This window comes from Nicotiana tomentosiformis, chromosome 8 (assembly GCF_000390325.3).
Source record: "Nicotiana tomentosiformis chromosome 8, ASM39032v3, whole genome shotgun sequence".
NCBI lineage: Eukaryota > Viridiplantae > Streptophyta > Magnoliopsida > Solanales > Solanaceae > Nicotiana > Nicotiana tomentosiformis.
This window is the reverse complement of record NC_090819.1, coordinates 117372518-117516696: the sequence shown is the minus strand read 5'-3', so window position 1 is coordinate 117516696 and position 144179 is coordinate 117372518. Positions and strand designations below refer to the sequence as shown.

Here is a 144179-nt window from a genome sequence, read left to right as displayed (position 1 = left end):
GCACCATCATATCCAATAGTGACCTCCTTAGCATCATCGTGCTAGACCGTGTACTTAAGGACAAACAGATGAGGGTCATCATACTGACGCTCCCTGATACGATCATAAAGAGAAGACCGAGAGATCACACAAGCCAATACTCGACTCGGCTCAGAAATATCCAATCTCACAAACTGGCTGGCTAAGGCCTGAACATCCAATGTCATGGGCCTCTCTGTTGCTGGTAGATATGCTAAGCTCCCCAAACTCTCTGCCCGACGACTCAAATCATCGGCCACCACATTGGCCTTCCTAGGGTGGTACAAAATGGTGATATCATAATCTTTAAGCAGTTCCAACCACCTCCTCTGACACAAATTAAGATTCTTCTGCTTGAACAGATGCTGCAGACTCTGGTGATCGGTGTAAATCTCACAAGGAACACCATACAAATAATGGCACCAAATCTTCAAGACATTTACAATAGTTGCTAACTCAAGGTCGTGGACAAGATAGTTCTTTTCATGCACCTTCAGTTGTCTGGACGCGTAGGCAATCACCCTATATTCCTGCATCAATACCGTGTCGAGGCCAACTCGCGACGCATCACAATAAGCTGTATAAGACCCTGAACCTGAAGGCAATAACAATACTGGGCTGTAGTTAAAGTTGTCTTGAGCTTCTGAAAGATCTCCTCACACTCCTCTGTCCACCTGAATGGAGCACCCTTCAGGGTCAGCCTGGTCATAAGTGTTGCAATAGATGAGAAACCCTCTACAAATTGATGGTAATACCCCACCAAACCAAGAACACTCCGGATCTTTGTAGATGAGGACAGTCTGGGCCAACTCTGCACTGCTTCAATCTTTTTCGGATCCACCTGGATCCCATCACTCGATACTATATGACCCAAGAATGCCACTGAGTCTAGCCAAAACTCACACTTTGAAAATTTTGCATATAACTTCTTTTCTCTCAAGGTATGAAGTGCAGTCCTCAGGTGCTGCTCATGATCCTCCCGACTTCGGGAGTACACCAGAATGTCGTCAATAAACACAATGACAAATGAGTCAAGATAAGGCCGGAACACACTGTGCATCAAGTGCATAAAAGTTGTTGGGGCATTGGTCAGCCCAAAGGATATAACAAGAAACTCATAGTGACTATATCAGGTCCTGAAAGAAGTCTTCGAGATATCTGGCTCCCGAATCTTCAACTGATGATATCTTGAATGTAAGTCAATCTTGGAAAACACTCTGGCACCTTATAACTGATCAAATAAGTCATAATACGAGGCAATGGATACATGTTCTTCACTGTGACTTTATCCAACTGGCGGTAATCAATACACATCCGCATAGAACCATCCTTCTTCTTCGCAAATAAGACAGGAGCACCCCAAGGTGACACACTGGGCCGAATAAAGCCCTTATCAAGCCATTTCGGTAACTGCTCCTTCAAATCCTTTAACTCAGGAGGATCTATACGATATAAAGGAATAGATATGAGCTGAGTGCACGGCAATAGATCAATGCCCAAATCAATATCTATGTCGGGCGGCATGCCCGGAAGATCAGCTGGAAACACATCTGGAAAGTCCCTCACTATTGGAACGGACTCAATTGTAGGGGTATCAATACTGACATCTCTCACATAAGCTAGATACGCGTCATACCCCTTCTCAACAATTCGTTGAGCTTTAAGAAAAGAAATAACTCTGCTGGGAGTATACTCTAAGGTACCTCTCCACTCTAATCGCGGTAAACCTGGCATAGCTAGCGTCATGGTTTTAGCGTGAAAATCAAGAATAGCATAATGGGGCGACAACCAGTCCATGACCAAATTAATATCAAAGTCCACCATGCTGAGCAATAATAAATTGACTCTGGTCTCAAAATGACTAAGAGCAATCAAACATGACCGATACACGTGGTCCACAACAAGAGAATCTCCCACAAGAGTAGATACATAAATAAGGGAACTCAAAGAATCCCTAGATACGCCCAAATACAGGGCAAAATAAGAGGACACATAAGAATATGTAGAGCATAGGTCAAATAATACTGACGCATCTCTATGACAGACCGGGACAATACCTGTAATGATAGAATCAGAAGCGACTGCCTTTATACGAGTAGGAAAGGTATAATATCTGGCCTGGCCTCCCCCTCTAGGGCGACCTCTACCTCCCCGACCTCTACCTCGGGCTAGCTGAGCAGGTGAGGTGGCAACTGGTGCTGTAATCATAGCCTAAGGACCCGGTGGAGCACGTTGTGGCTGAGAAGTCTGTGGAGGTGCACCCCTCATAAATCTGGGGCAATCCCTCACCATATGGCGAGTGTCGCCATACTCAAAACAAAGCTCTGGGAGGACGTGGCTGCTGTGACTGACTCGGGCTAGGTCTGTTGGACTGGCCGCTAATAGCACCACGAGTAGGAGGCGCACTAGATACTAGCGGTGTATAATAAGGCTCCTTGGGGTCTAGAAGGAGCTGGAACTCCACTGGCGGCTGGAAGAGCTGAATAAACGGGGCGACTCACATAACCCCTACCATGGCGAGCTGCTGGGGCACGAGCTCCAGAATAATAACCTGTCTCTCGAGACCTCTTAGCCTCTCTATCCTCTCTATCCCGAGCAAGCATGCCCTCCAAACTCCTGACAATACTCACAACCTGCTAATAAGGAATATCCATCTCCAACTCCCTGGCTATACTAATCCAGATGCTGGAGTCCCTCGATAAATCGTTGTACCCTCTCTCACACTGTGACAACCAAGGCCGATGCATGTGGGGCCAAATCACTAAAGTGAACTGTATATTCTAATACAGTCATAGCACCCTGGCGCAGCTGCTCAAACTCCGCGCGCCATGAGCCCTGAGGCTCTGAGGGACATACTCTCTCAAAAATATGTTCGAGAACTAAGTCCATGTAAGTGAAGCTACCTTAGCCGGACTACTCAACTTATAAGCACGCCACCACTGATAGGCTGGTCCTCTAAGCTGGAATGTAGTAAAAGAAACCCCACTCGTCTCCGCTACGCCCATAGTACGGAGAATACGATGGCACTCCTCCATAAAACCCTAAGCATCATCTGTAGCCAATCTGCTGAAGGTAATGGGTGGTACTTCTTTTACCGCTCAAGTCTGAGCTGCTCCGCCTCAGAAGTTGCTGCCCTAACCTCGGGCTGAGCTGGAGCTACCAGCTGCATTGGTACAATCTTTGGAACTTGGTTGACCCGAACCCGCTGCTCTGGAGTACCGGCGATGGGAGTTTGTGCTCCTCCCCCGGCCTGAGATGTGGCAGGAGCAAGTGGAATCAATCCAGCCCGAGCTAAGGTATTGAACATGCTTAGAAACTAGGCTAGAGTCTCCTAGTAAACTGGTGCAGAAAGAGATACCTCAGGTGTCTGCTCTCCAGCTGGAGCTACTAGGGGCTCCTCTATAGCAGCTCGTGCGGGTGCCCTGGCTACACCACGTGGATGTTCTCGGCCTCCACCCCGGCCCCGACCTCTCGCGGATCTAGCAGGGGGTGCAAGTGCCTGTTCATCAGATCCGCTTGTACGTGTCCTCACTATCTGTGAGAGAATAGAATATAGAAGTTTAGAATTTTTGAAGTCAACAAGTTTTGCACGACAAGGAATCAAAGTAGTGAAATTTTCCTAACAGTTCCATAGCCTCCCGAAGATAAGTACAGACGTCTCTGTACCGATCCATGAAACTCTAATAAATCGATTTGTGACTCACGACACCTATGAACCTAGAGCTCTGATACCAACTTGTCACGACCCAAATTTCCCCTCCGTATGACGTCGTGACGGCACCTAGTCTCTACGACTAGGTAAGCCTAACATTTGCGGAATAATGTAATGAAAACATAATTTAGCAACTAACTATTCAAAATACACAGCAATCCCAAAACCCGAAACATCGTGAATCACAAACTACAAAAGGAAAATCTAGTGTCTCTATACATCAGAGTCTAACAAAGGAAAATACGAAAGATAATGGACATGAGAAAGGGTAGAAGAGGACTCCTAGGATCTGCGAACGCGGTATATATATCTTGAAGTCTCCAAAGCTATCCCGGCTCACTAATAGTGCAGCTGATAAGGAGTACCTGGATCTGTACACGAAAAACATGTGCAGAGAGTAGCATGAATACACCACAATCGGTACCCAGTAAGTGCCAAGACTAACCTCGGTCGAGTAGTGACGAGGTCAGGTCAGGGCCCTAATGGTAAATATATAATAAAACAAGAAAGAGTGTAATGCCGCAGTAAAATAAAGGCTGAAATTTAACAAGAATGAAATCACAGAAGGTAACAACTCAGTACACAGAAACACAATAGGGGATCACCCGAGATACCATCTCGTAGTCCCAAACATAAATGTGCAGTGCATGGGGATCTCCCGGAATACCATTCTGTAGTCCCAAAGTAAATATACAATACAGGAGGATCTCCCGGAATACCTGTCATGCCCCGAACCTGGGGGGGCGAGACCGGCACTCGGTGCCTCACCTATCCTTGCATACCAACTTGCAACTAAGGGACTCTGAACATATAATGTTATACTTTGGTCATGGGCCACATTGCAAGACAATTTGCGAAGCAAAATATAAAACTAAATGGAAACTAACGCTGACTAAACATAAATATGAAGCTGGGCCGGCAAGGCCGTCCTAACTACTACAGCTGATAAACCAACAAAATATATATACAAGACCAACATATTGTACTAACTGACAAGTTATGTCTACAAGCCTCTACTAATAGATATACTGTGATCGGAACAGGGCCCCGACCTACTCATAGCCTATATACATATATACATAAGATGTACACAAAACCTCTAGACCCGACAACTCCGAAGGACGTGGAGCTTACTGATAAAGCTGAACTCAGACAACACCTACTGAGGAGGTCTACCTGTCTGTCTGTCTAAACCTGCACGCATGAAATGCGGCGTCCCCAGAAAAAGGGACGTCTATACGAAATAATGTACCGAGTATGCAAGGTGCTAAAATAACTGAAAGATGCAACTGAACTGATAATATAATAACTGAATGTAACTGGGAGTCAAAGATGATCTGGAGGTATACTTACCTGCTGATACTGACTCAACTCTCTCAATATAGTAAGTAAAATAAATGTCCGGCCTTACAAGGCTCGGTATATATATAACTGCTCCATCGTAGTAGGCTCGCTCATATGCGCTCGGCCATACTAGGCTCTGTATCTCGTCCAACTGGGCTCGCTCATAGGCACTTATCCACAGTAGGCTCGGTATATAACTTATCATCTGATCAGAGGTTGCCCAATAGGGGCTTGCCCATCGATTATAGCTCAATGGTAATGAAAATACTGTAATACTGTATATATAGGCTCTCTGCTCTCTTGACTGGAAGAAGACAATACTCAATTAAATATGAAGTCCCGATAAGGAGAATACTGTAATTTATGAGACTAGGATAATGTATATAAATTCGGGAGTATGAACTTCTCTTTATGCCTCGTTATAAAATATATGTAATTATGAGATCATGCCAAAATGAAGGAAGGGCTTAGCCTTAACATACCCGGAGTAGGAAAAAATCCGTATGATATTCTTGAGAAGGATTGCACCGTACTCCCTTAGAATTGCAAAATTCCGTTGTTATTACGTAGTGCAAATTTCGTATAAATTTCTTTAAAAATCTAAGAACTGTCGTTGCTATTGTAAAATGAAGTCTCATGTTGTAAAATTCATATTTACATGAAGTTCATGCCGTTGCTAATATGAACTTCCAAAATCTCCTCCAAAAATAAATTTTTGATATCAATAGAACAAAATTGTAAAGATGACTAACATAGACATTCCTTCTACGTTTTTGATGACTAAGTGTATTGCCCATGTGTCTTTCTAATTTAGTAGCCTAAGTCAATAGTCATCAGACATTTCTCCACTTGCTTCCACGTGGGGGGGGCTTTTTCTCCACCTACAATTATAAATAAATTCTTAATTACATGGTTAATCTCCCGTTAAATCAATAATTAATTAATTACCCACATAATTAAGAATTATCTCAAATTACTTAAAATACTACTCATTTTTAATACACTTTATACATCATACTATCATGGTCATATGGTACTTTGTGTGGTACTAGTCAATAAATATCGGGTATTATAGCTCGGACCATATTTTATCCCAAATTACCAAACTTTGATGAAACATATTTTCTTCGATTCTCTTACCCTCTCACCTTCACGAATTTACTTATCCCTTATTTGAAATAACATAATACTTGTAATATCAAAATAATTTCTTTCCCAAACTTATGTCGATTAACTTACGACGAAACTTTAACGTATGAAAACACGAGATGTAACATTCTTCCCCCCTTAGAAATATTCGTCCTCGAATTTTTATTCTTAGAGACTTTGGGAAAACTTTACCAGAATCCCTTCCATACATTAGATTAAAACCAACCTGTACGCAGCTAGAAAACATACCATACATGCCATACATGGCCAATGTCTATAAATAGAAACACTTGGCTTCACACAGTTGTCCATTATAAATTCTGAAAATCAACAATAAGAGCTTACCTGATGACCTACTGGCCTGCATAGAGCTGTGCTGAGGTATCCCACCTCGAGCCATATCTTCAATTTGAAATAGGAGGGGGTATTTAGACTTTATTTCTTCCTCCGCTTCCCACATCATCTCTTCCACATTATTGCTTCTCTATAAAACCTTCACGGAGGCTACCTCCTTATTCCGTAGCTTGCGAATTTGTCGGTCTTGGATGGAAACTGAAATTTCCTCGTATGACAAGTCCTCCATAATCTGTACATCATCCGTGGTCACCACCCGGGTATGATCGCCAATGTACTTCCGTAATATCGATACGTGAAAAACCGGATGGACCGACTCTAATTCCGACGGCAATTCTAACTCATAAGTGACTTGGCCCACTCTCCGAATGATCCTATAAGGCCCAATATATCGTGGGCTAAGCTTTCCTTTCTTGCCAAACCTCATCACGCCCTTCATAGGCGACACCTTTAAGAATATCCAGTCATTAACCCCGAACACTAAGTATCGATCAGAATATGACTTCTGACGACTCTGGGCTATCAAAAGTCACTCCCGGATAAGCTTTACTTTCTCTATGACCTGCTGAACCAGGTCTGGCCCATGTAACATAGATTTTCCAACATCAAACCACCTTAAAGGAGATCTGCACTTATGCCCATACAAAGCCTCGTACGGAGCCATCTGGATACTGGAGTGGTAACTGTTATTATATGCAAACTCGATAAGAGGTAACTATTCATCCCAACTTCTTTTAAAATCCAACACACATGCTCGTAACATATCCTCGAGCGTCTGAATTGTGCGCTCGGCTTGTCCATCAGTCTGTGGATGAAAAGTTGTGCTGAGATTCACCTGAGTCCCTAGACCTCTTTGAAATGACCTCCAAAAATGTGCTGTAAACTGGGCCCCACGGTCAGATATAGTAGATACTGGTACTCTGTGTAGCCGTACTATCTCCTTAATATATAACCTTGCATAGTCTTCTGCTATATATGTAGATCTGACTGGTAGGAAATGAGCTGATTTTGTGAGCCTATCGACTATCACCCATATGGAATCGAACTTACGATGAGAACGAGGTAAACCCGTGATAAAGTCCATGTTTATCGCCTCCCATTTCCACACCGGAATCTCTATAGTCTGCATTGGCCCTCCAGGCTTCTGGTGCTCTACCTTTACCTGCTGGCAACTAGGACACTGAGCAACAAACTCAGCAATGTTCTTCTTCATATCGCTCCACCAGTACACATCCTTAATGTCATGTTACATCTTCGTTGACCCAGGATGAATGGAGTACCACGAATAATGTGCCTCTGACATAATCGTATCTTGTAGCCCTGCTACATCTGGAACACACAGACGACCCCTATATTTGAGAAATCCATCTCCCTTGATCTCTAACAATGGCTTCTTCTACTGCGGAACTCGCTCTCTCAACTCGACCAACTATGGATCCTCGTACTTCCTCTCCTTTACTTCAGCTATGAGAGATGATTTTGAAGTATTTTGGAGTACAACTCCACCATCGCCAGAGTCTACTAACCGAACCCCCAAACAAGCCAATTGATGAATCTCTCTAGTTAATTTTCTTTTTTCGGCCTCTATATGTGCTAAGCTACCCATAGATCGGCGAGTTAAGGCGTCTGCTACCACATTAGCTTTGCCTGGATGGTAGAGAATGTTAACATTGTAATCTTTCAATAACTCAAGCCATCACCTCTGTCGCAAATTCAATTCTTTCTGCTTGAAGATATATTGCAGGCTTTTATGATATGTAAATACATCAACATGAACGCCATATAAATAATACCGCCATATCTTAAGTGCATGGACAACTGCAGCTAATTCGAGGTCATGGGTCGGATAATTCCGCTCGTGCTTCCTTAACTGCCTTGAAGCATACGCAATTACTTTTCCATGTTGCATCAGGACACATCCTAACCCGACACCTGAGGCATCACAATACATGGCATAACCATCTGGACCCCTTGGAAGTGCTAGAATTGGCGTTGAGGTCAACCTGTCCTTAAGCTCCTGGAAACTCTGCTCGCAAGCCTCCGTCCACTGAAACTTAGTTGCTTTCTGCGTCAACTTCATTAATGGTGCCGAAAGGGAAGAAAAACCCTCTACGAACCTTCGGTAGTATCCTGCTAAGCCTAGAAAGCTACGAACCTCTATCGGAGTGGTAGGTCTAGGCCAGGATTTCACAGCCTCAATCTTCTGAGTGTCTACCTTTATACTGCCATAGGATACAATGTGTCCCAAGAATGCTACAGACTTCAACCAAAACTCACATTTAGAAAACTTAGCATACAATTTACTATCACAGAGGGTTTGGAGTACTGCTTGCAGGTGGTCTGCATGCTCATCCTCTGAACATGAATAAACCAAAATATCATCAATAAATACTATCACGAACAATTCTAAAAATGGCCGAAATAGGCTATTCATCAAGTCCATAAATACGGCAGGTGCGTTCGTCAACCCGAAGGACATGACAAGGAACTCGAAGTGGCCATATTGGGTCCTGAAGGCTATCTTGGGAATATCTTTCTCCCGAACTCTGACCTGGTGGTACCCCGACCTCAAATCTATCTTTGAAAAGCATCTAGCTCCCTGCAACTGATCAAACAAGTCATCTATCCTTGGAAGTGAATACTTATTCTTAATAGTTACCTTGTTCAGCTGCCTATAATCGATACACATCCTCAGCGAGCCATCTTTCTTCCGCACGAACAGTACCGGTGCACCCCAAGGTGAGGTACTGGGCCTGATAAAACCTGTCTCCAGCAAATCTTTTAACTGCTCCATCAACTCCTTCAATTCGGCAGGTGCAATTCTATATGGAGGGATGGATATTGGTTGAGCTCCCAGAAGCAAATCGATGCCAAAATGAATCTCTCGCTCTGGAGGAACACCTGGAAGTTCATCTGGAAATACATCTGCGTACTCTTTTACTACTGGAATAGACTGAAGTGTAGGTATCTCAACATCTATATCTCTAACTTGCACAATATGATAAATGCACACTTTTGCGATCATTTTCCTCGCCTTCAGATAGGAAATGAACCTACCTCTGGGTGTCACTGTATTACCTACCCATTCAAGGACCGACTCACCCGGAAAATAAAATCTGGCTATCTTTGCTCGACAATCAACTGTGGCATAGCAAGCTGCCAACCAGTCCATGCCCATGATAGCATCAAAATCTAACACCTTTAGCTCAATTAGGTCGGCTGAAGTCTGACGACCACAAACTATCATCGTACAACCTCGGTAAACCCGTCTAGCAATAATCGATTCTCCGACCGGTGTAGATACCGCAAAAGGATCACTAGTATTTCAGGCACTATACCAAACTTCCCCGCGACAAATGGGGTAATACACGATAAAGTAGATCCTGGGTCTATCAAGGCATAAGCATCGTGAGAGAAAATGGTCAACATACCTGTCACAATGTTTGGTGAAGACTCCTGGTCCTGTCGACCCGATAAAGCATAGCTACGATTCTGGTTACCACCTGATCTGGAACCTCTACCTCGATCTCGACCTCTACCTGCTGAAGACTAAGACTCGTGCCCTGAAGGATGCACAAACATAGATGATCCTGTTGTTGAATTCGCTAGTTGTGCCATATCCCTAGAATCTCTATTTGGGCAATCTCGCATCATATGCCCCGGGCGTCCACATGTATAACAAGTATCGGAACCGACTCGACATTGGCCCAAGTGTCCTATACCACAAATGTCACACCGCAGAGGAAATGACCATGTCTGCCCTGAACCTCGTTGTCTCTGCAAACCTGATGCCCGTGAGCTCTCACCTGGTCCTGACTGAGTATAACGGTCATACCTGTAACCCTGTAACTGAGGTGGCAGAGGCCTAGGTGGCCATTCGAAGTACTGGGGCCTATAACTACCGTGAGACTGCTCCTGAGACCTGACAAATCTCATCCTCTTACGCTGCCCTGACTCGGTCCTCTCTGTACCCTGCTGCCGATGCCTACCCCTTTCTATATTCTGGGCGAATGCCTGAATCCGGGAGATTTCTATACTATGGGTCCTCCCTCTAATATGTCCCCGTGAACTATGGGGGACTCAAAGCAATAAAATCTCGAACCCTTGAACTCCCAGACCCCTCAGAATATCCTGCACTAGCGGGTGCCGTAGCCTATTGCTGGGTAGCTACCAACTGTGTCAACAAATGCACCGCACTCCTCAAGTCCTGATCTGATAGAAGCGGAGGGAGAACTGGATGTGCGGTCTCCCTAGGAATCTCCTCAGGTGGTGGAGGAGCCTGTAATGGTTGGGTAGGGGTCTCTCCTTGGGCCTCCGATTGGGCCCCATCACCTACTGTTGTATCTCTCCTCTGGCTATCCGTAGTCTTCCTAGTCATCGTCATCTGTGCATGCAAATGCCAACTCGTAAGTTTAACTCAAATTTCCTATAACTCAGTTCTACATCACAATTTAGATTTGGAAGAAGGGTAACCAACTCCTAAATGCCTCGTAGTCCCCTGCTTATATAATGTGGTGTACAACACATCTATAAACAAGACCCTACTAGATACGGCTTGTGGACTCCCTAGGACAGAACTGCTCTGATACCACTTTTAAATGCCCCGAACCTGGGGGGACGAGACCGGCACCCGGTGCCTCACCTATCCTTGCATACCAACTTGCGACTAAGGGACTCTGAACGTATAAAGTCATACTTTGGTCATGGGCCACATTGCAAGACAATTTGCGAAGCAAAATATAAAACTGAATGGAAACTAACGCTGACTAAACATCAATATAAAGCTGGGCCAGCAAGGCTGTCCTAACTACTACAGCTGACAAACCAACAAAATATATATACAAGGCCTATAAGACCAACATACAGCACTAACTGACAGGTTATGTCTACAAGCCTCTACTGATGGATATACTGTGATCGAAACAGGGCCCCGACCTACCCATAGCCTATATACATATTGCCATCAAAACATCTGTAGAGCCTCACCACATCATAATCATCCAAAAGAACCGAGCATACCATTACCATACTAGTCTAGCCTACTACCCAGTTGTCCTATTTTCTCTGAGTTTCTTCTGAATTACCCTCAAGTTGACACTTCTCCTTGTCAGAACACTACGATCCTTACCTAAAGCTCACTATAAGACACCCTAACATAAAACCACAACGCTCTAAGACCCATAAGTTATTGTATTCTTTTTAAGCACCCCATAAATACTACAACCGAGACACCCATTCTGAAAGACCTTATGTGAACTTAAAATTGTTCATCTTTCCTTTCCTATACTGAAATGTAAAATCCATAGTCATATAGAATTACCGCAAGTCCCGACACAATCCAATGTAAATAACTGATTCTAGCAATATACGAATTCAAAAAGAAATTCATTTCCACATATACATTTTAAATCCATTAGATGCCTCTCGAGAATCATCTACTCTGCCCAAATCTAAATTGTACCGCCCAAACAGGCCGAAAGACACGTGACCCATTAGCACAATGACACTCAAAGAAGTAACCCTACTTTAACACCACCAATCAAATTCATACTTCGTGCGCACTACATCCTTCAAATAACAACTTAATCATTCCATGATTTTCATATTTTCATAAAGTGTAATGTAACTCGTATTCAGAAATTTCCTTGGTCGAGTCATCCTCGATCTCAACCTCTACAGTCATAACTGATCCACAAGTATGTCTTAAACCAAAACTAAAATTTAACATATAACCATGAAATTAAATTGTCAATAGTAGGCTCCCCCACTTGGCTCAAAGCCATAGATTAAAACACTCAATAACTCATAATACCCATACTCTATTACTGCCATAATACCGTATTCAGTTCAACAAAAATTCTTATCAAGCTCATGCAACACCAACCATAAAATACCTCATGCATCCCGCAGGTAGAAAAAAACTCTCTACTCAACATTATAAGGAACACACCTATGTAGATTACTACGCAGGAGATAACCCACCTATTTAGCCTCAAATTGGCATCATGTTATACCCTTTCGCAGCCACAATTACTACGCAATCACTTAATCTTTTTGAGTCCACACGCATCAACAAGACATGAAAATCTACTTCGCTCCACAATTAAACAACATGAAAGATCCTTCAACACACAAATTGAGACAGACACCAAACACCCAATAGCCCATTTTTCATCATATTCAAGCCACCTGAACACATCCCGCTGTCACATCATACTCGTCACTTAGCCATTCAACCTCATCGAGCCATAATTTCACTCATAGGGACACTACCGGATATATGAGTCTAATGTACAAGTTCACACAACTGAAGCTACCGAGCTTAAGCTGCGGTCTAACCCTAGCCTCAAGTCCTCCAGACTAGCCCATCACCAAAACACAGAATACACATCTCGAACCTCGTTCGTGGAATCACAAGCCAGCGATGCGCGGCTGATACAGAGCGCTCACATGCACACACGAATGCGTGGAAGGAATTCAAAGAGTTATGCTTCAAGCTGAATCATTTCCGCACGATAAGGAAAGAAAGATGGGAAATTATCCTAAATGCCCTGTAGCCTATCGAAGATAAATATGGACGTCATCATACCGATCCACAAGACTCTACTAGACATTTGCTCATGACTTGTAGAACCTATGAACCTAGAGCTCTGATACCAACTTGTCACGAACCAAAATCCAACTAGTCGTGATGGCACCTAACCCAACCCGTTAGGTAAGCCAATTTATAAATATCTGATTAAAAATAATATTTAACTCACTCTAATACATTTCCCAAGGACTGATAGTACAAATCATGAGCTTCTAAGATTAGAATTTACAGAGCTGGTATGAAATAAAAATACATCATCTGTTTGAAAATATATATATATATATATATATATATATATATATATATATATATATATATGAACAGATTAATAATTCTGGAGCTACCATGAACAAGAGGCAGCAATAACTGAAACGTAGGTACATCTTCAGATCCAGTTCCCGCTGTACGCAGCAACATCAGCGTCAGAAATCTGCACGCAGGGTGTAGAAGTGTAGTATGAGTACAACCGACCCCATGTACTTAATAAGTAACAAACCTAAACTTGGGTTGAAAGTAGTGACGAGCTTGTACCAAGGTAAGAGTCCAACTCCAATAACCAACAACAATTCATAACAATATAATTTAAAACAACACAAGTAATAACTCAAAGGTAAGATGCTCAGCTCGTATATAGTTCTGGAAAATACACATTTTTTTTTTCAAGTATAACAGTAGAACTCAAATCTTTTGCCAAAAGTCACCAAAAATATGAGTAAGTCTGAAATCTGTGAATATTTCTCAACAACTTTAACGGTAGATAAGAAGTCTCATTATCAGATGGCATGATGAAAAATACTTCTCTATGCCTACATATCAAATATGCATATCTAATGCAATGCAACATAGTAATGACTCGCACTCTCAGAGTACACTCAATCACTCAGTACTGTATATGGTCAATCCAGCCCATGGAAGAGCCACCCAATATATATATATACACACTCATAATAACTGACATCCAATCATTCAGTACTGTACAAGACTAATCCAGTACATGGGAAGATCCATCCCCAAATATCAATGATTAGGACAAGATCCATGTCTAGGTAATATCCAGCCCTCAATATAAGTATTTCGGATAAGATCCATGCCCAGAGAAGATCCATCCCTCAATATAAATACTTCGGGCAAGATTCATGTCCAGGGAAGATCCATCCCTCAAATTACACTTACTTGTATAGAGTGGTGAAACACAAAAGTGGTGTGTAATAGATACACTTTTGAAAGGTTGAGTATCTAAAAATATTTTTGTGAACAACAAGTGTGTAACAAGAATTTTGGGTACAAGTTCACATGGGATTTTATGTATTCTGCGTATGGGTGTTTAACGGGCGGGTTGGACGGGCTGGAAAAAAAAAAATCAGCCCGTCCGTTTAACGTTGCGGGCTGTTAGCGAGCTGTACTTTTTCGGGTTTTTTTTTGTCCGTCCGAGTTCGGGCTTAACGGGTTGTTAGCGGACCGTGGATTTTTTATTTTTTTTTAAGTAAATTTTATTTTTCTTATTCAATGTTATTGATACTTAAGTGTTTGTAAACTTTTAAGGTTTAGAATTAAACTTTGAAGTTTAAAATTTTAAATTTGAATTTTGAAATTTGAATTTTATAATGTTAAAATTAAAATTTGAAAGTAAGTGGCTACAAAAAATTATTTAATAAGACCTATATGTAAGGATCAAGCTCCGAAGACTTTCATTTGATATTTTTATTGAATAATATATAATACTTCAAATTAAGTTGCAAGTTCTTTTTTGATTTTGTTATTTTTGAACTTGCAAATTAAAAATTTACAACAATTATAAAAAAATAAATAGTACATCACATGCTTTGCATCATTTTTATAAGTTCATCCATGTCAACATGAGGTTCTTGGTTTCCGGCATTGGTTGAATCAGAACCATAAACCATTATATCTCCAATTTCTTGGTCCTCCACTTCAACTATCTCGTCACGCCCTTGATTTCGTCGTTCTGATCTTATCCAATCTCTGAAGCACACTAGAATTTCCAAAGCGTTGCTACCCAATGAATGACGGGTATCTCCTAGTTGCTGCCTTGCTTGGCTAAATGCGCTCTCTGATGCGACTGTTGAAATCGGCACATTTAGCACGTCTCGAGCCATGGCCGAAAGAACAGGAAATTGATTTGAGTTGCTCCTCCACCAACCCAATAGTAGAAATTCCTTTGTGCGGGGCTCTACTGACTTTTGCAAGTAGAATTGAAGTTCATTGATATTCCTGCTACTGATTTGTTGATACTCCCCTATTGTAGACCAAATCAAATAATCTTCAACACCATCATTATCATCCAAAGCACTGGTCCCAGATGTTGAAACTGAACTTGAAGGAATATTTGCATCTACAGCAGAAGAAGCATCAACAATGTTAGCATAATTATTATATAATGTTTCTAAATATTTTTGTAGATAAGAAATACAAGTGTCAATATCAGGAGTTTCAGTTGGTCCATTAAAAAAAAAAAATTAAAAAAAAACGTAATAATAAACGGGCTGAACCGGGCTGTAGCCCGTTAACGAGTTAACAGGCTAAACCGGGTTGTAGCCCGTTAACAACCCGTTAACGGGTTAACGGGCTTAGCGGGTTCCGGTATACCGGTATCAAAAAATTATTCGTTTGAAACCCGCTCCCTGTCCAACCCGTCCCAGCCCGCCCCCCACGCTACAGTACTGGGTTGAATCGGGTTAGACCGGGCTGTAAATGGATCAGCCCGGCCCGATTAACAGGTATAATTCTGCCTAATATAATTAACATAATTCGAGCGCGAGGATCGGAGAAGAACACTAACTTCGAGGATTACTACTGTTTTATCAATTTGTACATCATGGTTCTTGTAATCTTGACTTTCAAGTGTTAGCAAAAGTGCTCTTCTCCTAATTTTTTTTTGTGGATTTGTTGTCATTGACACATGACTTTCACTGCCATCTGCTCAGAAGAAAACTAGCAAGTGATCAAATTTAACTAGTTTCTTTTGAGAATTTTTAGAACATTTAGTTATTAAGATAGCACCTGCTTATAGACTAAGGGATCGTTTGGTGTGCAGACTAAATTATCTCGGAATTATAGTCATGAGATTACAATTCATGAACTAATTTATACCACCGGGAAGGTACGATAAAATCATCCCAAATTTTATGGGATAAGATGGATATTCATGATTAAGTCTGGGACCAAACACAATACAAATTTAATTCCACAAGTTATCCCACCTTATCCTGTGTACCAAACAACCCCTAATGATTAAGAAATATTGTCGCACAAAAATGCAACAGAGGGAGTAGATAATGTTCTTGTTTTACTTGATCAAATGGCTATTTTATGGGTTGGAAAATGAACAAAACAAAAAAAACATCTTTCTTGTTGAAAAAGGACATGATACTATTAATGTAGGACTTCCATCCAATACAAATTACAACATCATTCGCTAAAAAAAGCAAGATTGTGCAAAATTCCAATATTATCATTACAATGGATCCCTTTACACTTATGACCAACTAGTGATGAATACTTCTTAACCACCAGACGATACTGCATTCGATCAGAAACAGTTTCCCGGCGTGTCAAACAATCGAGTAGCATCATTCTTGGCGCATCCACCCACATCTTTGGCATTATTATCAAGAAAAACAAGAAAAGCGAAGAAATAATAGCCAACGCTCCACCTGCACTCATTAAACCAGTTTTAGTATTCCCTGAAATTGAAAACATGGATAGGAAATAGCTAAACATTAGAAAAAGCAGTGCCAGATCTAGCAGCGCCCCGCCCAAACTATCCTGAATGAATAACACCATCATTCCAACAGACAATGCAAAGGCCAAGGAGTTGAAAATAAGGAACAAATTCAGATAATTAGTCGGCATTTGTACTTGTCCATTGCTTAAACCACCTCGTAAATTTCCAGAATCATTGGAATAAAGTCCTCCTGGAGGACTCAATACAGCTTGATAAGAAGCTGTGGCAATTAGAACTGCAACCACTAGAAGCACATTGCGCATGTCTTCTGATAAACCCTTATGTAGAAAAGCGTGGAGCTTTACTATTTTCTGAGACATGTATTCTTTTGAACTGAAAAATTGCGCCTTGCTACAAACTGAGGGAAGTAATGAAGATCTGCAAACTCCTGCCTTTTGCAAAACTTTCTTAATTTCTCTGCTCGACTCCATTGCTAGTCTTAGGGCAATATCGAATGCTGTCAAGCCTTCTGCGTTAATTTCATTAAGTGTGTATACTCTTTTGATCAAACGTCTAACCACCTGTACAAATATCCATTCTAGTATTACAAATTCATCTTCTGCTAATTTTCAAATTAAAAGTTAAAAGTACAGAAATTTATCAAGAAAGCATGCCTGGGGTTGGTTTGTAGAAGCTGCAATATGCAGAACTGTATTTCCAGCCTCATCTTTCCAGTCCAAAATATCCAAATTTTCAGTCCGCTGAAGCCATCCCAAGAGGACTTTGAACGCTCTTTCATTGCTATTTTTCACAGCAATATGAACTGCAGTTTCATCGCAAATGGTCAAGTCCTCGACAGATGCAGGACAAGCTAGTAAAAATTGGGCCAAAAATTCTACGTCATCTATTTCTGCCACATAATGTAAAGGTGTAATTCTTCCCTTTCCTTGCACTCGGATAAGGTCGGGGTTAAACTGAACCAGCCTTGAGACAGTCTCCCTGTGTCCGTTGCGCAAAGCCAAGTCAAGGGGGCTAAATCCATTGGTGTTGAGTTTCCCACAAAATGAATGCTTTAAGCTCATTATTTCAATAGCAAAGTGTGTACAACCTTCTGAGGCTGCTATATGCAGAGGCGTATCGATAAATTGTACCTGTTCAAAGCTTTCCAGTAGAAATGGATTTGAACATAGAAGCTCATATAACACATCAATATTACCCACTCGAGCAGCCTCCGCCAGCTTCTCAGCCGCCTCCATTGGAACTTAAACTTGTTGTGATTAGCCCTTCAGAATAGACCCTTTTAATATTTTCATATATAGCAAAGTATAGGGGCAATGGCCCCTTGACATTTTCTTACATTTGTTATCTTATTCTATTTCTATTTTGATAGCTGTGCATATAATTCATAAATATTGATGTTGATTTCAATATTTTCCAGGTATTTCTTTTGTTATACGCGGAATGGAACACGCAACCAACAACCAAATTGACTTTGATTAAACTAATACCACCACTCTACCATTTTCATATAAAATACTTATTTGTTTGCTGGACAGAATGGATAAAACCAGCAAGCTTTCAGTATCATACGCGGGAACTTCCCCTTTTTTTATTGTTCAATCAATTCTCATTGGAAGAACAAGAGAACATAAAGCAACACAAAGTCAATGCAGTTCACCTATTTTTCTTCAACTTTTGTTTCTACGAGGCTAAAACAAACGTTACTACTTACAAGTAACTTCATCGGTTAATAACTCAACATGGATCAAATACTGACCGATGTTTGTGAAGCAGGAGATATTAATGACTTCTACTTGCTAAATCCTGATCTTGAAAGAATCGATGAGATCCCATTTGTGGATACTCCATTACACATTGCTGCATCAGCTGGAAAAACTCAATTAGCCATTGAAATCCTGAGCTTAAAGCCTTCATTTGGTAGAAAGCTAAACTCTGAAGGTCTAAGCCCCTTGCACTCGGCTCTGAAAAAAGGACATGTTGAGACCGCGAAACGACTCATCAAGCATGATCCTGAACTCATTCGTGTTCGAGGAAGAGAAAGAATTACTCCTTTACATTATGTAGCAGAAACAGAAAATATCAATCTTTTAGGGGAGTTTCTCTATGCTTGCCCTGCATCAATCAAGGACTTGACCATTAGTGGTGAGACTGCTTTACATGTTGCTGTCAAAACCAGCAAGTTAAATTGTGTCCTAGTTTTACTGGGATGGCTCCAAAGGACAAACAACAGAGAGATTCTTAAGTTGAAAGATGAAAATGGTGATACTGTTCTGCATATTGCTGTGTCAACAAATCAACTCCAGGTTTGTGCTCTTATTTTTCTAACTACTTTTTTGGAAGGGAAAATGTTCAAATTTGTCCTTACTATGTGAAATTACTTAATTTTGCCTTCGGTAAAGTTCTTGATCCATTCATACCCTAATCTTTGACAAATCATCTCGTATTAACCCTTGTTATTAACATAACTCCAGTATGAAATGGGTAGACTCCACATGTCCAAATTTTTTTATGAGAAAATGTTCAACTTCTGACTGTGATTTAAAATTACCCCTCCGCTAGTATTGGCGTTGGAATTTTCCAAGTTTAGTCTACAGAAAATTTTTGGTAAAGGGAGATGGCTTAAACTCAAATGACGATATGTCCAAAGACAGGACCATTTTGTCTTCAGAGATCCAAAGCTAATCATGTCCGTTTGTTTGCTTTAAAAGAGAACATATCTGGGCCGTCCATTTGAGTAAAAGAGTGAAATAGAATATTAGAAATCTAGAAGCTTCTTTTACCGTGTGTAATGTGTAGGTAAAATGTGTATATATTAATTCCTCTATATTCTTTCTTAGGATTCTTTTAGGTAGTTACACATAGACAAATAGTGATAGGACACATGTACCTAGTATAACAGATTTTTATTCCTTTTGCTTTGTATAAATACTTGTACATAGTTGAATAAAATAGACTGCAAAAAGTTCTCCATTATAATTTTTTCGTTTCTATTATGGTATCAGAGCAAAAGGTATAGATCCTATCTTCTTGCTCAAGTTTTCTCTTGGACTTCTTCAATGGCAGTCACTGATGATCCCTCTGTTACACTGCCTATTGGAAGTCCTTCCACAATCCAATCCCCTCAAATTACTATCACAAATGATAACTCTCATCCCTTTTACCTGCATCCTTCAGATTCACCTGGAATGATTCTTGTCAATTCCATCTTTGATGGAAAGGGATATGGAGGATGGCGTAGAGCAGCCCTCATAGCTCTCTCAGCTAAAAATAAGGTTGGCTTCATAGATGCGACGATCACAGAGCCACCTGCAGATTCACCCTCTTTTAAGGCATGGAGTCGATGCAATGATATGGTAATATTATGGCTGCTGAACTCTCTTTCAAAGCAGATTGCTGAGAGTATCCTTTATTCTAAGACTGCTAAAGAAATATGGAAGGAATTGGAAGATAGATTTGGTCAAAGCAATGGAGCTTTGCTTTATCAGCTGCAGAAGGAACTTAGCGATTTAGTTTAGGGAAGTTCTGATATTGTTGGGTATTACACAAAGTTTAAGAAAATCTTGGATGAGTTGGACAGTTTTGATACTTGTACTCACTGTAGTTGTGAGTGCTCTTGTAGAGGAAAGAGCAGATCTCTGAGATCCCAGCATGATGGAAGGCTTATTCAGTTCCTGGTGGGGCTGAAAGATGCTTATTCAGGAGTGAAAAATAATATTCTCATGACCACACCTCTTCCTAGCATCAATCATGCTTACTCACTTTTGATCTAGGAAGAGAAATCCAGGTTGCACAACATTCTCTTGACTCTGTCTTCTTGGCCACAAAACAACAATATGGAGGTCAGAAGTATGCTCAAGCAGATAAGAGAGGAAATTTTGACGGAAAGAGAAACACAATGGTATGTTATTATTGTAAGAAACCTGGACATTCATTTGAGAAATGCTACAGAATCATTGGGTTTCCTGTAGATTTTAAATTTACTAAGAACAAAAGGTCTCAAAGAGGTGTTCATGGACATGCAACAGCCACAACAAATCCTAATTCTGATTACTCAATCTATGGTTTGGAGAAAGGACTCACTCAAGAGCAGTATCACAATCTATGTCGTGTACTTCAACAAGCTAAGTTTACACCACAAGGAGACATCAGCTCAAAAGTGAATGTGATTGCAAATTGTGCTGGTATACCTAAATACTTTTTTTCAAAAATAGCTAACACTATTATTTGGATCTTAGACTCAGGAGCATCTGAACACATGACATGTGATCTTAATCTTCTATTCAATGTTAGAACCTTAGTCAAGCCAGTCTTTGTTAATCTTCCTAACTCACAAAGGGTTAAGGTCACTCAGGCAGGAAATGTACAAGTTCTTCCTGATCTCACTTTGATTAATGTTCTTTTTGTTCCTACTTTTAAGTATAACCTTGTATCAGTTCACAAACTTTGTCAGCATGTTAATTGTCTACTCATTTTTCACTCTATTGGTGCAATTTTATAGGCCCCTTCAATGAAGAGGCCAGTGGTTCTTGGTAAGGAGAAACAAGGGATTTATCTACTTCACACCATCAAGCCTAGTAGAAGTTTGGTTGATTCCAAGAAGGACTACTGTCCAGTTTTTTCAGCTTCCAAGAAGGACTATTGTCCAGCTTCTTCTAAGTGTATTAGGGATAGTACTGAGTGTTTAGTTTCAGTTTCATGTTGTTCTGCACTTTCAAATGATGTAAGCCTATGGCACTTGAGGTTAGGGCATTTGTCTTATTATAATATGAGAAATATTTCTTCTATCTCTTAATCTACTTCAGCTAATTTGATCAATCATTGTGAGATATGTGCCAAAGTTAGACAAGTAAAGTTACCTTTCTAATCTAGTACTATATCAACTAAGGAAATCTTTGAATTAATTCACATTGACACTTGGAGACTCTATAAAGAACCCGCTCATGATGGTTTTAGGTATTTTCTCACAATTATTGATGACTTTAGTAGGGGGACTTGGACTTATCTACTTAGTACTAAGTCAAATGCTTTTACCCTTTTAAAATAATTTCTTGCCATGATGGAAAGACAATTTGGGAAGAAGGTCAAAATCATAAGATTAGATAATGCCTGGGAACTTGGGAGTGGACTAGAAAGTTCAGCTTTTCTTTCTTCTCAAGGGATAATACATCAAACTACTTGTGTTTACACCCCCACAACAAAATGGAATAGTTGAAAGAAAACACAAGCACCTTTTGGAAACATGCATGGCACTTTTGTTCCAGTCTAAACTTTCTATTTCTTTCTGGGGAGAATGCTTATTAACTGCTACCCATCTCATTAATAGAATTCCTTCTAAGGTTCTTAATCTAAAATCTCCTTATGAAGTCTTATTTGGTGTAGCACTCTTCTATCACTCACTTAGAACTTTTGGTTGCATTGTCTATGCCTGCACACGAACTCCTTACAGATCAAAGCTTGATCCAAGATCTGTACCCTGTGTATTTGTAGGGTATCCAGTAGGAAATAAAGGGTACAAGCTCCTAAACCTGCAGACCATGAAGATTTTTGTTTCTAGGGATGTCAAGTTCCATGAAACCATCTTCCCATTTATTTCGGTTAAAGGGAAACAAACTATTTTCCCTTCTTCATCAACACAACCTACTGATTGTGTCTATAGGGAGCTTTCATCACATTCTGATACCCAGACTGTTTCCTTCTCAGTTCCTATTGCTTCTTCTCACATGATGCATTCCACTTCTCCCTCTAATTCTTCTCCTTCCTCTTCTTCTCCTATCCTACATTCAACCTCTCTTAGTCCTATTCCTTTTTCCCACTCTCATATTTTACCTCCATCACCTAAACTTAGGAGGTTTAGCAGACCACACATTACCCCACCATATCTTTCTGATTATGTTTGCAACTCAGTGTTTTTAACAGACCTTACTGCTTCTTGTTTTGCCACTTCTATACAGCCCACTATATTGCCTTTCTCTGCTTTGTCTCAAACAAATTAGTCTTTCCTTAAAACTATTTCATATACCTCAGAACCTACTTCCTATTCCCAAGCAGTTCTACACCCAGGATGGCAAGAGGCTATGGCCAAAGAATTTGAGGCTTTCGAAGCAAATAAGACATGGGAAGTTGTTCTTTTGCCTGCCGGAAAGAAAGAACTACCATGTAAATGGGTATATAAAGTGAAATATAGGTCTGATGGTTCTTTGGAGAGATACAAAGCATGTTTGGTGATTAGAGGAGATATTCAACGGGAAGGGATAGATTTCAATGAGACTTTTTTCCCATTTGTCAAAATGACAACCATCAAATGTCTTCTTGCTATTGCAGTTAAGAAGAACTGGGAAGTATTTCAATTGGATGTAAATAACGCCTTCTTGCATGGGGATTTGCAAGAAGAAGTCTTTATGAAATTTCCAGCGGGGATGCAGTCCCCTTCACCCAATCATGTATGCCTTTAAGAAGTCTCTCTATGGTTTGCGGCAAGCCTCAAGGCAGTGGTATGCCAGGCTTACGGCAGCTTTGAATTTTAAAGGGTATTATCATTCACTCAACGGCTACTCTTTATTTTTTAAGAAATCAGAAGGGAAAGTTACTATTATTGCCGTCTATGTTGATGACATTCTAATAACAGGAGATGATTTATTAGAGCAACACCGTTTGAAAGAGTTTCTTGATTGTGAATTTAAGATCAAAGACCTCGGGCAAGCACACTATTTCTTAGGCATGGAAATCATTCGTGAAGAAAAAGGTTTCATTTTGACTCAAAAGAGATTTACCTCAGAACTCTTGACTGAATTTGGAGTTCTTGACCTCAAGGCCACTACATCGCCCATTGATCCCACTCAAAGACAACCTTCACAATGGAGATTTGATTCCAGACCCAACTTTTTATCGCTGACTTCTAGGGAAATTGAATTTCCTTACTCACACGGGGCCTGACTTGTCCTTCGCCGTGCAACATTTGAGTCAATTTATGCAGTCTCCACGCCAACCTCACTTGGACGCAGCTTTTCATTGTCTGTGTTATCTTCTCTCAAATCCTGCAATGGGTCTTTTGCTCAACCCTAATCCCTCGCTTCGCCTTCTTACTTTCTGTGACTACGACTGGGGACGATGTCCTAATTCTCATCATTCTATTAGTGGATTCTACATTAGCCTTGGTGGTTCGCCGGTATCCTGGAAATCAAAGAAACAACCTTTAGTTTCTTTGTCCTTTGCTGAAGCAGAGTATAGATCCATGAGACGAGTGGTCGCAGAGATTACCTGGTTAGTTCGATTGCTCGAAGATCTGTCTATTTCACCCTCTCTGCTGATTCAGCTCCATTCCGATAGCCAAGCAGCGATTCATATCGCCAAAAATTCAGTATTCCACGAACGTACGAAGCACGTGGAACTTGATTGCCATTTTGTTCGCCAATAATTTCATGAGGGAATCATTTCCTTGACCTTTGTCCCTTCCCATCAACGGGTTGCCGATATCTTCACCAAACTCTTGTCCGGTCTGATTCACCACTCTATCATCGTCCTCCTCCAACTTGAAGGGGGGTATTGGCGTCGGAATTTTCCAAGTTTAGTCCACAGAAAATTTTTGGTAAAGGAGATAGCTTAAACTCAAATGATGATATGCCCAAAGATAGGACCATTTTGTCTTCAGAGATCCAAAGCTAATCATGTCCGTTTGTTTGCTTTAAAAGAGAACATATTTAGGCCGTCCATTTGAGTAAAAGAATGAAATAGAGTATTAGAAATCTAGAAGCTTCTTTTACCGTATGTAGTGTGTAGGTAAAATGTGTACATATTAATTCCTCTATATTCTTTTTTAGGATTCTTTTAGGTAGTTACACATAGACAAATAGTGATAGGACACCTGTACCTAGCATAACAGATTTTTATTCCTTTTGCTTTGTATAAATACTTGTACACAGTTGAATAAAATAGACAGCAAAAAGTTCTCCATTATAATTTTTTCGTTTCTGTTAGCTAGGGACGAGGTTGTTTCCTGACGGGGAGGCGATATTAATCCTAACGGAGGCAAATTTGCTCAATTTCGAATAATAAAATATCAAATTTTATCCTTTTCCCTTTTTGGAATAGATCGTAGGTTTAGTAGCAATACTATTAATTCTAATTATTTTTATCATTATGCAGATAGTTAAGTTGTTAATCAAGAACATGAAAAATATAAACGAAAAGAATATGCAAGGATTGACAGCACTTGACATAGCAATGGGACCTCCAGACGAACAAAACAGAGAAATGAAGAGGCTTTTACGCTCTGCTGGTGCTTCAACTACCTCTTCACTGAAAACAGACGTTCTTTTATCAGATTTTCTTGGATCAAAAGAGACAATCAGCGAAAAGTTCGTCAAATACGACGTTAATCTAAGAAAAGGTTTATCAAATGACGTGCGAAATGCTCTTCTAGTGGTAGCTATACTCATCGCAACAGCCACATACCAAGCATTGCTCAGCCCACCTGGCGGCGTAACACAAGGCGACGGCAGCACTACAACCACCGCGGGCGGCGGCGGTCGTCCCGGGACAGTGGTTTTGCCAAAGAAATACTTCAACCCCATAATGTATACAAATACAATATGTTTTGTAATTTCTGTGGGGTTGATTATTTTCTTGGTTCAAACTAGTAGGTATAGTTTGCCATTACAAATGTCTTTGGTTTTCATGATGTTGAGTTACATGATCTCGTTGTTAGCTATATTTCCGCCGGGGAAAGTTGCTGCATATGCTGTGATTTCGTCTTCTATTGTGATTATATATGCAAGGTTTCTAGGATCAATGGAGTATGTTCCTGGTTTAAGATGGTTACTAGGCTACGATCGTCTTAAATTGCAGCGAAAAGTCGTACTTAGCAAGTATGCAAAGGATGAGTTTAATTAGCTTCACTAGATCAAACTCTGTTCATCTTTATCTTAAGTTCAACTTTATGTAATTTTCAAGTTATAACCATAAGCTTTGAGTAAATTGATGATTGGTTTCTCTAACCATTCTGTTTTGTCAAAATTTTTGTCGTCAAAATTGACACTTACCTCAGTCACACACAATGTGAAGAATGATAGTATCTCTTTATATTTGGTAACGATTTAACTTTTAATTTCTCATTGTACTCGACAAAAACATCATGGCATATTTGATACTCAAGTTTCAAAAAAAAAATTCTTTCTTAAATTTTGTGCACATAATAAGAGCTCATATCTTCAAAGACTAAGTATAATTATTTTAATTACTAGAAATCCTTAGACAACTTATAACGATGTTTATTTGGCACATTTCTAATAATATTGAAATTTTAAAGTGTAACCTTATAAATTGTTTACCCGTAAAACGGATAACAATTGAATTTATACGTAGTTCTAAGGATACGTGGTATAACTTGGTACAAATTGGGAAAGATAAATAAATGAATATTGAAATTAGTTGTAAAAGAAATGAATTCAAACCGAATGAATTAGTTAGCCTAAGTCTTGAAGTCGAATAGAGAGTAATTGATAGGAGAACAATATAACTAAATATCAAAGCCAGAGAAGAATAATGTATTGCTTTGTGTTCTATGGATCTTCATAAATCTGTCTCCTACAAATGATAACACCCCTTAATATAGTGAGGAAATCCTATTTTGGATATAATTAAAATACATAGTGGTGATCCCATGATAGATTAATTAATTAGTCTTTCCATGATTTGCACCGTGATTTCCGCCGAGATTTCCACCCAATTGCTGATATTCCGGTTCTCTGTCTTTGGCTCGATAAGCTTTCCTCAATCGAGGCCGATCTTTGGCCTCGGTCGGTCTCTACATTTAGCTCGATCTCAATCTTGGCAGATCTCCATTTAGCTCAATCTCGATATTGGCTGGTCTCGAACTTAGCTGGTTTCGATCTCGATCGATCCCTGAATCACGATCTAGGAAATATCTATACATGTAATAATCCAATCTATTTTGAGATTGAACCTTGGTCTGCCGCCACGATCTCAATTAGCCATACAAAATCGGGCAAGTTCATTTTCGACCGTATACAGATAGTCCCCTCATTCTTTGGAGAGTAATGACAAGAAATAATTTGAGCCTTCGATCATGATGTAATGGTCGTGACATAAGCAGCAAAAGTGACCGAAACGTCTCGTCGGTACAGTTTCCTAGGTATTTAATGCGCGTCAGTCGACGGTCGGCCACTACCAGTTTTGAGCCGTCATTGCGAAACCGATGAATAGCCCCTTTCTTCATTATTTCAAACTTTTACTTTCAAATCTATTCCATTCTAATCTCCATAGTCCTTTGCCTTCTTTAAAGCTTCCTATCTTCAAGTCTTTAAGTTTCTTTGCTCGTTCTTTCTAAAAATTAAAAACATTTCAGTCTACATTCTTCTTTGCCCACAAAAACTAAATAGCAAAAACATCTAAAACTGTTTTGCAGAAAGAGGCTGCTTCCTCGTCTCGGTCGGCCGGCAAAAAACCAGTGGTGGAGCCACGCCCGGAAGATCTTACTCCGGGAGGGTGTGTCATTAATTCCGACTTTAAGGTCAAGAAACCCTCACCGGTTCCTGGTCGATGCGAACTGGTATCGAGATATATATGCTCGATACCCAAAAGCCTCCTTGATCAGGTGAAAAAAGATTGCAACTGGAGAAACAAAAGGGTTGTGATACCGGCACCAGAAGAAGCGATCACCACCCACGTGGAAGGGTTCCTGAGTGTTTACACTTATCCTTTCACATTGGGCCTTCTCGATTCGATCATTGTAGACTTATGCAAGAAATACCAGGTGACCCTCGGTCAAATTCACCCCTCTTTTTGGAGGATCGTGATACTGCTCCGTTTCTTCGTGAGCAAAATCGATGGGCTTTCCTTCACCCTTAACCACCCGTGAGATTATATAGCCCTCGACTCTATCGAGGTGGGCTGATAAAGCTTAAACACCGGGATACCAAAGTGCTCATCTCGATTATAGATGAAGACAAAGATCGGGGCTGGATGTGCCGATTCGTTCGGGTGAAAACCAAGGACCTAATCCCGACTGAGAGCATGCCATTTCCCGAGAAATGGAATATGAAACGTAAGTATGATTCTGTTTTTAATTTTTGTTCATTGTTTTTACTTCTTCATTCTTTCTTACCGGTGTTTTTCTCAACACAGTCGTTGCTTAGATGCCGGGCGCGGTTCCCTACCTTGAGAACTAGGTTAGGAGCCTGGTTTCGATGTCAACGTATGCTGAGCACGCATGGCGTGATTTATCAAAGGGTCGGTGGGAGGCTCGTACTTATGATAAGCCTTCTTCCTAACTTACTGATTTGTCTATCGTGCAAACATTTTTGCAAACATAAGTTTACTTACTTTCTCCTTTTGTAGGTCTTGGAAAGGATGTGGCTATGAGGCCCTTGCCCGGTGATGAAGAAATTTTACCGCCTGTCTCGAAATCGGTGAAGGAGAATAAGAGAAAAAGGGCCTTGGACTCTGAGGGTCAAAAACCTAAGAAAAGAACAGACCGTAAGCCCAAGGGGAACATAATCCCATTGACTATGGAGCCAGTCCGAAGGCTAAGGGAAGAAGAAGAAGAAAAAGAAAAAGAATTCTGGGTTGGTGGCCCGTGCACGAGCTAGCACCAAGTTTCGGAGAGCTTCGGAACCGGTGGGAGTTGATACTACTCTGTCTAGGCTCGTTGAGGTCGAGGAGGAGACTTCGGCCCAAGTCCCCAAGCCAAGAGGAAATGAAGATGCTTTACCTCAGGGCAAAGAGACCGATGAGGAGGCAGCGGATGCCGGTGCAGAAACTCGGCTCGAGGCTCCCCAAGACAGAGGCGGTGCCCCAAAAGACCTACTTGGGGCAATAGAAATTTGGGATTCCCCCTTGTTTCCTTTATTTTCCAACTTGATGGTACGCGATGCTCAGGCCGTGGAGGCATGTCACGAGGAAGGAGCTCATGGAGAGGAAGATACTTTTCGTGGTTATTTTGTTGGGGTAGAAGGTGTCACCGGTCTGAGTGACTTGGAGGTTTGGAAGAAGAGCTCGGGCGAGGTGGAGCGCCTTGTCTTTTGAATGAAGCCCAACAGGCCCTAAACCGGGTAAGTACATATTTTCTTTGCCGATGTCAATTTTCATACTTGTGCTTTTTTCCTATTGTATAATTCATTCCTTCTATTTTTGTAGGCTTCTGCGCTCTATCATGAAACTTTCTTCTGATCTCGAGGGGATCTGAACCGATACGAAGCTGAAAATCGAAGGCTTACTGAGGAGAGAGATGCCTTCAAGCTTCTCAGTGAGCAGAGGGAAGAGGAAGCAAAAAGACTACGGGCTGAGCTAGAAGTAGCTTAGAAAGAACATGCTGATCTAACCGAGCAGGTAAAAAGAATCTTTGAAGTTAATATCACAGGCTCGGGTGTGGTGGCTAATAGTTCAATCCCACAGATCCAGTGAAAGCTCGATGTGATCGGGTAGCTTCGTGAGGAAGTGGACATAGTGAAAGCGGAGGCCGAGGCATGGAAGAAGAACATAGACCGCCTTGCATCAGAAAGGGAGGCTGCCCGAGCTCAACTAGCCTCAGTTGAGACCCAACTCTGAAGCTTGAAAGAGAAGGCCTTCGTACAAGCCAAGAAAATTGAGGAGTTCCAGTCTCGGTTGGGTTTAGCAACTTCCGATCGAGAGAAGCTGGCCAAAGATCTTGCAGCAGACAAATTAGAGGTTGAAACGGCCAAGGCTAATACTGATGCAATGGTGACTGTCTACCGGTCCGACACTGAAGGTGCTCAGGTTCAAGCAAAGAAAGTTGCCTAAGCTACTCAAGCTCGAGCAAACTGGGTTGCCGAGCATGCTAAATGCCAGTCTCGAAAGGAGACTCTCGAAGAGATCCATGCTCGTGGATTTGATCTTACAGCCGAGATCGAGAATGCTAAGGAGCTCGAAGCTGAAGCCAGAGTGTTGGCTTTTCCTGATGATGATGATGATTCTGGGAGTATGAGTGGATCTGAAACTGGAGAAGACCTCGAGAGCGAAGATGCTGCTCCCGGAAAAGACTAAGTCCTTTAGGATTTGTGTTTCTTTTAAGACCATCTCGGGTTTTGTATAACAATTTGATCGGGTCATGCTTCCCTTGTAAATGTTTTTTGATATATATAAAACTTTCTTCCTTTCTGTCTTATAAAATTATGAAGTTGTATTCTAAGATCCGAGGTTTAAACAATTTGATTGAAACTGAACTAGTATAGCATTTACAATCGAGTGAGTGCTTGCTCGAACTCGAAGTAAGGTAACCCTTAGATTTTTTATTTGAGCGCAGATGGTCTCTCGAACTTAAAGTAAAAACAGCCCTTAGGCTTTTAGGCCGATTGTTCGTAGCTTTCTCCCCTTTTTAAAGTCGTTTTCTATCATTTGTATTTGCAAAGTTTGTAATGTTTTAGCATGAAATAAGGAACTGTTCGAGAGTTCAAATAATTTTGTACTCATTAGAGTTTTCGAGGCTTGATTTTATCGAAGCCTTTTATGATTTTGCCAGGGGTAGCCTTTTTAACCGGTTTATAAAAGAGTTCGAAGGCCTGTTCTGTTACAGAATTCGGACGTCTCCCAACCGTGTTATTTCGGCTGTAGCCTCTTTAATTCGAGATTTGCCCCTTGGGCTTATTTTCTCGTTTTACTTCGAGCTTGCTCAAAGTGTCAGTCCCCGAGTGGGGTGGATGCGGCCTATAAAAATCAAGGGTTGCCTAAAAGGTCTTATGATCTCGGATTTTTCGGACGGTAGTCCCTGAGCGTGAGGGTAATTATCTGAACTCTGGCCCTTAAGCCTGTTTACATAATAGATTGAGATATCAGCAAGGGAAAATACTTCTCTTTATAAATGATTATACATGCGTACATGTTCTATGCTTGAGCTAGAGCAAACTACACGGGCATAGTTCGTTTGATCTTTTGGCCCTTACAAATTTTTCCTATCGAGACCATGCTGCCATGAAGTAACTTCCTCGCATCGAAGTTGATATTTCGAGGGCAATGCCCCATAGTATTCGAGGTTGATTGTAAAGAAGCCTCAGATACTACTGAATTGTTCTAACTTAGCACGATCAACGATTACCTCATTAAAAACCTTACCGGAAAACCCATTTGGGACAAAATTGGTCTAAGGAAAAAAGAGTGCAATGCGTGCTTTCAGACCTAAAGGATTCGTGTTGAAGAATCCATCGTTGTTTCTGGTCGAACACCTACAAGGGTTAGTTTTGAAATATAAATAAAAATGTGCGGGGTCATACCTTAGTAGTAGTATCGTTTTAGGAGTGATACGTTCCAGTTGCTCGGTAGTTGTTTGCCATTTATCATGTCGAGCATATAGGATCCTTTTCCGACGATTTCGAGAACCTGATACGGTCCTTCCCATTTCGGACCCAGTTTCCCTTCATTCGTATTTCGGGTATTCAGGGTGACTTTTCTTAGCACCAAGTCCCCGATGTTAAAATGTCGAAGATTGGTTCTTCGATTGTAGTACCTTTCGATTCACTATTTTTGGGCGGCCAATCGGACGAGAGCGGTTTCGCGTCTTTCATCCAACAATTCTAGGCTCGTATTCATGGTCTCGTTATTCGACTCCTCTATTACATATCGAAACTTGATGCTAGGTTCTCCAACCTTGACCGGGATCAGAGCTTCGACACCATAAACCAACGAGAACTGTGTTTCTCTGGTACTGGATTTCGATGTTATGCGGTATGTCCATAAGACCTTGGGTATTATTTCTCTCCATTTTCCTTTGGCGCCGGTCAATCTCTTCTTAAGATTTTAGATAATTGTTTTGTTGGTTGATTCGGCTTGTCCGTTCCCGCTGGGATGATAATATGTTGATGGGATCCTTTTGATCTTGTGATCCTCGAGAAATTTAGTTACTTTGCTACCGATGAATTGTTGTCCATTATCACATACGATCTCGGAGGGCATCCCAAATTGACAAATTATGTTGTCCCAAATGAAGTCTATGATTTCCTTTTCTCTGACTTTCTCGAAAGCGTGTGCTTCAACCCATTTAGAGAAATAATCAGTCATAAACAAAATAAACTAAACCTTACGTGGGGTCGATGGGAGAGGGACAACGATGTCCATTCCCCATTTCATGAAGGGCCATGGGGATAGGACTGAGTGGAGGTGTTCCCTGGGTTGATGAATCATGGGCGTATGCCTTTGGCATTTGTCACACTTTCGAACGAACTCCCTTGCATCCTTGCCCATATCGGTCCAAATATACCTTGCTCTGATTACTTTATGGACCAGACAATAATACCCTGCTCTGATTATTTTGTGAACCAATGAATCGGCACCGTATGATGTAGTCGGTATCTCCCGGTCCCAAACATATTTCCAATGGTCCATCGGACGTCCTTCTAAACAGCGTTTCATCTTCAGATGGATCTCGACTCCTTTGAATCTGATGGAAGCTTCTCGTTCTTTAAGTACTCTATGTATTTGTTTCTCCAATCCCAGGTTAAACTTGTAGAGTTTATCTCAGCGTGACCTTCTTCGATTACCGATCTCATGAGTTGTACGACAGTCCTCGAGTTAAGTTCGTTGTCTTCGACCGATGAACCTAAGTTTGCAAGAGTGTCGGCCTCGTTGTTCTATTCTCGAGGTACATGTTGCAAGGTCCATTCCTTAAATCGATGTAGAGTCACCTATAGTTTATCTAAGTACCTCTGCATTCGGTCTTCTCGGACTTCAAAACTCCCACTAACTTGGTTTACCACGAGGAGGGAATCACACTTAGCCTCTATGATCTCCGCTCCCAAGCTTCTAGCTAGTTTGAGACCTGCAATCATGGCCTCATACTCGGCCTCATTGTTAGTTAATTTTGTAGTTCTGATAGAGTGTCTAACTACATTACTTGTTTCGGACCCCTTCGCGTTCAAAGCACCATTCGCAAAGAGGGTCCAGACTCCCGAAGATGTACCTGATTTTATTAGTAGTTCTTTTTCAATCTCAGGTACGAAGGCCAGCGTAAAGTCATCCACGAAGTCCGCCAAGATTAGATACTTGATGGCGGTTCGGGGTCGATACTCATTATCGTACCCACAGATTTCCACGGCCTATTTGGCCAATCAACCTGAAAGTTCTGGTTTGTGCAAAATGTTTCGAAGAGGATAAGTTGTTACAATACATATTGGATGACATTGGAAGTATGGTTTTAGTTTCCTAGAGGCGCTTATTAAAGCAAGCGCTAATTTTTCTAAGTGTGGATATCTAGTTTCGGCCTCACCTAAGGTCCGACTAACATAATAGACATGGAATTACGTACCTTGTTCTTCTCGAACCAGTACTCCACTTACCGCTATCTTCAAGACTGCCAAGTACATGTAAAGTTGTTCGTCCACTTTTGGGGTGTGAAGCAGCGGCAGGCTTGATAAATATCTCTTTAGTTCTTCCAAGGCATGTTGGCATTCCGGGGTCCATGCAAAATTTCTCTTGTTCTTAAGCAGTGAGAAAAATAGGTGGCTCATATCTGAGGATCTCGAAATGAATCGTCCTAGGGCGGTTATCCGTCCCATCAGCATCTGTACGACCTTTACATTATCCACTACCGTGATATCCTCGATAACTTTGATTTTATCGGGGTTGATCTCGATTCCCCGATTGGACACCATGAAACCAATAAACTTGCCTGAGCCAACCCCTAATGCACATTTTTCGGGGTTGAGCTTCATATTGTACTCCCTCAGTATATCGAAAGTCTCCTGTAAATGCTTTAAATGGTCCCCTGCTCACAGGGACTTGACTAACATGTCATCAATATAAACTTCCATTGATTTTCCTATTTGGTCTTCGAACATTCGGTTTACTAGGCGTTGATAAGTTGCACCAGCATTTTTAGACTGAATGGCATTACATTATAACAGTAGGTACCATACTTAGTGATAAACAAGGTCTTTTCCTGATCCTCCGGGTTCATCTGTATCTGGTTGTACCCGGAGTAGGCATCGAGAAAACTGAGAGTCTCATGGCCAGCCGTGGCATCGATCATACGATCGATATTAGGCAAAGGAAAAGAATCCTTGGGACATGCTTTATTTAGGTCTTTATAATCTACACACATTCTAAGTTTGTTTCCCTTTTTATGGACTACCACCATGTTTGCTAACCATTTGGAGTACTTTACTTCCCGAATGGATCCTATTTTGAGAAGTTTTGTTACCTTGTCCTTAATGAAGGCATGTTTGACCTCGGACTGGGGCCTTATGTTTTTCTTTGCCGGATGGAATTTCGGATCCAAGCTTAGTCTATGAGCGGTGATTTTCGGTGGGATCTCTGTCATGTCAAGATGGGACCAAGCGAATCAATCCATGCTAGTTATAAGAAATTGAATAAGCTTTCTCCTGAGCTCGGGATTTAGTTACGTGCCTAGGTATACCTTTCATTCGGGCAGATGTTCGATTAGTGTGATTCGCTCAGTTCTTCGACGATTGATTTGGTAGCGTCGGAATCATTGGGGACCACAAAGGATTGAGGAATCCCATAATCATCATTTTCGTCAGTCTCCTGCTTCTCTGGTTGGGTCGAGGTTAGCACTTGGGATTGCTATTTGGTATCCTATTTTTCCTTCGAATTTAACCCCTTTGTCGATAAGAGTGATGATATCGGAATCACTTCGTCGACGACAAACATTTCCTTTGCGGCTGGTTGCTCCCCGTAGATTGTTTTGATTCCCTCTGGTGTTGGGAACTTTAGAACCTGGTGAAGGGTCGAGGGTACTTCTCTCATGTTGTGGATCCATGGTCTCCCGAATAGGGCGTTATACCTCATGTCGCCCTCGATCACGTGGAACTTCGTTTCTTTGATGGTCCCGGCCAGGTTAACTGGCAGAATTATCTCGCCCTTAGTACTTTCCCATGCCATGTTGAATCCATTTAGTACTAGGGTTACGGGCACGACCTGGTCCTGTAGACCGAGTTGCTCTACGACCTTTGATCGAATGATGTTGGCCAAACTACCTGGATCAATTAACACACGCTTAACTTGAGTTTCATTCATAAGTACAGATATTACCAATGCATCGTTATGGGGCTGCATGATTCCTTCTACGTCTTCATTATTACAGGACAAGGTTCCTTTTGGTATGTAATCTTGAGCTCGAGATCGTTTCGCCCTTATAATTGATACCTTAGTGCATTTAAACACTGACCCTTGGGGAACATCGATACCTCTGATAATCATGTGAATAATGTGTTACGGCTCCTCTTGCTCGTTTTTCTATTGAGCTCCCTATTTTGGAAGTGATTCTTGACCCGATCACTTAAAAATTCTCAAAGGTGTCCTTTATTGAACAACTGGCTACTTCTTCTCTCAACTGCTTGCAATCTTCCGTTATATGGCCAAGGGTACCATGATACTTGCACATTTGATTGGGATTTCTCTAGGCTGGATCGGTCTGTAGAGGTCGAGGCCATTTAGTATCTTTGATGCGTCCGATAGCCGATACGATGGCGGACGCATCAATATTGAAGTTATACTCTGACAATCGCGGTGCTTCCTTATGTCCGGTATGCCTGTCGAAACCATTCTTGTTCATCAGCCCTCGAGACCCTTGGCCTTGATCACTTCTCCTTTCACCTCGTATGGAGTTGTGTCCGGGTCAGTTGCCCCTACGATCTCCATTATACGGATGGTATCGGTCCATGTTCATCCTCGGTTCTCGGTCAAGGTACCTTTTGAATACGGACCTAGAAGGAGCCCCCAACTGCTCGTCTTTGACTCTAATCTTTGATTGATATCGATTATGTACATCGGCCCAGGTAACAGCCAGGTACTCAATCAAGTTATGCTTCAACTGCTGTGAAGCCATTGAGCTTCGTTCGTTTAGTCCTTGGGTGAAAGCTTGAATGGCCCAATCGTCCGTGACCGGTGGTAGATCCATTCGTTCCATTTGGAAGCGAGATACAAACTCTCATAGCATCTTAGCATCTTGTTATCGTTTTGCCATTACAAAAGAATCTGCAAGCATGGCAAAAGAATCGACAGATTTAGGTGGTAAATTATGATACCATATCATTGCTCCCTTTGACAGGGTTTCCCCGAATTTATTTAATAATACGGATCCGATTCAGTCGTCCTCTAGATCGTTCCCTTTAATGGCACACGTGTAAGAGGTGACATGTTCGTTGGGGTAGGTCATTCCATTATATTTAGGAATCTCGGGCATGCGAAACTTCTTGGGGATCGGTTTGGGAGCTGCGCTCGGGAGGAAAGGTTTTTGTACGAATTTTTTGGAATCCAAATCCTTCAATATTGGTGGTGCCCCCGGGATATGATCAAGCCTGGAGTTATAAGTTTCTACTTTCTTGTCGTTTGATTCATTCCTCTTTTCTCCTGACTCTATCCGTTTTGTTAGTTCCTCGATCATCTTTATAATTTCGAAGCTAGTTCCTGCTCCTTGTTCATTTGACCTTGCTAAAGCTGGCCCCGTCTTATGGGTGACTTCTTGGGGTGGACCGGGCTCAGGTATGCTCGGTGTCTGGGTTTGGCTCTATAACTGAGCTATCGCTACCTGTTGAGCTTGCAACATTTCAAAAATCATACGCATGTCGATCCCGTCTTCTTCAACATTTTGGGTATTTCGAACTGCAGATCGAGTTCTACCATGAATGTTGTTTTCGGGGCTATATGTTGGTTCTACCATGAAGGTTGTTTTATTCTCATCTTGATGGCCAGATTCGTTGTCGATAGGTAGGGCCATTAACTAAGAGTTCATCATTTTTAGCCTGAAATCAAAGACACCTCCAAGAGCAAGTGTAAAATAGTGTGTTTTACAGAGATTTGTATCAAATAACCACTATTATCCTTAGCCTCACGGTGGGCGCCAAACTGTTTACCCGAAATACGGATAGCAATTGAATTTATACGTAGTTCTAAAGATACGTGGTATAACTTGGTACAAATTGGAAAAGATAAATAAATGAATATTGAAACTAGTTGTAAAAGAAATGAATTCAAACTGAATGAATTAGTTAGCCTAAGCCTTCAAGTTGAATAGAGTTAATTAATAGGAGAACAATTGTCACGACCCAAACCGCAGGGCCGCGACGGGCACCCGGTGCCTTACAAAATCGAGTACCAACGTAGCATATCTTTCTTATCATACCGTTATGGGTAAGTAAGCCAAAAGGGTTGTCATGAGATAACAGGAATAAAACATAAGGGAATACTATACGTAGGACGACCCAACATGATATAGAAACTTATACATGTGACATACGGGCCTATATGACCGACATAATCATTTGTATACTCAAAACATAGACCGATAAGGCCATACAAGTATCCATATACATGATATTTATCTACAAGCCTCTAAAAGTACATAAATGTTATAAAGGTCGGGAAAGGGCCCCGACATACCAATCAATACATATTCAAATTATACTGACCAAATAGGCAACTTCGGAGTAAGTGGAGTACCCAAACACCTTCCACTGAGCTAATAGCCTACTAGGAGAACTCTTAACTTGTCTATCGAGACCCGCGGGCATGAAACGCAGCGTCCCCAAACAAAAGGGATGTCAGTACAAATAAAGTACCAAGTATGTAAGGCATAAAAGTAATATATAAAATACATGAAAGAAACATGGAGTGAAGAACTCAACCTGTAATTCTGGATAGCTCTGTGAATCATGAAAAATTTATAATGTCATGCATGTGCATATAAATGTCATACCATGCATAGGTATATGCGTACATAATATCATCAAGCCTCTGAGGGAATCCCATCATATCACCTCAGCCACTGTGGTAGAAATCATCAACGTATACCAGCTGATCAGGTGGTGGTGTGTATATAACGCTATAACCTTTCCCCATACCCAATATACATATACTATACGCGTATATAACGCCATCTGATCATGGATCAGTGTACATGTATAAATGGATGCAATGCATAATGAAGTAAGTCAATAATATCTCTTGGAATGTCATGAGACCCATGAACAGACAATATGAAAGTAGGACATATAGGGAATCCAGAACATAGGAACCCCTAGTACTTCTATGAATATAGTCATTTATGAAAGTTCAGCCTTTGCACGTTTTATTTGTATCATATGGATCATGCCAAATGGAAAGAATGGATAGCCTTAACATACCTCAAGTCGTCAATGCAACTCAACAACAAGCTTATGACAACTAGCGCGCCAACCCTATAATAAAGAAATACGTGTACAACTTAGATGGCGGTGGTATATCACGTATCTCAAATGATAATTCGATTCTAAAATAAAACGGAAAGCATTTCCCCTGATTTCACTGCTCCCTCAAGCCTACTATAGGCGAGATACAAACACAATACAATCAACAACTCAAAAATAACCCAACTATAATTCGGGACTTTCAATACAACAAAACCCTCAAATATACCATAGCATACTCAATCAATAAGTTATTAATTAGCCTGAAATTGCAACAACGAGAGACCAGACTACTACCCTACCACATGTGGTATTTATCCACGGCCTTCATATTTCTAAATTCTATAAATCAGCAGCACAATAGGCTAACACGAGTGGGCTACAAAGCAGTCCACTAAAAGTGAAATAAATTGAACTCACGACTTCCGATCACCGTCCCACGAGTTCTAAATATTAGAAAACTAATTTATCAACCTTCTTTGATATTTAAACACTTAAATACAGAAATTAGATGTTTCTTAACTATGAAGTACCTTGCAAAAATAGAACTACAAAGCAAAAAGAGAGGCGGTCTAATGATACTTACGTCGTAGGGATCGTTCTGATGTTATCGCTTCTCGATTTCGTACCCGGGATATTAGTATTCTTTGAGACCTTATTAAAGAGCTCAAGGATACGTTTTATGGTGTTCTCTAGTCGCGTTCTATGTAAATATGAAGAGAGAGATCAGTTAAGACCTATATATCAACTTTTGAAAAGTCAAAGAGGTGCTAGCTTGGCACCCTCTCATTGGCCCATATTCCGATGCTTATATCTTTTTATCCGGATATCGTATGAATAAACGGTTAAGATAGTTGGAAACTCCATTCCAAGACCTTCAATTTTGTACATAATATGTCCCCAAAAGACCTCATATAGTACATGAAATTTATTTCTCAAAAAGCTCTGTTACAATGCAAATCCTTAGTCAGTTGTTTCGCAACTTAAATCCGATTTTTCCCAAACTTTATATTATCTATCCAAACATCATATATAGTTATATTATGATTTTAAAATCATTTAAATTGTAATTAACAAGTCTCATATTCATTATACATCGCCTTGGGACGCACATAGTGTAACAATCCTCCCTCCTTAGAAACATTCGTCCTCGAATGTTAAACTCCCAGAGATCTATAGAAATTATTTTGGCAGAGTCTCCTCTATAATGGTACTACTACCAACCTGTCAAACAGAAAACCCAACAACACAAAGCCACACAGGGCCACAATCATCAATAACACCAATGGCCTCACATGACCAATGATAATAACTAACATAAGAACCAAGTACCATATACGTACCTAAAGGCTGTGATGTCTTAGTCTGATCCTCCTCCGGATGTTGAAACAAGTGAGGATACCTAGACTTCATGTCTTCTTCAGCTTCCCAAGTCATCTCTTCCACATTCTTGTTCCTCCAAAGTACTTTAACTGAAGCTACGTCCTTAATTCTCAATCTTCGAACTTGTTTATCTAGTATAGCAACGTGAGATTCCTCATATGATAGCTGCTCTGTGACCTCAAAATCGTTAACTGGAATGACTCTAGAAGGATCTCCAATACACTTGCAGAGCATAGACACATGAAAATCTGGATGTACTGACTCCAAGTTGGAAGGCAAGTCTAACTCATATGCTACCTGGCCTACTCTGCGTATGATCTTATAAGGTCCAATATACTGAGGGCTAAGCTTTCCTTTCTTACCAAATCTCATAACTCCTTTCATCGGTGATGCCTTTATGAATACCCAGTCATCTACCTGAAACTCCAAGTCTCGTTGCTGATTATTTGCATAGGACTTATGATGACTCTGAGCTGCTAATAGCCTTTCCCGTATAAGCTTAATTTTCTCAACTGCCTGTTGTACCAACTCTGGTCCTACTAACTTAGTTTCCCAACCTCGAACCATCTGATAGGTGACCTACACTTCAGTCCATAAAGTGCTTCATATGGAGCCATCTGGATGATTGAATGATAGCTATTATTATATGAGAACTCAATAAGTGGAAAATAATCATCCCAGCTACCCCTGAACTCCATCACACAAGCCCGTAGTATATCCTCCAGTATTCGAATAGTACGCTCCGCCTGACCATCTGTATTGGGATAAAATATTGTACTAAGACTTACTTGAGTCCCCAATCCTTTTTGGAAGGACCTACAGAAATTAGATGTAAACTAAGCACCTCTATCTAAGATAATAGATATAGGTACACCATGAAGTCGCATTATCTCCTTAATGTAAAGCCTTGCATAATCCTCTGCTGAATACATAGTCCTGACAGGTAGAAAATGGGCTGATTTTGTAAGTCTATCCACAATAACCCATATAGAATCTAACTTACACTGGGTACGAGGTAAGCCTATGAAGAAATCCATATTAATCACTTCCCATTTCCAAGTCGGAATCTCTATAGCCTGCAATAATCCATCGGGTTTCTGATGCTCAATCTTAACCTGCTGATAATTAGGGCACTGAGCAATAAACTCTGCTATATCCTTCTTCATTTCATCCCACCAGTATATTCCCCTTATATCATGATACATCTTCGTCGCTCCTGGATGAATGGAATAACAAGAAGAGTGAGCTTCTCCCATAACCTGATGGTGTAACCCTGCCATATTAGGAACACAAAATCGACCTCGATATCTGATGACTCCATATCCTGTAATCTCAAATGTTGTATTCTCCTTTTGAGGGGATGTATCTCTGTAACGAGCTAGCACATGATCCTCATATTGACGTTCCTTCACTTCAGTTACTAAAGATGATGTTGTCGTGTCCTGAATAGTAACTTCGGTATCACCTGAGTCCAGTAATCGAACTCCAAGACTAGCTAGCTGATGAATCTCATGGGCTATCCCACTCTTCTCTGGCTGTAAATATGGCATGCTACCCATAGATATACGGCTGAGGGCGTCAGCTACTACATTCGCCTTCCCCGGATGGTATAAAATATCAACGTCATAGTCTTTCAGTAGCTCCAACCATCTCTTTTAGCGTAAATTCAATTCCTTTTGCTTGAAGATATATTGAAGGCTCTTATGATCCGTATAGATATCAACATGAATGCCATACAAATAGTGCCTTCATATCTTTAATGCATGAATCACCGCGGCTAACTCTAAATCGTGGGTCGGGTAATTCTTCTCGTGCTTTCTTAGTTGTCTTTAAACATAAGCAATTACTTTTCATGGTCGTTCTGCCACTTGTTGCATGAATACATGGCTTATCTCATTGCCCACAAATACTAGAATTTCCTGTAACTCATATGATTTCAAATATCATCTTTTGATTTTGTTTTCTTCCCGTTCATTAGCCACGATATGTGCCACTTTCTTATGGAGTGCATACAATATTGTTCTGAGACTGTTGTTATAAGACCATTTTTTCTGTATGTCACTATGCTTAAGTTGAAGCCTTCTTCCTTATTCCCTCAGCTAGTATTTCTTTGTAGTACTTAAGAGAGGCCCTTTGACTCCTGTAAAGGTGCGAGCTTATTACATCGTATACCCGAAAGAATTTTTGATGTTCTTACTCACCTATAATTATCCTTAATTACTTACCTCCATGCCCTTGTGCTCATAAGGTTGATTTTGAACTGAAATTTTTGACTGTCTTCTCAGTGGCACCATTTTTTAATTTTCGTAACACTTATACGGTACCTTTAACAACCCCAACTCCTATCTGAATATTTCTCAAGGATTACGACATCATATATGCGAGACAGAATTCACTATGTTGGGGTTCACTACGTTTATCTTGCATAATCTGCTGATTTGTCTGTATCCTCTTGTCTAGCCATGAGTAGGCTCTTCATGAATCAATTACTAACTACTTGTTAGCCTATTCTCATATCTATATTCTGCATGATCTCTCTTGGGTTATATCTTTTGTCTTAACTTACCCCGCATACTGGCTCCTTATGTATCAAGTGTTCATTTGCACTTATATATCAATAACATCTAGTGATGGAACCCTTACTGCCTCTCCCCGTCATCATGCTTACATAATGTTCTTGAGTCATATCATATCCATAGGATCTTAATAAATGCAATCTCATTTCTTTCGCCTTTCTACCACATTCTTCCTTTACTACTCCATAGTTACCTGCACCACATAACTCCGACTTAATACCATATCACACCATCTTCCCCCTTTAGGGGAGTACTAACATTTACTGCTATGAAGATTTACCTATAAATATTTTACCTCTTCATCTTTGGCATCTTTTCATATTTCCACGGACTTTTACTTGCCTTGTGGTAACCTTTCTGTACCATGGATAACTAAATTTCTTACGCACGAAGGTGACACCTAGTGTAACTGGCACACTTAGTCCCTTAAGCTTAACTTTTCTCACAGTTCTTTCTTTAGGAAAGTGTCTTCCTGAATGGCCTTTAAAGGTTATTCTTTTGTTGTCGATTCTATTATGCCGGAACACGATCTCTGAAATTCTCACGATGTCGACTATTATCAAATCCTTCAAATCCCTAATTCCTGTTCATTTTATCTTGTTCACTAGCCCATACTGATTTCTATTTCTTCGGGGGTCTAACTTTTCCTTCTGGTAATCACGTACGAGTCACCAACTCATTTCTCGAAATGAGGACATGACTTTATGGCTTATATTCTTTTATTGTCTCAAGGCCTGTAACCTCTTGTCTTTTCCTTCACTTGACTATAGAATCTGTAGTCGTGTCGTCATATTTTAATTTACCGATATCATCCATTTATCACATCTTACTCATAATGCTTCATTTACTTTCTCTTTATTCTCCTGCTAATATTTCGGTCTATCATCTTATTATGAAAACTTCAACAAAATATTCTTTTACTTTTAGCCCCCCTTGATTCACCTCACTAGCTCTTCGGGTTGCCTAACACTCTCTTTTTACTAGGGATGGGAGCCATACAAAGGTAAATTTTTATCCCTTCTAGAATTCCAATGCCAATCTTCTGAAATTTTTGAACATTCTAGTGTTCATATTTGATTGTACTATTCTAGAGTGCACCATCTGGGTGTCTCACAAGGAGAACTATTACCACGCTTGCAATATCCTTCGTAAATGTTATCTAATGATAACAATCCATCCACAATTTTGGGTTACTCTAACCCTAGCTGGATGTTGATATCCCATCCTTCTCTTAAATTATATATGTTAGCTCCTACAGGGCATAACTGAAATAGGTGTTGTCAAGTGAATATATCTTTGTTATTGTTGAAAGTAACTCAGAATGCTTATATTTCTCTGCCTTAATTGTAAATACAGATAATCTTCACTAACTGGGTACCTCATATCCTTCTTCACCTAGCTTTTTTTACTTGTTGAAACTTATATCTACCTTCTGATTCTCTCGTTGCTTTTTACCATAGGGGTGGATAGATATTCATGCCGTAGGGCTCCTTATCAAGAAGCTTACACGTCGTAGTACACACATGATTTGCAGAAGACGTTACATTTACTCATCATAAGCATGATGCAAAATCGAGTTCCTCTAACTCAACTCTTCCACAGCCACATTCAATCTCTTACCAACTGTCTTTCTAGATGTAGATGTCCTTGTATAACGAATAAAATAGAATTAAGGAGTTTGAATTTTTTTACAACTGAGCTCTACCACACGATCTAGAGTAAGAAGAAAGAGTGACAGTCCTAAATGCCCTATAGCCTCCCGCTTATAAGTGTGGTGCACAACACACCCATAAACATGACTCTACTAGACACAACTTATAGATTCCCTAGAACAGAACTACTCTGATACCACTTTTGTCACGACCCAAACCGCAGGGCCGCAACGGGCACCCAGTGCCTTATACAACCGAGTACCAACGTAATATATCTTTCTTATCATATCGTCATGGGTAAGTGGGCCAAAAGGGACGTCATGAGATAACAGGAATAAAACATAAGGGAATACTAGAAATAGGACGACCCAACATGATATAGAAACTTATATATGTGACATACGGGCCTATAAGGCCGACATAATCATTTGTGTACTCAAAATATAGGCCGATAAGGCCATACAAATATCCATATATATGACATTTGTCTACAAGCTTCTAAGAGTACATAAATGTCATAAAGGTCGGGATAGGTCCCCGCCATACCAATTAATACATATTCAAATCATACTGACCAAATAGGCAACTTCGGAGCAAGTGGAGTACCCAAACACCTTCCGCTGAGCTAATAGCCTACTAGGAGAACTCTTAACTTGTCTATCGGGACCCGCGGACATGAAACGCAGCGTCCCCAGACAAAAGGGACGTCAGTACAAATAAAGTACCAAGTATATAAGGCATGAAAGTAATATATAAAATACATGAAAGAAACATGGAGTGAAGAATTCAACCCGTAATTCTAGATAGCTCTGTGAATCATGAAAAATTTATAATGTCATGCATGTGCATATACATGTCATACCATGCATAGGTATATGCGTACATAACATCATCAAGCCTCTAAGGGCATCCCATCATATCACCTCAGCCACTGTGGGAGAAATCATCAACGTATACCAGCTGATCGGGTGGTGATGCGTATATAATGCTATAACCTTTCCCCATACCCCTTATACATATACTATACTCGTATATAACGCCATCTGATCATGGGCCAATAAACATGTATAAATGGATGTAATACATAATGAAGTAAGTCAATAATATCTCTCGGAATGTCTTGAGACCCATGAACAGACAATCTGAAAGTAGGACATATGGGAATCCAGAACATAGGAACCCCTAGTACTTCTATAAATAGAGTCATTTATGAAAGTTTCGCGTTTGCACGTTTCATTTGTATCATATGGATCGTGCCAAAAGGAAAGAATCGATAGCCTTAACATATCTCAAGTCGTCAATGCAACTCAACAACAAGCTTATGACAACTAGCGCGCCAACCCTATAACAAAGAAATACGTGTACAACTTAGATGGCGGTGGTATATCACGTATCTCAAATGAAAACTCGATGCTAAAATAAAACGGGCAACATTTTCCCTGATTTCACTGCTCCATCAAGGCTACTATAGGTGAGATACAAACACAATACAATCAGCAACTCAAAAATAACCCAACTATAATTCTGGACCTTCAATACAACAAAACCCCCAAATATACCATAATATACCCAATCAATAAGTTATCAATTAGCCTGAAATTGTAACGACGAGCGATCAGACTATTACCCTACCACATGTGGCCTTTATCCACGCCTTTCATCCTTTCAAACTCCATAAATCAGCAGCACAATAGGCCAACATGAGTGGACTATAAAACAGTCCACTAAAAGTGAAATAAATCGAACTCACGGCTTCCGATCACCGTCCCTTGAGTTCTAAATATTAGGAAACCAATTTATCAACCTTCCTTGTTATTTAAACACTTAAATACAGAAATTAGACGTTTCTTAACTATGAAGTACCTTAAAAAATTAGAACTACAAAGAAAAAAGAGAGGCGGTTCAATGATACTTACGTCATAGGGATCGTTATGATGTTATCGCTTCTCGATTTTGTACCCGGGATGTTAGTATTCTTTGAGACCCTATTAGAGAGCTCAAGGATAGGTTTTATGGTGTTCTCTTATCGGGTTCTATGTCAAAATGAATAGAGAGCCGAGTTAAGACCTATATATCAACTTTTGAAAAGTCAAAGAGGTGCTAGCTTGGCACCCTCTCATTGGCCCATCTTTCGACACTTATATCTTTTTATCCGGATGTCGTATGAATGAACGGTTAAGAGAGTTGGAAACTACATTCCAAGGCCTTCAATTTGGTATATAATATATCCCAAAAAGATCTCATATATCACACAAAATATATTTCTCAAAAAGCTCTGTTACAAGGCAAATCCTTAGTCGGTTTTTCTGCAACTTAAATTCGATTTTTCCCAAACTTTATATTTTCTATCCAAACATCATATATAGTCATATCATGACTTTAAACTCATAAATCATGATTAACAAGTCTCATATTCATTATACGTCACCTTGGGACGCACAGGGTGTAACAACAATATAACTAAATATCAAAGCCAGCAAAGAATAATGTATTGTTTTGTGTTCTATGGAACTTCATGAATATGTCTCCTACAAATTATAACAACCCTTAATATAGTGAGGAAATCTTATTTTGGATATAACTAAAATACGTAGTGGGGATCCCATGATAGATTAATTAATTAGTCTTTCCATGATTTGCGCCGTGATTTTCGCCGAGATTCCTACCCAATTGCTGATATTCCGGTTCTTTGTCTTTGGCTCAATAAGCTTTCTTTGATCGAGGCCGATCTTTGGCCTCGATCGGTCTCTACATTTAGCTCGATCTCAATCTTGGTCGATCTCCATTTAGCTCGATCTCGATCTTGGCTGGTCTCGAACTTAGCTGGTTTCGATCTCGATTGATCCCTGAATCACGAGCTAGGCAATATCTATACATGTAATGATTCAATCTATTTTGAGATCGAACCTTGGTCTGTCGCCCTGGTCTCAATTAACCGTACAAAATCGGGCAAGTCCGTTTTCGACCGTATACATAAATCTTTCATCTCAAGAAGCACGAAATATATATTCTAGTACAAGATTATCGGATTTACACTTTGTAAGTATACATAATTCAAGCCAACCATAAACTAAACCCAGTGTTTCAATGAAGTAAACCTCAATCAACTTGCCATGGAGCTTGAAGTAAAGCCTTGTCAATATCACAATTAGAAAAGGCTGCCGTGCAGATTTAGTTTGGCCAATTGTTGAGTTGGGTTAAACCGGTACTGGCCCACCATATCTCAAACCTTACCTTTTTTCTCTCTCTTTTCTATTTGAACTACAGAATTATATGGTTCTAATTTGAAGAATTAAATGTATACTTAAGACTATAATAATTTAGCTGGATTAGCTTGCAACTTGCAACTAGTGCATGGTTCTAATTTGGAAAATTAAATGCATAATTAAAACTATAATAATTTAGCTGTATTATCTTGTAACTTGCAACTAATGTATATCTTTATAATCAGAGTGCTAATTAGAGTGAGAACTAAAATTATTTTTAAGAGATCGATGAACCTGTTGTTACCTCATGCAAGAGTAACATAAGTATAATTGTTGATTAACATAAGTAATGAGTATGATAAGTCCATAATTTTATGGAATTTAAGGTATATGCACCAGAATATAATAATTACTTTAATTTTGAGATTACCATAACAAATTTGCTATGAGTTACTTGTTGTTTTCTGTCAACTTAGTTTAATTGTAAGAAAAAGTTAAACATTAATAACACAGAACTTAAGCTCAATTTTATTTAGCAGCGCAAAACTGGTCTTAACAGTTGGTCAATTCAATGAATTGGTATCAAAATACAAATAGTCAGGCAACAGAATACTAAAAATGCTAAAGCAGCATTGAAATCTATTGGATTTTGCTGATGATAATAAGTACAAAAATTGAATAACCAAATTGGGCTGTTTAATTAGCAAAAAGAATGGCTAAATTACAGTAGATATCCCTATATTAATTTAGTCACAGATACGCCTCTCATACTTTAAAGTATTTAAGCCTTTTGTACTATGTGAGAAAGAGCCAAGAAGTCAATTATTCACTTGGTTCTGGTGGCAATTACACTAACACCTAGTTATGCACGGTTAGGGAAGGATCGGACCACAAATATCTATTATACACAATTTTACTGTACATTTCTGTATGAGGCTATTTTCACAACTTGAAATCGTAACCAAATAAAAACAACTTTAGCTGTTACGCGTCACTTCTGGTCTCATACATTATATTATATGTGTGTATTTTCTATTAGGAAATGTATTTTATTTTAAAAGTTAAGCAAAGCAAACGAATCCAAAAGCCCCTCCCCCATTTCTGCGGCTAAGGATTGTTGAGAGATCAGTATACCAATGTCCTAAAAGCTCTTCTTTTTCTCTGCCATTACCTCTTCAAACAGCTACGATAATGTCAATGGCCTTATTCTCAGCTCCTCCACTTCATTTCCCTACTCTCTCTCCTTCAAAACATCTCTCAACCCACAAACCTTATCCTTTTCTAACTTTAAAGAAACCCCATCTCTCTTTCTCGGTTTCTCCGAGAGCTGTTGATAATGGGTCAAGTGGTGTAGTTTCTACTTCTGCTGTCACTGTTGAGCCAGAAATACCTGAAGAAAAAGCTCCTTTGAAAGTTGAGGAGTCAAATGAGGCTTCTTTGGACTCTAATGGGTCAGCGCCGGTTGTATCCACCGGAGCTCCGGCACCGGAGACTGTAAAAAAATTTCAAGATCCTAGATGGGTTAGCGGGACTTGGGATTTGATGCAGTTCAAGAAAGATGGAGAGACCCATTGGGATTCTGTTATTGATGCTGGTGAGTCTTTGCCTCTCTGCTTTGCATGTTGCTCCTTTGCTCCACTAATTTTAGCTTTTGTTCTTTCGCTTTCGACATGCAACTTCTTTTTTTGTTAATTTAATTTATTTGACTTATGATTACCAAAATTGTACTTCAGTCTGGCTACAGTGAATGCTGTTTCGGATGATACTTCTACTAGCTATTGTTTTTCCTTAGTTGAATAGCATAAAGAGTTTTTTTAGTACTGATATTTGGATTATACAAAGAAGTAAAAGTTCATGGTTAAGAAATGGTTCCAGTAACTTTTGTCTTTAGTCCTTAAGCAGGGAGCTGATGAACAACTAAAAGAGGGGGGTAACCTAGAAATGGAACATTCTATGACTTATGGAGTAGATGTGGTGTCATTCAGCCTTCTGTCATGACCAAAGTTTGTCGATTTGATATGCTTCGTGATAAAGCACTAAGTTTATTACTTTGTTGGGGGAAATGATGCTTTGTTTCATGCTTGATGCATCATCTTGATTTTTTATCATATGTATATGACAATTGAGGATTTATGAGAAGTTGGTGAATTAAACCAGCAACTATGTGGTTGTTACTCTTAATAGAAATGTTGTACCATATTGATCTTTTTTTCTCCATTTTAGTTGCTATGCCTTTGAATTGAGCTTATGGTCAGCCATCAATTAAGTCTATCAGATGGTGTAATGCACCATAAAACTTGTACTTTTTCATTCTTTTTTCCTTGTCATTTACACACACTAGATGTTTCCCAATTATACATTGTCTTAGCTTGATATAAGGTATACCTAGCAGTTATTAAGAGTAGAAAACATCATACATCTCCTTTTCTAGAGCCGCCTTTGGGGCACTCATATGAAATCGCTTGATTTACTAACAATCGAATGGCTATTCATCTGCAGAGGTTCGGAGAAGGAAATGGTTGGAAGATAATCCAGAGTCATCAAGTAATGAAGAACCTGTGCTTTTTGACACATCCATTATTCCTTGGTGGGCATGGATGAAGAGATTCCATCTCCCTGAAGCTGAACTTCTCAATGGTTTGCTCGTACCCTTTTCCAGTAGTTGTTTCCAGTTCCAAATACGAAAGCTCTAAATATTTCTTTACTAAACTGATCAACTAATAGAGTATGTAAATCTTATGCAGGTCGTGCTGCAATGGTTGGTTTCTTTATGGCCTATTTTGTGGATAGCTTGACTGGTGTAGGCCTCGTCGATCAAATGGGCAACTTCTTTTGCAAAACACTATTGTTTATAGCTGTGGCTGGTGTGCTTCTGATCCGCAAGAATGAGGATATAGAAACAGTCAAAAAGTTGGTTGAAGAGTCTACTTTTTATGACAAGCAGTGGCAAGCATCTTGGAAAGATGAGAACTCAAGCAGTTCAAAGGACTCTTGAACACATTTCTCACTTAATCTTTGATTTTCATGTATTTAGTTGGATGACTGCGATCAGGAGATCTCATCTAGTCAAAGGAGAGCGTAGAATTGTATTCAACATGTTGTTTTAGTTCTTAATGTATCTTCTTTCCTTTCTTATTTTGTTTTCTGGCAATGATTTTTTTTATCTTGTCTTTGTTGTAAACAAATTTTTAGCTGATCTATAATACTATTTCATTCGATTCCATAGTCATGCTTCAACCTCGAACTTTGTTTGCATATTCTAACACTATTCTTCAATCAGTGCTTGCATTACTCAGATTTGGAACAGATAGCTTCATATTGGCAAAGGTAAGTCTGCAATGGAATCCCAGGTGTCCTTGAATTAAGCGAAGAAACTGTCGGCCTAAGCCTCGCTATGGGAACTGATGCTTTCTAACTCTCTATGAGGAGTGAAAGCCATTTGACTGTAAGGAGAGGAGCTTCGCCCCTACTTCAATTAAAGCTTGCCTGGCTTTTTTTCCCCTCTAAATTCCCTCGTTCCACTCATTTTTGAACTTCTAATCAGACCTGACGACATAGGCAGCAATTGCTTGAGAATTGGTTATCAATGCCTTTAATTGGCTCTTCTATGACAAAGCTTAGAAGTGTCAGCATCTCGTGTTAATGATTCTTTTAATTGTGAGTTTTGTAACAACCTTTTGCTTTTGGTTCTTGTTAGATTGATTGACTTCTAAATTTCTGTATAAGTGATGCTTTGATTAATAAGATTTTTTCTTGTTCGTGATATACTTTGATGTTGTCATTGTCCAAAATTGCTCAATCACCTGTAGTTTTTGAATAGCTGTGATGGTGGGTTACCATGAAACAGAAGAAACTGATATTATTGGGTGGAAGAGGACTCTACTTGCTTATTAGTTTAACTTCAATTCCTTTATCTATGTAACCACCTTAAGAAAGAGCCAAGAAATCGACAAAAATGATATGTGATTTATTCGCATAGTCCAAATCTTGGCAGGCAGAGTTACTCAGTATTTGTACTAGTAGAAAGAGTTACTCAGTATCTGTGCTAGTGAAAGTGGAAGGCAGCAGATATCGGGTGAAATAATAAAAGTGCACCCAAGTTGTCTTGAACACTATGTGTCTTCCACATGCTACAAGATCATTGATTCAACTGTTGGGGTGTAATTATCAGATGATACTGCTCCAAAGATTGTCACAGGTGGACAATAATTATAGGCAACTCAAATACACCTTTTTAAATAATAAAAATAAAATCAGGGCACAACACTAAGGACACTAATTGCAAGAAGGAAAAGGAAAGTTACCTTTTCTAAATCTTGCATTATTATTTTTAAAGCATGTATAGTCCAGTAAAATTAAAAGAATTTATATACGTTTAGTTTGATCGGTTACAATAGATTAATTATCCTACTTTTGAAGTTACCCGTTCATGTTCATTGTAGATGGTTACTCACAATTAAATTTTAATTATTGCTGGATAAACTTTTAACTCCAGAATTTCATTAATTAAAACCCTCCTTTTTCTCATTAAATTTAACATTTGCACCTTACCCAAGCTTGTCAACAACATAAGAGGAAAAAAGAAGAAGAAAATCTAGGAGTGGTTGCTATAGGCTTATAACAACACATGAAGAGTTATAGGATGGTAATACTAGCACATCATAAAATCCACCTATGTTGATTCAATAAGTTTAATGATTTAAATGTCCCTATTATCTAACCATACACAACATTTTCTACTTTATCATTACCTAAATGATAAAGACAAAAGGAGAAAGAAAAGTAAACATAAAGCAATAACAAAGTATTTCCTTTTCAAAATAGAATTCATTGTTTACTTTTAAAATTATCTATCTTAATCATAATTTAGCTTTCTTATTTGGAAGGACCTTCCTTATTATAATATATTCGGTTACGATTTTAACAATGAATTAAGACTTGGTTATCTTCCTTCCTTTAGGCCTGCATTCCACTTTATATAAACTATCAACCAACATTTTCCTATTTCATTTCTTCATCTCCAATTTCTTTACCTATATACTTCTTTCACTCTTTCTTCAACAACCACGCCCCCCCCCCCCCCCCCCCGCAAAAAAAAAAAAAAAAAAAAAACCACCACCAATAAAAAGAGAAGGAAAAACAAGAACCCCATTGAAAGAATAAAAAGGACAATGCCAACAAGAATGGTTAGTGCTGTGATCATCCTTAGTCTTCTTTTGAATTTTCTTGCCAAAACTAATGTTAAGTTGTTTCCTTTTGTGTTTTGATGGTTTAGGTTACATACTTGAGAGAAAGGACAGTATATGTTTCTGTTCTTGTTGAGGGGCCTAGGAGAAAGAGGAGCAGTTCATCAAATAACAAATATCATAACCATCAACATCTTCATGTTAGACATGTTGCTAATGGTGGAGGATACAATAGGAAAGCTCAGCTTCTTGATTACTCAAGAAATCTTCGAGCTTCGGCGCGATCACAACCATCAACACCTTTGGTTCCACAGCCAATTCAAAGACAGAATTCTCAGGTTCTAATCTCGCTAACATATGCATTGCCTAAATAAGATGGGAAGTTTGAAGGATAAAGAAGAAGATCATTGTACACAGCTTAGCAGTATTTGTAACTATCTATAACACATTTTTCCAGATTGTTGCAGTGAAAAACAAGCCAAGATATGTAAGTCTTCCAACTTGTATGGGACACTGGAAATTTGAAATGCCAAAGTTCCTCAGAACATTGATGCATCGGAATAAGAAATCCAAGAAAAAGAAGAATATGGCTTCTAGCACCAATAAAATAAAAGCTATGGTAAAAACTTTTCAGGTAAGTCACTCATTCACAAGTTATATATACTATTCAGCATTCTAGCTTTTCAGAAATCTCTGCTTTATAAAAACACTCACTTTCTTTCAGGTTCAAAGAAAGCCTGGCCTATTTTCCAAATTTTTTGCTTCACTACGAAAGGGTCGTCGATGAACAGACTCATCAACTAAGTCCAAGAATCAAGGTGTTCAAAGGTCCATCCATTAACAAACTGAAGATTGATAATTCCTATCAAATCTTACTTTCATGTCCCCTCTTCATTTCATTTTATTTTTCTATCTCCTATATATTGGAGGGGGTGGGATATACTTCAAGCTTAGAAGAAGTTACCTGAAAGATTTTCGGCTTATTTAGGTAAACGGCATCACAATCACAATCACAATCTTAGTCTGATTACAATGTAAGCTAGTGTGGAATAGTTTATTTATTGAAAACATATACAAGAGCATCATGAATGTAAAGTGCTGCTTACAAACACCGCCAAAGGCACTCGAACTCTATGGTTTTGGTTACCTTCGAACACGATTTCTCCAAATGAGTAAACATTGGTTGTCTGAGTTGCATTTAGGACAATTGTAATATGTCTTGAAGCATTGGCCATTATCTTAAAAACTTGTGGCGTTACAGAAACACTCACGCCCAGAGGCTCTTTCACGATCACCTGGTACTTTTCATCTACGCCACCTACGTTAGTCACCCTCCTGATCACATTTCTTGAGCCTACCAAATTTGATATTGTCACACTCGGCGTGTTTAAATCCGAGCACCATGCTTTTTTCTTGTTCGGGCATCCAACTCCAACTGCTCGTCTTACAGACATTTCATCGACTCCTGGAACTGAACATAAAAACAGTACATAGTGTTTAAACCCTGCCTTGAAAACAAGTCCAGGGTCAATGGCTCGAGAAGGATTGACAAGTCCGGCTCCAAAATCAAATGGAGTAGCAGGAGTTAGCTGGTTGGTTTGTTGAGCTAAAATAGGGGCATTTGAGTGCCCAGTTACATCTGCAGTTGTCATCATTGCGGATGTAATGGCTGCAGGTGTCCAGCCCGGGTGCTTCTGTTTAATTAGAGCAGCAATTCCAGCAATGTGTGGTGTAGCCATGCTTGTTCCAGATAGTAGTGCAAAATTTTGTCCTGGTAAAAAGATGTGGTTTCATATTACCATTCTTGAAAGTAGAAATAATTGATATATTTGAAAAAGGCACCATATGACAAATAATTCTTGAGTACCAGGTGAATCTTAGTAGCTCAGATGGTTGGGCCTCCCCATTCCCCTTTCCCTACCCCCTATATAATAAATTTAAAAAAAAAAACTTGAGTAGCATTTTCCAAGTGTGTCAAATGAGCATTTGTATATTTATACCTTTGATGTATCGATCTCCTTCACTAGTAGGGCTCCAAGAAGCCCATATCGAGGAACCTGGAGCCATGATGTTTGGTTTAAGGACATCGGCGGTGTCTAAGAATGCATTGTTCACATCAGGACCTCTAGATGAATACGATGCCACAACTGGATCCTGCTTGGTATAACTAGCTTGTCTCCCATCTAAAATTCTTGCTGTAGCTCTGAAACTAATAGCCCTTCCACTTCTACTTCTTAATGTGTTGGAGTTATAATATTCGCGCAGAGACTGCACCAGACAACAAAGAGCACCAGAATTAATACAAAGTTGACAGTCTTATCAAGTATTATGAATATGAGATAGATACCGTAGAGGCCTCCATGTTGTTTAAGATTAGACCAGGTACCGACAAGGTCATTGTGGCTCCCTTAATTTGTTCAGAACCAATATCAGGATCCATTGTCAGTACAAAGCCAGCAGCCCCAACTTTTTGTATTGTATCAGCAACGGTGGCTATACTTGCCGTCTCTGATTCAAAATCAAAAGTGTATGTGCATATCACTATCTTCCCATGAACTAAAGTTCGGATGAATGGTTCTGTCTCTTGACAGCTCTCAACTGTCAAGAGGCCAGAGGTAGTATTCCCTTTACAAACATCAGATGCAGCAGCAAGTTGGAAATACGTTCCTGAAAGCGTTGGAGCTGCAAAGTAAGATGTGGAAACCACATTTTCAGTGATAAAACAGAGAAAGTTAACAGCAAGAAAGGGGTAAGGGGACTTAACGTGAAAGACCACTGCCAGAGAAGCTCCGTCCATTTCCAAGAACAATTGAATTATTATATCTACGATCTGTAGTGGAGGCAGCAACACTTGTGATCCAGGGACTAAAGGAAAGAATGGAAGTTGAAGAAGGACCACCATTTCCAGCAGCTTGAACAACCAGCACACCAGCTCTTGTGGCAAATAAAAGCTGCATTTCAAGAACATTGAGGAAAGCAGAAGGACCGGAAGGGACATTTGCTGGCCCTACAGAAAGGCTTAATATATCCACTCCATCTTCCACTGCCTAAACAATAAGAATGTTTGCCAAAATTAACTTGGAGTTTTAGCTATTTAACTTGTAAAAAGTCTTTCTTTAGGTTTGCCAATTGTCAATTGCTGAACCTGATCAACTGCAGCCACAACATCTGACATGAAACCTCCAAAAGAGTACATGGCCTTATACACAGCAATCCTGTTACAGCACAGTTCATTGTCCTTAATAAGATCAAACTTCACATGTAAAACTCTTAATAGAAAAATGAAAACAGCATACTAATATTACCCTGCTCCTGGAGCCATACCACTTGCATAACCGTAGTTGAAATGGTTGACGATGACAGGAACATGATGATTTCCTGCTGCAGTTGATGCTGTATGGCTGCTGTTTTGAAACATCTTTCATAGATTATGAACATGCATTATCATTAAAAAATATCAAATAAAATAGAACAATAATGGTTAAAAAGGCCAGATATGATAAAGATATGGACTTTGGGCCTAACTCAACCCCAAAAGCTAGCTCATGAGGTGAGGATTGCCCAAGTCATATAAGGAGACCAAATCCCCCATCCCTTAGCCGTGTGGGAGACCCAAAACCTCCCTGCACGCCCAGGCCTGCCAACTGGAGCGTGAATAATATAATATGGGGCCCCAACATCGATGAAACAAAGAATTTGGATGGGTCCAACTCTGATACCATGATAAAGATATGGACATTGAGCGTAACTCAACCCCAAAAGCTAGCTCTTGAGGTGAGTATTGCCCAAGCCATATAAGGAGACCAAATCCCCCATCCCAAGCCATATAAGGAGACCAAATCCCTCATTCCTTCGCCGATGTGGGAGACTCAACAAGATATAACATAAAGTATATGGTTCATACTAAGTCACTTGCCTTCCGTGTCCATCGGCATCAAAAGGGGAAGCATAGTCACGAGAGGCATTGAATTCGCCAGCAGCAGTTGCAGCTCTTGCAAAATATTGTGCTCCAACTATCTTGTTGTTGCAGGCTGTTTCAGGGAATCTATCCCCAGTCACACACTTCCCTGTGAACTTTCCACTTTTCACAACTACACCCCGGCGATCACCATTTGATGCTTGAGCCAAAAAGCTAGGATGGAATGGATTGATTCCAGTATCAATCATACCAATCACAACGCCTGCCCCTGAAGCTGTAGGACCGCCTAATTTAGGCCAGACACCAGCAGGAATTCCTAAAAAGTGAGGTGTATGTGTTGTCAACTTCTTCATCTTCACATCTTCATAAATGGCTCTAACACCTTCTGCATTCTCTAGAATATCAAGGGCCTGCAGCAATGTAACACTTTCAATTATTCGAGCATTTAGCTCGTCAAAGACAATAAAAAAAGTAACATGTTTAAGTAATCAGTTCAATCAAGTCAAAAGAAAATATAAATGCCTACCTCATGAGATGTCAAATGAACGGAAAATCCATTGATCAAATGAGAGTAGCTGTAAACTTTGGTATACACACTTCTTTCAAGGAGATTTTCTAGAAGCATGTCATGTTGTTTTCTTATACTTTCCTTGTAGATATCAAAATCTTCAAAATTCCTGCAAAATAAGCAATAATAAAGCATAGTGCATGCATAATGGTTAGACTACATCATGCTAAGAAAGAGGCAAGAGTTTTTACTTTGATTGTGTAGAAACAAAAGGGTCATCTTCCATTAGAACTAAAAAGATTTTTGCATTTGCAATAAAGGGCTCCCATGTAATGATAAAAGAGAGGGCAATGAAGGTGAAAAAGGCTGCCATTTCTAGAGATATGGTATATTGGACATTGAAGGAAAGGTAAAATAGTCACCTTTAAAGGAATATTGTTTTGCTTGCATGTTTTTCTCATTTTCAAACCACCTCCCCCAGTCCATTTGGTTTTGCACCCCTTTGTCATGAGTGGGATGGGTTATTATTTGGGGAGTTTTCTTCTCTCTTTATTTTCTGGCTTTGAGTAATGTAGTAGATCATGCTAATCTTTACTCACTACGTTTAAGTATACTGCTTCAACTTTCAAGTCTTCTGCAAGAGCATTTATTCATTTTTTTTTCTTTTTTCTTTTTCGGTTTTGTCTAAATCTTTTTGGCTTTCCTCTTGCGAATTTAAGTTGTCTTTTTTGTTTTTTTCACACAACGTTCTCACTCCACTTTTCTTTCCTCCCCTAGACTTCGTTCTTCAAGGAGATACGTGCATTTCCTCTTTTGTGCTCGCTAATCGCTATGCCCTTGTGCCTTTAGTTGAACTATAAGTCTCATCTGCCAAAAGTAGACTTTGCTCGAGTCAATTACAAACTTAACCCAAAAACCACAGGTAAGCAAATTTGAACCTGAGAATTGGGTGGCTAGTAATCTCTTTTAAATAGAATTGACATACTTCTGCAGCAAGTGGTAAAGAAACCAAATTAAGCCCCCAAGATCAGCTTATGGTGGCTGCATGGGGAGAAAAAAGGGAAGAAGCAATTGCTTGCATCTGAATAATCAAAACTAGTAGCATAAATTTATACAACTTGCTAGGAGAAAAGACACAATACAAAGAGAAAATAAGAAACAATAGGATGATGGATTGTTCCCTCACTTCAAACTACTTGCAGAGCGGTCATCTTTCATAACACAAAATTGGAACCACTCAAGAACAACATCACCACATACTGAGGGGTATATATACATGTGTTCTTTATATTAATATGTGACTCGTAATTGTACAATAAATATGAGGATTGATAGAAGCAATTAGCTATCTTGCACTGAACAAAAGTTCATAGTGTAATTCAGCAGCTACTGGATCTTTGTTGCCTAGTGTATTCCCAAAGTGCAATGGCACCACTGACATGAACGTTGAGTGACCGAACTACTCCCAACTGTGGGATTTCTATGCAAGCATCCAGAATGTGAATGATGTCCACTGGTATACCCTCTTTTTCTCGGCCAAGGACTAAGACCTACAAATATTCAACCAATCATCAAACTCGTTACAAAGATAGCGTCTTAAGAAATCATGAATTGCATCAATATATCAGTTTAGTTTATGAATCATGAATTAAATCAGTAACAAAAACACAAACGCCGAAAGATTAGAATAATTACTACTTTCTAGCGCAACTTTTAATTCCTTTCGTGAAAGAGAATTTTTAAGAATAGTTTTATGCCTTCACAAAAAATTGGTATTATTGTCAAACTTAGTGATATACACACGTTTTCAAGTTTAGCATTAGCACTCTCTTTTTCCTTTTCTTATAAAAACCATGTGGTATAGAAAACTATAAACATTAAAAGGTATTGATATTTGGTACAAAATAGCCCTTCAAATTAAATGAAAACAAAAGACAAACTACTTCAATAGTCTTGCGATATTTGCCACAAGAATGAAAATCTATAATCAGAACTAGTGAAGATAATTTCACAAAAATTTTCACTCAAGGGAAAGGAGATCACCATGTTGACTGTATGAAACTCACCGTCCTCTTAGGAAACATGTATCGGTCAAGAGAAATGCTGTTTGCTGTTTGCTCCAGACCTAAGATGGAGAATCCTTCTTGCTTCTTTTTCTCCAAGAAAACTTTCATACTACTAACTGGGACTTCAACAATTGGCACCCATTTCTCTGCAGTTACACTACACGTACAACAAATAATTCCAGTCAATATGCAAAGGAACCCATAATTCATGACTATCCAGATAACCAAGCATTTCATCCTCAACTTAGATAACCCAACAATTTTCCCTGTCCAGGTAACTTTCCCATTGGTAATGCTGATCTAAAGTTCCAATACAAAAAACAAAAGTTGTATTGAGGATTTGCGAGCTGTGAATTTTCAGCTCACTCAATTCAAGTTTGCTTTTGTATTTTGTTTTTTTTCTTTTTTACCAATCAAAAAAAGTTTGAAGTTTTTTATCCGCAGTTCTTATCAAGGAAGGCGGTTCATTTATATGATTAATATTACTCAATTGATGCTTATTTTCTTGGTTCTACATGTTATTTATCAAAAGGCAATTTCAGTTGATTTGATAAGAATTATCTATTTATTTTCTATGTACATTTTGTAGCCATTTGCTGTAAACGCGCAGCTCCTTTCACTAAAATCACCTTGACCATAATGTTAATCTATAAGTCAAATTGCACAGGCGCACTCCATTAGTTTTTGCACAAAGAGATGAAATATTAAGAGACTTCAATGAATTTGTGGGTTAGTTCATTATATCAGGCAATCCAGTTTTTCTTTCAATTGTGCAAGTGCAACAGCAAAGAGATGAAATATTAAGAGACTTCAATGAATTTGTGGGTTAGTTCATTATATCAGGCAATCTAGTTTTTCTTTCAATAGTGCAACAGCAATGACATCATCTTTATTCTATTCAAGGATGTCATCAGATCCTCGATTATATTAACACGAATGAGATAGAAAACTTTAGTTATAGAAAGATTTAGTTAGTCTCTATATAAAGGCAAGAAATCTCATCATTCATCCATTTCACTGTAACCTCTCTTGCTTCAGATTTCTTTACATCTGCAATGTGAAAAATTAAAGCAAAGCAAGAGAGAGTAATACTATCAGAACCTGATCAATTGGAATTGCTTGTCTTTCACTACGTTTTTGTCGGCAATGGCCAGCACAGATGCTCTAAATACCTGCTATCAGTTAATCAGAAGAACAGTGAACCACCTGAAACTAAAAAAATGCACATACCAACACCAAAATCCACAAAGCACAGAAACAACAACGTGATTGCACACCTCACAAGTTCGGGCCAATCCTGCAAGATTAGGTATCCGATCAATTAGTGATGCTACGAGGATAATATCTTGCCGACTTGCTTTCAACTTCTCAAAAGCTACAGTTTTTAAGTGCAGCAACTGATCAAGAAGCTGGTCTTCCTTTTCTATGTCTGTATTTACACAAAAGAACCAATTAGAATAATCAATGAAATAAATCTTGAGAATACTTGAGATGTAAATTATGGAAAGCGAGGGAAATACCCTTCTTATAACTTTCAGCACATAACTGTTATATATCATACAAGTTCACATGGTTACTTAACATATTACTGCAGCACGTCACTCCTGAAGGGTTGACAGCAATGGAGTTTGAGCTTTATTTGTCAGTGACAAGCAGGTATAAATGATAAGTTGCATTAAGGCAGCCTTTCTATGACATCAGTTGGAGCAGATAAACTTTACATAAACAGAAACTAGTGAAGTCTCTAACAAAGCCAATGTGCATCAACAATCATGTAATTCCCATTTTGCGAAAAAGTATTTCCATTTTGTCGAAGAACCAATTCAATTCTAGGCCTTGATTAAAAATTGTAGAAGTCCATAACTTCCAAGTTTATGGCACGACGACAAAATTAAACACATCCCAAGGTAAGTATAAGCTGACAAGGAATAAGAAACTCCAAGCTGGTAATCTTAACGGCATGAACTGTTATACTCAGATATTCTATCCAGCATAGAAGTGAAGAAATTTAAGAGTTAGCATCTTCATGTTTGACTTCACCACTTGCGAATAAGTCAAAAACTTTGGCAGTTACCTAAAAGAGAACAAGGGAATGGAAAATTTTCTAAGCTTTCCTTTTGTTTCCATCTTTTTCTGTAGTTTCAGAATGTTAAGGAAATGGACCTTGGGTCTAACACTCTAACTCAACCCTGAAAAACTAGCTCATAAGGAGAAGATTGCCTAAGACCCTTGTTTTATAAGGTAAATAATTTTATCAACAATTGGGGAAAACCTCGTATAAAAGCCGTATACCAAAAGAAGAGAACAACAACAACAACAACCCAGTATAATCCCACTAGTGGGGTCTGGGGAGGGTAGTGTGTACGCAGACCTTACCCCTACCATGAGGTAGAGAGACTGTTTCCAATAGACCCCCGGTATCCTTCCCTCCAAGAACTCCCCACCTTGCTCTTGGGGTGACTCGAACTCACAACTTCTTGGTTGGAAGTGGAGGTTGCTTACCATCAGAGCAACCCCTCTTGTCACCAAAAGAAGAGAACCTACACCAAAAATATAGTTCTCTACAAAGGAGATCCAATCCTCTATACAAATAGGGACCGTGAGAAGGCACGGGAGAATATATGTTATTGATATTGGATGATAAATACAATACAAGAGGTCCCTATTTATAGCTATACACTACAAGGAGATATTACTCCTCTTCCAATGTGGGACAAGACTACAACTATACATATCTGTAAACTAACACTCCCCCTCAAGCCGGTGCATACACATCATATGTACCGAGCTTGTTACACATGTAACTAATACGAGAACCAGTAAGAGACTTAGTGAAAATATCTGCTAATTGATCATTCGACTTTACAAACTTTGTAACAATATCTCCTGAAAGTATTTTCTCTGACAAAGTGACAGTCGATCTCAATGTGTTTAGTCCTCTCATGGAACATCGGATTTGACGTAATATGAAGAGCAGGTTGGTTATCACACACCATCTTGTTGATTTCTCCGAACTTTAACTCCTTGAACAACTGCTTGACCCAAACTAACTCACACGTCGCCATAGCCATGGCCCGATATTCGGCTTCGGCGCTAGATCGAGCAACTACATTCTGTTTCTTGCTCTTCCACGAGACCAAATTACCTCCTACTAGAACACAATATCCAGACGTAGAACGTCTATCAAAAGGTGATCCTGCCCAATCACCATCTGTGTACCCAACAATCTGCTCGTGGCCTCGATCCTCGGATAGTAATCCTTTGCATGGAGCTGACTTTATACACCGAAGAATGCGAACAACTACATCCCAGTGACTATCACAGGGAAAATCCATAAACTGACTTACAACACTCACCGGAAAAGAAATGTCAGGTCTAGTCACTGTGAGGTAATTCAATTTGCCAACCAACCTCCTATATCTCATAGGGTCTCTAAGAGGCTCCCCTGTCCAGGCAGAAGCTTAGCATTCGGATCCATAGGAGAGTCAATAAGTCTGCAACCCATCATTCCAGTCTCCTCAAGAATGTCTAAGGCATATTTCCGCTGTGAAATAATAATACCTGAGCTAGACTAAGCGATCTCAATACCTAGAAAATACTTCAATCTGCCCAGATCTTTAGTCTGGAAGTACTGAAAGAGATGCTGCTTCAGATTAGTAATACCATCCTGATCATTACTAGTAATAACAATATCATCAATATAAACCACTAGATAAATACATAGATTAGGAGCAGAATGCCGATAAAACACAGAGTGATCAGCCTGACTACGAGTCATGCCGAACTCCTGAATAATTGTGCTGAACTTACCAAACCAAGCTCGAGGGACTGTTTCAAACCATATAGTGACCTGCGCAATCTGCACACACAACCATTAAACTCCCCTGAGCAACAAAACCAGGTGGTTGCTCCATATAAACTTCTTCCTCAAGATCACCATGGAGAAAAGCATTCTTAATCTCTAACTGATAAAGAGGCCAATGACGTACAACAACCATGGACAAAAAGAGACGAACAGATGCTACTTTAGCCACGGGAGAGAAAGTATCAATATAATCAAGTCCAAAAATCTGAGTATATCCTTTTGCAACAAGACGAGCCTTAAGCCGATCAACCTGGCCATCTGGGCTGACTTTGACTGCATAAACCCAACGACAACCAACAGCAGACTTACCTGCAGGAAGAGGAACAAGCTCCCAAGTGTCACTCGCATGTAAAGCAGACATCTCGTCAATCATAGCATGTCGCCATCCTGGATGAAATAGTGCCTCACATGTAGACTTAGGGAAAGAAACAGTGGACAAAGAAGATATAAAAGCATAATGAGGTGACGACAGACGATGATAACTTAAACCGACATAGTGGGGATTAGGATTAAGTGTGGATCGTACACCTTTGCAGAGTGCAATTGGTTGACTAAGAGGAGACAAGTCCGCAGTAGGTGCAGTTGCTGATGCGGGGCGTGAATCACCTGGTCCTGATGCTGGATGTGGACGACGATGATAAGTCAAGAGTGGTGGAGCTGCAGAAGGTTGAACTGGATTATGCGGAGGAACTGGAGCTATAGGTGGTGAAGCTACAACTGGAGCTGTAGGTGGTGGAGCTGGAGTGACTGAATGTCCAAAAGATGAAACTGATAGTACCTCAAAAATATCTAAGTGATGACCTGAACCTGTGAAGTATGATTGAGTTTCAAAGAAGGTAACATCAGCGGACATAAGGTACCGCTGGAGGTCAGGAGAGTAGCATCGATACCCCTTTTGTGTTCTCGAGAAACCTAGAAATACGCACTTAAGAGCACGAGAAGTTAACTTATCTGTTCCTGGAGTAAGGTTATGGACAAAACAAGTGCTTCCAAAGATACGGGGTGAAAGAGAGATCAAAGGTAAGTGGGAAACATGAGAGAGAATGGAACTTGGTTTTGGATAGCTGAAGATGGCATACGATTAATAAGATAGCAAGATGTAAGAATGGCATCCCCCAAAAACACAACGGAGCATGAGATTGTATGAGTAGGGTACGAGCAGTTTCAATAAGATGTCTATTCTTTCTTTCAGCTACCCCATTTTGTTGAGATGTGTACGGACAAGATGTTTGATGTATAATCCCATGTGATTTCATAAACTGCTGAAATGGGGAAGACAAATACTCTCGGGCATTATCACTACGAAATGTGCGAATAGAAACCCCAAATTGATTTTGAATTTCAGCATGGAAGGTCGGGAAATAGAAAACAGTTCAGATCGATTTTTTATCAAAAATATCCAAGTGCACCTGGAATAATCATCAACGAAACTAACAAAGTAGCGGAATCCCAAAGGTGGAACTGACCCGACTAGGACCCCAAACATCTGAATGGACTAAAGTAAAAGGTGACTCTACTCGATTATCAAGACGCCGAGGGAAATGGTAGTGAGTATGCTTACCGAGCTGACATGACTCACACTCTAGAGCTAACAAGTGAGATAAACCAGATACCATTTTCTGAAGTTTTGACAAACTGGGATGTCCCAACCGTTTATGTAATAAGTCTAGTGAATCCAGGACAAGTTGTAGAAGGAAGACAAGATGTGAGTCCATGTGATTTAGCAAGGATAAGGTAATAAAGTCCGTTTGATTCACGCCCAGTACCAATGATCCGCCCTATACTACGTTCCTGTATAAAAACACGGTCATCAAGAAATAAAACAACGCATTTAAGTGATTTGGCTAAGCAACTAACAGCTATGAGATTAACAGGACTATTGGGAACATAAAGGACTGAATCTAAAGGTAAGGAAGGAAGTGGGCTTGCTTGACCTATTGCAGTTGCCATGGATTGAGACCCATTGGCCATTGTTACTTTTGGAAGAGATTGAGAATACGAAATAGTAGTGAAAAGAGATTTGTTACAAGAAATATGATCTGATGCACCTGAATCAATGACCCAAGACTCAGAGGATGAAGATTGGGAGAAACAAGTCACGCTATTACCTGTTTGAACAACAGAAGCTATCTCAGAAGATGTCTGGTTACATGCTTTGTACTGAAGGAACTCAATATAATCTGTTAAAGAAACCATCCGACTATTCAAAGTATCGGTTCCCATGTCGCTACAATTTGTAGTAGGGTTAACTTGAAATAGTGAAAATAAGTAACTCCTGTGAAAAAACTGAAGAAAAAGCTTGAAAAAACTATTTACAGCAGGAAAACATAACACTATTCTGCAATGGGAACAATGTTCACGCCGGAAACACTGTAGCTGGCCGGAAAATTACAAACTTGTCGGAATTTGTCGTAACCAGGATGGATAGACTCAGAATTCCCTTGCGAGCAAGCTGTCCTGAAGAAATATTTTCAAAAAATGGCCGGAAAGGTCACTGTTCACGCCAGAAAAATATAAAAGTGGCCGGAATTTGATTTGAATTAGATGGGTAGGCTCGGAATTTTGAGGAGAGCATACTGTCCTCAAGAGGTTTCGCGAAAAAATGGCCGGAAAGTGGCCGGAACCCTCGCCGGAAAAGTTGTTGCCGGCGCGTGGCGGCTTTTCTACCGGATAAAATTCCAGGGGTTGGTCGTCGGAGGGTGATCTACCTCGTGGTGGTGTTGGTTTTAGCACAACACCGACAGAAAGTGACTTTCACTTAGGCAAGCCTTAGGTCACCGAAAAAATTGCACGATGACTAAGTTCTTTCTTCCCGGTTAACGCTGGAATGACGCACAACGATCTTTTCTCACTAATGTTCTGATACCATGTGAGAAGGCACGGGAGAATATATGTTATTGATATTGGATGATAAATACAATACAAGAGGTCCCTATTTATAGCGATACACTACAAGGAGATATTACTCCTCTTCCAATGTGGGACAAGACTACAATATACATATATGTAAACTAACAAGAAGAAACTAGAAACAAAAGACTACTTTATAGTTTTACAAAATCTTGTTCCACTCCTTCAAATGCCCTCATATTTCTCTCATTCCAAATAAACCATATGATTGCTATGGGGGCAACACTCCATGCCCTTGGACTTCTCTCTCCCCTCTTGTGAGCCCAACTATCTAACGCCTTCTTCACTAAACCCGGCATCACTCATCGCACCCCAAACAAATTAGGAACCACCCTCCACAAACGATTAGCCACTTGAAAATGCAATAGTAGATGATCTACATGTTCATCCAAGCTTTTACACATGAAGCACCAACTGGCATAGGTGATCCTCCTTTTTCGCAGATTTTTTGCTGTCAAAATCACTTCCCTTGCCACCAACCACATAAAGAAACATACCTTTCTTGGTGCTCCGGGAATCCAAGTAGAGCAATGAGAGAAAATCCATTCCTCACTAATAACCTCTTACAAATGAGATTTGACAGTGGATAATCCATCTCTACTCTATTGCCTAAGACCATACAAGGAGACTACAACCTATTCTCTCTACTAATGGGAAACATTAAACACAGGGCCCCCCCACGCCCAAGGGTGGACACCTGTAGTGCGGACACATAACATGGGAATCCAACATTGCGTAAACCAAGAATTGAGATGGGTCTGACTCTGGTACCATACTAAGAAAATAAACCTTGAGCCTAACTCAACCAAAAGGAGCCAGCCCATGACGTGAGGACTATCCAAGATTATATAAGGAGACAACTAGTCATTACCTTAACCAATGTGGGACACTTAACATAGAAACAAGGCTGAGATAAAAAAGCAAGACGAAATTTTCCTCGAGGGAATGGATGGGGAGGAAATTCCAGGAAAGCACATTACGTCCATGGAGCAAGTGACAAGCACACAAGCTAAACTACTCTAGCAATGAACTTACTGATCGAACGGATTATCTGCATGGGCAATTTATATTATGCTTCTTCTGTGTAATTCACCTTCTCATACCAAATTGGTGATGCCTAGCAATACGAAATTAGTATTGAATCCAGTTACCTAGTAGTGATTTTAATGGTCCTTCATTTTCCAACAAGACGGTAGAAGCAATACTTTGCATTTCATGTTTGGAAACAGTAATTTTCCTTTGGAAATCTAGTGATATATCTTGCAGCGGTAGAACTGTTTGCCCTTCGGTAAGATTTCCAGTTATCTCCTTGCACTTTCCATCATTGTCAACAAGCAAGCTTTCGTTCTTGATAGCTGCTGCATCTTTGGCCATTGAGCATCTGAGATCCTCCCTAGTCCCCTAGAAATAAGGGAAGTGAGCAACAAAACCACGAAATACAATGAAATAGCGAAAGTGAGCACTTACATTTAGAAAATTAATTACTTGATCCATGAGGGTTGCTGGTACACATTCGAATTCAAGTTCCTACATATATCACCAGTAAGAAAAAAAGGGCATTACGCTGGCAAGTTCAGAAATTAGAAATAGATCGTTGGCAAAGACAACACTGGCAGATATGGTCGCTATACCTGACTTAGCAATATAATTGCTTTCAACATCAGCTAATAAAGGGAATTGTTTTATTATTGTTGATTAAAGCTTTTTAAGGAACTAGCCAATTTTATGCTCATATTAACGGTCATACCACAATGATCGATAAATTAAAGTTTCAGTGCTTCTGAAACCGCAAGGGTAAAATACATGTGGTTCACATTAAAGACGTTAGGCAGGGCAATCATAGAGACAACTTCCTAGCATAATCATATTAGTTCACGTCAAGCCATTAGGCAGAGCAATTAAAGACAAAATCTTCCCAATGTTACTATGTATCTGCCACAGGAAAGATGAGCCTTGACCAATTTGCAATATTCCTCACCTCAACTCTAGTACTGAAAATTCCAGCTGGTGTGACCGACTTCTTTGGATCAAAAGCATCAAGGTAACCTTCCATTGATGCTCTTAACCTGTGACAGAAAGAAACAAATGTTTAGTTCAAGTCTATACACATAATATAGATATCACTATATTTTCTGCACACTGGATAACACCATAAAGCTAATCCTCAGAGTGTATCCAATGCAGTATGGTATGAGAGAAATTTGGAAAGCACGTCAGGCTACTTTGCTCAAATATCTCAGCAGCAAAGCATTTAGATTTCCAACGTGAATGATATATGTATATGCTTAATATCTCATAGGTATATTTGGTTAAAGATGTTTTGGTTACAAACTAGTTAGGTTTTTAAGGGGAATGATATATGTTTGCCTTCCAACTTACCTAACATCCAGTGACCTCCCTCCCTTTCAATAGCAATCTGTCCTATAATGCAGTTCTACCTATCTGTCCTATAGTGAAGTTCTTCTAGAGTGATCACATATTAAATTTCAGTTTGGTGATAGAGGATTTTAAGACCATAACTCCTGTTTTTTTCCGTGTCGATATATGCTTTTTTTCTCAATCCCTGTTTGTTTACTAGGTAGGGATAAGGTCTGCGTACACACTACCCTCCCCAGACCCCACTTGTGGGATTAAACTGGTTTCCCAGTTTGTTCTAATTTTTGTACATACATTACTTTGTGAGACGGTGTCGTTTGTCTATGCTAAAGGGAAAACAATGGAATGAAAAATAAAAACAGAATTATTATCTTAGAGAAGCTCATACAACACAACTTACCGTGCACAGTCAGGATTATCTTGCAAGTACGATCTCAAATCTTGAAAGCACCTTTCTTCTAAAGTCATGGTTGCATAGAAACTAGAATCTGATGGCAACAATTTTTGAAGAACTTGACGCACTAATAACTGCAAAACAACAAGAAAACATCCCCAATCAAAATCATAGCGCCAATTAATATGCTCAGTAAAGGACACAAAATCCACAACACAAAGGAACCAACCTGGGTGAAACCACGTAGTGTATGATGGTGTGAGGTCAACAAAGGAATTATACAAGGCAGTAAAGCACTCAGATGCCTGGACTTGTACTCTTCAGTTGAGTGAAGGATGATATTTGCAGCTATAAACACATAGGAAGATAAAGCCTGCAATCGTGATAAAACATAAGGTGATGTTTTCTTCATAGCTAGTGGATAGGCAATAATTAAATTTAGTACAATTGAAGGTAGCATTATAACAAAGTTTTTTGATAAAGATATAAGATTTTCTGATAAGTCACATGATAACAAAGTAAATTAGTATACATTGACTTTTACTTCAGTACACCAAATGAAGATACTTACCATATACTTGAGTTTCTGAAGCTATATTTAACCTACCTCAAAAATGGACGTGTATGACAGTTTGACAAATCACAATTTGGCCAGTGCATTAAACAGATGCATTTTCAAACCCCTTATCCTATGCGGGGAGGGTACTTCTTTCCCTTAAAATTGAACTGACTGGAATTTGTGCTAATTTATTAAACAAGCCAACAAAGATATTAATATGCTGGTCCCCTCCTCCAGTGCCTCTTCATTTTTTCAAATCAGTACATTGTTTAATATAAAATAAAAATTTGCACAAGCTTTCATTGTTGGTTTATTACAAATGAACAGTTTCCTGCTTCGAAGATCAGTCTCAGAACAATGAATGTTGTAGCAGGATTATATATTATATTCTTAAGCGGAAGAATAAAAAGAACTACTACGTCCAGCAGAAACAAGGATTTACAATTTTAAAGTCTTGTCGCCAATTAAAGGATGTTGTACCCCCCTTCTTCTTTCTTTTTTGTTTTGTTTGAGAACATTTTGTTGTACCCCCTTCTAAGTACAAGCTTTTCCATTAAGTTTTCTTTACACAAATTCGACCACAAACTACAGATATAAAAATAAATAATTGTGAGGACATTTTTAAGTGACAAAAGTCGTAAAAAGGACTAAAACAATGTGACTATTTATCCATTATTGTTCAGTGCATGTCATCCTTGCGCAGGGATCATGCTACCTTTGAAGTACCATTTCAAGTTATCTGTAAATATGAAGTATTAACATCTTAGATACTAAAAAGTGGAATGAGAAAGATCTCACCTGAGGCCGCATATTGTAATCTCGCAGCAACGGTACTAATTCTTGCCCAACCTGCAAAAGAAAATTGAACAAGACTGAAACCCTCATCTATTAAATGAATAAAAGATGCTCGGGAAAGAGAAAAGAGAGAAACTCATGTGAAATTGATAGTTAACAACTTAGTACTTACAAGAAGGCTCCTCATATAGGAGTTTTGGGGTACATAAAATAAGATAAGTTTCTTAATTCTTGGATTCCTAATTAGTATGACATAATCAGTAAGAACATTATACGCAACATTCTTTATGATTTTGTTGACTTTCAAGAATAACAAATTTATTAAGAATATTTATTCAACAGATACAATCATCATTAACTCAAGAAAACAACTCCGTAATAATTAGGGATGGAGTAATGTTGTAGAGGTATCATAGACTTGTGGGAAAGCTAATCTCATACTATATCAATATTGCACATTCAGCAAAAGTCAAGATATCCATAATATTGAATTGTGTGGCCATCTCATCTAAAAGCTTAAATTGTTAGAGTACACATTTTTTTTACTTGATTATGTTTCAACGCACCCCTCATGTGTGGGCCTGACTTTTTCATATGCACAAAAATTCTTTTTGATAATGAGTGAACATATAGGGGTCGTTTGGTTGCCGGTTAGAGTTATGTAGGTATTAGTTATGCAGGTATTAGTTATGTATGTATTAGTTATGCAGGAATAAGTAATGCATGGATTAGTTATGCATGTATTAGTTATGCAGGGATACGTTATGCAAGGTTGAGCTATGTTGGGATTAGTTATGCATGGATTAGTTATGTGGGGATTAGTTATGCGGTAGTTATATAAGGATTAGTAATATAAATGTAATGTGAGTGTTATTTATTATTAGCTTACTTTATTTTATTAAAATTGTTAGTATAGTTTAAATATATATTTTTAAACAAAAAAATACAAGTTTGAATAAAGGGTATTCTTGTCATTTTGTGTTTTAATACAACAACAACAACCCAGTAAAATCCCACTAATGGGGTCTAGGGAGGGTAGTGTGTACGCAGACCTTACCCCTACCCCGAAAGAGTAGAGAGGCTGTTTCCGAAAGACCCTCGGCTAAAAAAAAAAAGGACAAAAAGGGAGACAATATTAGTATCATTTTGTGTTTTAATACAAGTATTACTAATACATGTATAAGTTATTCCACCTTCTACCCTGCATAAATAATGCATAGATTCCCTCATAACTTATACATGTATTAGTTATGCGGAAAAGAAAAACATGAACCAAACATTGTATTAGCAATGCTACATTTTATGTGGAAAAGAGGAAAAAACAACCAAACATTGTATAACTTATGATAGCTTCTATGTGGAGATTATTTGTTCCCCTTCTTTTAACCAAACAATGTATAAAATTATCCTAGTTTTAATACATGGATAACTCCTCTCTAACCGGCTACCAAACGACCCCATAGAGCGCGAACAACATAACATGGGAGCCACGCATTAGGGAAACCAAGAATAAAGTGAGTCTGACTCTGATACCATATTAAATTGTGACCATCTCATCTAAAAGCTTAAATTAATAGAGAGCGCGTTTTTTTACTTAATTATGTTTCAACGCACCCCTCATGTGCGGGCCTGACTTTTTTCATATGCCCAAAAATTCTTTTTGATAATGAGTGAACATATAGAGCATGAACAGCATAACAAGGGAACACTGCATAAGGGAAACCAAGAATAGAGTAGAGTCCGACTCCGATTAGTCCGATACCATATTGAATTGTGTGACCATCTCATTTAAAAGTTAAAGTTATTAGAGAATGCACATTTTTATTTACTTAATTACTTTTCAACCAATATGCCCAACAATTTCCATCTGAAACAATATACATCACATATCTAACATGGACTGCAAATGAACGTGTCCTACTACCCAAATTAAGGAGGAGAAAACTCTGAATATAGGTCTAGATCTAAGCGCATTTTGGAATCTGCTGACTCAGAATGAGTGATTTTCTATATGGATCTAAATAGCTAATCATGTGGTTCGGAAATAGCTAAATTGCATAAAGACTGCCAACTTGTTACGGTCCCCATGCACAACAACAACAACATACCCAGTATTATCCCGCACCGCACTGTGGAGTATGGGGAGGGTAGTGTGTACACAGATCTTACTCCTACCTTGTGAGGATAGAGAGGCTATTTCCAATAGACCCTCGACTTAGGAAAGCATAAGCACCACATTAATGAAACGGTCCCATACACATAAAGTAATATTTGTGCATCAAAGTTACAACAACAAAATATTCTCTAAAGTGGCTAAATGGACCAGGTGGGCACATGAACAAGCGAAACAAACATGCTACGATTTAAAAAAAAAAAACTACTTGTTGAGTATAAGGAAGCAATTAATACACCTCAGAATCAACTTTCATATGGCAGGTTCGGTCATATAGAATGGGACCATGCCCATTAAAAGATGAAGAATGACAAAGACAAATTATGTGTTTTGGCAAAGTTTAAAGAATATTCGTCTGTAAAAGTATAAGCTTATGTGTTGTATTCAGCTTCATGTCAAACACTTGCAGATGTTTCTTTGTCAAGTCGTTTTACTCCTTTTAAGTTTGCCTTGCAAGAACACTTCTACTTAGCTCTATGGAAACCAGAGGCTCTGACCACCACCAAAACTTTGAGATAGTCTTTGACTCTAGTGACTTTAACACACAACTGGTTACAAGTACACAAATTGAATAAGGCTCTTTACTCATTTCTGTTTCATGCGTAAAGACAATGGTAAGAATCATAATCATCTGTTCTGACTTCTGGTAAGCACTCTTTTCCCCATGATTGTAGAAGGGATCCTATTGGTAATATAGGGACGCTTCAGCATTCCAGCTATTTCTAGATCAACTGGCCTGAATTGAAGTATTTAGGTTCGGGAAGAAAAGAGTAAGGTAAAATGTTATGGAGCATTGTTTTCTCGGCAGTCGGCAATGATTGGGTAATTTCATGCCACACAAACATTTTTTTTTTTTTAATGATGGGAGTCTCCGGGATAGCTTGTGAGCATCTCGACTAATTCCACCGGGTACATGCTACCTCTCACCAACACAATTCTCATGCCACACTAACATGTAAAGATAGTTCAACATTTGCTGCAAGTCAATTGCATTAGAGCGGCAAAAAGTGGTTTTTTATTGTGCTTCAAGAGTAATTGTAGTTTTCTTATTTAGCAAAAATGAGTAACTGTATTCTTGTTGATGCTGCAAAACCAGCTAGTATAAGACATCTAGTCCATCCTGGGTATCAGTTCCTTTCCCCACTAATGCAGATTGAATCTTCTTTTCCTGAGCCTTGGTGTAACCGGTAAAGTTGCTGCCATGTGACCAGGAGGTCACGGGTTCGAGCCGTGGAAACAGCCTCTTGCAAAAATGTAGGGTGCGTACTGTTAGTTTATAGATATGTATAGTGTAGTCTTGTCCCACATTGGAAGAGGAGTAATATCTCCTTGTAGTGTATAGCTATGCTATAAATAGGGACCTCTTATATTATATTTATCATCCAATATCAATAACATATTTTCTCCAGTGCCTTCTCACATGGTATCAGAGCATTAGTGAGAAAAGATCGTTGTGCGTCATTCCAGCGTTAACCGGGAAGAAAGAACTTAGTCATCGTGTAATTTTTCCGGTGACCTAAGGCTTGTCTAAGTGAAAGTCACTTTCTGTCGGTGTTGTGCTAAAACCAACACCACCACGAGTTAGACCACCCTGCGACTACCAACCCCTGAAATTTTATCCGGCAGAAAAGCCATCATGCTCCTCCACGCGCCGGCAACAACTTTTCCGGCGAGGGTTCCGGCCATTTTTTCGCGAAGCTTCTTCAGGACGGTGTGCTCTCCTCAAAATTCCGAGCCTACCCATCTAATTCAAATCATATTCCGACCACTTTTATATTTTTTCCGGCGTAAACAGTGACCTTTCTGGCCATTTTTTGAAAATATTTCTTCAGGACAACTTGCTCGCAAAGGAATTCCGAGTCTATCCATCCTAGTTACAACAAATTCCGACAACTTTGGAATTTTCCGGCGAGCTACAGTGTTTCCGGCGTGAACATTGTTTCCGGCACAGAACAATGTTCTGTTTTCCTGCTGTAAACAGTGCTTTTCAAGCTATTTCTTCAGTTTTCTCACAAGAATTACTTATTTCCACTATTTCAAGTCAACCCTACTACTACAAATTGTAGCGACATGGGAACCGATACTTTGAATAGTCGGATGGTTTCTTTAGCAGAGTATATTGAGTTCCTTCAGTATAAAGCATGTAAGCAGACATCTTTTGAGATAGCTTCAGTTGTTCAAACAGGTAATAACGTGACTTGTTTCTCCCAATCTTCATCCTCCGAGTCTTGGGTCATTGATTCAGGTGCATCAGATCATATTTCTGGTAACAAATCTTTTTTCACTACTATTTCGTATTCTCAATCTCTTCCAAAAGTCACAATGGCCAATGGGTCTCAAACCATGGCAACTGCAATAGGTCAAGCAAGCCCACTTCCTTCCTTACCTTTAGATTCAGTCCTTTATGTTCCCAATAGTCCTTTTAATCTCATAGCTGTTAGTCGCTTAGCCAAATCACTTAAATGCGCTGTTTTATTTCTTGATGACCATGTTTTTATACAGGAACGCAGTACGGGGCGGATCATTGGTACCGGGCGTGAATCAAACGGACTTTATTACCTTATCCTTACTAAATCACATGGACTCACATCTTGTCTTCCTTCTACAACTTGTCCTGTTACTGATTCACCAGATTTATTACATAAACGGTTGGGACATCCCAGTTTGTCAAAACTTCAGAAAATGGTATCCGGTTTATCTCACTTGTCAGCTCTAGAGTGTGAGTCATGTCAGCTCGGTAAGCATACCCGCTCCTATTTCCCTCGGCGTCTTGATAATCGAGCAGTCACCTTTTACTTTAGTCCATTCAGAGGTTTGGGGTCCTAGTCGGGTCAGTTCCACCTTAGGATTCCGCTACTTAGTCAGTTTCATTGATGATTATTCCAGGTGCACTTGGATATTTTTGATAAAAAATCGATCTGAGCTGTTTTCTATTTTCCAGACCTTCCACGCTGAAATTCAAAATCAATTTGGGGTTTCTATTCGCACATTTCGTAGTGATAATGCCCGAGAGTATTTGTCTTCCCCATTTCAGCATTTTATGAAATCTCATGGGATTATTCATCAAACATCTTGTCCGTACACATCTCAACAAAATGGGGTAGCTGAAAGAAAGAATAGACATCTTATTGAAACTGCTTGTACCGTACTCATACAATCTCATGCTCCGTTGCGTTTTTGGGGGATGCCATTCTTACATCTTGCTATCTTATTAATCGTATGCCATCTTCAGCTATCCAGAACCAAGTTCCATTCTCTGTCATATTTCCCCACTTACCTTTGTTCTCTCTTCCACCCCGTATTTTTGGAAGCACTTGTTTTGTCCATAACCTTACTCCAGGAACAGATAAGTTAGCTCCTCGTGCTCTTAAGTGTGTATTTCAAGGTTTCTCGAGAACACAAAAGGGGTATCGATGCTACTCTCCTGACCTCCAACGGTACCTTATGTCTGCTGATGTTACCTTCTTTGAAACCCAATCATACTTCACAGGTTCATGTCATCACTTAGATATTTCTGAGGTACTACCAGTTTCATCTTTTGGAGAGTCAGTCACTCCAACTCCACCACCTACAGCTCCAGTTGTAGCTCCACCACCTATAGCTCCAGTTCCACCACCTACAGCTCCGGTTGTAGCTCCACCACCTATAGCTCCAGTTCCTCCACATAATCCAGTTCAACCTTTTGCAGCTCCACCACTCTTGACTTATCATCGTCTTCCACATCCAGCATCAGGCCAAGGTGATTCACGCCTCGCATCAGATTATGCACCTACTGCAGACTTGTCTCCTCTTAGTCAACCAATTGCACTCCGCAAAGGTGTACGATCCACACTTAATCCTAATCCCCACTATGTCGGTTTAAGTTATCATCGTCTGTCATCACCACATTATGCTTTTATATCTTCTCTGTCCACTGTTTCTATCCCTAAGTCTACAGGTGAGGCATTATCTCATCCAGGATGGCGACATGCTATGATTGACGAGATGTCTGCTTTACATGCGAGTGACACTTGGGAGCTTGTTCCTCTTCCTGCAGGTAAGTCTACTGTTGGTTGTCGTTGGGTTTATGCAGTCAAAGTCGGCCCGGATGGCCAGGTTGATCGGCTTAAGGCTCGTCTTGTTGCAAAAGGATATACTCAAATTTTTGGGCTTGATTATAGTGATACTTTCTCTCCCGTGGCTAAAGTAGCATATGTTCGTCTCTTTTTGTGCATGGCCGTTGTACGTCATTGGCCTCTTTATCAGTTAGACACTAAGAATGCTTTTCTCCACGGTGATCTTGAGGAAGAAGTTTATATGGAGCAACCACCTGGTTTTGTTGCTCAGGGTGAGTTTAATGGTTGTGTGTGCAGATTGCGCAGGTCACTATATGGTTTGAAACAGTCCCCTCGAGCTTGGTTTGGTAAGTTCAGCACAATTATTCAGGAGTTCGGCATGACTCGTAGCGAGGCTGATCACTCTGTGTTTTATCGGCATTCTGCTCCTAATCTGTGTATTTATCTAGTAGTTTATGTTGATGATATTGTTATTACTGGTAATGATCAGGATGGTATTACTAATCTGAAGGAACATCTCTTTCAGCACTTCCAGACTAAGGATCTGGGCAGATTGAAGTATTTTCTAGGTATTGAGGTCGCTCAGTCTAGCTCAGGTATTGTTATTTCACAGCGGAAGTATGCCTTAGACATTCTTGAGGAGACTGGAATGATGGGTTGCAGACCTATTGACTCTCCTATGGATCCGAATGCTAAGCTTCTGCCTGGACAGGGGGAGCCTCTTAGAGACCCTACGAGATATAGGAGGTTGGTTGGCAAATTAAATTACCTCACAGTGACTAGACCTGACATTTCTTTTCCGGTGAGTGTTGAAAGTCAGTTTATGGATTCTCCCTGTGATAGTCACTGGGATGCAGTTGTTCGCATTCTTCGGTATATAAAGTCAGCTCCATGCAAAGGATTACTATCCGAGGATCGAGGCCACGAGCAGATTGTTGGGTACACAGATGGTGATTAGGCAGGATCACCTTTTGATAGACGTTCTACGTCTGGATATTGTGTTCTAGTAGGAGGTAATTTGGTCTCGTGGAAGAGCAAGAAACAGAATGTAGTTGCTCGATCTAGCGCCGAAGCCGAATATCGGGCCATGGCTATGGCGACGTGTGAGTTAGTTTGGGTCAAGCAGTTGCTCAAGGAGTTAAAGTTCGGAGAAATCAGCAAGATGGAACTAGTGTGTGATAACCAAGCTGCTCTTCATATTGCGTCAAATCCGGTGTTCCATGAGAGGACTAAACACATTGAGATCGACTGTCACTTTATCAGAGAAAAAATACTTTCAGGAGATATTGTTACAAAGTTTGTAAAGTCGAATGATCAACTAGCAGATATTTTCACTAAGTCTCTTACTGGTTCTCGTATTAGTTACATATGTAACAAGCTCGGTACATATGATGTGTATGCACCAGCTTGAGGGGGAGTGTTAGTTTATAGATATGTATAGTGTAGTCTTGTCCCACATTGGAAGAGGAGTAATATCTCCTTGTAGTGTATAGCTATAAATAGGGACCTCTTGTATTGTATTTATCATCCAATATCAATAACATATTTTCTCCCGTGCCTTCTCACACGTACAATAGACCCTTGTGATCCGGCCATTCCCCGAACCCCGCGCATAGCTGCCCTTTTATAGCCAGAAAAGTCTTCATATCTTTTAATCCTCAAAGGCTTCACATCTTTATGGATCAACATAGCCAGAAAAGAGGAAAGGCAATTTTAGTTCTTAAATTCGGCTATATTAGCACTTGTGTCCCAATCTCATCCATCTCGCACATTTAACCTTCACTTTATCAAATTTTGCAAATCTAATTCAATCTTGAATGGAATTAGCTAACTCTAACAGCTCTGTTAACCCATAACTATGTGGTTTCTGTGTGCCACCTTTGGGTAGACTTATTCATTTCTAGTGTCATCACTTATGTCACGCGCCTATGCAAACCACTATTCCCTTTACCTAAAAGACGTATTTTCCACTTAAAAGGGCTGTTAGCTGGTCAATGCCCAATTAGTTAGTTACATTTAAAGTTGGACAAATCTTAAAAGTTCAATAGATTAAAGCTTCAGTATAATAATAGGAGACAGATAGAGCAAACAAAGTTAATAAAGGGACCAAAATTGAATTTTCCTCAAGAAAAAGGAATAGAAACAGCAAGATAATATCTTAACCTTGAGGGAAAAGCTTATTTATTATAACGCGTTGCACTTAATTTTCCTTGCTGGCAGAAAGAAGGAACATCTGAAACATTAGGATAATTACTCACCCAGGATATTCACATATTCAGAAATTCGTAGATATAGAAAGAGAAAAATCAAAAACAAAAACATGAAGAGAATAAAAATAAACTTCAGGGAAAAGGAGAATACTACATAATAAGGAAAAAAATAAACCCTAATCATCACCCAAAATATCAAAACGTCAAATGGCACAACACAGAAAAATCCAATTTTATGAATAGAACAACAAAAAAGGTGAATTTATCAAAGAATTCCATACCAGCAACGGGAAGTTCAAGTAGACATGGATCGCAAAAGTTTCCAAATACTGCCGAACCGAAGGGAAATTATTTCTCTACATGGAAAAGAACAGTCAGAATCATTAGGATCAGCGATGGAACTGCTCGACATAGACGTCAATCACTTGAGCACATATGGACACTATATCCATTACCCAAAAAGATATTGGCTTTCATGTACAAATATGTCACAAAACTGTATATATTGCATGAAGCAGCAGATGCTAATGAAACCCTTGAGAATTTTGACCTAACACTACCTGAGTCGAATCCTTTTTTTTTTTTTGAGAATGATAACATTTTATAAATATAAAACAGCACAAAGTTTGTGCTGCTAAAAGTGACAGAATACATCCCCCAAAAAGTAAAATAATCCCCCCACTACAAAAAGCTTACAAGGATTATATGATATCAAGTATGGAGTCACAATCATTTACGGGGCATTCTTTACACCAAAAAAGAAAGAGTACTAAACAGTTTATTTTGATTTTCTGAATGGAGTTGCTAACACTCTCAAACCATCTGGATTTCCTCTCGTTCCAGACTGACCACCAAATGCAGGCTGAGATCTTCTGCCACCATTTCTTCTGTCTGACTCCACCTGTCACACCAGCCCAGCATCTCAAGAGGTCGGATGTATTTTTGGCATGACCCAGTTCATTCTGACAATACTTAGAAACATGTGCCACAGTTGAGAGGTAACAACACAGTGAAGAAACAGGTGGGAGTTGTCCTCTGCTTCCCTTCCACAGAGATAGCATCTGGAGGTAAGTTGATATCCCCTCCTCTTAAGTTTTTCATCAGTCAAACAAGCTTTTCTGGCCACCAACCATACAAAGCATAGCACCTTTGTGGGTGCATTTACCTTCCAAATTTGTTTCCAAGGCCAACTCCTATCAGAATGAGTGTTGCCCATTAGGCTTTTGTAAGCAGAGATCACCGAGAAATATCTGGTGCTTGACCCCTTCCATACCAAAGAGTTCTCGCAATCTGAGAGGCCTTGCAGTTGGTCAATTTGGTTTATCACAGTGTTTTGGATAGCGTGCGGCAACAAATAGCGACGAGGGACCGTTTCACTGAGGCGAGAGGCGCGCAGCGCAGCGAAGCGCTCACCTTTTTTATGTGAAGCGACAATTTATACAAAAGAATAAAATATTATATATATATATAACTAAAAACTCAATAACAATAATATATTAATAAATATATCAATTAAAAAATTAAAAAATCAATAGATAGTCATAGTAGATTCATATCACAATATGCAATTAATTCTACTCTATAATTGAAAAGGGAGGAAATTTCAGGTTTGAAGAAGTTCTCTGCCTCTGCCTCTTCCCAACAGTGAGTGAAAGAATTAAAAAAACAGAGCAAAAACAATAGCAAAAACAGAGTGCAGTACTGCTGCTCAATCAAAAACAGAGCAACAAAAAAAAAAAGAAGATCAGAAGAAGAAGAAAAATGAAAAAAAAACAGAGCATAAACAGACTCTCTGTTCTGTTTTTTGCTGCACTGTTGCTCGACAAAAAACAGAGCAAAAAAAATAGAAAATAGAAGAGAAGATCAGAAAACGAAGAAAAATGAAAAAATAAACAGAGCAGCAGACTCTCTGTTCTGCACTGTTGCTCGACAAAAAACAGAGCAAAAAAATAGAAAGAAGAAGAGAAGAAGAAGGAAAAGGACGAAAGAAAGAAAGGAGAAAGAAGAAAGAAGAAGAAACCTGGGCTGGGTCGACTTGGATGAAGAAGAGGATGGCAGAAACTTGAAGCTTTCAGGTTGAAATCGTCTTGGGTGGACTTGGATGCTCTGTTGTTTGAAGGTTGAAGAAGAAAGAAACGTGAAATCGCTGCAAGCCCTAATGTTTTAAGTGGCTGGTCTTTTCTTTTAATGTCTGCGCCTTTTTCTTTCTTTTTTTTCAAAAAGAAAGACGCCACAGCTCGCCTCTCGCTACACAGGCAGAGGCGCTCGCCTTTTACAATCGCAATGCAACAGAGGCAAAATAGCGCAGGTTGCTCGCATCGCCGCCTCACGCTATTAACGCTGAGGCGAGCGCTATTTTTAACACTGGTTTATCAATGTAGCAACTCTATACACTTCCCAATCATTCAGCAGTCTTCGAAAGTTCAAATTACAGCCCTGTTGTCCCCTGAGTCGAATCCTTTTTCTTTTCCTTTTTTTCTTTTGTTCTTTTTTGCGGAGGGAGGGGAAAAAGAATGGGGTTTGGGAAGGGCGAATTCTATGTTATTTAACAGCATGAATCACTTCCTTTTTCTCTTCAAAGCATCTCCCATTTCATTCTTTCCAGATACTCCATGCGACAGTTAGTGGATAGTTATCCAAATCTTATGAAAATTTACCATTATAGCTCGACTTCGAGCACCCTATAAATAATGTATTTATTGCAAAAATATTATAACAAGAATAATTGTCATTATTACTGTTCATCTGGTAGCTATACCACAATGTTTGTATATCCAATAGAAACTTGTCTTTTTCTTATTTGTAGATGTGCTTAAAAAATTCTGGAATACCCAATAAATGAGATGCCCAAGATAAAGTAGTATAGAGCCATGTAGAATAGCTAGCAACTTCCAAATTTACAACGGAAAAGAAACAGTCTGCAATTAGAAAGGGTAGTTGAAGACATCTATGAATATCTAGCACAAACATCTCCAAAACCAGAGTTATGCAAATCCAGTAATGTTTTTATCCTAAGACAACTGGTAAGCAAAATTGGGCTCCTTCTTTTCCTTTCTTCTTTCTGGTGGCGATAACAGTCAATCAGAAAAGAACAAATAATAGATTGCCAGGCAGAAATTCTTACATAGAGAGATACATGCAAGTTATGGGTAACTTGCTGAACTATATCTTGATCAATAAACCGTGACAAAATGCATATCATCTGCCATGCACGAACTTTGCGCCTATGAATCTGCCCAGGAAGAGGAAAGATAAGGACTAATCTTTTTGAGAGAAAGGTAACCGTATTATAAAAACAGCACTAAGGAATTACTGGAATAATTACATATTTGAGCAAAAACCAAAAAAGGACAAGGGCTAATCACAACACCAGTTAAGAAAAGCTACACAAATTTAGAGAAGAAAACAGAAATAAGGAGCAGCTCGCACACGTGTGAGTCTTAGATTATGGCACTTAATCATTAAAAGAGATAATTTACACCAGTACTAAAAGGCGTCCCTCTAACTCAGATAAATATCAATAGAGCCCTTCAGTGAACCCCTAGAACTAGAAAATTTATAACCAAAAGCAGAATACATGCATCTAAGAAAAATCACAAGAACTAGAATGCTTATAGGAAAAACCAGAAGACCTTGACCATCTCCTATCTTTGGTTCCTTAAGCTTATAACAGAGAGGAAGAGCTGTGAACCAAAGTACTTACCGCACTGTACTTTTTGCACAACTCTTTAGCTAGATCCTTGTCATTCACCTGCATAAACAATCTAGAAGTTGGTATCTCCACAAACAAGTTACGTGGAGCATAGTCAACAATGAGTGTACAAAATTCAGGTGCACTTGTTACGAACATAGTTGTGTAGATCAGGAGTCAGGTACTTAACATGACATACTTAAGCATAAATGCATAATTTCTTATCCATATAATGATATCCATATACACAAGTGGTTACTGTATAAATTGACATATTCTTGAATTAAGCATTCAGTTATAAGTTTATACCAAAACCAAAAATTTGGTGCAACAGTTAGCTGAAAACAATATACCTATAATTTTAACCCCCTTCATTTGTAAGAGTTTGCTTTTCTTTTGTTTGGGTTGGGGGGGATTTTGGGTTCTTTTTTTTTGTGGGGGTGGTGTGGGGTGGGGTGGGGGGAGGGGGGGTTCAGCAAGGATGACAAGAGCAGAATCCAATACCACAGAATTGAGAAGTTCCAGTAGGAACATTTTGCCAGATACAAGAGCAGCACTATCGTTTCTATCTTCACTGCACATACTGGCTATCTCTGCAAGTCTATAGAACATAACTGCCACTGATACACGTGCATAGAGCTCTGTGTTGATGAATTCCTGGTACAAAGCCAGCATAGGATCACTCACATCAGAAACTAGTTAAATGTTAGGACATTATTGTGTGGTGGGGTGGGGGGGGGAGCCAATATACTCTAACAATAACTACTGCCTACAGAAGCTAAAGAACAATAACTTTGGTGTAAGTTGTACTACTTATTTTCCAACGATTAGCTAAGAATAGAAAACAAAGAGAAATAAAACGGAAAGCATGAAGCGTCAGTCGCTTATAAGATGCATTGGATCAACAACTCACTGTAACTATGAGGTTCTCCAATTTAAATAGATAACTCCACCCCACCCCCCAACACCTTTATAAATTACCATAAGTTGCTATCCTAATTCATCTAGTTGATTAACTTTTAGCTTTTAACTTAATATCTTAATATATAAAATTAAGGAAATATTTATATAAAACGTTTTGTTATTTTTTGTCAAATAAATTCTAAGTCCAGAAACTGCAATTCTCATTTATAACATGACTTGCCTAAAAGCTTAAGACTGCGGATAAAACAGAAATAGCAACTCATAGGAGCTCAATTTAATAAATACTCGTTGTTTGGTTAAAAGAAGGATAGCTGGTACCATAACGATGATCAAAAAGTCAGTAGGCGTAACAAAATTAGGGGCAATAAGGTAAGTGTTCTTCTAGTGTTTAAGAACAACAAAATGACATCAATCAGAAAGCTGCCTTCGTGCTTTTGTTCCAGTAGACGTTCATGCTTGTAGAGAGTTATCTCCAAAAATACATGGTATTAACTTACTTCAGTAAGCTCAGGATCTGGGCTTTTAGCCAGCACTGATACTTCAATTTTGGCATCACGATTTTCAGACAATTCAGCTTCAAAATCCTCATCAAATGCAACTGAAGAGGGATGAAATTGCACATGCAAAAATAAACAAATTAACTGTCATCAGATGTTACTGAAATGACAGAAAGAAAACTGCCCCACATATTTACAGTCAATAACATAATCACTGACTAGCTAAACTGCACTAATATGAAAATTAAGGGCATACCTGAACCATATAGTGTTAACAACTTTAGCTCTTTCATATAGAACTTTACAATACTGGGATAAGCAAGCCATAGTCCATTTAAATGCAAGGCGGCTAACCGAATGGTACGCGGACTTTTAGTGCCCTCCTCAAGTATTTTCTCCACAAACTGCAGAAAGTGGAGAATTTTGTTACTTCTCCGAAAAACTGGTAAGCAGGTGAACTAAGTAATTTATCAGCACAGAAAAGCAAAAAAAAAAAAAAAAAAAAAACGAGCACAAACACATAGAAGGGAGGGTGACTACCTACCCACTTCAAAGGCCCAGGTGCATTCTCATATTCATGCATCTTCTCAATGCCAAAAACAGAATAGTGCATCACAGAAGACATAAGTGCAGCAATAGGAGCAACTCTCCTTTTGTTGCAGCTGACATGTAAAATCCAAGAAGAGCGCACCAGCTTCCACATCATCTGTGCTGAGTGTTGATCAATAAGTTCCATTTCATGGAAAAAAAAAATTTGATAAGGTAAATTGTATTAATCAAAAGGGAGAAAAAACTCCCGCATCATGGAAAAATAAACTTAAATAGATAAGTGAAAACGACATACAACTTGAAATAAAGGAAATTAACATATCAAATACACAGGTTAAGCATACCTGGATGTCTATGCCATGACAAGCAGAAACCATTGAACCTTTCCTTCCTAAAGCTAACTGCTCCATGATCAATCTGACAGATCTCAGCATGGGTAAAACAGAAGCCTCTCCAGCATTCTCAAGGCTGCAACCATATCAATCTCTACCTCAGTAGGAGTAAACGCATTAACGATTTAGACAAATGGTTTTGGCAATGAGCTCATATCCTAGATCTTCAGTAAAATTTAATGACAAGTTCAATATGTTGACGAAATTTAAAAGAGACGCTTCCTGTTCAATAGAAATTTCGGCTACTAAGCTTTACAATCTAAAATGTACAAAATAAACCTTCCATTTCTCAACTAAAATGAATCAAACCCTAGTTATTCTTAGCAAAACCTAAAAAGAACAAGAAGATGAAATAAAAAGAGTCAAGTTTTCCCACATTAGCCTAGTTTAAACTTTAAAAATTAAAAGAAAAAAATTGAAAAAAGAAGAAGAGAGAGAGAGTATTACAAGGTGCTGCAGGTGGGAGGCAGGGGGGCATGTAGGTTTGATTAGGGGAGCCAAAATATTGAGGAGCTGAGGTTGGCTATTAGCTAAAGGAGGCCATAAGGAACTGTAAGGTTAGAGAGCAGTTTACACGAGGCTAGGAATAAGGAAGGATGTCAAAAGCTTTGGTTACTGCAGAAATGATGAGGTAGGCACAAAAGTTTGGTTTTGGAAAATGAAGAATTTCTTTTGACAGGAAATCTTAATGCAAAGTGTTGCTCAACAATCTTTAGTTTAGATAAGAAACTAACCTCACCATTTCAACTTATTAGTGGTAGATAATTCTACTTTTGATAAGAAAGAGAGTTAGTACAAAACTCATAATTCAAAGGTAACTTGGAATTAACCCTAATAATTTCTACTTTAGTGATTGCTAAGAAGATACATATGGTTGTGCTTACCTGTCTACAAGATCATCGAAAGTCCATAAAAGTGTTGTGTCTGAGAAGTGAAAGTTATGTTTTCTCAAATGAACTTCACTTTTAAGTGCATGATTTGGAATTGATAGCAGCAGCTCGAGGCATATCCACTGAAATCATACAAGAAGACCGTCTTATCATGGGTAGCACATCAATTCCAACAACCACAAGTAGAATTCTTAAAATAAAAGAGGAATGCACTGGCAAGTTAAACCAGAAGAAGTAAAAGAAGAATAAACTCCAACAATGTCACTGATCCTCTAAAATAATAACAAGTAGCATCAAAGCAAGTACTGAGTCTAGTGGTTATATGTATATCTCGATGGAGAAAACTATCCCCAACAATCTTTCTCTTCTCTTTTGCCGTCTAAATAATTCAAACAACAGGTAGTAAACTAGTATTAATTTAAGCCTCTTTTTAATAAGTAATTATTTTAAGCAGCTTCGTTATCCATTTCTTGACCAATCCAACTTGATTCCACCTGAAACTTTCTTGCTTAGGTAGCAAAATGAACACATTGATAATATTCAAGATAGCTATCTGTATTACATTTTTTGTTATTTCTATGTCCGCTTGCCCATTTTTCCTAGCCTCAGCTGTAAGACATACATTCTGCTTTGTGTATTTCAATTGCAACACCGATACACCAGCTTTTCCAAATGGGTTATGTCATTCTTCAATCTATGCCATGGGTTCTCATCTTCACTACTTCTAGAAGATATGCCAAAGCTTTTAGGCTACAAGCTCGAGCTACAGGGAGATATTTACGGTAATTACATGCTCTTTACTTTCATTTTCAGGTGATGCATCAGAGATGTCAAGTATTATTAGTCCTTCAATACCGCGAATTATTTCGAACAACTGTTTTGCTCAATGCCACTACCACCCTCCTTCAGTCTTTTGCCTATCTTTTAAGATGAATATCACATGTTCAATATGGATACACTAGATATAATCTCCTAGTACATATAACCTTATGCATATATTAAGTAAAGGCAAAGAAGATCACCTTCCAGTTCAATAAAACTGCTCGTCGAGTTCGTACCAAATTGCCCACTGCAACTATGCTGTTGATGTTCTGAAGCAAAGTCCTGAGTAAGGAATCCAAGACTGACTTACCATCAGCTTCTAATGGAGTTAACTCATCATTTTCTGTGACATGATCCAACGACAGCAGAGAGAACATGGACACTAATCCATCCAAAGCACCAGCCAGTGCTTCATATGCTGCTAGGCAGATTTCCGCCTCAATCTGGTTGAGGAATTAAAAAAGAACAATGGAAGCAAGATAGTCAAATCAATTGGCCGTTACATTTTAATGTATGCCTATGCATACCCATAATTTTCTAAATCTTACCTCTGAATTACATGCCAGAGCTGTACTACTAATTTTCCAGCAAAAATTCCACAGATAGGTAACAACAGATTTGAGCGAAGCATCAGCGCCAAACTGTGCAGACCAACTGGAGATGAAAGCAACTGCTTTTATAGACGTCACCTATCCAAAGGTTTGTTAGAACACAAAGTGAGAAAGTTATATATCTGATAACTAGAAAAAAATAGAAAACAAACTAGGCAATTCTGGGAATGAGGAGAAAGGATTGATTGATTGTTCAAATGCCTATGGAGAAGCATTAAGAATTGTGTCTTTATGTGAAGAAAACATATTGAACACTTACAGAAACAATTCCACATACACCCTATTTGTTTTTAAAAAGGTAACAGATTCCAATATATTGATAAAATTAGTCCCTAGCACAAAGATTGTGCTAAGGAGTAACAAGTTACAAGACCCAAAATAGACAAAAACCAATCTTGTAACAGCTACGAGGAGCCTATGAGATCTACTAGAGATTCTACATCTTGTACAAACGCTTCTTTACACCAAAAATATACAATTCATCTTAATCCTTTGTTCATGGCTTGCCACATCTTCAAAACATCTAGAGTTTCTTTCCTTCCAAATGGTCCACCAAATACATGCTGGGACAATGTTCCACCACTTCTTTTGGCCTGTGATTATCCCGGAGCCATTCCAGCTTGCCATCATCTCATCAGTTCTCCTAGGCATTGTCCAGCTTAGGCCTTTCATGCTCATGAACAACTGCCACAATCTGCTAGTCACCTGGCAGTGAATGAACAAATGGCTGATTGTCTCATTCTCATTGCCGCACAAAAAACATCTTGAGCATAGTTGTATTCCTCTCTTCATCAAATTTTCATGAGTTAGAACAGCCTGTTTGACTACTAACCAGCAAAAAATTGTCACCTTTAGGAGAACTTTTGCCTTGCAAATATGTTTCCAATGCCAGAGGCCATAGTTCTGGTCACATCTGTTTAGCTAACTTTACGGTAAAGATACCATTGTTGCTTCTGTCCCACACTAGCTTGTCTTCTTGTTCAGTAATTTCCCTGAAGTTCTGTAGAAGACTGAAGAAATCAGTCACTCTACTCACTTCCCAGTCATTGAGAAATCTTCTAAAGGTTAGGTTCCAACCTTGTAGGCTCCAAGTTTCAGCTAGAGTTGCATCAGGTTGTTGTGCTAAGCTGAAAATATCCGGGAAACTCTCTTTGAGGGGACCATTTCCTATCCAATCATCATTCCAGAAGGAGATCTTCATGCCATTCCCATTTTCAAAACTGATGTTGGAAGCAAAATCTTGCCATAGGGCTCTTATTGATTTCCAAACACTCACTCCATATGAGCTGGTAACAGAACTTGTGCGCCACTGCCCCACAGTACCATATTTTTCATTGATCACCTTCCTCCATAGGGCTTGGTCTTCCAAAGGGAATCTCCACAACCACTTCATTAAAAGACTCTGGTTATGTTGCCTTAGGTTTCTAATACCCAAGCCCCCTTCCTTCTTGCTGCATGTGAGACTTTCCCACTTGACCAGGTGGTAACTTTTCTTCTCCTTGTTTCCTTGCCAAATGAAGTTCCTCCTCAGAGCGTCGATTCTCTTCTCAACCTTGACTGGCATGGGAAAGAGAGACATCTTGTAAGTGGGAAGAGCATATAGAACACTATTAACCAGGACAACCCTACCTCCCAGGGACAAGTAATTGCTTTTCCAATTAGATAGTTTCTTTTCGCACATTTCCACAATTCCATTCCATATATGTTGAGACTTATTTTTAGCCCCTAGAGGTAACCCCATATATGTAGTAGGTGGAGTCCCCACCTCACAGCCCAAAGAGCTTGCTAGTCTTTGAATGTTTGGAACCTCGTTCATAGTGAACAAATGGGATTTTCTCCAGTTTACATGTAAACCTGACACAGCTTCAAACACAGTCAGAATCAACCTCAAGTGTGTAATTTGCTCTACTTTGGCATCACAGAAAACCAGTGAATCATCAGCATATAGTAAGTGAGTAATTTCCTGATTACTTCTGTCATTGTTGAGCACCCTGAAGCCTCTCAGCCAACCTTCAAGATTTGCTTTCTTGAACATGTTATTCAAACCTTCCATGGCAATAATGAAGAGGAAAGGTAAGAGTGGGTCTCCTTGCCTTAATCCTCTTTGAGATGGAAAGAACCCCTCTGGAGTGCCATTCACAAGAATGGAGAATCTAACATTACTAATGCAGAAGTGAATCCACTTAATCCATTTGCAACTGAAACCCATATATTTCAAAAGCTTGATAAGGTAATTCCAGTTTACGTGATCAAAAGCTTTTTCTGTATCAAGTTTGCACAGCACCCCCGGATCATTCCCCCTAATTCTGGAGTCAACACATTCATTAGCTATTAAAGCTGCATCCATGATTTGCCTGCCTTTGATGAAGGCCATCTGTTGAGAGTCCACAAGTTTATAGACCACCTTCTTCAGTCTTTCAGTCAGCACCTTAGAAATGATCTTGTAGACACTGCCAATCAGACTAATAGGTCTAAAATCCTTCAACTCAGCTGCACCAACCTTCTTAGGAATCAAAGCTATGTAGGTAGCATTGAAACTTTCTCAAAATATTCTTGTGAATGAAAATTCTGGAAAGTATTCACCAGATCTTCTTTTAGGACATCCCAACAGTGTAAGAAGAAAGAAACCCACGGTGTATCCGTCAGGTCCAGGAACTTTTTCGGCTGCACATGCTTTAACCACTCCCGCTCATCAAAATCCTGGTTCTCAGGACTCCACTTCTCATCAAAATTTCCTGCTCATCAAAATCCCGCTCCAACCACTCCACTTCTGAGTTATTTAGTTGACAGGATTGACTATAGTTGAACTCAGGACTCCATAATTCTGACTCGCTATACAGATGCAGGTAAAAATCAAGGATCTCACTTTTGATTGCAATTAAATCCTCAACCTAAACCCCATTAATGGTGAGTCTATCAATTGCATTGAACCTTCTATTAGCATTTGCCACATTGTGGAAGAACTGTGTTTCTGTCCCCCTGTTTCAACCAGTGTACTCTTGATTTTTGCCTCCAGGATAACTCTTCATTCTTTACAATTTCTTCTAGATCCATAGTAAGGCTTGCCATCTGTATCAGTTCGTCTTCAGTAAGGTCCCTGGTCTCTTAGGCAATTTATAGAACCAGGATATTATTAAGACAATCAGTTTTCAAAGCTGACAGGTTCCTTCCTTGAGTAAAACTCCAATCTCTTAATTTGCCTTTTAAGAGCTTGAGTTTCTGAGCGAGAATAAAGTCGCGTCTCCCCTGGACATTGAAGGATGACCACCACATCGCTACCATGTCCTTAAAGCCCTCGACTCCCAACCACCAGTTCTGAAACTTGAAATAAGAGTTAGAGTTCTCCCAGTCACAGCAATTAAGCAAAATGGGGGTGTGGTCAGAGACAAATTTGGAAAGCAGTGATTGCCTTATGTTCCTAAAGCTCTAATCCCAATCAGGGGAGAACAAAAATTTGTCCAATCTAGAAGCAATATGAGAATTGTTGCTCCTGGACCATGTAAACACTCCCCCTAAAAGCGGAGGGTCGATGAGCTCAAGGTCCTCAATGAAATTGGAGAACTCAATCATGGCTCTTGATATGATGTTGCTGTCCCTTCTTTCCTCCATAAACCTAGTAACATTGAAATCTCCGCAAACAACCCATGGACCATCGAAAGATCCCCTGGAAGCAGCAACTTCCCACAAAACATTCCTTCTTTCAAGTCTACAATGCGGAGCGTAAACTCCAATCAAGTGCCAAGAGAAATTATAGCCATGGGCATCAAACTTAACAGTGATAGAATAACTGCCTACATTAATCACCTCCCCTTTCCAGGATCAACTGTCCAAAAGAACCAAGATACCCCATCTACTGCCACTAGCTTCCAGACAGCCAAATTTGACCCATCTGAACCCCCAAATTTGTTTCACAAAAACTCTGCACATCTCCTTCCAATTCTGATTCTTGTAAACAGTAGATATTGGCCTTCCAACTCTCAAATAGAGACTTGACAATAGATCTTTTATCCCTTCTGTTCAATCCCCTCACGTTCCAATAAATAATTTTTACCTTCATTGATAGCAATTGAAGGTAGATTTCCCCCTGCTTCTTGTACTGGACTCTGGGAAATTCATGTTGAATACCAGATTCTGAGCTTCCATGCTCCCCTTCTTCTTTTTTGGAGTCGATACTATCTTCAAAGCAGCTTCTTCTCTTATCTCTAATCTGCGCTTATCGATTTTCATGAAGAGAGACAGAGCTTCTCCCTCGCACCCCTGAAAGTTCACTCCGTATGCTTTGCTCATTTTCCAAACATTTTTGTGCACCCATAAGGAAGCTTCCATCTCCGCCTCTAGAAATTGAGAGTCCAAGGGTTCTGCTTCATCAACAGACCATGCCTCTTGATCTTCATACTCTGATAATTGTTGCGAATTCTTGGGTAGAGGAGAGAAGGGAATGATTTCGCCACCCACTAAAGCTTGACCTTCTTCTTCGAATCCACCATGTAGAGCCAAATCCTCTGTTGCATCTGAGAGACGTGGTAGATATTCTGTCTCAGATGGATCTTCTGATACAGCGATGCCCATTGAGTTATGAATTGCATAGAGTTCTTCCAACATTGGGTCGAGTCTGTCCCCTGGGTAGAGAACCGAGAATCTGTTTTTAATTCCCAGTAATGATTTCTAAAATAAATTCATTTCTTTGTTGATTTTCTTACTTGATTTAAAAATTTTAAACTTAATTTATCGGAAAGAAATTTATCGTGTGGATCTTATATGCATTGATAATAATATTCGGCACGTGAATTGCCGTGCAGTTGTGATATGAAATGAGGGCACGAGGTGCCGGGGAAATATGATGATTTAATTATAGGCACTAAGTGCCGTGGAAATATGAAAGTGAGATGAGACTCGTGTTTATGAAAAATATGAAAATGAGCTGAGACCCGTAGTTGTATGATTATGAAATGAAGTGTCACATGGTGACTTTTTAATTGAAAGAATTATATTCAAAATATTTATTTAGAAGGATTTTTATTCAAAAAGATTTATTTAAAGGATTTACATTCGAAAGGTATTTATTTGAATAAATTATATTTGACCGAGATTTATTTCAAGGAATTATATTTGAAAGATATTTATTTGAAGGAATTATATTTGAAAGAAATTTATTCGTAAGAATTATATGTGAAAGATATTTATTTGAAATACTTGATTTAATTGGGTGTACTTATATACATAAATTGTTGAGCATTATTAATGGTGTTCTTGTTGCCCTTATTGTTATTTATTTCCTATTATTTTGTATATCTTATTGCACAGGCTATTAGACTAGTGAGTGTCTTGACTGTACCTCGTCTCTACTCCACAGAGGTTAGTCTTGATACTTACTGGGCACCGCTGTGGTGTGCTCATTCTACACTTCTGCAGATTTTTGTGCAGATCCAGGTATTTGAGATATCAGACTCGGACAGAATTAGAATGGTATCGTAATGATTCAGGGTAGAGTTGCTTGATCGTCGCAGTCCCTTGGAGTCTTTTCATTTCATTGTACTGTTAATTGTTTATCAAACAGTGTTGTATATTCGATTCTCGTGAATATTTTATGTGTTCAGTTAGAGTTCGTGACTCAGTACTACCAGTCTTGGGAGGTTGTATGTTCATATTTGTTCCGTTATTAGTTTTGATTACTTATTTAAATTTTTTTTTTAAAATGGCTTCAAAAATGTATTTGAAATCGGTTTACCTAGCCTTAGAGACTAGGTGTCATCACGGCGCCAGTGGTGGGATTTTGGGTTGTGACAAGTTGGTATCAGAGCCCTAGGTTCATAGGTTCTACGAGTCACAAACGAGTTTAGTAGAGTCTTGCGGATCGGTACGGAGACGTCTGGGTTTCTAGTAAAAGTCGGGATGGGCTTAGTGAAAGGAATAGGGGGACTTTGAATTTTATTAGGCCCATTAGATGACTCAGCAATAGCATGTGAACCTTTTTTAAAAGAAGACCCCACCTCGATGTCACGTGACTCTTGAGCAACGTACCTCTTACTTTCCAGACCCATAGCTGTATTTCTAGGGTTAGGACCCCTAGAAATTTCAAATGTCTTTGATGTACTTTCAGCACTGCACCAGGTCGTCGTCGATTCGCACCAGATCGGCATAGAGAAATTTATGCCAATTTTCTCCACCTCTATGACTCTTGGGATTATTTCGAATGGGCCCTTCACTTTGATTCGAGCCCATTTTAAATGATTCCTGAGAGAAGTTTCCTCCTCCGTTTCAATCCATCCCCCACATTTATCCCCAATTAGCTTGAAGATTTTCTGGGACCAAAGGTGAAGAGGAATCCCCAGTAATCTCACCCAAACCCAATCCAGCTTTGCCTCAGCCGGATAACAGCCCACTGTCGGCAACCACCATTCAAGCATCAGCAGTTTCCTCCATCTCCATTCCCCCATTTTGATATGGTCTGCCATTTTCCTTGACGGAAACTCGAACAAGAATTTTGTGCCATCCATTTCATACATCTGAATGCCAGGGATACTGCTCCATTTGTTAGTGACCCATCTCCTGATGTCGGAGAGAGTGGGCAACTCCTTCGTATCACTGAAACTGCCAACCAAGCATCTGCTCAGTAAATCCTTATCGGAAATTTCAGGTCCTTGAGCAGCAACGCGTTGACCAAAAGTGGTTTGTGCAGACGGCGTCGAGGTTCCTTTTGCCTCCCACTTATCGGTTTTGAATGCTTCCATATAAGAGTGCTCCTCTGTTGGTTTGACAAAACTTTTCACAGTTGGTTTGACAAAGCTTTTTAAAGCTGGAGTCACCTTATTTATGAACTTCTCTATCTTTAATGCAACGTCTCTCCATCCCACATTGAATGTTGCTTCTGGAAGGATTATGACAGCTCTGCGTTCCCCCTGTACCGCTACAATGCTTATATATCTGCCAAAATCATTGTATTTCTTTGTACAAAAGAAATTGTAGACATGATCTCTGGACTTCCATCTTCTGAGTTCATTCCCCTTTCGATCAGATGTTGTATGAAGAAGACCGCAAACCCACAGCATGACATTTCGACTTAGAGTCATTTTCCTCATGAAATTCTTCTTGCGTTCGTTCCACCCATTCGTACCAAACCTCTGCACCATTTTTGACTTCAGTGATGTCAAAAGATTTCTCACCAATAATAAAATATATTCTATTAACCATAATTTAGGAGAAAGAGAAAAAGAAGACGAAGTTTTTGAGCCAATCACCAAGACATGATTGATAAAAAAACTAAGTAACCAAGGGAAAGATCATCGGAAAGAAAGAGAAACGATACCGGGGAGAGTTTTTAGGCTCTCACCTCGGAACTCATGCCTGGGAGCATTTGAGCTTATCTATACTTAACTATAATTCCCTCCTAGTATCCTTCTAAAGCAGAAAGAACAACTTTACCTGCTTCAAGGCACTCTAGAGGGATAAAGGACAAATTATAACATCGAATCACATACACCCTATTAATCAAAAGATCAAACACCTAAGATATTTGACAGACGGAATTATGTATCACTTCTTTCTTTCTTCTTTTTTTTTTTTTTTTTGAGGAAGGGAATTATGTACCCCTTATTTACTAGAAGACAACAATTATTTTTTTGATAAGATAGAAGACAGCAATCATGAATATACCTGACAGATTTCAAATGAAGTTTCATGATGAACTACGTTGTTAAAAACAATAAGAAAGGATTTTCATAGAAACTTGAGGATTAAAAAACAAAGGTTAAGGCACAGAGAGCAGATCTTCCAACACTCAAACTAAAACAGTGCATTTCAATGCAAACAGTTGTCTTTCATTAGGGAATACATCTAAAGAGTCTGACCAGAAAATATCAGTGAGTTCCGTCATGACACTAATAGCTGCATATCACAAACGTATCCAAATATTAGATGTCGAGACCCTAAATGCTAGAGATTATTAGTTTACAAAGATGTGTTTAATTCAAAATAAAACCATGATAAAAGGATATGAATTAGAGATGCTACATCAACATCAAAGGCCCTGCACGAATGCAGTATACATGCCCACAAAATTATGTACATAAAGGATCATACAGCCTGCAAAACTGAGCTGGTCATTGAAGATGACAACCGACGCTGACTTGGACCACCCAGCCTGCCTCGGATGGAACCAGAAAAATCCCCACACTCTTCCATGTGTTTTGACCAAAAAATGCTGCACGACGTTCCAGCATACGAGACTAGTGCATCCTGTAAGCAGGCAGTTCAGGATTTTAGAGAACTCTCAAAAAGCCATAACTGAAATAACAGAGAAGAGTCCTGGTAGCTAACCAATATAGAGAAAAACAATTTAGAGAACTCCACAAAAATGATCGAGTTTTTCATCATTGAATATTGGCCAACTTTGTCAGAACTCTCAAGGCTTGTTTTCGAGCTTCCTGTTTTCAAGCAGTCAACTGCTCTCCCTTGGAGTACTTGTAGCTCATGGATGAAGCTCAAGAGAAGTATGAGAAATTTCACAGGTACCCACTCCAAATTGTTGCTAACATCGCATACATTATCACCATGGTCTTGCATAAACTGTGCATACAAGTTGCTACAAGTGTTACAACCCTATAACTGGCACTTATGCATAACTAGGCAAATTTAGAGAGCCATCACAAGACCAAATCTCATTTACTTGATCATTAAGAATTGCTCAAACACAACCAGACACTTAACAACAACTGATGCAATGTTATATGACGAAACAGAAGAAACCTGTACAGGACATGGCTAGCTAAGGTGAAACAGCAGCCTAGAATAAATGACGACGAGAAGAAAATATAAATCAGATGTCCTCAACCGTAAGTCCAACTCCCAATTTTCCTCCCTCAGCTGTTTGTTTAACCCACATCCCAATTCTCTTCCAAAAAGGATAAAGAAAAGAAAGCACATGAACACAACAGAAAGCAAGCATTGAAATGAAAATATGCTATTAGCCATCTACAGTTACTCAGAATTACAACAACCTTATAACAACTGGGACCAAAAACTATTACTCCCTCTGTTTCATTTTATGTGAACCTATTTTCTTTTTAGTCCGTGCCAAAAAGAATGACCTCTTTCCTTATTTGGAAACAATTTACCTTTATGCAATGATTTATAGCCACATAAAATATATGTGCCTCATTTTACACCACAAGTTCAAAAGTCTTCTCTCTTTTCTTAAACTCCGTGCCCAGTCAAATGGGTTCACATAAATTGAAACGGAGGGAGTATATAATTTGTAGGCCAAATAAGCTCCACATTGTATGGGCACTTATGCATAAGTTAGCAAATTTAGAGAACACCATCACAAGACCAAATTTCATTTACTTGGTCATCTCTAAGAATCGCTCGAAAACAATCAGACACTTAACAACAACTGATGCAATGTTATATGATGAAAGAGAAGAATCCTGCTTAGGGTGCATCTAACTAAGGTGAAACATCAGCCTAGAATGAATGAAGACGAGAAGTACGTAAAAATGGGATATCCTGAACCACAACTCTCACTCCCACTTTTCCTCCCTCAGCTGTTTGATTAGTCCCCATTCTTATTGTCTTCCTAAAAGGATAAAGATGAGAAAGCACATGAACACAAGAAAAGCAAGCTTAGAATGAAATATGCTATTATTAGCCAGTTACAGCTACTTCAGAATTTCACAAGATTAGACAAGATCGTAAATGACCATACTCAACAGAAGTTACAAGTTAGACATATAAAGGATAAAAATAGAGGAGGCTGTCTGAAATTGTTTGCCATGTCATAAACAAACCTTCAAATGCACCAGCGGTTAGACACTGATGATAGAAGCTGATAGAAGAGTACTCAGTACGAGGTAAAATCATATAGAAGGAAGTTGTATCAAAACATTTACAATCCCTTGAATCCATGTGAACTTATCAAAGAAAAATTCATATGGAAGCAAAAGATCTATATAGAGATACCAACTAGTTGAAATTAAAGCATGGTCATATAGCTACACTCAGGTGTTCACACAATTCTTTCTACTTAGTGTAGAGATTAGTATCAGCAGCGAAGATAGAGTGAAACCTCTAGTGTTAGAGAAAACCTAATGTGTATTAAAAGACAATTTATTGAGTATTGCAATGAGACTAGTCCGGAGCAGAATGGAGTAGCCAAATCCAAACTAGTTCGCAATTGAGGCGTAATTGCCGTTGTTATATGTTCTAAACAATCCGTCAAAATAGCGCAAAGAACAGTAAATTATTTTGGAGCGCACTGCCAGGTCCTTATTTCTAATAAGCATAGAGAAAGCAAACCGTGAATATTGGATTCAAGTCCTCTTCTTCCTTGATAACAAGAAAAAGCACCCTTGTCCATCTTTTTGCTTCAGATCCCCAAGAATCCAAGTCTTCATCATCATAGGTAACAGAAGTACCAATTGCATGACAGGAACTTATCAACTTTCTCTGGTAACCAATGAGAGATTCCAAAAGCTTGAGATTTGTTTGTACACGGTCAGATATAGAAGGTTTGTCGCCGCTCATCCAAAGCCAATCTTGCACCCTTGATCTCAAAGAACCTAAATTGACAAAGGGAAAGGACCTTGTTTATCAATATTTACTTCTGAAAAAAAATAGTATCAATATTTACTTCTGAAAAAAAAATAGTCTATCGATATCTGCAAATAGATGAATCAAAGTTATTCCAAAAGCAAATCAGCATGCTGGTAAAAGGATATGCACGTACACATTGACATACCTCCATTATCAGTAATTTCTCGCGGCAAGCTTGAAATGAAAAGTAGAAGTGTTTCAATTGGAATATCAAGAGGAATCATCACAGAAGCAGCAGCAGCTAGAATGTTCTCACAAACTGGATGAAACAAGATGGATTACCATGATTGTGAATTAAAATACTGATGATGAAATTTTCAGCACTACCAACAATCTATTTATGGACCTTGGTGCCGATAAGATGGATTGAAATGTTGTTTAGTGCTTTCAATAATATATCGGAAACTGTCGAGCAAGTCTGCTTTATCACTCATGTAAGACTCCTCCTGTGCATATTTATCTTGCAAAATGACTGGTGATATATCACCGCATTGTCCAATACCATAAGCTGCTGAAGAAATGCACTTTGTAAGGCACATTAATCCAGCTCGTCCAAAAGATTGCCTCTTAGCAATGGAAGCCAAACTATTCAGAAAAGCAACCCGATTCCTGTCACCAAATGAAACTTCAAACTATTAAATTGGTTTTACAAAACCAGTTCAATGATGGCTCTCCTAAAAAAATCATGTTGAAGTCTTGCTTGGTACTGAATATTTAGAGGAGGTGCAATTCGCCAATGATATTAAAAAAATATGACCTTTGAATATCCAAGAAAGTCATTTTGGATATAGTGAAGACTCAAAAACAAAAAAAATTAAAATAACTAAGATGCTTAATACAGAGATGAAAAGCATGGCAGAGTAATAATGGAGACACCAGTATCAGTACGTATAATTTCATGTTTCAAAAGTGCTCCTTCAAGAGACCATCCATTTTCAAAATATTTTTTTTAATACCGAGAAATCCTCAAGGGCCAGATGGAGCATCATCCGAGACACGTGGATATTGGCGCAGCTCTATCCTTCTCGTGAGCCGTGATGTGCACTTAGCTCTCACATCATGCGCTGCACTTTGACCACTCAGCCAAAACCTTGGGGGCTTTCAGTCAGATAAATCTTCATAACATTAACCTCGGCCTAAATAGCCAACTAAGATTTAATTGAATTCCTTACTCGCCGTAAGATGAAGGAGAGGATTCCACCAGCTATCTCAGTGTGAGAAAGCACGGGAGAAAAATATATGATTGATATTCTACTCAATTATAATACAATGAGCCCTATTTATACAATACATATCCTACTCCAATTCTATGTGGGACTACGACTAATTCACATTATTTACATAACTATCTAACCCTCCCCCTCAAGCCGGTGCATACAAATTATATGTACCGAGCTTGTTACATATGTAACTAATACGAGGACCAGTAAAGGACTAGGTGAAAATATCTGCAAGATGATCATTCGACTTCACAAACTTTGTAGTAATATCTCTTGAGTGTATCTTTTCTCTGACGAAGTGATAGTCAATCTCAATGTGTTTAGTTCTCTTAAGCTCTTAAGTGCATATTTTTGGAGGTCAGGTGAATAGCATCGATTCTCGAGTAACCCAAAAAATATGCACTTAAGAGCACAAGGAACTAACTTATCTTTTCCTGGAGTAAGGTTATGAACAAAACACGTGATCCCAAAGATACGGGGAGGAAGAGAGAACAAAGGTGAGTGGGGAAACAAGATGTGAGAACTGCATCCCCAAAAAATGCAACGGAAGATAAGATTGTATGAGTAGGGTACGAGCAGTTTCAACGAGATGTTTATTCTTTCTTTCAACTACCCTATTTTGTTGAGATGTGTACGGACAAGATGTTTGATGAATGATTCCATGAGAGTTCATAAACTGTTGAAATTGGAAAGACAAATACTCTAGGGCATTATCACTACGAAATGTTTTGGATAGAAACCCCAAATTGATTTTGAATTTCAGCGTAGAAGGTCTGGAAAATAGAAAAACAACTCAACTCAGATCGATTTTTCATCAAAAATATCCCAAGTGCACCCGGAAAAATCATCAAAGAAACTGACAAAGTAGTAGAATCCCAAGGTAGAACTGACCCGACTAGGACCCCAAAAATCTGAATGACTAAAGTAAAAGGTGACTCTGTTCGATTATCAGGACGCCGCGGGAAGTAGGAGCGAGTTGCTTACCGAGCTAACATGACTCATACTCTAGAGTGGACAAGTGAGATAATCCAAGTACTATTTTATGAAGTTTTGACAAACTGAGATATGCCAAGTCCCAACCGTTTATGTAATAAATCTGGTGAATCAGTAACACGACAAGTTGTTGAATAAAGACAAAATGTGAGTCCATGTGATTTATCAAGGATAAGGTAATAACGTCCATTTGATTCATGTCTGGTACCAATGATCCGCCCCGTACTGTGTTTCTGTAAAAAAAAACAAGATCGTCAAGAAATAAAACAGAGCATTAAAGTGAATTTGGCTAAACGACCAACGGCTATGAGATTAAAAGGACTACAGGGAACATAAAGAATTGAATCTAAAGGTAAGGAAGGACTTGCTTGACATGTTCCAGTTGCAATGGTTTGAGACCTGTTGGCCATTGTGACTGTTGGAAGAGATTGAGAATATGAAATAGTAGTGAAAAGAGATTTGTTACCAGAAATGTGATTAGATGCACCTGAATCAATAACCCAAGAATCGGAGGATGAAGATTAGGAGACACAAGTCACACTATTACCTGTTTGAACAACGGAAGCTATCTCTGAAGATGTATGTTTACATGTTTTATACTTAAGGAACTTAATAAAATCCGATAGAGAAACCATCCACTATTCATAGTATTGGATCCCATTTCGCTACAACCAATTTCTCAAATTCTTGACTAAAACTTGTATGGTTAACCTTAGAATGCCAAATCAGAACAAGTTAAGCTGGAGACTTTTTTTTCCTTAGTTAGATGGAGTTCAAAGGGAAACCAAGTTCTTCACTTGAAATAGTGAAAAACTAAAGAAATATCTGGGAATACGCTATTCACAACAGGGGAAAAAATTTCACGTTGGAATCACCGTTCACGACGGAAAAGAATAAAGTTGTCAGAATTTGATGTAATCTATATGGGTAGGCTCAGAATCACAGGACGACCAAACAGTCCTAAAGAAACTTTGTCAAAAACTGGCCAGAAAACACCTCACACGCAGGCGGGTGAGTCGGAGTCTCGCCGGAAAATATTCTGCCGGCGGCGCGTAAGGGTGCGTGGGAGGGGCTCTGCCGAAGAAATTTGTACGGGGTGGTCGCCGGAAGCTGATCTACCTCATGGTGGTGTTGGTTTTTGCACAACACCGATGGATATGAATGAGCTTTCTTGTGGACAGACCTGCGGTCACCGAAAATTTTTCCGGTTTTCTTATTTGTTCTTCCCGGAATCGTTGGTATTTTTGCACAGCGAAGGATCTCTCACAGTTGCTCTGATACCATGTGAGAAAGCACGGGAGAAAAATATATTATTGATATTCTATTCAATTATAATACAATGAGCCTTATTAATACAATACATATCCTACTCCTATTCTATGGGGAACTACGACTAATTCACATTTTTTAAATAACTATCTATCACTCAGGAAATAACTGATCCTCCAACTTCCATATTTGCTTGGCAGGAAATACCTGATCCTCGACAGTTGTTTACAAGCTAGATTACGCTTCCAAGCTATACTGCAAAAGCAATAAGTCTCTCTCTCCTCACAAATAACTTTCTTCCAAAGTTTGCTAAATATTCTCCATGAGAAACAGGACAAAATCGTGTAGATTAGGACTAACTTTTTGTTTTTGTTTAACTTCTGGAGCACCCACGACATTCCTTATTAAGTATATATATGGGTTACTGTGGCTGTTTTAGCATTTGCCATCAAAAACAGATGAGGAAATTCATCCTTTAGAGTAATATCACCACGCCAAACTTCAAACAAAACCTGAAAACAGTTCCTTTTTCCTACTGAGTAACCAACAGATATTTATTTTTTTTGGATCAGGAAAATGAAAGGGAATTGAACCCTACATGAACTGAGTAGCCTATAGATTTTGTGAACTGACTGAACTCTTTTCCCCCCTTTATAGTCTCTTTCATAAGTAATCCCATATGTTTGGATCACTTCGTCTAGACACCATGCAAGGTGACTATTCCTATACTTCACTTAATCACTTCCTTGCACAAAGTGTTCTCCTCATCTGCAAACTTCCATTACTATTTTAGAGAGTTTAGTTTAAAATAATTAGCTTCCATACACAATCCGTTTTTTAATCAGACTGCGACTCTCTTCCAACTCATAAACAGGTCTATCACCCCTACTTCCATCCAATAAAAATTATAAAATTCTAATCCTAATAGTTGAAGTAAGAACTTATCAATATGTGATAGCATACCTTTCATCTAGATAACTACTGTACTGGGAAAAAAATTGGGCAGCAGCTTCAATTGTCCAGGTAGAGTAAACTCCTCTTACACCTATGTAACATATGCACAAACAAAAGAATCAGTACAGTCATGATACATGTATTCCAGCAGTATGTCTGAACGGCTATAGAATGTTACTAAATCTTTTTTTTAAATAACGAAATGTATTAATCGTCCAAGCACAAAGAAAGTGCTAGAGATACAAAAGACACATAGGATTTTTCTCCTTTCTCAAGGAGCTCAGGAAGTCCATCACTGTATCAAAAATGAATTACAACTTTCAAATTACATCAATGGCTCTGTTGATCTTGCATTATTCTTCTCCACCAGAATGTAATATTTTTAGTCATCCATCCGCCTACCAAGACCCCATATTTTTCTGCGATCACCCCCCTGCCTTATGTTTTATTTTGGGACATCCAGAAAGGACAGTTTGAGTTCCATTTTTTTTCTTTTGAGATGGTAACATTTCAGTTCCAGTTTTCCAGGAAAGAAAGGAGTAGCCTGACTCAAATTTTCTCCCTCATGCATCAACACCGAGGCTCTGCCCTTCTCAGAAACCTTTGTGTAATCCATAGTCCTCCAGTCTAAAGCTTTTGATATGCCAGTTTCATAATACTAAAGCTTTAGCCCTAAAGTATCAAGAAATTCCAAAATCAGGCAACCCAAATCCAATTACAAGGTAGCAGAGGTCATTCGTTCTCCATTTGCTTCCACATCGCACCACCCACATCAGTCGCTTGTAAAACGCCACTTGAGCAACAAAGGACAAAATAAACCACAAAGACATACATGTCCTATAAGTGATCTAGAGATAAACATACCAAAATCTTTGTTGTGCACAGGATCATTCAGTCCTTCTACAAGTGAACCAGTAACGAAATTTTGTGGAACCAACTTTGCGCAGTGATTGTATTTTGTCCACTCTGTACACAGAAATGACCGCATGACCAAGCACCGAACTACAATGGGAAAAAGAAAAGGAATGAAAAAAAGTAGCAGAATGTTAAAAAAAGAATTTAAAAAGGTAGCAGGATGCTAATGTGGTAAATCATTAAAACAATCAATCAGATAAGTGTTCTCTACCATAATATATATCAGTCTACTATTTTTTTCCCTCTACCTTGAGGATTATCATGACAAAAACCACGTTCCCACAGTACAGCTAACCACTCAAAAATTTCTTCTAAACTGTCCATCCAAGTTCGGCACGCATTTCCATTGATAGTTTTTACTGAATTCTCTGGAGACAAAGAGGAATGAAGCAACAAGGTCATCTGCAGGGAAAATTAGTTATACAGTAGTGTTTGTTAGTATGTGATAGTGATGATACATCCCATATTACTGGAATCGATAAACTTCAGTAGCAAATCAAATCACACATAAAAGGAAACCTATACGGAAAAAGAATAAAATCAAAAGGGAAAAAGATCAGGAAGAGAAGCGCACCATAAGATAGCACACTGACCTATAATCAATTTCTTAAATCACAAACTTTTTACTTTCTTGGTTTGAGCTTTTAGAATCTCAACACTCTAGTCAAGCAAAATACCTAAAAATTAATACATTTATTTCTAATCAATAAATTAATAAATCATCCTAATATGAGGGTTCAGCGGAATTCCTTCATCACCTTAACATATACAAGGGAATGTTGCTAATGCTAACTGCTTTTTTTATTACCAAAAGACGTTTCACAGCTATGCAAAGAGAATGTGAAAGTATTTGTCATCATGTGATCAAACCTGGTGACTCCATGCTGCTTCGACCAAGTGAGTGCCATACTCTTCGAGCATTTCATAAAGAAGAAAGAATGCCTCCCATTTCTGGTAGCAACTGGAAAGGAAATCACTTTTGTTGCTAATTATTCCAACTCCCAGGGACTTAGCTTCCTCCTCAGCCCACCTTTCCCTTTTAGTCATACCACGATAGACTAAACTTCTCTCGTCTATGGTCTTAACAGTGGTTTGATACTGGTTTTTCTCGTCTAAATTTATGGTTCTCTTCAGTATATATAAAGATTGCTTCCTCACTGAGCTCTCTTTATCAACCTAAGAAGATTACAGATATTAGATAATAAAAAACAAGTTACTCGTAGGCTTGCCGCAAGAGCTATTATCAAACAATGGAAACACATTATAGTAGATAAACAACATACCAAGCCTTTTTTCATTTCATCCCAGAATTGTTTCTCTGATCTCAAATCAAACACTTCTGCCGTGCTACTCATATAAATATACTGGCATTCATCAGTATAAGTAAAGAAAGACAGGTACAGAGAAAGTATAGAATATGCATCTCTTCTCTCCAGGGGCCCCAAAGAAAACATTGTCTTGCAACTCTTCCATAGTTTCTCTAAAATACTTCTCCTAAAAGAGCAATAATCTAGTGGCATAAGTCCAGAATTCAGACACTTTATACATGTATAAGTAATCATCATTTCATGTCCAATTAAAAAGCAAGAGAATTTTACCGAGAAAGTACATAGTTCTGTCCATTAATTGAGATTTCAAAAGCAGAATGAGAATCAAGTGCTCTGAATATGGAGGGCAGCAAAAAGGTAATTGCAGAAGACCGATGCTCCAAGCTTTGTGAAAGCATTTGAATTGTAATATTGCAAAGATCCCAGAGCAACTTTGCAGAAAATATATCAGTGCAGCATCCGTCTACAGAGTCCAATCCAGATACTGATCTCACTGTATGTAAACTTTGCTGAGCAGCATCTAGTATCAAGGTTAAAATATGACAAGAAATAGGCAGCGGCAAATAGTTAGGATTGCATTGCACAAGATTGTTATATATCTCGTTGTCTCTTAACTGCGAACATAAATTTAGTGTGCACTGTGGCTCCAAATGCCAGTCTTCTGAATAATTAGAAGTCAGGCACCATTTATAAGCATCTAACTCTTCACTTTGAATCTCAGTCATAGATAGTCTGACCAATCTTAACAAAAATGGGATAATGGTTACTTCAACAACCCCCCAACTGTTTGTGTCAGAGACAACACTGAAAGTCATGCCTGCAACCTAAATCCGTCGTCAAGTTCAGTCAGAGAAAATCAGAAACAAAATTTTGGCCAAAAACAAAATCACATCATCTATAATCTGAAGTCTATAAAATTTTATATATATCCTTATTCAACAGAAATGAATATTTTTACCTTGTTAAATAATTCACGATCAATGGAATGAACCAGCTTCATTAGGGGAAGAAATATTTTCCAAATCAATAACTGCATATATCTAGTCTCAGCTCCTGCAGAAAAGGTATAAAAGGTATCAAGCCAGTAAAAAGTTTGAGGCCAAATGAAAAGATTTGAAGCCTATAACTAGAATTCAACAAACTCTCTCTGGCTGACAAACTAATATTTCCAAGCCTCACAGACCACAATGGTTAAAATATTTGGAGGAATGAATATGATCCTTAAGATAGGCAAGCGACATAATGATGCGACATAAATGCACAACCAGGAGCAATTCTAAAATTTCTGTATGACAAGCCACAGAGAAACTTTAAAATAATTTTATTTTAATATGCATTATATTTTGTATGTCAGTAATATAAATGCAGCAGTATTTAAAGCGGTGAACTGATGACCACTCAGACAAGGTGATATACCAAGCTGACTGCTTGTCCCACTACTATCTAGCACTTGAAGTTCGACAATTGTAATCTTCTTGAGCTTGGGCCAAACCCATTAACTATTTCCTATATTCGAATGGATTGAGTTGAAGAAGTCAAAATAAAGTCTGACATGGAAAATGTGAAAAAATGTACCTATCTTATTTAATGTAAAGAACCAAAAATTTATGCAAAAGATATTCATTCATTTTAAACGGGAAAAGGAAAAATGAAATGAAATGTCAAGGTAGCTATTCATTATAATTTCCCACATTACCCCTTTCTTTCTTTTCTTTTATAAGTACCTTCCATTTTTTTTCCCCTTATCTTCAGTCTTACATTGAAAGAAATTTTTGTTTCAAGCTTTCAGTAAAAAATAGTCATGATTCAACTCTTGGTTCAAAGAAAGCGTCATGGACTCACGGGAATAAGCAACCTCAATTTAAAGTAGATGGTCCCGTTGCTTGGAAACAAGGAACAATATCATCCATTCAGTATGCAACACAGTGTAATAAATCTCTTAACGGGAAATCAGAAATAAATTAACCATTCTCAAGTCATTTTATCTTACACAGTCACATGGTAAAAGATAACTTCTGGTGGTTGATACAATATCTGAATCATTAACGACTATTGAAGATGAGTGGGACCATTGAGAAAGTTTAAGAACTTGGCTTGTTAGAAATGAGGATCTACTAAGTAGTGTTTGGTTTTTATTGGAAGATTTTAATTTCCTTGAAAAGTTAAAAATTTTAATGGTAATAACTAGGACTTAAAAACTCACAAGCCACTAAAATATTTTGAACCATGACTACGTGTATCCTTTTCTATGCTCAAAGCAAAGGATGTTTTCTAATTTTGAGAACACAAAAGAATGCCTCAGTGACAATCAACTATACGAGGGGAAACCTAGAAGGATATCAGTCTGTCTCAGTCCTAATTGAGACTCTTGATGCAAACCAAGCAGTGTTGACAGCCTAATATAACACACTTGCAAAAACAAGAATCCAGGAATAAAAGATTTTTAGCTGCACATACTTCGGCCGTTAAAGCACAGTCCTGACTAAGTCTCATTCCCAATAAATCCAAAGCTACCATATTCCTATTACCTTAAAAATAAAGGATATTGCGCTAAATAAATTAGCTCTACTGAACTCAGGTGCAGATAGAAACTTCATAATAAAAGGAATAATACCAACCAAGTATTTAGAGAAAAGTACTACAAAACTATATTCTGCCACAGGAGAAAAATTAAAGATAGATTATAAATTATCAAAAGCCCACATTTATAATGATGGAATCTGCTTTATAAACGATTTTGTGGTAACCAGGGATATAAATGAAGAAATTATCTTTGGAATACCATTTATAACCCAAATTAAACCATATCATGATAACTTAACTGCAATTTGTACCACAATATTAGTAAAGGAAATAAAATTCCCTTATCTAAATTCTATCTCCAAAGAAGAAAGTGACTTCCTCAAATCAAAAACTATTTTTAAAATAAATTTACTTTCAAATCAAATAAATTATTTAAAAACGATATAAAAGTTCACAAAATTGAACAAACTTTAAAAACCCCGGGAATGGAAGGAAAGATTAAACATTTCCAACAGAAACTCGAACTTGAAGTTTGTTCAGAATTACCCAATGCCTTCTAGGAAAGGAAAAGACATGTAGTTGAACTACCCTATATTAATGAATTCACAGAACATGCCATACCCACAAAGGCAAGACCTATTCAAATGAATCATGATTTAATGGAAACGTCCAAAAAAGAAATTAATGATCTCCTTAAAAAGAAGATCATAAGACCTTCAAAATCACCTTGGAGTTGTGCAGCCTTTTATGTTAACAAAAGTGCAGAAAAGGAAAGAGGAGCCCCCAGACTAGTCATTAATTATAAACCATTAAACAAGGTCTTACAATGGATTAGATACCTCATACCTAATAAAAGAGATTTATTAAAAAGAACTTATAAGGCTAATATATACAGCAAATTTGATATGAAGTCAGGATTTTGGCAAATACAAATTAGCGAAAAAGATAAATATAAAACTGCTTTCAACGTCCCCTTTGGACAATATGAATGGAATGTTATGCCTTTCGGGTGAAAAAATGTCCCATCAGAATTTCAAAATATAATGAACAATATATTTAACCCATACAGTAATGTCAATAGTTTATATTGATGATGTTTTAATATTCTCAGAAGACATAGATGCTCACTTTAAACATCTTAATACTTTCTTTAAGATTGTAAAACATAATGGTTTAGTAGTAAGTGCTAAAAAGATTAAGTTGTTCCAAACAACTATTAGATTCTTAGGTCATGACCTATACCAAGGCACTTATAAACCAATCTGTAGAGCCATTGAGTTTTCATCCAAATTTCCTGATGATATCACAGATAAAACCCAATTACAAAGATTCTCAGGAAGTCTTAATTATGTAGCAGACTTCATTCCTGATATTAGGAAAATTTGTGAACCATTATACAAGCGTCTCAGAAAGAATCCAATTCCATGGAGTGAAGAACAAACTGATACTGTCAAAAGAGTCAAGTCCATTGTTCAAAAACTTTCGTGCCTAGGTATTCCTAATCCTAAGGCATTTATGATAGTCAAAATCGACGCTTCTGATGAAGGGTACAGTGGTATTCTTAAACAACGAGTCTCTTCAAAGTCTCCGGAACAATAAGTTCGTTTCACTTCCGGAATTTAGAATTCGGCTCAGAAAAATTATAGTACAGTCAAAAAAGAAATTTTGTCTATAGTACTATGTATTACAAAGTTTCAAGATGATTTAATAAATAAAGAATTCTTGTTAAGAGTTGATTGTAAATCAGCTAAAGAGATTTTACAAAAAGATGTTAAAAAGCTCATTTCAAAACAGATTTTTGCCAGATAGCAAGCATTATTATCTAGTTTTGATTTTGAAATTGATTTTATTAAAGGTGAAGAAAACTCTTTACCCGATTTTCTAACCAGAGAATTCCTACAGGGAAAGAATGAGACCAAATCAGACGGGTCCCTTTAGGGCTTCACCTAATAGGAATCAAGGAAATAGATATTCTGTACTCGCAGGTAAACTTCTAACCAGTTCAGACTGTGAAATGAAGACCCCAGAGTCCTTTGCACAAGCAGTAAACCCAAACACTCCCTCCAACGGGGAAGGTAAAAAACCCATCTCTCAAGAAAAGGAAAGTTTTGAACTTATACCCAAATCGCCGATCAGGATTTTGGCATTAGACAAAGATTACGAAAATCTCGAAATAGGAGATTTGGTTAAGCCTTGTTATACCAACAGAAATTACGTAGAATCCAGTAACCCTCTCAAGACAAGGAGGTATTACGAATTTATCCTGATAGATACATGATCAATCTCTATAGAACATAAGTTAAAGGATAATACGGACCCTAACAGTATTAAATACTCAAGGTTCACCATTAACAAGATTATTAGCCCATTTGAATGGGGTATGGATCATTTGCACACCCCAATTATGCTATCTAAGCAACATAGGCCTCAAACCTATAATTTCTTTGATTACACAGAAGCATGGTATAATATTTTATACCTACGCCCAAATACCCACACCTGGTTCGTGAAATACAACGAACAAATGATGAAATCAGTCATACCAAGATGGTTTTATGACTTATGGAAGAAATTTGGAGGAACCGAGCAAACAATGTCCAGTAGCTTCCAAGTACACTATGAAAGATTCCAAAAGGAGCATGAAATTTCCACGCTACCTGATCACATTAAGTTATGCAAATATTACTTTGCAAAACGGATTTCTTACATAATCAGCTGGTCCTTCGCCATTGAAGAAATTGACCGAATTAAATATTTGGTTAAAATTCCAAAAATCAAAGGATGGGTGCCTGAAGTAAAAGCAACCCAGTCTAAGTCCAAAGCAGCAAGCAAAGCGGGATCATCTAGTTCCCAAATAGAATTAAAAAGGAGACTCCTAGAAGTCTTGGAAAATATTGATACAGTAGGTCCAACGGAAGTACAAGCTATGCTAGAAGCAGCATCAACATCCTCCTCAGCAGAGAACAATGGAGACATGGAAGACCAGCAAGGTATTGCACAAGTCTACCGTGCCTATGCAGAAGAAGAATAGCATCTGAAGACAGATGACTCATCCGACAAAAACAAAATAGCTTTTTCAAAAGGCAAGCTGACTCTTCAAAAAAGAAAGAGTCACTTGACAACCACAACCACATAAGGACAATTTCAGCAAAACAAAAGACGACTCTTCAGCAAAAGCAGAAGACATCAAGTTAGGATCGTTCATTTGTAAGATTGAGATTAACTCAACAATTTTCAGAAGTCTATAAAAAGACTTTCAAATTGTAATCAAAGGGCATCCGAAAATTTTCCAAGATTTTCTCCGTATCATTTCTCTCCCCCATCTCTGTAAATATTCTCTTATGTTTGAATAAAGCTTTTAGCAAGTAAGTGTTTCTGTCTTACTATTTTAATTCCGCATTTATTTTATGATAAAACCTATGATTCTCTTTATGGTATTAGAGCCATGTTACTAAGCATGAGAGGCTAAACCTTTCATACTGTCTTTAGGGTTTGTCGAAATCTTGTTATCATATTCATGTTATAGATCTTAATTATTCTATAATGTTCATTTCTGCATAGGTTTACTGTTCATCTTCTTTAAAACTTCAGATCTTATTCTCTAGTGTGAGGTTATAGTTCTATGTTCATAGTGTGAGGGATCCTTGTAGGGTGTTGATTAAACCTTATTAAACTGCCGTCAGTTGCCGTCGTCCATAGGCTAGGGGAGTGCCGTCAGAGACAGGACACAATAGGACACAGTTAACACGTTTAATCCCCAACCCCCAAGATAACTTAGAACTAAGAACATAATCGAGATAACTTAAGAAAAGATCAGTTAGTGAAGAAGAAGATAAATAGTAGACACTATACAATTAGGAACATTATAGAACTGTTAAGACTAATAACATATGATAGGATAGGATAACAGAGAAAGTAGACTTACGCCTTAAAGATAGTATAATTCTCAAACTACTAAAGTAATACTTTAAAGTTTTTTTTAATGAAAAGACATCCTTCGTTTATGCAAATAGATTTTCATAATAAACACAGATGGTCTCTTTTAAAAACCAAAAGAAAACTGAACAAATACATCTCAGAAGTAACTGAAGAACTTTGTTTTCATAGAAATCTGTTTAATTTCTATAAAAAGGTTAATAACCCAAGAATATCTATAGAAGAGGTATTAGAAACAATTAAGTATAAACATCGAACCCTCGATAGATATACCAAACTTAAGGTAGATTTCATTAGTTATCTAAAAACTAATAAAAATAATATTAACAGGTGTACATCCCAATTTTAAAATGAATAATTCAGATAAGAATAAAATTCTTAATGACATAAATAAATCTCTGGCAGTAACGAATATTGCCAAAATTGAAAATGATTTACAAAATTGGAGTATTCCAAGAGAATCTTATAGTACGATATATCATACAGGAAAGTTTGATTTTATAAAAAATTATAACATCAAAACTTGCGAATCAACTCTGGCCATCAATAACTCGATAGAAAGAATCAAGTTATTAGCTGCACATGATATTCAACAATATAGAAAGAAATTTAATTTTCTTTCACATTGGATTAGTACAAGGGGCGGTCAAACCTTTATACTGATTAGGTTTAGACACCCCTCTCTGTCTCTTACTAAGAGATGACAGACTTCTGAACTTTGATGATTCATTATTAGGAGTTCTGCAAAGTAACCTAGCCTAAAGCCCGGTATACTTTAATTGTTATCCAAACTTTTCAGTTGACATAAATGACCAAAATGTTTTGGATACCTTAACTCTTAATATTAAAACAAAAAATATGTATAGCAAAGTCAATACAAGAGAAATAGCCATAATATACAGAGTTTATTACAGACTAATGAAAACAACCTTAGCTCCAAAAGCTAAAATCGAAAGTAATAAAGGAGTTACTATGCTCATGGAAGCAAACCAAGAACATAGTAACACTTTCGTCCCTAGAATGATTCAATGGAACGAAATTTTGTCAAAAGATGAATGGAGTTTTGACGCCATCACCCAACCAAAATATGAACCTGAGAGTTCATTCATTGAACAAGTCATTTAATATCCATCTGGAGTCATTGACCTAAAGTTTTTAAGGTCAGGCTCAGCTAGTGAAGCTTCTTCCAGCAGAAGAATGTCCTTTACTAAACCTTCTTCTTCTTCCAAATCCCCGGAGGATAATAGAAGTAACAAAAGTGATGAAGAGTTAATTGAAGAAATTAACACAAAACTTAAGGGAGTAGATTTTAACAAAACTGTTCCCCAAGTTATTTATCAAAATAGGCCCTTTGATACTACTCCAAGAAGCCCAGCTGCAGAAACAGTTGATCAATTAACTGTAATCCGAGCAGATGACTTTGAAATTGATTGGAAAAGTCTAGATGCTCAGTGGTTACACCCTAACAACATTATTAATATAAAATGGTACGTAGATACGTATCAAAAATAAAGGTATAATAGAAGTCACCACTCCACCCTTAGAAGAAATTCTAATACCAATTCAAAGTGAAGTAATCACGGCTTCCCCTTTTAAAAGAGAAAGCGTTCATACTGAAAGTGGACCAACTAACAAAGATATTAATAAAATTATTGTACAAAATAATTACACTAATAACCTATTACATGTGGTATCAAACCAGCTAAAGGATACCAATAAATTAGGAGTTCCTACGAAATCCATAATAAACCCTAAAATTGAAACACATCCAATAATAAAACTTCCTGAATATTCTAAAGAGAAGTTTCCTGAATTAAATGAAAAATTCAACTTTACAGATAAGCTTCTGAAAAAAATCGAAGATCAGCTTAAAACAAAATTAACAATCTCTAAAGGAGATTCTTCTTCCAGCCAAGCCAGCACTAGTAAAAATGATAAAATTATAGAACTTCATAATTTACAAAATAAATTAAGTTCTATTGAAAAAGAATATACTGCTCTAAAAGCAAAGGAAGAGTTCCCTGAAAAAAGGAAAAAACTAGAAAATTTAATAAAAACCTCTAAAGAAATTTCCGAAGCTATTAATAAAATAAAAACGATTTCCACAATTAAAATTATTGACTCTGAAATCAATAGACTTACTAATGACCCAAGACATTCTAATAAAAAGAATTACTACAATAGAGCATCATTCCCAGATGTCCAATTCGAAGAAGATATCTATTTAACTAGCGCCAGTCATAACGAAACTGGAATCACCGAATGGAATATAGATGGGTTAGCAGAAAGCCAAATCTACAAAAAACTTCATGAAATTGGAATTGCAGTTACCACTTATAAAATGAAAAATGCATCAGACAAATATGCTGCAACATTAATAATTTCAGGATTCACTGGAATGTTAAAAAATTGGTCAGATAATTATCTTTCCGAAGAAAATAAAAATCAAATCTTAGAAGCCACCACAGTCGCAACTGTAGTAAAAACCGAATCAGGAATGCAAGTTGCAGAACAAGAAGCTAGAGAAGATGCTTCTGCAACTTTAATCTATTGTATTGCTAAACACTTCATTGGAGAGCCAAAACTTTTCCAAGATAGGAGTTTAGAACTTCTTAACAATCTTAATTGCCCAAAATTAACAGATTTTAGGTGGTATATATATATATGTTCATAGAAAAAGTAATGATTAGAGAAGACTGCGGTAGTGCTTTCTGAAAAGAAAGATTTATCAGCGGTCTACCAAGATTATTTGCCGAAAAGGTAAGAACAAAAATCAAAGATAGATTTAATGGTCAAATCCCTTATGATAATCTTACATATGGTGATTTAATCAGCTTTATCAATGTAACAGGTCTTGACTTATGTACGAATCTAAAACTTAAAAGTCTTATTAAAAAAGACAGACTTCAATCTAAAACAGAGTTAGGTAGTTTTTGCCAAGACTTTGGTTTTAAAACAATTGATGCTCCTTCTAAAAGAGCAAAACAACACAAAAAATCTTCTGAAAATCCCAAAAGACGCCATAAGCGTAAAGAAAAGAAAGAAGGAATCCCTAAAAAGAGAAGGTTCAAAAGACGTTCTAAAAAGGAACACGGTGATAAATGTTGGTCATGTGGAAAGACAGGGCATAGAGCTAATGAATGCCCAGTCACCAACAAAAAGAGGAAAAGGGTTAACACCTTAGAAATTGATGAAAATACTAAAGAAAAGCTATTCGCTATTCTTGAACAAAATGATAACAGCACATTATCGTCATCATCAGATGAAAGTTATTCTGACAGTGACGATGAATTAATCAATATGGCATATAGCTCAGACAGCAGCAGTAGCTCTAAAGAAGACAATTGTAGCTGCACTGGTGCAATATGTGTGTGCGGACAAAATTCTATTAAAGTCATTACTAACGACTCCAAAAAAGTCTTATTTGATATTATTAATCACATAGATGATGAAGAAATCAAAGGAAAATATTTAACAGAATTAAAAAATGTCATCATTAATCAAAAAGGAAATAATCATAAAATAGAACCTTTTAATATGAAAGAAGTAATGAATAGATTTTCTGTCAAAGATGATAAACCTACTATTCAACATCTACAGATAGAATTAAAATCTGTAAAAGATAAATTAAAAATGGTTAAGCTCAGACTTGACAAAATAGAAATGGAAAACCTCACAAAAGAAATATTACAAGCAGCCAATAAATCAACTGGTGAATATTTCACAGAAGATGATAACTCGAAAAATGATGACGATCCAGTTAATGGTACTGCTGTGGCCAAAATTACAAGAGTAAAAGCCCAAAGCTACCATATTCCTATTACCTTAAAAATAAAGGATATTACGGTAAATAAATTAGCTCTACCGGACTCAGGTGCAGATAGAAACTGCATAATAGAAGGAATAATACCAACTAAGTATTTAGAGAAAAGTACTACAAAACTATATTCCGCCACAGAAGAAAAATTAAAGATAGATTATAAATTATCAAAAGCCCACATTTGTAATGATGGAATCTGCTTTATAAACGATTTTGTGGTAACCAGGGATACAAATGAAGAATTTATCCTTGGAATACCATTTATAACCCAAATTAAACCATATCATGATAACTTAGATGAAATTTGTACCACAATATTAGGAAAGGAAATAAAATTCCCTTATCTTAATTCTATCTCCAAAGAAGAAAGTGACTTTCTCAAATCAAAAACTATTTTTAAAATAAATTTACTTTCAAATCAAATAAATTATTTAAAAAATGATATAAAAGTTCACAAAATTGAACAAACTTTAAAAAACCCGGGAATGGAAGAAAAGATTAAACATTTCCAATAGAAACTCGCAACTTGTACTAATCCAATGTGAAGAAAATTAAATTTCTTTCTATATTGTTGAATATCATGTGCAGCTAATAACTTGATTCTTTCTATCGAGTTATTGATGGCCAGAGTTGATTCGCAAGTTTTGATGTTATAATTTTTTATAAAATCAAACTTTCCTGTATGATATATCGTACTATAAGATTCTCTTGGAATACTCCAATTTTGTAAATCATTTTCAATTTTGGCAATATTCGTTACTGCCAGAGATTTATTTATGTCATTAAGAATTTTATTCTTATCTGAATTATTCATTTTAAAATTGGGATGTACACCTGTTAATATTATTTTTATTAGTTTTTAGATAACTAATGAAATCTACCTTAAGTTTGGTATATCTATCGAGGGTTCGATGTTTATACTTAATTGTTTCTAATACCTCTTCTATAGATATTCTTGGGTTATTAACCTTTTTATAGAAATTAAACAGATTTCTATGAAAACAAAGTTCTTCAGTTACTTCTGAGATGTATTTGTTCAGTTTTCTTTTGGTTTTTAAAAGAGACCATCTGTGTTTATTATGAAAATCTATTTGCATAAACGAAGGATGTCTTTTCATTAAAAAAAACTTTAAAGTATTACTTTAGTAGTTTGAGAATTATACTATCTTTAAGGCGTAAGTCTACTTTCTCTGTTATCTTATCCTATCATATGTTATTAGTCTTAACAGTTCTATAATGTTCCTAATTGTATAGTGTCTACTATTTATCTTCTTCTTCACTAACTGATCTTTTCTTAAGTTATCTCGATTATGTTCTTAGTTCTAAGTTATCTTGGGGGTTGGGGATTAAACGTGTTAACTGTGTCCTATTGTGTCCTGTCTCTGACGGCACTCCCCTAGCCTATGGACGACGGCAACTGACGGCAGTTTAATAAGGTTTAATCAACACCCTACAAGGATCCCTCACACTATGAACATAGAACTATAACCTCACACTAGAGAATAAGATCTGAAGTTTTAAAGAAGATGAACAGTAAACCTATGCAGAAATGAACATTATAGAATAATTAAGATCTATAACATGAATATGATAACAAGATTTCGACAAACCCTAAAGACAGTATGAAAGGTTTAGCCTCTCATGCTTAGTAACATGGCTCTAATACCATAAAGAGAATCATAGGTTTTATCATAAAATAAATGCGGAATTAAAATAGTAAGACAGAAACACTTACTTGCTAAAAGCTTTATTCAAACATAAGAGAATATTTACAGAGATGGGGGAGAGAAATGATACGGAGAAAATCTTGGAAAATTTTCGGATGCCCTTTGATTACAATTTGAAAGTCTTTTTATAGACTTCTGAAAATTGTTGAGTTAATCTCAATCTTACAAATGAACGATCCTAACTTGATGTCTTCTGCTTTTGCTGAAGAGTCGTCTTTTGCTTTGCTGAAATTGTCCTTATGTGGTTGTGGTTGTCAAGTGACTCTTTCTTTTTTGAAGAGTCAGCTTGCCTTTTGAAAAAGCTATTTTGTTTTTGTCGGATGAGTCATCTGTCTTCAGATGCTATTCTTCTTCTGCATAGGCACGGTAGACTTGTGCAATACCTTGCTGGTCTTCCATGTCTCCATTGTTCTCTGCTGAGGAGGATGTTGATGCTGCTTCTAGCATAGCTTGTACTTCCGTTGGACCTACTGTATCAATATTTTCCAAGACTTCTAGGAGTCTCCTTTTTAATTCTATTTGGGAACTAGATGATCCCGCTTTGCTTGCTGCTTTGGACTTAGACTGGGTTGCTTTTACTTCAGGCACCCATCCTTTGATTTTTGGAATTTTAACCAAATATTTAATTCGGTCAATTTCTTCAATGGCGAAGGACCAGCTGATTATGTAAGAAATCCGTTTTGCAAAGTAATATTTGCATAACTTAATGTGATCAGGTAGCGTGGAAATTTCATGCTCCTTTTGGAATCTTTCATAGTGTACTTGGAAGCTACTGGACATTGTTTGCTCGGTTCCTCCAAATTTCTTCCATAAGTCATAAAACCATCTTGGTATGACTGATTTCATCATTTGTTCGTTGTATTTCACGAACCAGGTGTGGGTATTTGGGCGTAGGTATAAAATATTATACCATGCTTCTGTGTAATCAAAGAAATTATAGATTTGAGGCCTATGTTGCTTAGATAGCATAATTGGGGTGTGCAAATGATCCATACCCCATTCAAATGGGCTAATAATCTTGTTAATGGTGAACCTTGAGTATTTAATACTGTTAGGGTCCGTATTATCCTTTAACTTATGTTCTATAGAGATTGATCATGTATCTATCAGGATAAATTCGTAATACCTCCTTGTCTTGAGAGGGTTACTGGATTCTACGTAATTTCTGTTGGTATAACAAGGCTTAACCAAATCTCCTATTTCGAGATTTTCGTAATCTTTGTCTAATGCCAAAATCCTGATCGGCGATTTGGGTATAAGTTCAAAACTTTCCTTTTCTTGAGAGATGGGTTTTTTACCTTCCCCGTTGGAGGGAGTGTTTGGGTTTACTGCTTGTGCAAAGGACTCTGGGGTCTTCATTTCACAGTCTAAACTGGTTAGAAGTTTACCTGCGAGTACAGAATATCTATTTCCTTGATTCCTATTAGGTGAAGCCCTAAAGGGACCCGTCTGATTTGGTCTCATTCTTTCCCTGTAGGAATTCTCTGGTTAGAAAATCGGGTAAAGAGTTTTCTTCACCTTTAATAAAATCAATTTCAAAATCAAAACTAGATAATAATGCTTGCTATCTGGCAAAAATCTGTTTTGAAATGAGCTTTTTAACATCTTTTTGTAAAATCTCTTTAGCTGATTTACAATCAACTCTTAACAAGAATTCTTTATTTATTAAATCATCTTGAAACTTTGTAATACATAGTACTATAGACAAAATTTCTTTTTTGACTGTACTATAATTTTTCTGAGCTGAATTCCAAATTCTGGAAGTGAAACGAACTAATTGTTCCGGAGACTTTGAAGAGACTCGTTGTTTAAGAATACCACTGTACCCTTCATCAGAAGCGTCGGTCTCGACTATCATAAATGCCTCAGGATTAGGAATACCTAGGCACGGAAGTTTTTGAACAATGGACTTGACTCTTTTGACAGTATCAGTTTGTTCTTCACTCCATGGAATTGGATTCTTTCTGAGACGCTTGTATAATGGTTCACAAATTTTTCTAATATCAGGAATGAAGTCTGCTACATAATTAAGACTTCCTGAGAATCTTTGTAATTGGGTTTTATCTGTGATATCATCAGGAAATTTGGATGAAAACTCAATGGCTCTACAGATTGGTTTATAAGTGCCTTGGTATAGGTCATGACCTAAGAATCTAATAGTTGTTTGGAACAACTTAATCTTTTTAGCACTTACTACTAAACCATTATGTTTTACAATCTTAAAGAAAGTATTAAGATGTTTAAAGTGAGCATCTATCTCTTCTGAGAATATTAAAACATCATCAATATAAACTATTGACATATTACTGTATGGGTTAAATATATTGTTCATTATATTTTAAAATTCTGATGGGACATTTTTTAACCCGAAAGGCATAACATTCCATTCATATTGTCCAAAGGGGACGTTGAAAGCAGTTTTATATTTATCTTTTTCGCTAACTTGTATTTGCCAAAATCCTGACTTCATATCAAATTTGTTGTAGATATTAGCCTTATAAGTTCTTTTTAATAAATCTCTTTTATTAGGTATCGGGTACCTAATCCATTGTAAGACATTGTTTAATGGTTTATAATTAATGACAAGTTTGGGGGCTCCTCTTTCCTTTTCTGCACTTTTGTTAACATAAAAGGCTGCACAACTCCAAGGTGATTTTGAAGGTCTTATGATCTTCTTTTTAAGGGGATCATTAATTTCTTTTTTGCACGTTTCCATTAAATCATGATTCATTTGAATAGATCTTGCCTTTGTGGGTATGGCATGTTCTGGTGGTTGATACAATATCTGAATCATTAACGACTATTGAAGATGAGTGGGACCATTGAGAAAGTTTAAGAATTTGGCTTGTTAGAAATGAGGATCTACTAAGTAGTGTTTGGTTTTTATTGGAAGATTTTATTTCAAAAGTTAAAAATTTTAATGGTAATAACTAGGACTTAAAACTCACAAGCCACTAAAATATTTTGAACCATGACTACGTGTATCCTTTTCTATGCTCAAAGCAAAGGATGTTTTCTAATTTTGAGAACACAAAAGAATGCCTCAGTGACAATCAACTATACGAGGGGAAATCTAGAAGGATATCAGTCTGTCTCAGTCTTAATTGAGACTCTTGATGCAAACCAAGCAGTGTTGACAGCCTAATATAACACACTTGCAAAAACAAGAATCCAGGAATAAAAGATTTTTAGCTGTACATACTTCGGCTGTTAAAGCACAGTCCTGACTAAGTCTCATTCCCAATAAATCCATGAATGTATCTGACCTGACTTCTTCAGAAGGTGACAAATTGCACTAACAAACGAAACAACACAGTTACGCTGCTCCAAATCCAAATGTTTGCTCCCATCTACTATACCCTACCAAAAGCACCAAACACCAAAGAATATTTAACAATCAAAATATTTTTTACTCCAACTCCCACATCAATGAGAATATAGTACATAGAAAAATAACAAGAAAATGATATCAAAACTTCAAGTCTCAATGATCAAAGCCAATAATAAAGCATATTTTTAACAATGATACAGGATTTTCCTGGGAAAAGTGAAGAAGAAAGATTTAAATGTCTATAATGAAGCATATAGATATGTGAATCTTACTGCGTCACTGAAATCAGATTCACATATCCCTTCTTTTCATTTTTCCGTATTTTTCTTTTTTCCTTTATGATAGGCAAACAATTTACTAAACGAAAAACTTATTAAAAAAACAATTTCTTAAAAGAAACAACCCAAGGAGGATGCATTGGGCGGATGCAAGTATCAGCTCGACCTCTGTATATATAGTTATTATTTTTCAGAAAATATAAACCCACACGAGTTCATACACAATGTCACAAAGGTGAATTGGGTTCAGCAACCACTAATTTAAAATCCTGCATCTGCCTCTAGGGATGCAACTGTATACAATTAAGTACAGAAGCTCCAAAAGATAAACCTTGCCAAAGAAGTAACACTCCCCCCCCCCCCCAAAGATCTTTTTTTTTTTTTTTGATAACAGCAGGGTGTCCGAGTTAGATTGCGCGCACCATGGCTAATTCTGCCGAGTACCTGCTACCCCGACCAGCACAGGCACTAGGTAACTTTGTCCACCCCAGAAAATAGACTGTGATACAATAGGTAATTTGCTATAGCCTTCGAAACCAGTTGCAAAATGAGTAGCTCACGTGGATGGCCATTAAGTACCAAGTTATTTAGCTCGTTTTAGCAATACTTATTACTTATGGCTTAAGTTAGCAGTGCTTTTAGCTTCTTTAGTACATTCTAGGTCTATGAATAATACCTTGCTGAAAGTGGGAAACTCGTTGAGGAGAGTAGAGAAAATTGATGAAGGAGCAGCGTTTGTTGAAGCCAATATACAGTCCAGCATCGCCGGAATTGCTGCCGGAGGTACTTGCCGGAAACTGCTCAGAAGTGAATCGACGATTGGGTCCAGTGGCGTAGCCATCGGCGAGTCCAATTCCGCAGAGTAAATAAGTAATAATGGAGTTTTAACAGCTAGCCTTTTATGCCAGTAAACCCTAAACCCAGAAAGAGCGCCAGCGAGCTGGGATTTATGGAGATCGTTGGAGTTTGCAAATATGTCCTCCCACTTTTCCGTATTTGTATTTGTATCTTAGAACCTAAGAAAAGGTCCAAATATATCATTAACTTTGCAATTATGTCTTACAAAGATGGCAATGGGGCGGGCGGCGGCGGGTTTAGTCTTAACCCGCAAAGACTTCAACCTGCCCCGCCCCGCATAATAAAATTTTATGTTTTCACCTGCCCCGCACCAACCCGCATAAACTCGCCCCGCCCCGCAAAGCAACAAATTTTCCTTTCATGAATTAGCACAAGTTTAATTTTTTTTTCTCCAAATTGTTAAATCCCTCGTATAATATGACTCAACACTTTATTTATTTGAAGGTGATTTTTCTTTTATCTTATGATACAATAGTCAAATGGTTATTCTTCTCATTTTTTCTACTTTCAGTGGGAATATTTTTTTTATGAAGGAAACCAAACAAAAACTTGTGCTAACAAATTATAAATTTGTGTAATATAGTGCTAACTCATATTTCTAAATGCCGCATATTTTACAACTAGGATATACATACTACTTTTTTTAAAAAAATCTTATTATAGAGATCTTCGATTATTTTGGTATCAAGATACTTTACAAGTTAAAGTCGTTTGGTATTTTTATTTCTTTTGAATAAGATAAATCAATGATATAGATCACTAGTATAACTTTGACTATTACACAGCACATTATGACTGGAAAAAAAAAATGTAATCATGAGTTAATGATAAAAGAAATTTTTACTTAAAAAGGTTTAAAAATAAAGAAGTAAAATTAAACAAGAAAATGCTTGCAAGTTGTAGCTGAAAAGTAAAAGCAGAAAAATAGAAGAGGAATGGTTGCTTTGTACAAAGTGCAGTCTGCAGAAAACACGCGAGGAAACCCGCCAAACCCCGCAACCGCCCGCACCGCATTAGATTTTCAAAAAACTATTTCAATCCGCCCCGCAAACGCAACAGCCTTGCATAAGATCAAACCCACATCGCCCCGCATAAGATCAAACCCGCCCCGCACCGCTCCATTGCAATCCCTACTTACATATGTCTTTCCTTTATTTTTTGGCTCATGAGAACCCTATCCTTATTTTTTGTCCCAAATATGCACCTCTTGCTAAAAGAAAAAAATTGTCTAAGTAATGTAGTGGTATATTGAATATTTTCAATTGTTCATGAAATATTTGAACTTTTTCAATTTATTAAGACACAATTTGAAAATGAAAAAAAAGGTAAAATACTTCGACAACCCCTTAAACCTACTTAGTATGTTAGATTTAAACACTTTGAACTAAGGTATGTTGTAATTGAACATATAAACACATAATAAAATATTTCTATTAGACACTTCTACGTCAAACTTTAGAAAAATCTTCTGTGTGTATTCTCAAGCCCCATTACGTGAATAAATTAACCACTTAAAACATATCACAACTTTTAATTATACACATCAAGAAAAAAGTTTTTACATAATAAATAAAAACATAACAGATATGTTAAAAAAGAACTCAATAACTAAACGCAAACTCTCACTTAGTTTCGTTGAAAAAAGAAAACCAAGAGCCATTTTCTCATAATTTCCTCACGAGTATCTAATACGAATATTTTATTATGTGTTCATGTGTTCAATTAAAATATTTTTTAGTTCAGAGTATCTAAAAGAAATATATTGATCTTTAAGAATTTATTATGTATTCCGCCCAAAAGAAAAAAAGAAAGTGAAAGTATCAATAGCCGTAAGATTCAGAATATTCCCAAAAATCTGAGGCTTTTTATATGGCAATTGACACTTACTCATTTCCCAATAGCCACCAGCCAAATGCGTGAACCCCCCATAAACATTATCACAACTGAAGCAACAACAAGACAAAAAACCAAAACAATCAATAAGAACCCTTCAGTATCTGGACTGTAATGTGTACATTGGGCAATCTCAAAATGCAGTCTTTTTCGCCATTTTCCTCTCTTTATTTCTTCCTTCTCTTAACAACTCCGAGTAATCCCCTTTTTACTCTTACTTTTTAATTAAACAGATTTCAGCAATAATTTGCGTAGTGTTGCTTATGTTTCTTTATATATTAAAGTTCTTTCAGGTTTTGTGATAACTGCCTTAACCCAAGATGGGTTTTGCTCTGCACCATCAATTTTTGATTCTGATGCTGATTCTGATTCCAGCTCTCAGCCGCTTTACTGGAAAGTTACTAACCCCACACTCTCCCCTTCTCATCTCCAAGGTCAGTACATTGTTTGGCTCCATATATACTACTATTGGAAAGAAGGGGAAAACAAGAATCCATCAAGTTCCGTTTTTGACTGTTGTGAATTTATCAAGTTCATGTCTGATTACATGTAGATTAAATTAGACTAATGTGAAAGGCTTTTGTATTGTCAGTGTATAACTTAAAGTTATTGGCTAATGGTGTGCAGTGAAAAAGTTGTTGAATGTTATTATTACTTGTTTGATTATGGCAATGCCGTGGTAAATACTTATCCACACCTGTTATTTACACCAAACTATACTAATTTATCGTGGTTAAGGCATAAATCAAAGTGCGAATGTGTATAGATTAACTATGGTTTAGTGATAAGACTGTATGTATGTATATCTCAAAAAAAAAAAGATAAGAGCGTATGTGAATACATGTATCTTGTATTCATTGGTTTAGTGTAATCACCAGGTGCGGGGTAAGTTTTTACCGTTTTCTATTCTCTTAGCGATCCTGCAAATAATTAGATGTCTTTTTCGTAGGATATTTTTTAGCATTTGTTTTACAGTGATGCTTTTGTAAATTTTGTTGAGACAATGATGATGCAGATGAAACTAAATTTGGGCTATTTATTTGGTTATTTATTTATTTGTTCTTTGTTTGCTTGCAGACTTGCCGGGATTTACTCGTAGTGTATATAAGCAGGACCATGCTTTAATTACTCCTGAAAGCCATGTCTTCAGCCCTTTGCCTGATTGGTATGCTCAACCAACCATTTGCACTATCTGGCTGATAGACTCATATATCTTGGTTGATTGCTCATCTAAGAAATTTGGCAGGTCGAATACTTTGGGTGCCTATCTAATTACACCAGCAATCGGCTCACATTTCGTCATGTACTTGGCAAAGATGCAAGGTGTTTTCTTGAGTGTTTCAATGATGCTGGCATATATTGCAGAATAATTAAGGATATTTTCATGTTAATCTGCCATTTAAGCTTTCATGTTTATATGTTATCTGGGGGTCTGGTTTCAGATTAAGTTCAAAAGAGTCAGCGAGGGTGGTGGATGCATCCTTATTTGTATTCTCTTAATTTAAGAGAAACGTCAATTCCACACAAAAACAAATATGTAGAGAACGTGCTATGAAGACCAAAACAAAGGCTTTTAAAGTCTATTATATCCTACTTAAACAAACAAGTGTGAAGAATCTATAGGCACCTCATGCTACAGACAGTAGTCTCTATCCTCGGCTACAAAGCCAAAAAATGCTAGCCAGAAAAAGTTGCATGGTGCATTCTGTAAAAGCTCTATGAATGTTTGGTTGTAACTATTTGCAATTTTTCTTCTTGCAGAAAATTCAAAATCAGGGCTCCCTCCTAGTGATGTTGAAAGGTGGGCAGATTTCTAGTGATTGTTTCTCTTTTCAAAACTTCTTGACGCAGAGTATACTTTAAACTTGGCGCATGCTTTTTTCAATTAGAGCCTCTTGTGCTATATTTTTCTAATTACTATTTTTCTACTACCACAATGGAACAAAAAGTTCTAGTACTTCCTTTATATAGTTTTTCCAACTCTTGCGAAATCAGGTTCATATTTGTGGTCCAAGGAAGTGTGATTCTCACCAACGTGTCCGGGAATGTCCATAAACTAACAGTACGTCAGCTATACTTTTATAGCCTGCCATTTTGTTTATTACTGTAATGAAGTTTGTGAAGATGCTGCTACACATAGCTGGTATAATGCCAGGCAACCATCAATTTTGTGTATAAGGAAAGATTCTACTTCCTTTTTTTCTATTCGTGTCAGCAGATATCAATTTGCTGGCCCAAAGATGCTTTAACTCATAGTTGTTGAGGAAAAGATTCTACTTCTTATGCCTTCTAACTTCAAATGCAGGTTGATTCGTATGCTTATCTGCCTCTCAATTTGGATCACACAGTGGAAGCTGATGCAGCTGCTACTCTTGTTGTATTTGAACGGAGGTCAGTCTTTTATTTCATGGTACCTCATGTTTGTGTCATTCCGTACACTCGAATTGACTTGTGGCATCGTAATAAAATGCGTTATTTTTTCAACATCTAACTTTGATTGCCAGGTTTCTTGTCTATTTTAATTTTAAATGCTCAAAGTCTTTTGTTTTAGGTATTATGGTTTGGAAAATCATGTTACTAAGCAAATTGTTGGTTCAACAGACAAGCAGCCCCTTCTTGAAACTCCTGGCGAGGTATTCTTTTCTCATCTAGATACCCTTATTTGAACTACTCCATATTATTCTATATCTGTCTCCTCTCTATTCAAAATCGTAAAATTCAAGTCCCTTGGAGAGAGAAAGGAGGTTTCTTTTTCCTTATTGTTATAGAGTTTTGGTTTTAATCGTAGAATTCAATAACATCCTTTATATTTCCATTTCCTTTTCTGTTGACAGATTTTTGAGCTAAGGAAGCTTCTGCCGACGTCTTTAGCTTATGATTTCAATATACATGTGAGTTCTACCACTTTTCTGTGTCTATTGTTTCACATCACTTGTACCTAATTTATTACACTCCGGATAACTTTTAACTCTGGAATATGAGCTTGCTTAGAGTTGGTATAATTGAGTAATATAAAACTTCTGCAAACAAATGAAATTTTGCTTAAATGTTAATGAGGTTCCTTGAAGCTGGCTGAAAGTGTATCCATAGTAATTTCTTACCCACAGGCAAACTTAGTAAGTTATACATATAGAACTAAAGTTATACAATAGTCTCACTTGGATCTTCTTCAGTAGTCTTTTCCTAAATTCTTTGTTTCCTTCTATTTTCTGCCACATGTTTCTGCCTGCGGAAGATCATGGATTTCCAACCAGGAGAATTCCTCAATGTCAAGGTATGCCTTTCCACTAGTATTGCTTGCGTCCCTTTCCTTGGTTCTCCTAGTTCTGTCACATTGTATCAGCAAGGGCTTGACCTGTATAAAAGAAGACATAAAAGTTATATTTTACATTGCTTATACAATATTTGACGGTATTCTGTAGTATTAATCAATACACTAGATGATTAACTGGCATCTTGCTTGATCTTCCATAATATCGTTGAGAACCAATTGTTTCTCACCTGCAATTACTTCAAGTTGTATATAAAACGTATTTCTGGCTGAATCGCAGGAAGTTCATTATAACCAGCATGGTTTGCTGCTTTTGGAGGGGCAAGGTATTTATCGACTGGGTGATAGCTGGTATGGATCAAACTCTGTATATTGAGCCTTGATTTGATAAGATCTGGAAACATTTACATGTATGCCTTTGTAAATATATGCATGCATGCACTATGGCTCCATTTGGTAGAGGATAAAATGTTTTGACAAAAAGTATTTCTTATTCTCTGAAACATGAACTAACTGGGAAATGATTTGAAAAGTGTGTCCATTGAACATTATAGATGCCTAATCACAATAACATCATTAGCCAATCAACATTTCGTAGTCTGAATATAAAACTTAAGATCTGCAAATGATGGAAAATTTGTTTGCCATGAGATATTAGCCTCAAGAATTAGCACCTTCTTTGTCTAATGTAATTTATCCATGCAAGCATTCGTCAGGGTTGTTAAGTCCCTGATCTTTTGTGTGAAGCCATTTCTGAGGTCATATCTCTGAGCTTCTTTTTAGATATTGATAATAAAAAAATAGAACTTTAACCTGCTCTGGAATAGATTTCTTGCTTTCAATCCATTGACACTTCGCAACCTAAAATCATAGTCTAACATTCTCTCGTTTTCTTTTGGATAGGTACCCGATTCAAGCCGGTGATGCTATTTGGATGGCACCATTTGTGCCTCAGTGGTAAGTGAGAGATGCAGGATCTTTCTACTGCAAGTATGTGAAAGCATGTCTTAGTGATATCCTTGCTCTTCCTTTCAGGTATGCTGCATTGGGCAAGACACGTTCTCGCTACTTGTTGTACAAAGATGTAAACAGGAATCCACTGTAGTGATATTCGACAGATCACTCTGTTTTGAGTATGGTTCGAACGGCATGCTTTGCACAATGTTGTGCGATGTCCCTTTTTCTCCCCTATCTTTTGGGTTGACATAAACCTTATGTGCATTTATTGAATTCTTAGTTAAAACAATCATATGTCATTGTTGGCTTTGTCAGAATGAGGAAAGAAAGAACTTAAATATTTCCAGATATCTTGCCTTGTTATGCTTGCATGTTATCTTAATATGAAATTTGAGAATGATATTTCCATTTATTTCTTTTTTTGAATTCCAATAACAGATAGTAGCAAGGCCAATAGGCTTCCAAAACATGAGCCTTAAGCCCCCATAAAATACAACATTTAAACCAAGGGTAGAAAAGAAAGAGGAAGACGATGAGCCCAACTTAAAGCAGCAAAAACAACAAATCAGTACCTTAATGGATCTCACTCCATATTACTTAATTCATGGCTAACGTATAAAAAGTCCACAAAGTTGTTCATGTTTAGTGATACAATGTTTATTTAGTAGTCGCAAAATGACCTTTAGTAGTAAAAAAATGACCTTACGATTAAACTCAGTTATACAATCCAACCAAATATTCCAAGTAATGAAACTAGTTATAACCGGATAAATGTTAATTGCACAGGGAACTGAATTATCTTCTGAGACCAGCAGATGAGACAAGGACTTAAGTGTCGCCAGACACACTTCCTATGAGATCTGCTCAACATGCGGCATCTGCATGAAGAGAAACTCAAAAGATTTGCCTGATTTCTCGAACTCAAGCATGCTAAGAGCAACTTCACAACTTTGTGAAACAATAGGCTCAGGATCCTTGGCAAAATCCTCAAGAAGTGCAAGACATTCAGCATCTGCTATGGAACCAAGAGCTTCGGCTGCTTCATGCCTAACCATTGGATGCTCATTGACATCTTTAAGAGTCCTGGACAGGGCATCTGAAGCCTTTTTGTTCTGCAATTGACCCAATACATAAGCAACCTCATGCTTTAATAGAGCACTCCTTGAACCTAGAGATTCAATAATTGCAGAGATAGCTTCCTCTCCTCCATTGTTTCGTAGTGCAAAAAGAGCAGCATAGCGTTCATACATGCCTTTTTCTTCACTCAAAAGAACTTCCCTTAGGTCCTCAACAGAGGAATAAGCAGCAGGAGCAGCTGGGTCTACTGACAGAAAGGGTGACGACACCACTGTTGAGGACCCGTCATCAGTTCCTACATTCTTCAGCTCTTTGATTCGACTGAGAGCCAGTTCACATGTCTCTCGGACCTCTTGAGCTGGATCTGAAGCCAAACTTCTTTCTAAGAGTGAAATATTACTTTCTAAACCAATTGCACCAAGTGCCTCTGCAGCCTCATGCCTAACAATCGGATGCAAGGAGAAATCAAATAGAACTCTTTCTAAAGCAGGAATGGCATCAGCATCTTGCATTTGACCCAATGCGAATGCCGCCTCATGCGCCAAGAGATTTGAAGGGTCCCTTGTCGCATTAATAAGGGCATTTCGTGGACCTGAGCCCCGAAGGTTCCTCAGAGAGAAAAGAGCTCTAAAACGCTCTGAAATTGGTTGCTCTTGGTCCAGCAATCTGTCACATAGAAATTTCTCCTTCTCCTGAGAGACTTTAAATGAACTTTTTGGAAGATAATCTTGGTCCTCCACTCCAACTACAGTTTCAATCTCATCAACTCTGACCTCCATGTTTATGCCTAAGCCGGAGATTGAAACTTCGCAGGAATAATGTTGTCACCCGACCAAAATTTCGGCAATTAGCCTTTAAGAGACTTGTGCACAGGCGCAGGTAGCAACTATTACTAACCAAGTTTGGATCTTTAATCTATTTCTTCATCACTTCAATACCAAAACTAACAGAATTATGAACCCTGCAATTGAAAAATGCATGTTCAGTACCAAAATGTAATGAAACTATGATTTTGTATCTGTTGCATAAATATGCCTGTGCATAGAAGAGAAAACACCTTATAGAAGTAAAAGCAAAAGTACAGTGCTAATTTGCAATACATGTCATCCAGTCAAATTTTATTATTTAGATTAAGAACAATAATTATTTAGCTAGGATTGAGGCGCACTTGTTCTCGTTGTTGTATGGCCAGTTAAGTATTAGGATGCATCCCACACAGACTGTTTCAACGCAACAATCAGTTGAATATTACAGCTCAACCTATTCAATCAGTTTTTATGAAGTTACCCACTTTCAAGACACCTAGACTGACACTAATAAAACAGATAACAGTATTGCACAAATATGAAATCAGTCTGACTACTATGGGGTTACCCATATTATATATATCCAGCCCCAAAGTCAACCCTTCTTTACCTCTCTTAATACCTTCTCCTTTTTATTCTTTTTATTGATAAGTCAGTATAGGTTCTCTCTCCATTCTTTATCCTCCAAAGCAGAGTATCCCAGAACAACTTAACCATTTTAAAAGAAAAACGAATCTCTGTAGCATCACCTAGAAAATTGAGATTCTTTTGTCATCTATTCCTTAAATTTTGTATTGGTTCCACAGGTTCTTAAATCATGTGAAACAACAAATATATGGACCCTGTGTGTCAAGCTAATTCCTATTTAAAACAGTCTGAGTTAATTTATCAATCACCTCTCTCATATCTCAGTTTAAAGCAGTGGAATACCCGCAACTACTACAAACTTCCAAGTTACCTCAATTAGGTTTTTACTTGAAAGACAAAATGGAAGCACAAATTTTCGTTCAGAAAATAACACATCAAATAAACAATCGTGAAATCAAACAGAAAAACGCCAAAAGAAACACTAGCAATAATCAGGGGTTAGTAAGAGAATCACATACCGTTGATATCTCAGCTCTTTCGTCGCAGCATATGTCGTAAATTGGGTTCTCTTTTTGTCAATTAGGGCTAGGGTTTGATTTTGGGGGAAGAACGTGTTTTTCAGTTGGGAATGGAAGCACGCGATGAATGATTATAGGGGTCGTTTGGTAGGGTTTACAAGAATAGTCGGAATAAGGTGGATTACTAATGCATGAGTTAGTAATGCAAACATTTGTTATGCAGATATTATTTCTTGTCTGTTATTTGGTGTGGTGTATTAAAATTATAATGCGTTGCATAATTTTTAAGAAAAATAGTTGTTTACAAAAATATCCTTCATATTCTCTAGCTTTAAGGAACTTTAAGGACAATTTTATCTTTAACCATGTTAATGCATGCATTAATAGCCTTGGTATTACTAATGCCATAGTTTTCTATGCATTACTTGTGCATAGGATAATGCCAAGTATGATGTATAACTAAATTAGTTATACACATGTTGAAAAAATGTACCAAACAAGGTATTAGTAATGCATAGAGCTAATGCTTGCATTATTTTTTCTAATACCTCATACCAAACGACCCCATATTCTGTTCGTTAGTGCATCGTTCGCATGGTTGGAGGCGCGGGTGTTCATAAAAACCTCAAAAACCGAACCAAACCGACCAAAAAAATCGATAATGCTTTGTTTTGGTTTTGGTTTTGAATTTTAAATATCAATCAAATTTGGTTTGGTTTTAGTTTTAATCAAAAAATAACTGAATCAAACCGACTATAAAAGTAGATATTTTAATTTATTATTATTACACACACACACACACACACACACACATATATATATATATATATAAAGTTTCTAAAATTTTATGGTACATATTAGTCGTTTGTATTTTTAGTTAGTTCTTTGCTATTATAATAATCTAATTCTTTGCATTTACATTCTAGTTTGATTGGTAGTTTTATTTTGCTAAGTACAAGATTTTTATTTCATGTTAAAAATAATTAATTTTTAATTGAGTACTTAAATTATTTATCACTATTTGATTAAATTATTATCAATATATCTTGGTAAATGATAGATTTCTCAAAGAGCAATTGGTTTAATAGTGTTACATTCAAGATGTAGTCGTCGGAATATGTGTTGGGTAGTATATGTCTCATATTTAAGAAAAAATTAATAAATAACCGAAAAAAACGAAGAACCGACAAAAACAGACAAAAATTGAATCGATAAAAAATCGACTTAATTGGTTTGTTTAGGTTCCAATATTTGAGGAACCGACTTACTTGATTTGGTTTCTTTTTAGGGAAAAACCGACTCAAATCGAACCATGAACACCCCTAGTTGGAGGACTCGGTATTACAAATTAAGGAATGAGGATTGATTTTAATCCAGAGTCCAGACATTAGGGACTACTTTGAAAACCTTTCTCTTTGCTTTGTCATATTTACTAAAGAGGAAAGAAATTAATGACATATTCGGTTATTAAAATAAAAATAAAAATAAGAATAATAAATGAAAAAAATAAGGGGAAAGAAGTAAAAAAAAAAAGTAGAAAAAAGATAAATAGGATTCTTGGCCAAAGAAATGTACCAAGTCTATCTTCTCTTTTCCCTCAATATATATATATATATATATATATATATATATATATATATATATATATATATATATATATATATATATATATATATATATATATATATGCTTGTTAAATAGTCGTCAAGATAATAATGATCATACAAAATTCTTAAGATAATAATTTTTAAATCTAAATTGAATTGCTCATACAACCTCTATCTTGACCAATATATTAATTTTTAATATAAAAATTTTAAACGATGAATGCAACTGAAAGACTTTTAGATGAAGTATGCAGTAGGTATTTTTTCTAGTTTGTCATTATTGGAGTTTTATTATTTCTAGAGATAGTTGATCCTTTCTCTTATTAATCCATATAGGTGAAACTACACATTTTTCTCGTCTTTTATCTTTCCTCTTTCTTTCTTTTTTCTTTTTCTTTTTTTGACTTTTTCTTTCTTATTTTCCTACACATTTATATATATTTTTTTGGATTAAAATTTTCAAATGTCAAAATATTAAACTCACATATAATTCTCATAAAGTAGTCCAAAAATGTTAAGCTACTGATATTGCGAAGTTTCGACTTTCGGGTACTCAATCTCGTATGAGAACATGAACAACATTTGGAATATTGGCTCGCTCCTTAAAATGTTACATAATACAAAAAGGCAGAAGGTGTAAAAGCAACGCCAATGAGAAGGGGGAACTTAGAACATGAAATATCAGTAAATGCATAACACAAGTGCTGAACTTAAGTTGGATCAGAATGAAACGAAATGTCTCTCTCTGCTCTCTCTTCCGTTTTCCTGAGATTGCTTTCCTTCCCCTACTCAACAAATACTTTCCTTCTTCCATTTCAGCTTTTTCCTATCGACTGTCTGTCACCAACTCCTTCCTCATATGTTAATACTCCACCCACCTCCTTTTCAAAATCACATTCCCATTTTGTTACCTTTTATCTTTTCCAACATCTTATGGCCATGGCAGCATCCACCGATGGTGACATGAATGAAGAAGCAGCTGATTTATTACAGCATGATATTTCAGCAATGAATATTGGTCCTGCTACTTCTACTTACCGAGATAAACTACTCCAGCACACAAATGATCTTTATGACTGCACCTCCCAATCCCTTGCTCAAAACTCTCAACACCTTGATTTAACTGATGAAAAAGATAATCCATCCAACCATCCACACTTTGTTCCTATTACCACTGAAGACAAACATCGTCTATATAATACCTAGAACCAAGCTATTATTATCAAACCTTTAGGTCATAAATTAGGCTATCACTTATTGGGAAAAATAATAATCCCACACAGGAATAATATACACGGCAAATAATAATAACACAAGAGAGTAACAACGACACCAACTCTTTTATCGAGGTAAAATACAATACCCGAGTGGAGCAATATTACTACTATAATATTACAACTTAGTAGTGTCAAGAGACTACTACAAATTTGAAAGAAATAACACTCTTTATTTTAAACACCTCACTACTATATTACTCACACTCACTATTTATCTCACAGACTACAATCCGTGGATTACTCTCTCTAACTTCTATTGCTTCTCTCTTATTTTTGGTGTGTTTCAAAAGAGAAATGGAGCCTGCTATTTATAGAAAAACTTGCCTACCATTGGACCAATCAGAATGGTTTATTCTTTGCAATTTGCGGTGCAAATTTTCATAGGTCAAAACACGTTTTTTGTGACTTGTAAATTTCAGGCGCCCAACTTGCAACTTTTTTCATCTGCTGCCCAACTTGCAACTTTTTTCATCTGCTGCCCAACTTGCAGCTTTTTCCATTTATTTATTTATTTTTTAGATGGATCCCACAAATCTCCCCCTTATTTTTGAATTTTCTTGGTCATTCCAAGTCTTGACCTCAACCTCTGAAAATCTTCAAACTTGAGAGGCTTTGTGAAGATATCTGCAACTTGATTATGAGATTTCACATATTTGAGTTCTACATCTTTCTTAGCAATACATTCTCTAATAAAGTGATATCTTGTGTCTATATGCTTGCTACGATCATGATACATCGGATTCTTCATGAGTGCTTGTGTGGATTTGTTGTCAATACAAATCTGTGTAGCTTCAATTTGTGGTAAATTGAGCTTCTTCAACAATCTTCTTAGCGAAATAGCATGACATGTACAAGATGCTGCTGCTATATATTCAGCTTCACAAGTAGTAACAATGGATTATTTCTTTGAACTCCAAGAAATAACAGAATCACCCAAGAAAAATACAAAGTCAGTTGTGCTTTTTCTATCATCAATATCTCCCGCATAATCACTATCACAAAATACCATAAGGTTGAAATCACTAGAAGAATAATAAAATAGTCCAAAGTCAATCGTACCTTTTAGATAACGAGGAATTATTCTAGTGACCTTCAAGTGAGTGGATGTAGGAGCTTCCATGAAGCAGCTTATACTCCCACTGCAAAGAGTATATCTGGCATGGTACAAGTCAAGTACCTCAAACTTCCCACAATACTTTTTAAAAATGTGGGATCCACTTTTTCTCCTTCATCAAACTTGGACAATTTTGTCCCACTCTCCATAGGTGTGTTCACGGGGTTGCAATCGAGCATGTTGAACATCTTCAATATCTCTTTTGTATAACTTTCTTGAGAGATAAAATTTTTATCCTCCATCTGCTTCACTTCTAGGCCCAGGTAGTATGACATGAGCCCTACGTCTGTCTTCTCGAACTCACGGGACATATCTTTCTTAAAAGCTTCAAACAAACTTGGGTTATTACCCATAAAAATAAGATCATCAACATAAAGACAAACAAGTAAAATATCATCATTAGTATGAACTTTAAGGTAAATAGCATATTCACGAAAACAACGAGTAAACCCATTTTCTTGAAAATACTTGTCGATGCAACTATTCCATGCCCACGAGGCTTGCTTCAACCCATATAAAGCTTTGTTCAACTTTAACACCTTATCTTCATGGTTTTTGACCACGAAACCCAATGGTTGTTCAACATAGACTTCTTCTTCAAGATAGCCATTCAAGAAGGCTGACTTGATGTCTAGTTGATGGATCTTCCACTTTATTTGTGCTGCCAAAGAGATGAGCAAACGAATTGCTCCATGCGGGCAACATGTGCATAAACTTCCTCATAGTCAATGCTTTGCCTTTGCTTGTAGCCTTTAGCTACAAGTCGTGCCTTGTATCTCTCCACATCTCCATCATCATTCTTCTTTGTCTTGTATATCCATTTTACTCCAATTGTGCGATGACCCTTGGGAAGAGTTGTTAACTCCCAAGTGTTGTTTTTCTCTATTGACTCGATCTGCTCCTCCATGGATTGTCTCCACCTTTTATATATAACAACTTCATCAAAGTTCATTGGTTCACTATCAACAAAGAGACAATATAAAAAATCAAAATTAGTAACTTCTTCTGTGCCACTATAGAGCTCTTGAATGCTCCTTGTCCTTTACGGTTGCTTATTTGAACTTTGTTGAGAAGAAGGGGATGTAACATTAGTTGGAGAAGGAGGTAGAGTTGTATCGTGCATAAGTTCCACTGTCACGACCCGAAATCTGACCTGTCGTGATGACGCCTATCTCAATACCATGCAAGCCGATAACATCAATAATCCCTGATTTCCTTTAAGTTTGAAAAAACATAATATTTAAATACAATACAAAATCTCACAAATACTGATACGAACACTCCCCAAAACCTAGTGTCACTGAGTACATGAGCATCTAATATGATTATAAGTCTGGAAAATACGGTCTATGATAGTCTTAGACCAAATACAGTGAACAAGGAAATATGGATGGAGAGACAAGGTCTGCGAAACACGACAACTACCTCAGAATCTCCGGAATATCAACTGCGCGAAAGAATCAATACCCACTATGTCCGGGAACACCTGGATCTGCACACGAAGTGCAGGGTATAGTATGAGTACAACCAGCTCAGTAAGTAACAATAATAAATAAAGAACTGAAGATAGTGACGAACTACACATTTATAGTTCATTTTCAGTAATTCCAGCAAATAATAGACATGCTTTCAAATCCAGCATTTTAAGTCAAATCAATTCTATACAGTTCAAGTTCAAGTATTCCGGATATAAAATCTTTCAGAAAATTTCACAACAATGACAGATAGCAACTAAGTGCAACAACAAATGAAAAGCAAGTACAAACTCGCAGGACAACAATCACTCATTGGGCTCCCTGCCCTCAACACTCACACTCAATGGGTACCCGCGCTCACTAGGGGTGTACATACTCTGAAGGGGCTCTTACAGCCCAAGCGCTATAATCTACACGGCCAACTCACGTGCTGCATGGACAACTCACGTGCCATAGTATCAATATCTGGATCCGCATGGCCAACTCACGTGCTGCACGAACAACTCACGTGTTATAGTATCAATATCTGGATCCGCACGGCCAACTCACGTGCTGCACGGACAACTCACGTGCTATAGTATCAATATCTGGATCCGCACGGCTAACTCATATGCTGCACGGACAACTCACGTGCTATAGTATCAATATCTCACAATCAGGCCCTCGGCCTCACTCAATCATAAATCTCTCCAGCCTCTCAGGCTCTCAATAATCATGAAATCAGCCCAAACAACAATGATATGATGCATCAATAATGAACAATAGAGACTGGGATAAAATAATCAAGTAAACTGTGACTGAGTACAAAACAACAATTAAGCACATAGTTCAACATGTACACGACCTATGTGGGTCCCAACAGTACCAACATATAGCCTAAACATGGTTTCTAACATGACTTATAGTAAACTTTCCACAATACATAGAGAGCACATAGCTAACAACAAGTTATTCAACTTTACAAATTCTACGAGACGGACCAAGTCACAATCCCCTTGGTGCACGCCCACACGCCCGTCACCAAGCATGTGCGTTACCTCCAAAATAACCACATGATACAAAGTCCGGGGTTTCATACCCTCAAGACCAGATTTATAACTGTTACTTACCTCAAACCGTGAAATTCTTATTCTGCAATATCTTTTCCTCGTGAATTGGCCTCCAAACTCCTCGAATCTAGCCATAAATAATTCGATTCAGTCAATAAAATTTATTGGAATTAATTCCATAAGAAAATGCTAATTTTCCATAAAATCCCGAAATTTAGCTCAAAAATTGTCCGTGGGGCCCATATCTCGGAACCCGACAAAAGTAACAAAATCCGAACACCCATTCCGATACGAGTTCAACCATATCAATTTTATCAAATTTCGATAACAACTCGACTTCCAAATCTTAAATTTTAGTTTTTGGGAGGTTTTTTAAAAATCTTGATTTCTTCCATTTAAGTCCGAAATAAAGAATGAATATAACCATATAATCATGAAGTATAATTACTTTTGGATATAGAACACTTACCCCAATCCACATCGCTTCAATCGCCTAAAACATCACTTCAATCCGAGCTCCATAGCTTCAAATATGTTAAAAATGACTGAAACCTCAAAATATAGCTACTGCTCGGGTATTTACTCTTCGCGATCGCGAAGCACAAAATTTTTCAGCCCCAAAATTGCTCTTCACGATCGCGAGAAACCAATCACGATCGCGAAGAACAAACTCCCCAACTCTTCCAAACAACCTCTTGTATAATGGTAATAATCTTTTGTACAAAACTCCAAATTGCAAATGGTTTAACTTTATGAAACTAGACACCAAGGGCTATAACGTTCATTTGTTGCTCATCTCCCAATTTCTTATATATAGCTAGATATAAGCTTCCAAAACCATCCCTGTGCAACAGAGATTTCGAAACTCTTCCCAAATAGCCTATAGTGTATCTACCATAACTTTTTGTACACAACTCAAAATGACATATGGTTCACCTTTCTGAAAACTAGACATCAAGAGATACACCTTTCATTTTTAGATCATCTCCAAATTCCTTATAGATTGCGAGATATAGGCTTCCAAAGTCGGATCAGTGCAGTAGAGATTTTGTTCTACGATCGCGAAAGAGCTTCCGCGATCGCGATTCACAAGGCCCCAAACTACAGTTTGCTCTTCGCGAACGAGACCAAATTTTCACAATCGCGATGCACACCTTTGTAGGCAGAAACCATCAATTAAAAATGGCCTAGAAATGGTCCGAAACTCACCCGAGCCCATCGGGACCTCAACAAAATATACCAACAAGTCCTAAAATATCATATGAACTTAGTCGAAGCCTCGAATCACATCAAACAATGCTAAAACCACGAATCGCACCTCAATTCAAGCCTAATGAACTTTAATTTTTTAAATTCTATATCTTGTGTCGAAATACATCAAATCAATCCGGAATGATTTCAAATTTTGCACACAAGTCATAAATGACATAACGAAGCTATTCTAATTTCCAAAATCGGATTCCGACCTCGATATAAAAAGTCAACCCCCAGTCAAACTTCCCAAAATTTAACTTTTGGCATTTCATGCCTAATTCCACTACAGTCCTTCAAATAATTTTTCGGACATGCTCCTAAGTCCAAAATCACCATACGGAGCTATTGGAATCGTCCGAATTAAATTCCGAGGTCGTTTACACATGAGTCAATATCCGGTCAACTATTTCAACTTAAGCTTCCAACATGAAAATTCATTCTTCCAAGCTAACTCCGAAATACCTTAAAACCAAAACCGATAATTCACACAAGTCATAATACGTCGTAGGAAGTTATTCAAGACTTCAAATAGTTAAAAGGAGCGTAAATGCTCAAAATGACCGGTCGGGTCATTACAATCTCCCCCACTTAAACATACGTTCGTCCTCGAACGTGCCAACCTTCAAATCTCTATTCCACCTTACCACGCACATACCCAGGGGTGATCTCATGTCACCCTATTCTATATAGGCCTGACCACACAACCTAACTGAAAATCATTAATTTAACCTTAGCCCAAAAACCTTGGAGCGAAATTTCTAACATCGAGAATTCTTTTCAAGACCCAAATCTCACATCTACACACTGTATAAGCGTGAACAAGCTGTATCCAGCCATAACCATAATCCCAGATATAATCGCATAACATACTACACAACTCGCATACTCGTAACACCATTTCTGATCACAGTAACTACTCGAAACCAACCAAGTACTAGTATAAAACCACATATCAAGCCAAACCTCGTTCCAAAAACCTTCGTACACTACTGATAATAAAAGAAACATACAGAAATCTCATGACCCCTTATCAGAGCAACAAGTCATGGAGCTCTCTCGCCCCAACCAGAACCATAATCACTTTCTAATCTGACTTTCAATATTATCCTCCCGAATATACCGTAATCAAACCTGATAGTACCCATTCTAGGTCCAATGACCTTATATTATTAGACACAACTATCCCATAGACACGCCGGATCAATATAACTCAAGCCACAATTGTGCAATCTGTGTACCCAAATATGGGAGATGTCTCAAGGAAGAGAACCGTATTGCAAGTTCGACAAACATCACTACAACCGCAATTTTACAACCAACTCCTCAAATTTCGTGAAGAGTATAACCGTAGGCTCATATACACAATTATAGAGGAAGAAAATTAATAAATCAGATAAATTATCATAGAAATAAAATTCCCACACACGGCACAGACGACTCACATGCCAATAATATGAATCGCCTAGCATGGTCACAGGCCTCCAGTCCCAACATATCATACAAGAGCAATTAAACAAGTACACTTGTATATGATAATGAAATAAGATTATCATACTCCCGGATAGGTATAAATAACACACCACAGTGTAAGCATGTGCAAAGTATGCTATCACACTTCAAATCGGCAATTTAACGCAGAAATATTAACTACCCCGTTTATTCAAGGAAATTAGCCTCTTTGTAACCTCAAATGTAGCCCAGATAGTTTTCAACAAAGGTATGAACATGAGAAACATTATAACTTTACGCTTAACAGTCAACTCTAGGCATATCATAGCCAAAACATTCTTTCGAGTATGAATACTTGCCCTGATAATTGCACATTGGCTCAAATCTAACATATATGCACACTTATAGCGCGTAACTATCACAAATAATTAACGCAATTAGTGCCTCCACTGAGTTTAAAGAAAATACTCATCTCAAACAGGCCGCAACCCGAAACAATATACTTCTAAGAACTCTCAGTCTCCAAATTCATCAAACACATGAATCGCCGTAACTGATCCTAACTCCAGCACTAGAATGACTAACACATCTTCCATTCACGATCTTCCCATGAGGAATACTTTCATAATTCTTCAGTGCCACATAGCAATAATTTGAATATCAGCAGTCTATCAACCAGATAAGTACTGCAATACCAATAAACACCCGTAAGTCAAAACACAATGCGCTTTTTGAAATGTGCACCCTTCTCAGGGATTATCGAGCAGTTATAACATTCATCTAAATATCTAAAACTGACCATTCTGTCCAAAATTCATGATCTTCCTTTCAAGAATAAGCTGCCACCTTGTACATGTAAATCTAAATCCGGCACAACACATCACATATATCATGTGAAAGGCACGATAATATTATTATAAACTCTGAGTCATCAGCAAATTACATACCATATTAGTTAGAAACCTCTCTCTTGCTTCTTTCGAGGAGGAAATCACAATACACAACATGATCCCCACACTGGTAAAAAATATTCGGTTCAAACCATGGTAGAAACCATCATGAACACTTTGAAATCCATTTGCACATAACCAAGCTATCAGAACTAAATTCCTCTAACTCGACCAAGCCACACAGGTTGCCAAATCCGAGAGTATTGCCACAAAACACCCGTAAAGACTCACCTCATCATAAGAACTAAAAGAACCGAGCATACCATTACCATATTAATCTAGCATATTACCCATTTATCCTATTTTCTCCGAGTTTCTTCTGGATTATCCTCAAGTTGCCATTTCTCCTTGTCAGAACACCACTACTTTACCCAAAGCTCACTACAAGACATCCTAACATAAAACTACACCGCCCTAAGGCCCATAAACCATTGTATTCTTCTTAAGCACCTTCATAAATACCACAACTGTAACACTTACTCTGAAAATACCTTATGCGAATTTAAAATTGTTCCTCTTTCCTTTCTTATACTGAAATGTAGAATCCATAGTCAAACAGAATTACCGCACGTCCCGATACCATCCATTGTAAGTAACCGATTCTGGTGATATACAACTTCAAAAAAATTTCAATTTCCACATATACATTTTGAATCCATTAGAACCTTCTCGAGAGTCATCCACTCTGCTCAAATCTAATTTACTCCGCCCCAAACGGGCCGAAAGACATGTGCTCCTTTAGCACGATCAACACTCAAAGAAGTAACCCTGCCTTAACACGACCAATCGAATTCATACTTCGTGCGCACTACATCCTTCAAAACAACAACTTAATCATTCCATAATTTTCATATTTTCATAAAGTTCAATGTAACCCGTATCCAGGAATTTAGTTACCCGAGTCATCCTCGATCTCCACCTCTGTAAGTCATAACTAACCCACAAGTATGACTCAAACCAAAACTAAAATTTAACATATATCCATGAAATTGAATTGTCAACAGCAGACTCCCCCACTTGGCTCAAAGCCATAGAACAAAACACTCAATAACTCATAATACCCATACTTCATTACTGCCACGACCCAATTTTTCCTCCGTTGGGTATCGTGATGGCACCTAGTCTTAGGGATTAGGTAAGCCTAACAACAATTAAAATAACAATATTATTTAAATAGAATCTCTTTAAATTTCCAAAACCGGTAGTACAAGTCATAAGCTCTATAGAGTATTTGCTAGAAAACTTCTAAATATAACTGTCCAGAAATAAGAATAAACAGTGTAAAATGAAAATTGGAAGGTGACTCCGAAGCCTGCGAACGCAGCAGCAGGTTTACCTTGAGTCTCCACAGCAATAGTCCACACAGCTGGCTAACGAACAAGTACCCGGATCTGCACAAAAATGTGCAGAAGAGTAGCATGAGCACACCATAGCGGTGCCCAGTAAGTATCAAGACTAACCTCGGTGGAGTAGTGACGAGGAACAGTCAAGACACCCACTGGTCTAATAAACCAAACAAATATAAGTACATGAATAACAGAAGTATGATGTCTACATAAAGACTATGCAATATGACTCACAATACAGTAATGGCATTAAAGCAAGAAATAACAAGTATCAGCGGAATATCCTGAAAATGACGCAGACAAAGTGAATGGAACACAACCTAAATCCGGAATCACGAATACAGCAAGGACAAGTAATAACTTAGTAATTACAACCGCTTTTACATCAGGTTTTAGTCAACAACTCCATGAGGTACCGAACCTCGGACAATTCACAACTCACGGGTCTCATTACCTGAACCCTAACACTTGGCATCCTGTGCCTTCATAACACCTCATAACCACACTGACGACTCACGTGCCAATAGATCCATTCTCACATAGAAGACAAGTAAACAAGGGTGAGCATCTATGCTCAACAATATCAAGAACACCTCTTATCCGATAAGAGTGCTTAACTACCTATATGCTTGTGCAAGTGTCCTAACATAGTCCATACTAGCAAATAAGCATAAGGAAGAAGAAGAACGGACAACACGTAGAATATTTTCTCACAGCTTTCACAAAATAAAGCTCACACAGGTACGCATGCCACTACATAAATATCAACAACAAGAATGCCCCAGACCATAAATCAATCCCTAACACAGCCCACCTTGTCTCGCCACGTGTGCAATAGTAACATAAATGCCCACCTTGTCTCGCCACACATGCATAATAATGTTCCCACCTTGTCTCGCCACATGCGCAACCCATACATATATATATCCCACCTTATCATGCCGCATGTGCAAACATCAATAGTAACAATAGCACGACAGAAACCTCGTGCAACCCCATAACAAAAACCGCACGGCAGAAACCTCGTGCATCACAATAATAACAACCGCACGGCAGAAACCTCGTGCATCACCACAACAAATACAACAACAACAATGGCAATAATACAAAGTACGACAAGTAAATCAACTCAAGAACTTTTAAATCACAGGAAAAATGTGGGACCAAATCACAAGGAATAACCACAGTAAAGAATGCTAGGCGTAAAGAGAACAACTCAACAAAGGGAAACTAATGTGTATCAACGATCCCACAATATACATTTCAGCAACAGAGAAACTAATACGAGTCAAATAATTTCAAATAAAATAAGTCGACTAAGATATAGGATATCTAAAACTTCTTTTAAGGTTGAGAAATTACTAAGTATTTTCAACAATTTAATTAAGGATAAGCAACGGAAAGATAATCATAACCTCAATTAAGATTGAACAAATTATAAGAAGATATAATAATAATTTCAAATAAATATAAGCAGTTATGATAAGATAGCATGACAATAGATGAGGTAAAATCTTCAGTTAAGATTAATAAGAGTCAAATAGGCTATAAGAGTGAATCCTGAAAGCAATTAATTCTAATTAAAGCATGTAGAGGTGAAACTAGTAAATAGGAACTTATTCATATCAGGAACAACTTCATACTCAGTGAATATAAGGACCTAAGAATCCTAAAAGGCCAACTTTTCACAAATAAGTTCGAGCACGCACTCGTCACCTCGCGTGCATGGACTACAATCAACATAGAAGACTTAATCCTAAGGGGAAAATCCCCCACACAAGGTTAGATAAGATACTTACCTCAAACCAAGCTCAACCAGTCTGAAAGAATGCCCTTTTTTCAATTATCCGACTCCGAATGGCCCAAATCTAGCCAAACACAATTGCATAACATGAATACAACCATAATAGACTCATCTAATTAATAAAAATCAATACTTTAACAAAAATCCCGAAATCCGCCCTAAAGGTCGACTCGGGCCCACGTCTTGGAATCGGGTAAAAGTCATAAAATACAAACACTCATTCACTCACGAGTCTAACTATACAAAAATCATCAAATTCCGATACCATTTCGTCCCTCAAATCGTGATTTTTCATTTTGATTTTTTCTTTCAAAAACCACCATTTTCCTCAACTAAAAACACAAATTAAATGATTAAAATAAAGATAGAATCATGGAAATAAATAAATTCAAGGTGAAGAACACTTACCCAATCGATTTGCATGAAAAACCTACAAGGAATCGCTCAAAACCGAGCTCTAGAACTCCAAAAATGGTGAAAATGGCAAACTCTCGGAATAGAGGACTTTATATTCTGCCCAGGGGTTTTGTGCATCGCGAACGCGGAGAAAGGGACGCGTTCGCGAAGAAGAGAAACAAAAGCTGCCCAGTTGTTCTTCGCGAATGCGACAATACGTTCGCGAACGCGACAACACGTTCGCGAATGCGGAGAGGAAAAATATGATGGCCCAACGATTGCTCTTCGTGAACGCGTGAAGTAGTACGCCAACACGAAGAGTGTAATGGAATAGCTACGCGAACGCGTAAGTGACACGCGAATGCGAAGAGAAAAATGATCACCAGTGCCCAGGGCCTGGTTTGCACTTCGCGAACGCGAGATAGGGAATGCGAACGCGAAGAAGGGGGTGGCAGAACTTCGCGAATGCAAGAGGGTGACTGCGAACGCGAAGAGGAATTATTTCACCCTCCAAAATAACACTATGCGAACGTGAAGGCAAGGACGCGAACGCGATGAAGGAAACCAGATGACAGATAACATCAGTTCAAAAATAGTGGGAAAAGACCCGTAGCCCATCCGAAACTCACCCGAGGTCCCCGGGACCTCGTCTAAACATACCAACAAGTCCCATAACCTAACACGGACTCACTCAAGGTCTCAAATCACATCAGACAACAAAAAAATACAAATCACACCACGAATCGAACTTATGAACTTCCAAAACTTCCAACTTTGAAAACTAGTGCCGAAACTAATCTAACTAATCCGGAATGACGTCAAATTTTGCAGACAAGTCCCAAATAACATAACGGAGATGTTCCAACTCTTGGAATCGCATTCCGACTCCGATATCAAAAAGTCCACTTCCGGTCCAAATCTCTAAAAATTTGACTTTCGCCATTTTAAGCCTAAATCAGCTACAGACCTCGAATTTACAGTCCAGACACGCTCCTAAGTCCAAAATCACCCAATGGAGCTAATGGAACCGACGGAACTCCATTCGGGAGTTGTCTTCACATAGTTCCGACTACGGTAAAAATCCTAAGACTTAAGTTTCCGTTTTAGGGACTAAGTGTCCCAAATCACTCAGAAATAACCAGTAACCGAATTCAACCATGCACGCAAGTCAATACATATAATATGAAGCTTCTCAAGGCCTTATGCCACCGAACGAGACTTAAATTCTCAAAACGACCGACCAAGTCGTTACAATTACTGCCATAATACTACAGTCAGTTCAACGAAAATTCTTCTCAAGCTTATGCAACACCCACCATAAAATACCTCAATCATCCGCTAAGTTAGCATTTATTCTCGCAACAATCAAGTCA

General features: G+C 38.1%; 8 protein-coding genes and 1 long non-coding RNA gene across 11 annotated transcripts; 4 read left to right on the top strand and 5 right to left on the bottom strand.

Moving 5' to 3' along the window:
• Positions 1 to 16512: 16512 nt before the first annotated feature.
• Positions 16513 to 18219, bottom strand: LOC104103680 (ankyrin repeat-containing protein BDA1-like). Its single transcript, XM_009611602.4, has 2 exons — positions 17529 to 18219; positions 16513 to 17435 (listed from the first exon to the last, which is right to left on the bottom strand). The coding sequence occupies exons 1-2, from the start codon at positions 18108 to 18110 to the stop codon at positions 16599 to 16601; spliced, it is 1419 nt and encodes a 472-aa protein (XP_009609897.1). The 5' UTR covers positions 18111 to 18219; the 3' UTR covers positions 16513 to 16598.
• Positions 18220 to 18443: 224 nt separating this feature from the next.
• Positions 18444 to 25868, top strand: LOC104103687 (ankyrin repeat-containing protein BDA1-like). Its single transcript, XM_009611612.4, has 2 exons — positions 18444 to 19178; positions 25018 to 25868. Exons 1-2 carry the CDS (start codon positions 18615 to 18617, stop codon positions 25762 to 25764), a joined length of 1311 nt encoding a protein of 436 aa, XP_009609907.1. The 5' UTR covers positions 18444 to 18614; the 3' UTR covers positions 25765 to 25868.
• On the bottom strand, positions 20280 to 25011 carry LOC117278589 (uncharacterized). The gene is made up of 2 exons (XR_004508951.2): positions 23646 to 25011; positions 20280 to 20360 (listed from the first exon to the last, which is right to left on the bottom strand). It is a non-coding gene; the product is annotated as an uncharacterized lncRNA (long non-coding RNA).
• A 21780-nt stretch (positions 25869 to 47648) lies between the features above and the next one.
• Positions 47649 to 50064, top strand: LOC104085149 (light-harvesting complex-like protein 3 isotype 2, chloroplastic). The gene is made up of 3 exons (XM_009589117.4): positions 47649 to 48435; positions 49341 to 49478; positions 49586 to 50064. The coding sequence occupies exons 1-3, from the start codon at positions 48033 to 48035 to the stop codon at positions 49834 to 49836; spliced, it is 792 nt and encodes a 263-aa protein (XP_009587412.1). The 5' UTR covers positions 47649 to 48032; the 3' UTR covers positions 49837 to 50064.
• A 1820-nt stretch (positions 50065 to 51884) lies between these two features.
• LOC104085147 (uncharacterized) lies at positions 51885 to 53138 on the top strand. The gene is made up of 4 exons (XM_009589114.4): positions 51885 to 52027; positions 52117 to 52365; positions 52485 to 52661; positions 52752 to 53138. The coding sequence occupies exons 1-4, from the start codon at positions 52013 to 52015 to the stop codon at positions 52812 to 52814; spliced, it is 504 nt and encodes a 167-aa protein (XP_009587409.1). The 5' UTR covers positions 51885 to 52012; the 3' UTR covers positions 52815 to 53138.
• Positions 53055 to 57399, bottom strand: LOC104085148 (subtilisin-like protease SBT2.5). Of its 2 annotated transcripts, none has more exons than XM_009589116.4 (9): positions 56706 to 57399; positions 56473 to 56623; positions 55944 to 56356; positions 55333 to 55428; positions 55173 to 55242; positions 54792 to 55074; positions 54375 to 54709; positions 54028 to 54295; positions 53055 to 53798 (listed from the first exon to the last, which is right to left on the bottom strand). In XM_009589116.4, the coding sequence occupies exons 1-9, from the start codon at positions 56825 to 56827 to the stop codon at positions 53110 to 53112; spliced, it is 2427 nt and encodes an 808-aa protein (XP_009587411.1). In that variant the 5' UTR covers positions 56828 to 57399; the 3' UTR covers positions 53055 to 53109. The 2 variants fall into 2 exon arrangements, with proteins under 2 accessions (XP_009587411.1, XP_070038802.1); XM_070182701.1 differs by having other exon boundaries at positions 54375 to 54694.
• Positions 57400 to 57636: 237 nt separating this feature from the next.
• Positions 57637 to 120123, bottom strand: LOC104090864 (uncharacterized). Its single transcript, XM_070182700.1, has 35 exons — positions 119794 to 120123; positions 118775 to 118868; positions 104461 to 104555; positions 103773 to 104326; positions 103458 to 103668; positions 103045 to 103350; positions 102423 to 102576; positions 102124 to 102261; positions 101269 to 101350; positions 97170 to 97432; positions 96969 to 97082; positions 96527 to 96789; positions 94550 to 94798; positions 94313 to 94468; positions 86171 to 86311; positions 85823 to 86065; positions 84795 to 84922; positions 83863 to 83986; positions 83514 to 83675; positions 83226 to 83373; positions 82970 to 83070; positions 82053 to 82205; positions 81561 to 81608; positions 80982 to 81089; positions 78139 to 78213; positions 69423 to 69473; positions 68295 to 68438; positions 68072 to 68199; positions 67274 to 67361; positions 66763 to 66822; positions 66447 to 66696; positions 59798 to 59949; positions 59622 to 59692; positions 58521 to 58677; positions 57637 to 58004 (listed from the first exon to the last, which is right to left on the bottom strand). The coding sequence occupies exons 1-35, from the start codon at positions 119956 to 119958 to the stop codon at positions 57834 to 57836; spliced, it is 5547 nt and encodes a 1848-aa protein (XP_070038801.1). The 5' UTR covers positions 119959 to 120123; the 3' UTR covers positions 57637 to 57833.
• Positions 120124 to 121866: 1743 nt separating this feature from the next.
• On the top strand, positions 121867 to 126442 carry LOC104106488 ((S)-ureidoglycine aminohydrolase). 2 transcript variants are annotated; one of them, XM_009615041.4, is made up of 13 exons: positions 121867 to 122064; positions 122162 to 122302; positions 122946 to 123033; positions 123115 to 123191; positions 123630 to 123669; positions 123864 to 123930; positions 124174 to 124259; positions 124420 to 124501; positions 124703 to 124759; positions 125104 to 125142; positions 125420 to 125490; positions 126043 to 126096; positions 126175 to 126442. In XM_009615041.4, exons 1-13 carry the CDS (start codon positions 121983 to 121985, stop codon positions 126242 to 126244), a joined length of 954 nt encoding a protein of 317 aa, XP_009613336.1. In that variant the 5' UTR covers positions 121867 to 121982; the 3' UTR covers positions 126245 to 126442. The 2 variants fall into 2 exon arrangements, with proteins under 2 accessions (XP_009613336.1, XP_009613335.1); XM_009615040.4 differs by having other exon boundaries at positions 121868 to 122064; positions 122153 to 122302.
• A 223-nt stretch (positions 126443 to 126665) lies between these two features.
• Positions 126666 to 129223, bottom strand: LOC104106487 (deoxyhypusine hydroxylase-B). Its single transcript, XM_009615039.4, has 2 exons — positions 129086 to 129223; positions 126666 to 128134 (listed from the first exon to the last, which is right to left on the bottom strand). The coding sequence occupies exon 2, from the start codon at positions 127950 to 127952 to the stop codon at positions 126948 to 126950; it is 1005 nt and encodes a 334-aa protein (XP_009613334.1). The 5' UTR covers positions 127953 to 128134; positions 129086 to 129223; the 3' UTR covers positions 126666 to 126947.
• Positions 129224 to 144179: the final 14956 nt, after the last annotated feature.

What these genes read in the sequence shown, in the direction of transcription:
- LOC104103680 (XM_009611602.4), bottom strand. Translation starts at nt 18,110, where the DNA reads ATGGAGGCGGCTGAGAAGCTGGCGGAGGCTGCTCGAGTGGGTAATATT. An exon ending in CTTCTACAAACCAACCCCAG is followed by an intron (nt 17,436 to 17,528) that starts GCATGCTTTCTT and finishes ATATTTGTACAG; the next exon opens with GTGGTTAGACGTTTGATCAA.
- LOC104103687 (XM_009611612.4), top strand. Translation starts at nt 18,615, where the DNA reads ATGGATCAAATACTGACCGATGTTTGTGAAGCAGGAGATATTAATGAC. An exon ending in TGTCAACAAATCAACTCCAG is followed by an intron (nt 19,179 to 25,017) that starts GTTTGTGCTCTT and finishes ATCATTATGCAG; the next exon opens with ATAGTTAAGTTGTTAATCAA.
- LOC104085149 (XM_009589117.4), top strand. Translation starts at nt 48,033, where the DNA reads ATGTCAATGGCCTTATTCTCAGCTCCTCCACTTCATTTCCCTACTCTC. An exon ending in GGATTCTGTTATTGATGCTG is followed by an intron (nt 48,436 to 49,340) that starts GTGAGTCTTTGC and finishes ATTCATCTGCAG; the next exon opens with AGGTTCGGAGAAGGAAATGG. An exon ending in TGAAGCTGAACTTCTCAATG is followed by an intron (nt 49,479 to 49,585) that starts GTTTGCTCGTAC and finishes AATCTTATGCAG; the next exon opens with GTCGTGCTGCAATGGTTGGT.
- LOC104085147 (XM_009589114.4), top strand. An exon ending in TTCAAAGACAGAATTCTCAG is followed by an intron (nt 52,366 to 52,484) that starts GTTCTAATCTCG and finishes ACATTTTTCCAG; the next exon opens with ATTGTTGCAGTGAAAAACAA. An exon ending in CTATGGTAAAAACTTTTCAG is followed by an intron (nt 52,662 to 52,751) that starts GTAAGTCACTCA and finishes ACTTTCTTTCAG; the next exon opens with GTTCAAAGAAAGCCTGGCCT.
- LOC104085148 (XM_009589116.4), bottom strand. Translation starts at nt 56,827, where the DNA reads ATGGCAGCCTTTTTCACCTTCATTGCCCTCTCTTTTATCATTACATGG. An exon ending in TTCATTTGACATCTCATGAG is followed by an intron (nt 56,357 to 56,472) that starts GTAGGCATTTAT and finishes ACATTGCTGCAG; the next exon opens with GCCCTTGATATTCTAGAGAA. An exon ending in TTGTGGCTGCAGTTGATCAG is followed by an intron (nt 55,075 to 55,172) that starts GTTCAGCAATTG and finishes CTTATTGTTTAG; the next exon opens with GCAGTGGAAGATGGAGTGGA.
- LOC104090864 (XM_070182700.1), bottom strand. Translation starts at nt 119,958, where the DNA reads ATGGCTACGCCACTGGACCCAATCGTCGATTCACTTCTGAGCAGTTTC. An exon ending in TTGTCATGATAATCCTCAAG is followed by an intron (nt 102,262 to 102,422) that starts GTAGAGGGAAAA and finishes TTCCCATTGTAG; the next exon opens with TTCGGTGCTTGGTCATGCGG. An exon ending in CAGTTTTATTGAACTGGAAG is followed by an intron (nt 84,923 to 85,822) that starts GTGATCTTCTTT and finishes GTATGATTTCAG; the next exon opens with TGGATATGCCTCGAGCTGCT.
- LOC104106488 (XM_009615040.4), top strand. Translation starts at nt 121,983, where the DNA reads ATGTGTACATTGGGCAATCTCAAAATGCAGTCTTTTTCGCCATTTTCC. An exon ending in TTCAGCCCTTTGCCTGATTG is followed by an intron (nt 123,034 to 123,114) that starts GTATGCTCAACC and finishes GAAATTTGGCAG; the next exon opens with GTCGAATACTTTGGGTGCCT. An exon ending in GCACCATTTGTGCCTCAGTG is followed by an intron (nt 126,097 to 126,174) that starts GTAAGTGAGAGA and finishes TCTTCCTTTCAG; the next exon opens with GTATGCTGCATTGGGCAAGA.
- LOC104106487 (XM_009615039.4), bottom strand. Translation starts at nt 127,952, where the DNA reads ATGGAGGTCAGAGTTGATGAGATTGAAACTGTAGTTGGAGTGGAGGAC.